General features: G+C 46.5%; 1 protein-coding gene across 1 annotated transcript; it reads right to left on the reverse strand.

Moving 5' to 3' along the window:
• Positions 1-24,378: 24,378 nt before the first annotated feature.
• Positions 24,379-112,222, reverse strand: BRINP1 (BMP/retinoic acid inducible neural specific 1). Its single transcript, XM_038156352.1, has 8 exons — positions 111,781-112,222; positions 83,018-83,285; positions 51,576-51,766; positions 45,833-46,002; positions 44,470-44,575; positions 37,573-37,809; positions 32,122-32,344; positions 24,379-26,773 (listed from the first exon to the last, which is right to left on the reverse strand). Exons 2-8 carry the CDS (start codon positions 83,233-83,235, stop codon positions 25,633-25,635), a joined length of 2,286 nt encoding a protein of 761 aa, XP_038012280.1. The 5' UTR covers positions 83,236-83,285; positions 111,781-112,222; the 3' UTR covers positions 24,379-25,632.
• Between the last annotated feature and the right edge of the window lie 31,957 nt (positions 112,223-144,179).

Here is a 144,179-nt window from a genome sequence, read left to right on the forward strand (position 1 = left end):
TGATAGAGTAGAATGAAATTAAACTATTTCCATCACATTAACCTGTGAGTTCATTTCCCCACGTTTCCACCTGATCCATATTTTTCCCGCTTGATGTTAAACGAGCTGCACAGCAGCAGAGAACAAAAACAGGATTGGAAAGGAGAATCCATCTCCCAGGATCAGCAGAAGCTGTTGGCTGCTGCTGCCAGCGTGGCTCAGCAAAGGTCACCCCAAACGGGCAGAGCTGTGAGTTTTGCAAGAGGCTGGAAAGTGAAAAGAGGCCAGGCTTGAGCTGGGCTGCTGAGGGGCTTTCAGAGATGCCCCAGAAAGGGGAGGGATGCTGATGTTTGCACTTGGTCAGGAGACAGCTCAGCAAGGAAGCCAATGCAGCTGTGACTGTCATGTTGGCTTTGCTTCATTTACAGCACCTGTTAACTACACAAGGTTTGTGTGGGGAACAGCTGGTGAGGTCCCTCCCTCTGTCCTGCTTCTGCATGAGCTGGCCTGCTTGTGTTCTCAGCGTGTCAGACCCAGGAGGTTCTTGTCCTTGTGTGTCCAGGCACCGTTCTCATTATGGCTCTAGTTATGTAACTTCCCAATTTTAAATTAAACACTGAAACAATTTTGCAATTTCTTTTCATCTCAGACCATAAAGGATGACAAAATAATGGACAGGGAGAAAGCATCTCTTCAGCTTGGATGTTTTCAGGACCCTTGTGTTCTTCAGCCTGTTAATTTCTAATCCCTTTGCTCCAAACCTTCATCCTCTGCATTGTCCATAGGTGAAGATTTTTACCCTTTACTCTTTCGAAATTACTTGAGTCAGAATGGAAAAAGCTTCTGTAATTTAAGATACAGAACTTTTGTCACTTCCTCAAACCCAAGGGAGATCATATTTGTTAGGCTGTGGTATATTTGTGACTGGAGAGCACACTTTCAGAAGATGTTTACACAGATTATTTCAGATATAACTCCCTGGGTTTTTTGATATTTATATAAAGTTTGGTGAAGACTTCAAATACAGCCTGGATCTCATTGTATAAGAGCAAAGGTGCACAAGGAAAAATGACAAACCTTGTGAGAGCACACACCTTCACGAGTTAGGAGAGGTCCTGCCAACCAGGAGTTCAAGCAAAGGGAACAGGAATAGGACTGCAAAAGTCCAGGAAAAATGGATATGCTGATATCCTGCATTAGGAAGAGACTTGGATAAGGGTGATTTACTGATTGAGAATGGAGCAGCCACAGGAGGGTTCTTTTGTGAGACAAAGCCACTTTCAACGATCCCCACTCTCAAATGATGTGTCTTTAATATTGGCACTGATGATGTGGGCCAAACCCCTGCCCTGGTATTGCAGAAATCAACTGTTTTCCAAAGCACTGAGTGCTGGGCACTGTGCTGCGCAAGGGCAGGGTGAGAGGCAGCAGCCCCGCTCCCCCAAAGGCAGGAGGAGATGGTGGAGGACACATCCACCCCAGGGCACACCCACATCTGCTGCTGCTGTTTCCACCTTGGAAGTGGGGCTCCAGAAGGGCTTGAAGGAGCCCAAGGACTGTGAAAGGGGTGCCCTGTGATCCACTATGATCCCTGTGACCACGTCATCTCCTGAGGCTCCAGCTGTGGTGGTGTGGGTGGTTGATGTCCATAGGTTAGTCGTCCCCTCTCTCACCTGGATATATCAACTCCTCAGGAGTTCAAAAACTCACATAGATTCAGAAATTTGGAATCTCGGGCTGCTTTCTTCAAAGCTTTCAATGTTATTTTCTCTGGGAGTCAGAGGTGGATTCCAAACATCCTCAGGGATTCACCTTTAATAAACACTTATGGGGTGAGCTGGTGCAGAGCATCCAGCCAGGCCCCTGTTATTATATTTTCCCCTTGTTCAGTACCTCTCTCACTCAAATACCTCCAAGCTGTAGGGGGTTGCTTGTGGTGATAGGGATCTTATTGCAATTAATTTCTCATCCAAATTAAAACCAGAGAGTTGGGTTCACCTTGCTGTGCTGACAGAGTACTTTTCATGGAGCAGAGTAAGGCCAGAGGTCCTTGGCAGTGTCAAAGGTGGGAGGTGGAAATTCACTGTGTCACTATCTGAGAAGACAAAGGATCACTGAGCTACAGCAAAATTAAAGCTTGCCCTTATTCCCCCACTGAAGTCCATAACCAAGCTTGGAAGCAAAGAAATTCCTTCAGACCACAGCCTAGTGAGGCAGGGACACAGCAAGTGCCATCTGCAGCTGTAGAAGGATGCAGCAGAATGAAATTCCAGTGTCATGTCACCTGCCATGGGTACAGCTGCCCATGTGCTGCAGCCAGGCTGGGCCCTGAGATGTTGGTCACATCCCTTTTCTCCTGGAAAAACCCATCCTGGGGGCCCTGGGGCTGCTCCAGGTGTCCCCCCAGGCCCTGCTGTGCCCCTCTGCAGTGTGCTGTAGGAAGAACATTAACACCACCCAGCTGTCTGCCACAGCAACAGGTCCTTCTTGGCGGGTGACTGTGGCAGCTTGAGGCAGTTTCCTCAGGGGAGCAGGATTTGGCACCTCCAGGGGATGTGGAGGGATGTGGAGGGGAGCCAGGCTGAGACAGCCCTGATCTGAGTCATGGAGTGACTTGCAGAATTCCAGTGACTCAGTAGCTGAAGGGTTTGGGTTGCTGTTCTCGGGCTTATTCCCAAATCTTGTCACCACCAGCATCAGAAACAGCCTCAGCATCTCCAGCAGGAAGGAGCCAGTGGTGGGGCTGCTCTTCATTGCTTCCCAGAAGCCTAAATCACAAATGTTTCCCTTTGAAACTCCCTTCTACATGGCAGCACAGGCATGGGCTCCAGGGTTTATTTTATGTTTTGCTATTTTATTCCCACTCTTTCTTTCTTGTCTTCAAAAGGTGGTGCTCACAATGCAGAGGGAGAATCTATTTCTTAGTTTGAGAGGGAAAAATGTAAATGTGGAACAATACTTGACAAAATAAACCTATAAGGGGAAATCTTCCAGTAGTGTTGCTTTTTGTTGAGAGTTATTATGTACACCCCCTGCTCTGATATTATTTTATAATCTGAAATACCGCCATGCAGCAATGAAATAATTAAATACAAATATATTATTACATCTTTGACTGGCTTAATGATGGACACCTCGGGCAGGGTCACCTGCAAGGCAGAGGCAGCTGGTGGCCCTGTTGGCTCTTGTCGCCTGTTCTGTCTGCTCATTTCTCTCTGCTACAGGCCAAGAGCCACGGGCCTCCCAGCTGAGGGAGAAATTCAAGCACAGGAAGCAATTTATTGTCAAATAAAGACAACCTCTGACATCAGTTTCATTTATTGTTTTTATTGACCCATTTCACGCATCTGCAGTCAATTTTCAAAGCCTGTTGGGGCAGGTGTGTTCTTCTGTCCTGCTTAAGTGGCCTCACTTTGCAGGGCTCCCATAGGGCACAACCAGGCAGCATCCCCTGAGTCGCTGTTCAAACTCCTGGTGTCGGCTGCTGCATCCCCTGTTCCTGGAGCCCAGGAGTGGGACAGCCTCGAAGCCAGGCAGAGAAAAGCTGTGAGAGGTAAAGCAGGAGGAGTAAGGACTGGAACTGGCTTAAGAATAAAGAGTGAGAGTACAGCTGGAGAATGGGATTTGCCATGTCAGATCAGGACAGAAAAAGGTGATACAGCAGAATAGGAGGATAAGACGGTGTTAATACAAAATTGTGCTGCGGGAGATGGAGTTGGGAGAAGAAATGTTTATGGGGAGGAGAAAAGAGAGAGGGCAAAAAGGAGTAAATAAATGAGGAATTAGACTGAGGAAGACAAAGAAATGAGAAAAAGTATAAAAAGGAGTTTGTACTTCTTCCCCCTGCAGCTGCTGGGTCCAGTTGGTGTTTTAACATTCTGGGGCTGTGATTTAAAAGCTTTTCTTATTCACCTCCCACTATCCCAGGTTGCTCCAATTTCTGTCCACCCTGGCCTTGGACACTTCCAGGGATCCAAGGGCAGCCACAGCTGCTCTGGGCACCCTGTGCCAGGGCCTCACCAGCCTCACAGGGAGGAATTTCTTCTTTTAGCAGAGTTGGGTCCATGGTTACATCCATTCCTGGGCCCCAAGAGCTGGAAGCCAGCCAGGGTTGATCAGAAACTCCAACCTTCTCCTGCTTCCTGGCTTGAAATCACTACCTGCCACCTCAGGAACTGCTGAAATATGTTCTCCACACCTCCTCTGAGCTCCCCACCCTCAGAAGCCTCCTTGGATTTCCAATTTAACTCCTCCAGGGAGATTGTGCCTGGAAGGAAGAAGCATAAGCTTACTAAATGAATCTCTTAATCACTGTCATTTTAGTCGTAAAAAAACTAGCAAAAACAAAGGTATAATTTCTGCAGACAAATGGAAGTCCAGCAGTGAATTTCCCCTTTGGATCACATCCCTCTGGAGAAATCTTTCCTGATGAGCTGATTTTTTTTCCATCTATAAAGCACATTTTCTTTGATATTTCCAACACTCAGCAAGGTGAAAATGCTGGTCAAAAAAGGTTTATTTCTATGCAGAGAGAAAAGCAACGTGTGTCCAAGCTTTGAAGTCTTCTTGACTAAACATAACCACAGTGTTCTCAGGAGGTGCTGAGCTCAGGTTGTCCTGGTGGATCAGGCTTTAACCTGCTAAGACTGAGAAGACTTTTATGCTCCTGAAGGTGTTAAAGTTGTCTCATGTTCCCAGCTGGTCAAAATTATGGTGGACCCAGTATGAAATATCATAGTTAAATTAATCTGAATGGATGAAGTGTGATTTATTCTGCATGTCAAAGGGTCATAGCACACTCAGGCATGAGGTTGAAGGAACCCACCTTTCTCCTCACGTGGAGCTCACAGCGTTTAACCATGTTCAAGTTTGGCCTGGTGGTCCTGTGCCCCCCCTGGTGAGTGAACTGCCTGTGGTGAATCTGGGATTTTGGACAAACTGTTATGTCCTTGCAGCTAATTGTCCTGAGATAAATCTTGCTATGAGGAAATAGCTCTGCCTAGAAAAGAAATAAGTGTTTTGTGAAAAAAAGGCTGCAATGAAATAGCAGAGAGCTCAATAGTGCTGTGAGTTACCTGCAAATAGAGGAGGAAATGCAGGAACTGAAAGCTGAGCCCCACCATTCATCCATGCAGTGGGCTCCCCACACCAGGGGAATGTTCTCCCAGATTTGTGCAACAAAAGGAATGCAAAGAAGCCCCACCATCCTCTGCTTCCTCCCCCAGCTGGATTAAAATTGTGCATTCAGAAAGCGAGCCGGGATGGATTCCATGTAATAAATTCTGTTTGAAAGCTGGAAGGTTTGCAGCTAGCAGAGGAGGGAAGCTCTGGGACAGCCTTCAGCAAGAGGAGTGGGTGGCAGGCAGCAGCCTGATGGGTTTTATGATGAAGCTTGATCAGCTTTCGAGTGGGTTTGCGAGGAACAGTTGCCCAAGATAGCAGGGACTGGATGCTTTGACCTTTGAGGGCTCTTTCCATCACACGTCCCTGAAATTCCGACGAAATCATGGGGTACAACAGACATAGTTCAATATTTTTCTGTTTCATGGAAGGTACTTTAGTTTACACCAGCTGAGAATTGCCCTAGTGTGGCCAAAACCAAGGCTGGCCACCTTTAATCTTTGACACGTGTGACAACACCTCAGTCCTTCAGCCCCCACCTGGCTTCCTGATAATACCAAGGATGGCTTTATTCTGCAAGGCCTTTTTCTATTGTAGAGATGTCAGCAATGGCCTATCTGGTGCCACATTCAAATAGATATTTCTCCCTTTGTCTGGCAATAAAAGATACCTTGAAAGAGCAAGGATGGTGGTGAGAGTGTCAGGTGGGGTCACGAGGCGCAGGCATTCCACAAAAGGGAACAAAATAACAATGAGAAAATACCTCAAAATACTTTCCAGATATAGCAGCCTAATTAATACAGCTATTGTTTGCTCAGTGGCTGAACCTCCTTTTCCTGTGCTTGGAAATGACTGCTGGGGAATTAGAAGGAACTTGACTTTGTTTCTCAGCTTTAGCCCTAACAACCTGCTTTGATGGAGAAATGTGTATGAAATCAGGTGGCTGATACTCAGCATGGGAACTCTGGGTTGTGTCAGAACCAACCAGCACAACATGAACGTGGGATGCAGAGTACTGACAATGTAATGCCTATTTTATGTATCTATATCTATATATATAGATACATCTCACAGAGGGACAGTGTGCCCCCAGTCAAAGTGCTGGATGGGCTACAAACAGAACAAAAAAGGCAACCACAGAACTGTACAATTCAACCAAGTTATGGCACAGAAAGAAAATAATTCCACGAAAAAATGTTGGGCAAATAAACGCAAATAATTATTCCTTTAGAGGAGGATAACTTGCAGAAAGGCAAAATGAGTCGAGTAAATTACAAAGAATTTACAAAGCAAAATTAGCCTGACAAACCTGTGGCTAAACGTCAATCAGTGCAGTGCCCAGGTTCAGTGTCACTTCCCTGGGGACAGTGCTGAGCACGGACAGTGACTCAGTGGGGATGCACCAGTCTGCACCAAAAAGCTCTCCCAGCCCACAGCTCACCAGCCCACAGCTGTGCCCATGTGTACCCACCCATTTCTGCTCAGAGAACAACACTGGCTTTGTAGAACCTGCTGTGAAGCTTTGTAGGACTTCCAGCTTTGCGGGGCTCTTTTCCCAGTTTCTGTGGTCAGCCAAAATGGCATCTGTTGTGCTGCTGCTCCTCTGCAGACTGTCAGAGATCTGCTGTGCATGCACTGCTGGTTGAAACAGGCAGTGCTGGACTCATCCCTGGGCATTTTGGGATATAAAAAGAAGGATCTAGTTCAATAAGACCATAAAACAAATTTGTCCAAGCTGCACAGGAAAACAAGCCCAGCTGCACATTTTTGTGGATTAATTTATCCTACAGTCAACAGCTCCAGGGTACAAACATTCATGGTTTTTCTTGCTACCTTGCTATTCTTGTTTTCTCTTGTTTTCTTACATAACACTGAAAAGCACCTCTGTATTTACATGGGATCAGCATCAAGGTGTCCCTCCATCTTCCCCTGTGAATCTCAGAATCACACAACGGTTTGGGTTGGAAGAAACCTTGGAAATCATCTCATTCCCAGCCTCTACCATGGGCAGGGACATCTCCCACTAGCCCAGGTTGCTCCAAGCTCTGTCCAACCTGGCCTTGGACACTTCCAGGGATCCAGGGACCCAGGGGCAGCCACAGCTTTTCTGGGCAACCTGTGCCAGGGCCTTACCACCCTCACAGGGGAGAATTTCTTATTATTATCCAATCTAACTCTCTGAAGGTGCAGGTTAGAATAGGGAACGTGTCAGGTCGGGGCTCTGTGGTCCCTGATTATATCCCTGCAGCAGGGAATGGTGTCCCTGGACAGATGTCCTGCCCCTGCCAGCACACACAGGAGCACAGTTTTGGTGCATCCCCACTGCTGCTGAGGAAAGACTTGGAAGTGCCGTCTAAAACTGCACTTTTAGAAAGAAAAGAAATCTCAGCAGCTGCCCAAGGACAGGAGTTCACTTAATTGCTGTATCAGTGCATTCAGAGCTCCTCACTATCTCACCATCACCCCAGCTGAACACGAATTATCCATTTGTCCTTGGAAGCAGCCGATCCCCTGCGCAGGGATTACAGCACTCCTGTGCCACATGAACCATGCACAGCTCTTTTCCTCCTGCTCCCCCCAAAGATATCATCCCCCTGCCTTCCCCCCAGCCACGACAGAGCTCCTTCTGTTCCATTTAGAACGTTTGCACTCATTTGTTTTCCCTCAGCCAGGCTTCAAGGCACTGCATCCAGTGACCTCTGGCAAAGGGATGGGAATAGCACACACTTTTATCCTGGCACCAGGCAGCAGCAGTGACAAATTGGTTTACTTTTCTGCCTGACACTGGGGGTTCTGTGTAGGGAAAGGGGGTTTATTAGCCTGGACTTATGCATCTGAAATATGCTGTGTAAACTCTCTTCTTTGATGTTGTTTAAAATATGTATTTGGCCTTGTCTCTTGCAGCCTTGACATGCAGAGAGTTTTGCCCACATGGATGGAAGCTTCTGGTTGGAAATAAACTTGTTATCATGATATGCTGGGATTTTTAATTTTTTTAAAAAATTTAACAGCTAAATATAAATGTTCAGTTGTGTATGGATGTTATGTTAGGGGAAGGAACAGCACATACATCCACACTTTCCAGCACAAAAATATCCAGCCATTTACCAGAGAAAAGAGATTAGGAGGTGTGCACAGCCACAAACATTTCTCCAAGCCTAGGGGAACATTTTGGAAAGAAAGTACTGTTCCCACTTCTCTCCTTCTAGAGTGAGCAGAAATAGCCCAGCAGATGGGGATTCTGGGTGATTCTTGGCAGCACAAAAAATAATAGCATTGAATTTGGTTTCACTGTGTTTTTCCAGCACTGCCCTGCCCTGCAGCTCAACTCCTTCCTTGGGCACCTCCACCTTTGGGAGTGGCCAGCAGAGTGGCAGAGGAAATAAAGCAGTGGAGATAACTTGTGTGGAATTCAAAATATTGACCCTCTCTGCACAGCCTGTAAGGCCTGCTGGTAAAAGCACTAACAGGTGGCTCCTGTTGTCTTTGTTATACTCACCACCAATTTAAAAATCAAGGAAAGGTTGTAACACTTGAGGTCTTTTCCTCAAGAGCCTGCACAGCTATTTCCAAGAGGACACGTGTGCATGTGAATATTCATTTTCTACCCTGGCTGGGCTTCTTGCTGTGGTTCTGAGGATGCTCACAGTGCCCATCTCAGCTTGGTGCACTATCACCACACCATTTGCAGTGTTCCCATGTTGCTGCTATGTCCTGACCTCAAAGGGTCGGGCTCAATGCAGCCTCTTTGAAAAACTCCATTTGTGTTCCCTCCTCCGCTCTCTTTTTTCCGTGGCTGATGTTATCTCCTGTTATCTTAATTACATGCTTTAAGGGTGCCTGCTGCACAGATCATTGATGGAGTTTGATGTTTGTTAATATCACATTGCATTATGAGAATCTGGTACATTAAGAGCTTGGTGTCTTTCCAAATTATTCTGAAGATATAAAAAAAAAACCTTAATAAGCAGCCCACTTTAACTAATACAGACTAATAAGTTGGGAAGGCAGAGGGTGAGTTTGGGAACGTGTTTATTTGAAGGGTTTTAAGAAAATGATTTAAAGAGCCCTTGCACAAAACTTGCTGTTCAAGGTCAGGGTTTATTGTCAGGATTTGGATTTGTGCTGCTGGGGACAGCAGACACCAATTTGTGGTCATATTAAGTCAAGCTTCTCACTTGTATTTAATTTTCCCAAAACAGCAATTTGTCTTTAAATATGAACACTTATCTAAATCAGATACAGATGGTTGTTTCTATCAAATGAATGCTGTTTTATCTCTTTAAAAGCTTTTGTTCTTAGTCAAGTGAAGGCAGTGGGCAGCACTCCCTTGTTTTTGAAAGAAGAGCATATGCTTTTTAATTTGAAATGTAGCACTAATAGCATTATCCACAGGGGTATAGGCTGTGCTATTGTGGATTGTGGATAATGCATTTATGCTCAAATATCCTTTATTCCCTCTTGAGTGAAAGAATTTAACAGCATATTGTATTATCATGCCATGGAGAATATAGTTTACTCCAAAAGTGAAATTTTTGACAGTATTAACTCTTCTTATAAGTCTGTGTTGAGAAAAAAATACCCCTCAACGTATCATGAACGACCAAAAAACTCTGTTGAGGGGAGATCTGGAGATGAGACAGACAAAAGCCAGACACAGTTTCAGAAACTGTCAGCCACATCTTTTTTTTGCCTTTCCCAGTCCCTCCTCCCAGAAGTTGATGCTCGTGCCACAACGGAGCCACTCTGGGGATGCAGCAGAATGGGGAGAAACAGGCTTGGGGTACACACACTCAGCCCACTTGTGACTTCCTGTGGCAAACTCCTTTTCCCCAGGGCTGGAAGACAAATGGTTTAATAACCCAGAATGCTGTGCTCTTTGCTTCAGCAAAGTTGACTCTCTGCATTCAGCCTCACTCACAGGTGTCTCCCACAGCCTCCTGGGAAAATGCTGAACAAACAGAGATCGCGGCTCGGATGCCCAGCGCTGGCCTTGCATTGTTTGCTTTTTATTATAAGGCTTATCTTGCTGTGTCATATGGTTCAAAACTGGAGCCTTGCCTCCAAGATAGCAGTGGGAAGGCAAGAAAAGCTTCTGTGCATTTGTCTTCAGGTCAGTTCTATAAAGGAATATACTGATGCAGCCCTCAACAAAAATGCTCGGGAGAAGCTATGAGCAAGAGAGAGCAGGAGCAAGTCCTAACTTTGTTCCCATCATGTGGTTTTCTGGAAATGAAAAGACTGGGCACTGCACTCATGCTCTTTCCACAGAGGACTGGCTGTGCTCCAGTAGTTATGTGAAGTGCTGGACTGGATCCTTCCACTCAGAGACAGGGAGTGTGACTACAGCCCTGCTGGAGGGACCTTTGGAAAACAAAACCATGTCTTGCATCCTGTTCCCATCTGCCCCAGGATCTTGGGATGTCCTGGTTAAATTAGGGACAATAAGCCAAACCCGTTAGAGCCATCAGCATAGAATGAGGTGACAAAGGATGAGAAGCTCAATGAAATGAAGGCACCAAGGGGCACAATGTCCCAGTGGGGCAGCAAAAGAGAGGAAAGAGGTTTCTGAAATGGAGCTGGACACTGGGTGTCCACCTACTGCTTTGTAGGAGGAAGCACAGCAGGAATTCCTGCTGTCTCCCTGGAGGATTTAGCTTGAACCTGCCTGTTGGGCATCAATTCCTTCAGACCTGGTTAGGACAAGACAGGAGGTCCATCCTGCAGCTCCACGTGCAGGGTCACAGATCAGCAGTGCTCTGGAGCCCATCCCAGTGCTTATTGTGAAGCACAGAAATAGATGGGCTTCTTCAGCCAAGGGAGAATTAATTTTACCCAGTTTTAGTCCTGTAAAAGTTTAAATGTCTAAGCAAGTGATCCAGCCCTCCTGTACAGGCTGTGAGGAGAACGGGAGGAATCTCCAGAGCATGAGTCACCTCTTCTAATGTACAGTGTCTGAAGTGGGTGGGATGAGTCATTCTCCAAAGGTAACAGTCTCTTTCTGGCTTAAATGACTAGTTAAACTGAAAGCCTGACTTCGTGGTGGCAGAAGTTAGCCATCCTCAGTGTCACCAGCATTTATCTCAAGTTTTTTCCACAATTAAAGTGAGGTGAGGTGGCTTCCTTCTCACTTAATAGCACTTCAAAAGACTGTTTTGTGCTTTCTCCTGGAATCTGCACATCTTTGCCCTTCAAAAATGGTGCTGAAATGGTTTGCTCAAGTTTCATGGAGTCAGAGAAATTAAAGGCTGTTGGAAACAGAAAGTCACTTGACCCATCCCTAATCCACAGATAGAAAACTGCGGTTCAGTTTTGTTATTCTTAATGTTTTCTTCTTTCAACAATATCTCCCAACAGTCAGTAAGAAAATTTCAGTTGTTTTCAATGGGCTTTGATCCAAGCCTGCAGAGAGAGCAATAGAGGAAATTCAGCTGCAGAGGCAAATCAACAGAGGGGAAAGGTAATGGCATGAGAGAGCTAAAAGATGTAATTGTGAGATGAGGGGAGAAAGGGGAACAAAGAGAGGTGCTTTAAAGGCTGAGCAGAGGAGGAGCACAGAGGCAGAGCTCAGAGGAGAGGAGATCTGGGCACGGAGAGAGGGACAAACTCATACCCTTGAAACACGCGTCTCTCCACCACTGCAGCATTACTTCAATTTGAAAATGCCTAACTGCTCTTCAGTTTAATCATTGCTGCACTTTTGGGTATAAGATGAATAATTAAGCCTGGGAGTAGAATACAGCAAGTGTTAATAGGGCAGAAGGTACTGCAAAGTCCTTATAAAGAGCTGTGCTTGCAGCACAAAGTGGCTGCTGCTCTCTGTGTCCCCAATCACGGAGTGAGGAGCAGGAAAGTACTAAATTAAATGAAGTGCATCTGTATCCATTCTGCTGGACTCTTTTCCCCCTGTGTTTGATACTATTTCTTGCTAAATAATACCCTGTCTCTAGCAAAGGCTGAACAGTGTAATTCTGAGTTGTCCTTCCAAATCCAACCAGGACAGACATCCTGCACAGCCCGCCCTTCCACGCCTGCACCTGAGGGCTCCCACAGGCACAGCCTTCTCTCTTATGTAACTCCATCTAAAGAAACTCTCTGGTGCCTCAAAGAGATAATTCAGTCTGAAGTGGCAGCGTTGTGAAATTCATCCTCTCCGAGGAGCTGAAGATTTCTTCCTGTTGCTGCCAGAAGATCAACATGAAGAAGTAAATGCCACTTCACAGTGTGAGAGACAACAATTAAACAAGGTCTGAGAAGACCTGTAGGACGACCCTGCTTGAGCAGGGTGGTTGGGCCAGGTGACTGCACTGTGATCCCTTCCAGCCTGACCCATTCTGTGAAGACACTGGGCCATGCACGCAGCAAGAGAAGGCACAGCCAGGAAAAGCTGTCCCTGGGATAAAGTACAGCCATGAATCTGTGTACAAAGTGATGGTGCTTTGCTGCTCTCTCTGCTCTGCCCTCCATCTGGGTGCCTCCCTTTCCATTAGCACCCTCTTCCTCAGACCAGCCAAGCAGCAGCTCAAAGGACAGCAGGTCACCCAAAACTCACTGAATCCACTGAATTACCTGGGGACAGTGTGCAGGGTGCTCAAATATTTGAATCACCCAAAACTCACTGAATCCTCTGAATTACCCAGGGACAGTGTGCAGGGAGTGTTGTTCACACCTCTGGGAGGTCAGACCAGTGATGCAATGCTCCTCTTTCAGGACTTCATTTTCCACACACACCCAATTAAACAGAGCTGCGTACATTAATCAAATTAGGTGGGGAGGAAGAAAGACAGATTGTTATTTTTAAATCCTTGGAAGATGTTTGGGAATAGGAGGTCATAAAAGTAAAGAGGAAGGTCAATAAATAGAAAGGAGGAAATTATTTTTAACCTTTGCAGATAAGGTATTTTTAGAGCAATCACCTGAAAGCTCCCTGAACTACGCGGAGTGATAAGCACAGCTCAAACTGGCGGCTGCAGCCTGGCTCAGACCCACCTTCCCTGGCTTCTTTAAAGTGAGTTTTCAGTGTAAGGACTTTCTTCTTTCCCTTTTTCTCCCACCTCCAGTCCTTCCAGCTCTCACTGAGGCACCTCAGAAAGTCTGGCGCTTTTATGGACATTTGAGGAGATCTCCAGATCTTGCTAAGTGGGTATTTTTCCTCCTCTTTGATTGGTTTTTCATGCTTTTCTTTTTTTTTTTTTTTTTTTTTTGTCACCTCTCCCCTTCACAGGAGGTGGAAGGATGACAAGCTGAGCTTCTCCAGGCCAGCGAGTTTAAAAAAAAAAAAAACAAACAGAGGGGTCAAGAGGACACAGCTTTGGAACATCACAGACAGAGGTGTCACATGTGGGGCAGGAGCAGTGGCTCCATCAGAGGCAGAAGACCCAGGCAGAGCTGCCTGAGGGGCCTGGGTGTGTTTGCCAGGGGTGGGAGAGGGGGACATCACTGGATTTTTAATTTTGTTTTTGCACACTGTGCCACACAGCTTCACCAATTATCCATGTCACACTTTGTCAGCAGGAGATGGGATCAATACCATCATTTCACAGTCTGGACAACAGTCCAGGCAAATTTAGGAGCAGGAAAAGAACTTTGGATCAGGATAAACTTAGGACAGGCCTCACAGACATTCCTCTCTAAAGCTGCAGACAAAAGCCTGGGATGCACTAACTATACTATGTATAAAACACTTTTTTTTTGGCTCTCTTCTCTTCTAGAAAGGGCCAGAGCTTCAAACTGATTCAGCACAAACCACGCTGTGCCATAACATGTAAGCTGTGAATTTAAAACAGATCTTCTCAAAGGTAAGGGAAGGTGTCCCAGCATCTTCCTCAACCTGAATTAGCATTTTTCCTGCCAGGATGCCAAGCTTTTGAATGTGTCAATATGTTGACATGTTGCCATAGTTTGAGGAAAACAATCATTTTGGAGCCATTTTCCCATCTGCTGTGTGAATTTGATTGGCTTCCTGCATCCTGCTGGCCACTTCACTGAGAGCCACGGTGCCTCTGCCTTCAGGGTTTTCCAGAGTGAGGGCAAGGAAAAGGAATTTTCTCTCTTTCAGGGGTCAAAGTAAAGCATAGGAGATGCCAAAAGATAAATATTTGACTTTGGAACATGAAAAAAAAGAGAAGAGGAATAGCAGCATCATGGGAATAAATCTCTCGGGGTGTCCTGCAGTCTGGATGTACATTTGTATTGCAAAGAGAGGAGCTGGGGATGTGGTGTGTAAAGATGTGGGTTTTACAAGAAAATAGAATCAGCTAGGAGACCTCTGGGAAATCACAGAATGTGTGTACACTTTATGGTTTGTATAAAATTAAATGCTTTTTTTTTCCCTTCAAGATATTGATCCTTGTTCTTTTATTATTATTTATTATTATCATTGCTTTTCTTTCACTCTCCTTTGATTATCCATGTCCTGGTCTTTCTGGTCCCTTGTTTGAATTGGGCCTCTTTAGGTGAAGCAGGCCGATAACTCTCATCTCTTCTCTCTTATGCTCTGAATAATTATAGGTGTCCCAGGAAATCTGGCCTTCAGTAAAAATTGTGTGAAGGTTTTGAAAGATTTTATTAGAAAACACTTGGATCCTGCACAATTATCAGTTCTGAAAGGTGCTTTGCCCACCCCCTCCCGTGGAAGGGCTATTGATCATCTCACAAAGGCAAGGCAGGTACTCACAGAGAGAGGAGTTGAGGTTTGGTTGTCTTTTCAACATCAATGATAAAATTGCATCTAATGTTCACCTCATTCACCTTAACTCCAGTGGTCTGCACTAATTAAGGTGAAGCAAGCAGTGCTGGTTAATAAAGAACACTGTAATTCAGCTTGTGCTGGGCAGTGATTGCGACAAGAGGAAAAACTCAATAACTGATTTAAAAGATGGGCTTTGATTACCAGAAATATCTGGGGCTTTTGTCCCCTGATTGCAGAGCATGCTGCAAAACCCTGCCACCATCAATGGCTCTAATGTGACACTCAAAATATCTTCTCTACCTTTCAAGTTGGGCTCCAACTTGTCGAGTCGTGCTTTAAAATATTGCAGATGATCCTCACAATGCTGTCTTCTGTTTTGCAAAAACACTGTTCTGCATGGCCATATGTGCCACCATTCTGCTCCCAGGTCCTATATCCAGAGCCATCACGTCCCACACAGTAGCCAGCTCATTGGAGCAGCCACTTTGTTCCCTCCAAGCTGCACACTGCTGTAGTTTGCAGGAAATTTTGCTGCTAGGTCTATTTTGGATACCCATCTGTCTTCCAGGTTTGGTTCCCTCCATCCAGGACAGTTCTTCTCCGCTATCAGAACAGACTGTGCTCCTTCCTTCCCACCACACCCAGCCATCCCTGAGAGGTGTCCTCTGTGCTGTGCCAGCAGGGCTGGGCCACAACCCTGCTACATCCACTGGGGTGAAAAATACACACACAAATACATTTTCTAGAGCAGTGGCAAGAGCCAATTCAGGTGAGGTGTGATGTATTGCCCTCGTGGCTGGTTCCCTCTCTGGAGCACTAGCCATGGAAATGTGTGATGGAGGGCAGCTTTTGCAGACTGCCTGATTATCAGCGTGGGAGTTGGAAATACAGGAGGCCACCCCATGGTGTTTTCACCCCCTGTGCCTGTCTGGAGCAGCACATTCCAGCTGTGCAGACAGAGCAATCAAGGATCATTCCTTCCCCCAAGCCTCTCAGGAGCACTAAGAAAGGTCTACATGTACTCAGCAAGGCCGAGTTTTCACACCCCATTAGCCCAGATGGGATGAACTTCACTTCTCAACTCACTCTCTGCTGACAGAGCTGACCAATTCATTTTTCCCCAGCTGAACAGTTTTCTCTTACAGAAATGCAAATTCAGCAAAATATCATTTTTGTTGACATTTGTAATGGGAAATTATTGAAACACTTCATTTCCAGTTTAGCATTTGGCTGGTTCTGTCTCATCTGGCGTGAAGTAATCAAAAGCCAGCAGAGAAGCCCTTGCCTCTTAAATCATTCACCAGAGCTTCTCTTCAAGAAGCCTGTCCTGAGATTCCTGAGATGAAATAAGATGGAAGGTTGCCTTTTACCCAAAACTTTGAGAATGCTGTTTTCCATTTAACTTTAGAACTTTCCTTCTTGGAATGAAACTATTGCTCCAGAAATCTGCATTTCTAGGGAGAAAATGTGTCTTGCAGCAGCTGAATCACAGAAAGGATGGTTTGACTCAAGGCTTTTAAAGAATTAACAGTTGCCACAACAGGACTCCCTCTTATGCAGCCAAGGCGGTGCAGAGAGGAGTTGGTACAGGGAGTCCTGCGTGGTTCAGGCTTTTTATAGTGACAGATTTCTTTGCATAATGTATTTTGAGTGAAGCTTCAGGTTTATTTTGTACCGATCTGATGGCAGAAAAGTATATGTTAAGTATTTTAAAGGAAAAAAAAAAGGAAAAGAAAGGTTTCTTAATCAGCTTATTGCAGCCTTCCATGTCTAATAAAGCACTTATATGGCAGTAAACCTGGGATCCTACAGGAGGTTGCTGTAAAGTGACAGATTCAGGTCAGAGCTGTTCATGAGCAGCCAGATTGATTTGTGATGCATAACGATGGCAGAAATGGCATTATTGTTTTACAGGAGAGCACAGAAAGTTAGAATATGCCAGGGCCATTAGAACAGCTGGGTGCCCTGGTCTGAAATACCTTGCCTCTGGCCAATGCCTGATATTTCAAATAAATTGGAGCTATTCCACAACTGGTGAGCTATTCCACAGCTAGTCACACAGTAGGTGTGGTTTGGGCTCCTTAGCTCCCTTCACCCTGGCAACAAAGCCTAAATTTCCCAGCTAACTGTTGCTCCTTTAGGTACAGACTTTGAAAACCACAGACATGGGATGGGTACAACCACAGCTGTCTGCACGAGCTCAGTTTTTAGATTTTCCCTCCTTTCCCTCTGTCACTGCCTGACTCCGTGACCATGAGCAACTCTTTCAAGATCTACTTCTGCCCTCCCTCTTGTTTTAAACAAATCCTTCTTAGAGCATGAGTTTGTCCTGTCTGTGTCATCTGGTTGGCTTTTATGTTATTTCTTGTTCTGAATTTGTTGGCCTTTATTTTTATTAACTGGATCCTGTAATAAATGCACAAGTAATGCTGACCTGAAGGAAATGCTGCTCACTCTATAAAGATATCAGAGTGGTATAAAAACACTTTCTGAACGGAATTATACTGAAATGGCAAAAGCAATGGCTCCTGTCCAACATTCCCAGGGGCAGCAAAAAACACCCTAGAAACCAGATGAAGGACTGGTCCATCTTTATGGGACTGACCCTTGAAAAGCCACTGGGAACTTCAGATGGTGCCACATGCATCTTCCTCTTAATTAGAGCTCTTCTGAGAGACTTTGTGACACCAGATCCCCTTTTTCTTCCATCTCAGTAAAATGCCAGCTCCTCTGAGGTCTTGGTGTGCGACTGAGGTCCCTCAGTGCTACATCAGAGATATTAATTCTCATTAGGAAATGATGCAATCCGTGCTCATTTGGACACGTGCTGTGCCCCTCTCTGGCTGCTGGGTGCACGGTGATGGTTCACCTCAGCCTGGAAGGCTCTGTGCACCTTCCATCACAGCTGCCCAGGCTCACCTCACCCAAGCAGCTGCTGAGATGAACAAAATAATTCAGGCTGGCAAGCTGGGTTCTTGATCTTGGGACTCCTGGGCCTTTACAGCCCTGACATCTGGGATTCTCCCTGCACGTTACCAGTTATTGAGAACTCTGAATTCCAGCCAAAATAATGTATGGGCATTATCTTAACTCTGAGGGGTTTGAACAGTCCCTTTGACTTTCATGCATCTGCCACACACATTCAGACCCTCAGTCTTGCAACTCATCGTGCTCAGCACCTTGCAGGACTGAGCCCTTCACTAATCCTCCTAAATCCAAGTCTATTGACTTTCAAAGCAACCCGCCAGGGTTTCTTATCTACATTTCCCGAACAAGCTGCTTGCTTAAGCTGAGCTTTTTTGCATTAGTCTTCAACCAGAGTTGATTTTGAGCAATGAACATGATTAGATTTTCATATCAAGAGGGAATGAAAGTCTGGAGATAGTTCACAAGTATCCTGGAGTGAGGCAGGAGTGATCTACCTTTAATTGAGTAGCTTGTAAAAATACAAAAGGTCAGAATTAGTGTCTAAATCCAACTCAGGCAATATCCAGGTTTTTTTTTCTCACCCTGGAATGAATCTTAACAGAACTCTGAGTCTAAATGTCTTAGGGAAGTTTGAGAGCCAGATCTCAGCCCTTAGATGCCTGAGATTTGTAGAGTAGGATCCTGTCACCACATGGCAGAATGAGATTCAGTCCTAAACTATGGCACAACCCCACAAAGAGGGAGATGCTGAATGCAGACAAGGAGTCTGCTCCAGAAAACAGGCTGAAATAAGGATTGATTCGTCTGCAGGAAATTTCTGTCATGGGGGTCACTTTACCCCAAAATCAGGTGAAGACTTTCAGGCTGGCCTGAGCATTTGGGATGCCAGAAGTCTGAAACAAATCCCACATCGTGGCTGCAGAGCACTGTACATCTATCTCAAGGTCAGTCACTGCCTGTGTGAGTGGGGCAGTCAGACACCAGGAACTACGGAAATAAAGCACACCTGGAATAACCATTCCCACACTGACATTCTCCTCATCTTCACACAAAGGTCAGGCTTAGGCCTGAGATTCCAGAGAGATTCTGGCCACAGTTCTGTGCAGGCTTTGCCATAGCAAGTCACTCTCTGTCCATTTTGGACTTCTTTTTCCAACCTCTAAAGTCAGAGCAGTCCTAAACTGACCATGTCTGTGGCAACCTTGTATTAATTCATGCCCAGGAATAAACACAATGAGACTTGGACTGCTCTGGAGCCCTCAAAATGTAGATTAATAGATAAATTAATAGATCAGTTAAAATATCAATAATATACACAAATCAAAACTTAATAAAAACCTGCATCTAGAAACACAGAAGGTGTAATTGTGTTTCTGATGTCACAGTCAGTCTCTTGGCTCCCTCACTTGAATTCAGCAGCACCAAAATCCAGGCGTTCTTTCCTCTGTTCCTGGCAGCAGCTTTGAGAACTCCTGACCTTCAGCTCCCCTTGGCATACCCTGTTTGAGGAGATGTGTGAGCATCTTGGAAAATCACCCCAGCTGAACTTCTCTTTCCTGTTCAAATCTGTGTTCTAGACTACATGACTGACAGTATTAAAACACAGGGCTAACTCAGATTCTCAAAAAGTAATACCCCTCCCACATTTGTCAGTCAAGAAAACTTGCCTTTGAACTGTTTTTTATACCTAAAATTTCAGCCAGAATGATTTAGTTGGACATTTTCTACTGGAAGCTCTTGTGTAGTTAAAAATTGAGGTATCTTACAGAGATTTATCACTGGCAAAAACATCCCTAATAAACAAAATGAGCTGGTGTGCTTTTCCCATTTCATTTTGTTCAGTTTGACTTATTTGACTTTTTCAGCATTAAAATATTATTTTCAGCCCTGCTCTTGCATGATGTGGGTTATATCTATATATATATAGATATAGACATATAGATATATATCTAATGGGCTGGCTTTGTTCATCACTGAGCCAAAACTGAAATGAGGAGGTGATGAGAGACAAGATGGGCTGGGGGAGTGAAAGGAGTCCTCCCTGAGCACTGAGGTCAGTATTCCGGTTTATTTTGTGCCTGCCTGTATCTCTTCAGGGTCACCTCACCAGATTTCACTGCTCCACAGATTCTGCTGCAGTGGTGATTTTTTCCAGCCACACCTTTTGTAGTTCTCCTGGGGAGGAACCCATGGCCTGTTTGTTTAGGGGCTCTACACAAGGTCAGATTTCCTTCTGGGCTTACAAGCCAGTGCTGGAGGTGGACAGGAGCCACCTGGAGATTGCACTGCTCTACAGATAAACGCTCAGGATGGGGACACAAAGATGGGTAACAGCACCTGGGCCAGTTCCTGGAGATGCCTTTAATATCCAAGGGGCAGAGACTTGGATAATTTGCCTTTTTTTTTTATTACTCTGAAGGAAGGTTTGGTTGAACACTGTATTTGTACAAAGAACCCATCTTGTTCCAGTTAAAAATTCTGGAGGGAGGACTGAAGTGTCCAATAAGGCCTTTATATAGTACTTTAGTCCTCACTGATTTCCATATTTATTTAATTCACAGATGAATAATAATTCATTCTGGTGACATTAGGAGAAGATTTAGATTAAGGCAAAGAAATTGTGAGGGTGAGATAATTGATATGTGCATTCTTGGACAAGAAGTCCATAATCTGGCTGGCTCCAACAGGGTTAATCTAAGATTTCAAATTTTCCAAGGTAGAAACAACATGGAAGTGCCTCTCCCGTGGCCTCCTTATGCCTTGTCTGCCGTGTCTCCCTTCATCCTCTCCCCAAAACACACACACAGACCATTCTCCTGTGGCGCTGCTCTCAGACTTGCAGCTCCTCCTCCTTGTGCCATTTCCTCCTTTCAAGGAGGGTGAATTCCTCAAGGGGAATGCTTTTAGAGCACAGAGCTGGGACTGGCACCCAGCGAGTCTCCTGCAGCACTGGGGCTGAGCAGCCAGGCTGGGGACCTTGCTACACCGCTGTGCAGGAGGCACCATCTGCCAAATGTCCTCCTGAGCCGTGTTTAGCAAGTGGGCTAAAGAGCTAAAAAGAACATCCCATCCATGGCAGCTGAAGTCCATCACAGCTTGCTTACAGGATTCTGGCTCTGAAGGGAGGCTGGGCAAGTGGCCAAGAAGCCTCTCTTACTTGCCCATGTTTCTCTTTGGGAAAGGGATTCCTGGTTTAGCATGGCCTGAGATGGCTTTAGGGAGCAGGACAGCTTTAGGGAGCACTGGAGTTCCCTCATCCCAGGTGCAGCCCACCCAAGAGGATGTAAACTCCATTAATTGGATTTGCCAGGGCCTTGGGGCTGCCCTTGACATCTTTGAGGTCACTGGCATAAGCCTTGTCAGCCCAAAAAGCAGCAGATCTCTTGTGTTCTTCCGTGCAAGGGCAGCCAGGCTTCCTGGGAAGGGGCAAGAAAAAGGGGCATTATCTCCATCCTGTATCTATTTCTCTGCTTTTTGCCCCCTCCCCTTCCTTGTCCACCTACTTCTCACGCCTTCAAGAGGACATTTCTGCTCCAGCATGTTCCTGGAGCTGTGCAGAGGTCACTGGGCCTGACTGGGGCGTCTCTGGGGCTGTGCCCTTTGCCTCTGAGGAGGCCAAAGCTGCTGAGGTCCAGACTCTTCCTGATGATTCCATGTGATAGCTAATTAATGGCCTCCCCTCGTTTCCATGGCAACTTCATGCTGTGCTCTTAGCCCTGATCCAAATGGACATTCTGCACACTCCTGAAGCCATAGCATCAGCATGTTAATAAGACTTGCTGACGTCTTTTGCTTTCTGCCACACCGGCTGGTGAGTCTAAATTTGAATAATTTAAAAGGAGCAGATTTCTTAGGAAGCTCCCAATGCATTTCTGTCACATGACTGGAGGAAAATGGTCCCAGAAGTCTTCTGCATCTGAAGGGAAGCAGGATTCTGCCCTACCTGCTGCCTTTTCCTTGCTTTGGCTTTGGGACACCTGGAATTGACTTTTCTTTATTTTCTCTGGGTTATTTGGAAGCTCCAGCTTTCATGTAGTGCCTAATTTAATGACAGCAAGGGACAAGTATCTGTCCTGAATTGGTTGGAGCATCTCTCTATTAGATGAGCTGGACAATCTGATGGATTGCTCCCTAACTCCTCATGCCAATGAAGGAAGCTGGGTTTTGTTCTCATACAGTCAGAGGATGGTTACTCAGACTTGAGAGTATAAACATCCCTTTTATCATTAAACTCTACACCAATGCCCACTGATCATGCAGGTTAGTGGGTCGAACTTTATGGTGAAGGGGTTCTCTGGGTCCCATCTAATTCTGCTCTATTAATTGCCCTTCATTCCAGTGATTGTCTTGTCAAACACATTTTTGTGACCATCATTTCCTCAAGAGCCCATGAACCCCACTGGAGCACTGACGTGGCCTCTCGGGGGATCTGAACTGCCTTCTCTTGCTGAGACAGATGTCAGATGCCTCCACATCTCCTGTTGCCTGCAGAAAAAATTCCCTAAACCAAACCTGGGGGATGTTTCTAGATCTGGCTGTCACAGACTGCCCCTTGCCTGGGCAAGGGCTTTTGGGACTAGGCAGTGGTAGCAGAGCATGTGCCCTGTTTAATTTATTTCCTAGCATCAAAAGTAATCATCCACATTTGATTGGCTTGTTTGGTTATTTTCCATTTTCTCAGTGAGCCCAAAACGGTGGTTGAGCTGCCAAATAACTTCATCTTCCCTACCTTGAAGGACATGGGAGTTTATTCTTGACATTTTTGCTGTGTTCCTTCATAAAATTTGATGTAGCCATGTTGGAACGTGGCTCCACTTTGTGGTGCTGATGTGCCATCATTTCCAGGTGCACCATCAGGTACTCCCAAGGTGAGTTCCATATGCTGACAGCATGTCTGTGCCAAAACTCCTTCCCTCTCCCTGCACTGCTCCCCTTTCCCAGCCACGATGGAAATGTTACCTCACGTGCCTCTCTCAGCTCCACGCCATTCACTTGGTTTTAAATCCATCCAGGATTTAATGCTGTGTTGGCACCCAAAACCTTTCTTAAGGTTTATGGAGTTGCCCCCATTGCTGAAGGCAGTAAATGCTGGGGGCTGCTCATCCCAAGGCATCATTAAAGATACATGAGGGCAATTGATTTGATCCCTACCAGTGCCACAAACACCAGGAGAGATTTAGGTAATGTGCTGCTAGCTACCCACAAGATCTGAGATTTAATTGCAGCTTCTTTGGCTTCTACTCACTAGACCTGGATTCTTATCTCAAAGGAAAGAATTTATCGAATTAATTTCACTCCGTGTTGGCACGGTCACTATTCCCAGCCATGAGCAAATCCCATCAATGCATGCAGGCTGCAGCTCAGGCAGCAGTCAGTATTTTTAGAGCTATAACCATAGTTCTTTCAAGTGTCAGCTCTTTGGGTCATACATGTAATTTAAACAGTACATTTCTATTCCCTGCTTAGATGGATGTAACTGTCAGGAACATTATTTCTACTGATAATTACAAATTTGACATTCATTTCCCATGAATACTCTCTACTATTTGCTTAAAACTCACCTCCATGCATACGATTGCTGCCAAATGTTCTCTTATCAGAAAGCTGAGGCAGAAATGTCACATCTATAAAGAACACTCTTGGAATGGTGAGGTCTAATATGATTTTCTGCTACACAAAGCAAAGACCAAGCAAATGAAAAACAAACACTGGGAAAAATGGGCAGCTCAAGGCCTCTTGTGTGGACTGACCAGGTAAGGGAGAGATCTTGATACAAGGTAGGGAAAAAAAAAAAACTATCAGTAAAGGAAATGTCCCCAGAATCATCCTTGCTGTTTAATTCACCCAGCTCTTCTTCTGATACCCATTCTTGGATAGACAGACTTTGGTGACTAATCCCCCTTTTTGGGGTTCAACTGATTACCCAAATTGCTTTTCTTATGCCCTCAATTGGTAGCTCAGCAGGAGAGTTCAATGAATGTATGTTTTCCTTAAGGTATCCAGTTCCTTCTCAGTAAATTTGGATGAGAACAACCTAAATCACACAAATTAAACGCGAAACCAGCCTGAATTGCCCAAGCCCCTGGTGTCACCTGACCAACACCACAATGCATGAACTGATGTTACTCTCAGAATCTCAGCCAAAGCCTTCAAATAAAGTCAAAATTCCTACAAGACTATTTTGAGCTCAGTTGAATTAGCATGTTAAATCTTGAGCCAAATCTGAATCCTGGTCTTTGGATCAGGACTGTGCCCCTTGCTCAGACCAGTTTTCCCCAGGATGCTCCTCCACCTCTGGAAGCCATCAGGATCAGAGATTTATTTCTCCCTTTCTGGAGGGCAGGAATTCCAGTCTCTCACTAGCACTTCTCAATCAACTTCATCTAAAAAAACCAGTGAAATTAAGAGAAACACCTCACTACTCACCTCCCACAGTGTTCAGACTTCATCACCCAGCTCAGATGATCCTTCATTCACACACTCCATTCAACATCCTACTTTTTGTTTAAATCCAAACACATGTCCCCACACATTCAAAAAAATTTTACCCACCTTCTTTTTAATTTGGCTTTATCCTTGCAAACTCCGGATAGGTTTGGTTGTTGTGCTCTTCCCTCCCACCCCTCCCTTTTACTAATTTTGCATATATCTTAATAAAATGTTCTCATATATTTGCTGTATTTTTTTTGTGGACAAAGTGTAAGTGAGACAAGGATATTATTCACAGCCACAGAAACATAAGAAAGTAAAAAGGATTTTTTCTTTTCCCAGTGAACAGAAATGACCTATGTACCCTTCAGTGCCTCCAGGTTTCCTTGGAAATGTATTCCCTTGCATTGTGCTTTAGTTTTTGTGGTGATGAGGGCTACCCAGTGCTACTGGAAAACCCAGCACCTGAGGCAGAAAGACAAACTCAGCTTTGCCTTTATGATTTTGGCTTTCTCTGCTTTAGAGACTATGTAGAAGGGCCTGAAAGACGAGTGAGTGAAGACTTACAGGTGCTGCTCCTCCTCTGGCACCACTGGAGGCAGCACCAGCCCAGTGTGGGGCACGAACTGCAGGTCAAGCTAAATAACCCAACACATCCCATCTTCCAGCATCTGCTGAGCCTCTACCTCTGGTGAAATGTCTTCCAAGATGGAAATCCCAAAGTGAGGACACCTGAGCCCTGCACCTACCCTCCACCTTTTCTGTGTGGTCTCACCAAGGAGGTGAGAAAAATCATCAGTTTTAGTCCCCAAGGGCTGCCATCCCCTCCTGTCCTCCAGCAAAGCTCAGCACAGGCTGCGGGAATAACTCAACATAAAGCTGGCATAAATCTCAACAGAAGAAATATCTTTTATCTTTAACCATTTACTCCCACTATAGGAATAATGGTAGCTCTTTTACATTTACATATAACTCTTGTTTGTTTGTTTGCTTTGATTTTTTTTTTTGTATGTCTCTTTGTCTTGGCACCTGCATAGCAGAAAACTTGACAGTTCAGTACAGAAGTTTGCCTCTCTCTCTGCTCCTCCCTTAATTTCCTCTGCTGCCCCTGAGGACTCACAAGCAACACCCCCAAGGTCAAGAGAGAGTACGGTGTTACCCTTTTATGACGGATTATAGAAATAACAAACATGCCTGACAGTCTTATACAGCTGCTAGAACGGGTTTAGTTTTCAACAAATGAAGAATTTCCTCTTTTTTTTTTCCTCTTTTGTATATTAATTACATTTTACAAATCTTATTTTTCCCCTTTTCTCTCCCCCCACTTTTACTTCTTACTTTTTACTTTTTTTTCCTCTTTCTCTTTTTTCTTTTTTTTTCTTTTTTTGGATTTTTTTTGTTTGTTTTATTTTTTTTTTTTTTTTTTTTTTTTTTTTATACAGCAAAAGGATCAATCACCAAAGTGTCCATTGCTAAGTCCAGGGTTAGCAGAGTTTGGCTGTCATCTGGTCGGACTGTTTGAGGATCTCGGTGTTGTACAGGTCCAGGGCGTGGTTCACTCGGATGATCTCGCTGTTGGTGAGCTTCAGGCGGTGCTTGAGCATACAAGAGAACAGATCCAGCTGGGGCTTCCCCGGGGCCACCGGAGGCGCCAGGCGGTTGATTCGGTCCCGAATATCCAGCAGCAAGAGCATGACGGAGGAGGAGGAGTAGAACTGCCCGCCCTGCGTGTAGGACTGGTTGACCTGCTGCACCGCACTGCGCAGGAGGTCCGCGTTGAAGCGCAGGCTGTAGCCGTAGACCTGCACGTCTGAGATCTTGATGTAGAACTGGCGCTTGGTGGGGTCGGAAAGGTCCACGGGCCCTTGGCCAGTCTCATTGCGCAGGAGGGAGGGCAGCCGAGTCCGGCTGCGTAGGTAGATGTGGACGGTCTCAAAAAAGGTTTTCCATCGGTTGCCCAGCAGCAGGGTCCAGTTGTAGCACTGGCTGTTTTGGAGGCGGATTTTCTCCCAGCGCGGGTAGCCGTACTCCCCGAAAGGCATGTTCCAGCCCTCCGAGTGGCTCCCGCTGAACGGGTTGACGTAGACAAAGAACATGGGGTCCAGGCTGCTGTTGCGCATCTGGCAGATGCGCATGGAGATCCCGATCACCATGTGGATGAAGTCCATCCTGTTCTTGTTGCTCTTCAAGGTGAGGGACATGCGCTTGCGCCACCGCGGGTCGAAGAAGGTGTCCAGGCGGATCTCGTTGCTGATGAAAGTGGTGTGCACGTACAGGCGGGAGTCCATCTTCTGCAGCAGGTACTTCAGCTCCAGGTCCTGGAAGTCCAAGTCCGTCTCAAAGCTGATGAACTGCTCGCTCCGCTCCGAGTCCACGTTCTGGGGCTCACAGCGGCCTCGGTAAAGCTTATAGCCCTTGTTGCACGAGCCGCAGAGGGAGATGTTGGCAAGGCTGCACATGGCACAGCTGTTGTTGCCCCCAATGATGCAGGGGATGGGGCGCTGGCACAGACTGGTGCCACCATGGCAAACGCAGCTCCGCTGGCTTTCCAGAAACGTCCCCCAGAACCCGTTCTCGTTGCAGTAGAGCAGGGACTGGACTCGGGTAAGCCATTCCTGTATCGTCCTGCAGGTGAGGAGAAGGAAGAATTAGCACAGGAAGGCCTCGCAGGGACTCGGTGTTGGCATCTTGCTGGAGCTACAGTGTTTTCAGGGATATGTCTGAGGCAGAGCTCTCGGAACATCGATGCCCTGCCGTGGCATCTGGGAGATATTCCAGTCTCTTTCTAGTCTGAATCTTTCCTCTGCTGTTTACTCCTTTGGTGATGAGAAAAATCTTTCTAAGAAATTCCTACCAGTTAGAAATGCTCACCTGAGCTCTCTCTCTTCACTCTGCACCAGGAGCCGAGACAGGCACTGTGTCCTGCCAAGGATCCCAGCAGGGCCTCAGTGACCTGGGAATGGAGCTGATAAAGCCCTGCCAGAGGCTGTGGGGCTATCAGACACCACAAGGGCAGCAGAACTCCCAGGCTAGCAGGAGAAAACTGCTCTTCAGGTCATTGGCAATCGGCCCCACCCTCTAAAAAACAGACCCACAACAGGACAAGGCAAAGCAAGCAGCAACCTCTACTTATGGTGCAGAGCTCAGAACAGTAGAAAAGAGGGTGGAAGCCAGCATGCACAGAGACAAAGCTGCTAAAACTATTCCTCCTTAAAAAAAAACCCCAAAAGTCTTCTGCTAATTAATCACTTCTTGAAGTCTCTCCCTTAAAATCAGCCCCACTCACCCACCCCTGAGCCCCACCACTCCCACAGCTGCTGGATCAGCACTTTCAACCCCACATCCTGCAGCCCGGGAACGACTCCTAGAAAATGACACTGCAACCCACATTCCCTTTTTGCACAGCCCACTTGCCACGTTGCCTTGTTTCCCCCTTTTCCCCCTTCCCATTGCCCCAGGAAAGCTGGGTACAGCGACTCCTTTCTCAGCAGCCCTCAGCAGAACCCTGTGTGCAGCCGCTGCTCCCTCCCCTCCACCTCCCCCTGGCTAATGAATACTTCATTGTCTCCTCTGGGCAAAAAGTTCTTGGTAGTGCTGCAGTGAGAGGACTGGCTAATGACAAATTAGGATTCAGCCCCTGTAGAACAGGAGGAGTGATTATGGACAGAGGCTCTCAGAGCTGGATTAGTGAAATTCATGGCACCTGCATCGCCTGACCTCCGAATAATCATTAAGCTGTAGGCTGTATCAAAGAAGGCATTAAATGATACAGCAGCAAAGAACAGCAAGATGATTAGGGGGAGGGAGCGAGTGGAGGGATGAGAGTGTAAAACAGAGGAAAGCACTGGATGGAAAGAAATAATCAAGCAGCAGAAGCAGAAAGGTTGGGAAAGAAAGAGAGGAAAATGTGCAGGTAAAAGGAAAAATGAGAGAGAAACACAGTGGGCAGGAGTAACGGGTGGAGAAAGGGAAAAACTACAACAGCAACCACTGAAAGCGAACAGCCAGAAATGAAAAGCAGGAAGAAAAGGAGTAAAAAGAAAGGGAAGGAAAAAAGGAAGGGCATTAGAAGAAAAATTCTGAAGTATTGGATATGAGAACAGACAATTTTTCGTATTCTTCTACCCCTGGTACAGGGCTGCCAGGGTCTCTTCCCCCTGTTCCCAGCCAAGAAGAGCTGGTGGAAAGGACAAGGTTGGCTGGAGAGCTTGGGAGCAAGGCAGTGACCTCCATAAATATCTGCTGTAGAGGGAGACAGTGACAGCCCTGGTCCCTCAAAAAGTGCACAGGGCTCCTCTTAATTCCTGGGACAGCTCTGCCTCAGAGGGGAGGGACAGCACAGCACAGTGTGGCTGTAAAACACAGCCACAAGCTGACAGCAACAAGCATTTCCAAACCATCCCAGGGGGCTGAGGCTGTCTTCTGCTCACAGGTGAATTTTTGCTCACTTTTCAGCAATACAAATATATTTCCACCCATCTGAAGCTTTGTGCCTCCTGTTTGGAAAGCCAGTCAAATGCACCTGGATTTGTGCAGTGCTGGACTGATGTTTTACACAGGTTTTAGGTGGTGATAATGCCCCTGAGTTGCTGGGCTAAGGACTGGAATAAATTAGAGTCAGGTGACCACATTCTGTCCATTTTGGGTGTGTTCTGTCTTAGGAAAAAAATCACTGGATAATTCTGTCCTTCTTTATACTAACAGCCAGCAGAACAAAATAGGAAAGAAACCTCAGCTGATGTCTTGCAATGGACACCAGTAAATTTCCTGTTCCCCAGATGATCTTTGTGGAGGATGGATGGGAGGTTGTTAGTGTGTGTGTGTGTGTGTGTGTGTGTGTGTGTGTCTTAGCTTTCATCAAAGACACAAGTAGGACTAAAAAAAACAAGAAGACAATGGAACAGGAGACTACCCACCATCTGCTGATGGCAGCAATAAAGGATGTAATTAAATAAAAATGCAGAATTCAGGGCAGAGCTGGGCATCAGCTACAAACACAACAACGGGAAGTGTGAGAGAGAAGTGAAGTGGTATAAATTACCTCATTTTTTCTTGCAACTGGGACAGGTTAAGAATATACACAGGACCAGCCAAAGCCTTTCAGCTGACAGGACTGACTTTTTAAAACACACCCCTCTGATGGCTCAGGCTCATGGCATTGTACCTAAGAGGTGTCAGAGCAGGAGGATGCTGGAAAGATCCACTGCTGAACAGCTGGAAACCAGTACCAGAGTAGCCACTGATCTTCATTTAAAATATTCCCAGGGAGGTGCTGGGAATCTCCACCCCTGGAGATGTCCAAGGAATGCCTGGATGTGGCACTCACTGCTCTGGTCAGGGTGACAAGATGGGGATCAAGCCCAGGTTGGACTCACTCATCTTGGAGTTCTGTTCCAACCTCAATGATTCCATGATTCTAAAGTGAAAATAAATATGACCTGCAGGCCAAGCTCTGAGTGAGAATTACTTTGCAGTGTTCTCTGACGGTTGCTCACTGGACATGTGGCTCCCTGGCAATGCTGGGAACAGGGAGACAGATAGATTTTTGGTTTTTATTTGAAGGCAAAAAGGCAGGGACCTAAATAATTTCCTTTGTAAACTCACCTTTCACTTTCCAACCAGCACTAGCTGCTCTGGGGGTACTTTTGGGTTTTCTGTACGGAACAGTGAAGTAAAAAATGCTATTTTTTTCCTCAGCAGCTGTGAGATGTATTTTGGCTGCAGGCCAGAACATGTATAACCCCTTTCTCCATTGGATGTTATTTCTATTTTACATCCAGTGCTTTAAAATAAAACTACAGGTGATCATTCGACATCAAAGTTTTATTAACTGAGGAGTGGTCTCCTTTTTAAACCAACAGCCTTGCCTCTGTTTTAAACCTGTAAGCTTTCCTGTGTTTTGACAAAAGAAGTACAGACCAAATACATTGGTATCTATATATCTATTTATATATTGATATATCGATGTCTTTATCTATATTTCTATACATAAAATATAAATATGTAGCTATATAGATTTATAGATATATAGATATATAGATTTATAGATATATAGATATATAGATATATAGATATATAGATATATCTGTCTCCTTAGCCCTTATTGCAAAGGGTCATGGAGAATCAGCCTAATCGCCAGAATCCCTACTCTTCCTTTCTTATCTTCCTTTTGGAAGCACCACCTATTCCTTTCCCTGAGGACAATCAACTGCAATCTCTTTTTTATTTTTTTTGCCTTTGCATGTATAATGCAGGCTTACAATTATGTGTATTAGAGAGAGAGAGAGGCTTGCTCTTAATAGAACCATGCCATCCTTTCAAAGCCACTGGCGTGCTTGATAAGCCTCTGTCATTCTGTACAGCAACAATTAGAAAATGAGAGTATTTCCCAGCTCTGTGAGGAGAAAGATGGGTTGCACCTCTTCCACTATAGAGCTCCTACCACACTGCTCCCCTGCCTAGCTGCAGATGCAGAATGACAAACAAGAAAAGAAATTATAATATGCCTGCTGATGTTGACTTAAACAAATCAAGCACATCAGTCAGTTAAAAACCCATCTGCCATCATCCATTCCACCCTCCTTCCCCCACATTTCATTGTAGTAGTTGGAGGCTCCCTTTCTGCTTGGCTGGGTTTTTAAAATAGATGATAAATGCTGAAGACATATTTGTCTGAATCTTTTGGAGTAACATGGTTGGATGGAGATTTCCTCGCTGCTGCTTTGCTTTGTTGTTGTTGTTGTTGTTAAAAATTCAAACACAACTAAAAATTCCACCTTGGACATGCCTGTGGCTCCTCCAGCACTCAGCCTGGTCAGAACAGCTCAGCCACTTGGCAGGGATCGGCCAGGTTTAGGAAGCTCTCCAAAGACTTTTTTTCATAATCTCTTACATTTAATAGATATTTCTCCTCATCCCTAGTAAGTCCATCAAATTTTTGTCTAGAAACATGAGATTTCTTGGTAATTAAAGAGGTGTTAAGCCCTGGAAGAGTTTTCTGAGCTGCACAGTGATGAAATGAAAAGTCAACGTGTTCAGCAGCCAGGGACCTGGATGAGAGCTGCAGACAGCAGTCAATCTGTCAATTTTGTCTTGAAACAGAATATTTAAATAATGAAGGAAGTGGACAAACAGTTTCTCTTCAAATATTAATTCGTCCTGACCCTTCCAAGAGAAGCATGGAAGAAAAGGCACTCAGACTCTGTTTTTTTTCCCCCAAGATTTTCCATATTGCTTCATTCCAGACAATGTGGAAAGACAGAGCAAGAGATGTTTATGAAAATCCAGAAATGCAAGCCTCCAAAAATGACTCTAAACAACTCAGCTACAGGTTAGGGCTGAAAGGAGCCAGCAGGAGGGGATTATTAGATATCAATAATTGCTGTAGCAGTGGAAAATGCTCTCTCCACCTATAATAAATGGAAAATCTGCTCTCTCCACCTATAATAACCCTGCCAGACTTCTGCTCAGTGATGTTTTTCAGGTTCATGCTGCATCTCGCAGCAAAAATGTGATGTATTCTAAGTGAAACTAAAGCTTCTCCTTTCACTCTGGGGATATTGAGGAGCACAATCCAAAAACAGACCGAAGCACCTTGTGCTCCACATCTCTTTTAACAGCAAGTGGAGGCTGAAAACTCAGCTGTGGATCTTGAGGGAAAACCACAAAAAAAAAGCAGCTTACTCTGCAGAACAGACTAAACATATTCTTGTAGAACCTAAAGAATAAGTGATGCCCTTCCCCTGGGTCGGTAAAACCACACAGAAGGGATATGAACGTAGTCAAGAATGTGACAAAAGTTACCTACACCTCCAGGAATTTCCACCCACTCCCAGATTTTACCGTTTCCCCCAAACAACCATGCCAACACCCCCTCCATCCAAACACAGCCTGCTGGGATTAGTCCCAAGCCCAAGCTCAGCTCCACCAGCCCCTCAGCCCAGCTCCCCATGCCTGAGGAAGGATGGAGGTACCTTTCCCTAGGCAGCTGGTGGTTAGGATTGTGCCGACACCGGACACTGAGGCCAAAGAGTTTGCGGGCAGTGCGCTGGATCTTCTGGCGCTGGGCTTCCAGCGAGCTCTGCAGCAGCTTGTAGCGGTTCTGCAGGTCCCAGTCGTTCCCCCAGTGCTGGTGGATGCTCCCAATGGTCAGGAAGTGGTTGCTAGGTAGCCTTTTCATGAAGGATTTAAACTCATCTGGAACACACACAAGAAATGGGGAGAAATACGGAAGTTTCCGAGCTGTGACAAAGGTTTTTATTAGCAGGGTAGAGAAAGAGCGGTGATGATGAGGCCATCAGCTCTGCCAGGGGAAGGTGATGTCCATTAACTCACTGCTCTGTCACTCTGCCCCAGGAAGCCACTAATTCCATGGCTTTTGCTGCTCCCACATAGGAAAAAAGCCCTATAGTGAATATCAAGGTGGGACAACACAGTTAATATGTACACGGTGGAGAGAAAAAAAATCAGAAATTCCCTGGAACACGAGGTTATAGCCTAAGGGTTATAAACAAAAAGCCGGCAGTTGTAATCATTTTCAGATAAAGAGTTCTCGTTTACATTGTTTTTCAGCTGGTCCTGAAATGCTGTTTGTTGTTGAAGGCAAAGCATTTTGCTGTGTAATTAAAAAAAAGGGGGAAAAACAAAGCTTTAAAAATTCCCCAGAGGAAAGGTTTGGATGCTGTTAAAATGTCCTGCTTTTGCATTTTTTAAAAAGAGTGTTCTGATTCTTACCTCTCATTTAACTCCATTTGAAGTTAAATGAGTTGCATTTTGTAATGAGGAAAATAAAATAAAATAGTTTGCAGGGCTCGGATGAGAACAAAAGGTGTCAATTTTAGCCAAAGGAGCAAATCGAATTGATCGAAGAATATACTGTTCAGTGTTGCTGTTTGTTGTGTTTGTTGGTTTTTTGATCACTTTATTTCCATTTTATTTAGTTTGATAATGAAAAAAAACCTGTTATGCAGGGTTTGTTTGAGAGGGGTTTTTTTTCATCACAATCAGAAATTCTGATACTGTTTCTGTTTATGATCAGCCCCTCCTTTCTACCTGAGAAGGATGGTTTGCTCACTCTGATTACCAGGCTGGGACATCCTCAGATGAGGAAAAACCAGATGGTTCCAACTTTCTCAGGGGAAAATAACTCAATTTTTGATGCTAGAAAACCATATTTGACACAGTGAGACCTTGAGAAATACAATGAGTGGGACAATAAGAACTCCATCAAATGCAATAACGACAAGAGCAATGTTTTGTTCCAGGAGAGAAAAACCCCAGGTGTCAGCACAGGCTTGGGCACAATCAGCTGAGGAAGGTCCTGGGGGCTGAGGTGGGTCAACATTCTGTTCTCGCTGGGAAAAAAACTTCATAGTGGGCTGAATCCTGGTTGGGGAAGTTGATATTCACCTTTTCTTGGCACTGCTACCCCTGGGGCACCCACTTAAAAGGGATGAACAGAGACTGGGAGGGCAGAGCTGAGGGACACCAAGGTGCTCTGAGCACAGGTTCTGCAAAGTCAGGTGTGGGGAGCTGCACTGGTCTCATTTGGTAAAGAGGAGGCCAAGGGATATTTAATTACAGCGAAAGGTATTCACAGATATGAGCAAAACTCCTCCTTTGAGAGACAGTTGCTGTAACAAGGAGCAATACACAGTTTGCAGCTTGAGAAATTAAAATGATTTACTGAAATACTCTGTCACTTGGAGGTAATGCAGTGCTGGAACATGATCAGAGATGTATAAAAATCTCTCATTTTAGACTCTGCTAGGCAAAACCAAGGCTGACCTGACCTAGTGCTGGCTGTGGTCCTGCTTCCAGAGGAAAGCTGGACTAGGACCCTGCCACAAACTTCCCAAACAAGCCAATAAGGAGCATAGCCATCTTTTCCTCTACATTATCTACATTATTTCTGATCCTTTCCCAGTTTTTTTTTTAATTCCTTCATTCTATTTTCAGAAGGAAAAGGAGAGCTTGTAAAGGCTGACATATTTTCAAATTAAAAAAAAGAAATAATCCATAGAATTAGTGGGAAAAAAAACCAGATACTTTAAATCCTATAGTACAAAGTTAAAGATATTTGCATAACAGATTTCCTATTATTCATCAACTTGCAGTTCATGCTCAACTACCCAACAAAGGATATCTGTACATCAGTTGTTCCCATCCTGACATGGATGGTAAGTGGATGTTCACATCCTACTCATCACATGGTGTAACCGAGCTCCTCATCAAAATAATCATCATCACTGCACTACCAACATCCCTGAGACATCTGCTTGTCTCCTTTCTCCCCCAAAGATAACCAAGAGATTTTTTTTTAGTCATCTCTCGGGTTTTCACTCTGTTTTTACTGCTGCTGCCTGTGCCCTTCTCCTCCCCAGACCTGGCTCTGCTTTTCCGTGGGCCTCTGGAACTACCACCAGGTATAATTGCTTCTGTTGACCATGCTGATTACTCCGGGTACCTTTCAGCAGTAAAAGCCTTGCATTTGCTTCCCGCCCCTTATAAATCAATTTCCTCAAAAGCCTTTTTGTGCAGGAGCCCAGGCTCTTTTCCCTCTGATGATGAATGTGGAACATTTTTCATCGAGACGGGCGAGGCAGGAATTTCGGTGCAGTGTGCACATTTTGCTACCGCAGTGCAACGCTGGGGGAAAAACAAATGAGCAGCAAATCTGGCAAAATAAAAGCTGGATAGGGCTGTTTAAAATTAGGGTGATGAAGAAAAAGAAAAGTACTTTAAAACCAACATAGTTTCTTCATTATTTATATTTATTTATAACTCTGCCTGGAAGCCAGCGGTATGGATGGGGATATTCCCTGTTTCTGGGAATAGTTCCTACTTAACCCTGAGAATTTCCAATTAATTAACAAGTCTGATTGCATTTGTGGTTATTTTATTCCTCTGCAGAGCAAACCTTGCTGATGGCTGGAACTACACCTCCCGTGATGCAGCTTGGCCCCTCTGTCTGCTGAGTCACCCCATCCCTAAGGCAGTCCCATGGCAGTGACTCAGCATCACAAGTGGCACCACGGGGAATTGACAGGTCAGACATCTCTTTCACAGATGAAATTTTCCTTTTGCCAGTGTTAAAAAAAAATAAAATTCCCATTTACATCACAAAGAAGTAGTCTTAAATAAACAACAAATTAACTCCACCAAATGACTTAATTAAAAATTGGCTTTTTTTTTAAATCCACAATCACTGAAGTTTTTGACCAGCCATTCTAAAATGCTGAGAATCAGGCAGCGTTATTTTTCTCAATTTACCCACAAGCAGTGAAGCAGAGGGCTAAAAAATCTCCTGAGCTGACTCAAAGCAGCTTCAGTTCACTGCAGCCTCCTTGACTTTGAAGATACTATTCCAAATCACAGCAACCCTTGATTCGCCCTGCACAATTTTTTTCAAATTAACAGAGGATCCAACACAGACCAGAAGCAGAATACAAATGTTTTGGGCTTTCAGTGGCTTCCTGTGCAAAATGGTATTTGCTTTCAGAGCACTCCTGTGCCTTTCAGTCCACTTTATTGGAAAAGCCTTCAGATGTCATCAGAGATTTCTCCTCTGCTGTTCGTAATGAAGAAAATCCTCTAGTTATTGGGAATATTTATTAAAACAAAGAAGCAAAACACTAATACTGCAGTCTTTTGTGATAGCAACTTCCATCTCAAAGGATAAGTTCACGCATGATGCATCAAAGTGATGAATCAGATGCAGCAGCTTTAGACATAAAGATAATCACTCCATCTAGCCCTGAAAAGCCTCCAGCCCTGGGTGGAATATGGCAGAGATTGCACTGCAATATGTCACTTTAACATGGCAAATGAAAAACACCTTCCCCCATTCAAATCTCAAGGGGAGGGAGCCTGAATGTAATTATCTACCCTGGCCTGTGCTTGGATTGAGCGCAGCAAGGACAGAATGTGGGACTGGAACTCCCCTGTCCACGGGGCTCCCATCTTAGTGCTGGGTTAGATCCCCTGGGAAGGGAAGGGGTTTGATGAGACCAGCCTGTGGCTCTTGAGCTCCTTTTGTGAAGATGCTGTTCCAGAACAACTGGTAACACAAAACCAGCGGCAGAGCTGTGCTGGCAGGCGCTGCCAGTAATCCTTGTAAACTTGTGCAGTACTGAGCTGGCAAAAGCTCTTGAAATCCACATTTCTGCTTTGCCCTGGTGTTACCCAGCCCATCCACGAACTCACAGAAACTCTCAGAACAATCTGACCTCGCTGGTGACCTGCTCCTGGAACTGCCCAGCCCTGTGGCTCCCCAGGGCACCTGCGGGGATCTGCTCAAGGTGGTCATTAGCCTTGGGCCATTAACTCCCACCCTGGCTGCTCTGGCTGCTTGAGCACCAGGGTGACAGCATGAGTGGGACATTGTGATTTGTGCAGCAGCACAAACACCAGCAGGGGCCACATGTTGAAGTATGAAGCAAATCCTCAACAGCCCTTTGAGGAAACATCACAGGCCACTGCATTTCAGCCTTTAAAAGGATTAAGGTGACTTTCAACATAAGGAAAGAAAGAAAACTTATGAAGGATTTGTCTTGAATTGAGCTAGATGGTCCTTTTCTCACAGTTTTCCTTCCTGACATGGAGATCTGGGCAGTTGTGACTATAATCATTGAAGAAAATGTATTGGAAAGGGGCTGGTGAAGACTGAAAGATGAGAGTCAGCACAAGGACAGGTTCCTGATGAAGTTCTGCTTTGTGCCTATGTGGTTTCAGGGCAGGCAGGCCACTTGCTAAAGGAGAGAATTCACTGAAAGTGTTGCTCTTTTCTACCTCAAGCCCTCAGGAGTGTGTATCCTGTGAGTACAACACACCTACTACGGGTAAACTACTCCCAATACCATCACCAACACAGAACAAACTCTGCTGACACCCCCAGCCTCACCTGGGGAGAAAGTGGAACAGAGAAATGTTCCCAGCAGCAGACATTGCCCTGCAGGACAGAGGAGACATTTGCCCTTCTTCTCCCTGCCTCAAAGGAGGTGTCATCTGGCCTGTGTGCTCTTCTCCCTCTGAATTGCTTTCACCAAAGCAAAAGAAAACATGCAAATCTTAAAAGCAATTTCTGCATCATCCATATTGTGGAAGTTTCTCTGTAGAATTATTAAAAGAGAGATTTGGAGATGGTTTGGTATGAAAAATCAAATTTTTAGCCAAACATATAATTCCATGGAAAACATCCCTGTACACATAATTCCATGTGTGGTGTGTGTTCCTGTCTGTGTGTTTAATAGAGGAAAAAAGGGTATTCCCTCAAGACTAAGATCCTGGGTTTGGGTTCAAAGATCCTGGGTTTGGGTTCAAATCTTCTATTTTTTAGCCAAATTAGAGCATTATCCTGAGGGAATAAAAGATTTTCACCTGATACAACCTGCCACGAATAGAAAAAGTGAGTTTTGCTCAGTTACCTGAATTCTCCAGATCTTTATAGGCTTCTGTCCAGGTCTTGGCCATGTTTGCCAGGGTGTACTCCATGATCTGGATGTCGGTGATGGGGCAGTTGCACTGCGGGAACTCCTCGGAGCACTGGCAGCCACACTGGCTGTCCCTGCAGATGTACTCGCCCTCCCCATTGCACATGATGTAACTCAAGGCAGACTGGACAAACTTCTCTTGTAAATACTGAGGGAAGATGATCTGGAGGCCTGGAGAGAGAACAACAGGGTTATGGAAGAAAAAAAAAGTTAATAAAAAAGTCATTTCTGGAATTTGTTCCTCTTTTCGAAACCCATTTCATTAACAGTTTGAGAAAGTTATGGTGAAGAGTTAAAAGCTATTGTGAATAAGGAAGATACAAATTGCACCCCCCCAGGGCAAGTAGTGATGTAGCTGAGAACAGAGCCCATCTCCTTTGCAGGAGAAAGGTGACAAGAAACTTCCCCTTCCCCAAAACCCTTTCATTCCAGACCCCAGCACAAGGCCCTGAATGCAAAGCCTCCCTTATTCCCAGGTGTGGTGGTTTTGTCTCCTGAAACTAAGTGCTAGTTCAGAAGCAATGAGCATTAAGCTGCTCTGTCCTGTTTTGAGAGATACTAAATAGGTTTGGTTCCACAGAAAAAAAAGGGAAATACACACTGAAAGGGAAAATAAGAAGGAACAGAAAATAGAAGAAAGGAAAATACCACGAGAGGGGATTTATAAAAGTCCCTTGCAGAGTTAAGTGCCCAGCTCCCACAGCATAAATACAGGAGTTGGGTACCTGAGCCTTCACAGCTTGCTCCCTGCTAGGAAAGCTACTTGCCAAATCCTATAAAAGTGCAAATGGATTTAGTGCCGACGATTTCAGTGTTGCTTGGCAGACTTACATTAGCAGGGAGATCTATCCCCTTGTCCCTTTCTGCACGGCAAGTGTTTGTGTATGCATCCATCTGTGCAGGCATCAGTGTAAGTGCCCCCTTGCTCAGGTACCAGAGGATGCAATACCAGCTTAAGTGTTTGCCCCGTGCACGGTGTATGTGGTTTTCCATCCCGTCCTCCTCCAGCCTCCCTGTGGATCTCCCTGAGGATTCCCAGCTGTTTGCTTCTACCTGGCCAGCGCTGCCTGTCAGCCCCTGTCAGTGTCTGTGGAGCACGAGGCAGGGGACAATAACTCCAAGCCTTTCAGGGGACCCCCCTTGGAGAAGGGCAGGACTGGAGTGTCAGCGTGAGGAGTTTATGGCAGCGCTGAGCTGCGCTGGAATGAAGGCACGCGGGTCAATTACCCATCTGTTTGTGTTTCTGCTGGGCTGCATTACCAGACCCGTGCCTGACAGCTCACTGGAGTGGAATGAAAATCAGACAATAATTCCGAGGATGAGAGTGTGCAGGAATGGCAAAAAGGGTTGTGACCCCTTTCAGGAGTGCAGGCCCATCTCTGATGGGTTGTGTTCACCTCAGACAAGAGAAAAACAGCAGGTGGTGACCCTGGGACCCCCATTACCCTTTTGCTTTTGGATCCAGAGAAGCACCTCAGCCTTAATGAGGTCCCTCTGGAAGAGCAGGTTTGGGGGCTCAGGAGGCTGTGGAAGGCACAGGGAGCCCTGTATCCTCTGCCCCTGGTCTGGGGGAGCACCGTGCCTGGTGGCAGCAAGCTGCCCCTCTGCCTGACCCTCAGGCAGCCTCCAGGTAGGATGAGCTTGGAGCACCCTCCAGCTGGGAATGTGTTTGTGACACTTGCACAGGGAAGGATTTCCAGTCCAGACACACTTCTGCATATATCCATCTGCCTTTTCTGCTTTGCTGTTGGGGACTGGAAGGAACATACAAAGAGCTGACCAGGACAGCATCCCTGCAAACACCTCAAAACTGGCCTGCAGAGGATCATTATTTTGAGGTGCCTTTGGTCTTGTCTGAGATGTGTCTCAAGAAAAAGCTCAGATTTCTTCCTGCTGTCTTCAGGAAGTCCTGAAGCTCAGCCTCTTCCAGGGATTGTGATGACAGGACAAGGGGGAGTGACTTTAAGCTTAAAGAGAGTGGGTTTAGATTTGACATTAGGAAGAAATTCTCCCCTGTGAGGATTCTGAGGTCCTGTGAGGGTTCTGAGGTCCTGGCACAGGGTGCCCAGAGCAGCTGTGGCTGCCCCTGGATCCCTGGCAGTGCCCAAGGCCAGGTTGGACAGGACTTGGAGCAACCTGGGACAGTGGAAAGTGCCTCTGCCCATAGCAGGGTGGTGGAAAGGGATGAGCTTTAAGGTCACTTCCATTCCCATTCTGGGAATCTATAATTTATCTGAAACAACCACTACAGAGGGATGGTCCCCTGTCAAATCCTCACACTGATATTAGTGATGGCCCCACCTGCCAGGATCCCAAACTTTCCTTGAGGATGAAATGAGAGTGCAGTGCTGTTGGAGAACTGATCCACAAAGGGACCAGAGAGCCTGAAGGCAGCTGCACTCACTGAGCTTTCAAGCTCACATGAGAGCAGAGCTGGACTTCTTGATGTGCACTGATTCTTCATTCATGGTCCAAGTCCCATGAACACATTTTCCACTCTGCTTCATGGAGGAACAACCTGCTCTGGCTCTTTGAATATGATCAAATTACCTCAGGCTCTTAAGTTCTCCATAGTTTGTCTTTGAATTTGAACTTGGATAAAGCACAACAAGCTGTTTGGTCCCAGCTGCAAATGATCCTGGCTTTGGAGATTTTTTTTTTTTTCCTGGAGGGAATAGAGGTGAAAAAAGCAACTGAAGTTTCAAGGAAAGCACCTCCCATTGCAAGGGACTTCCACTGTGCCTTCCAGCAGATGCAGAATGTGAATACCCTGTAACCTCCAAAACACAACATGTTTTAACACTGCGGTGCTTCACATGGATCCTCACTTTTTTGCCCATAAAACTTATGGTTTCTAAAAAAAATAACATTTCCAGGAAAATATCCTCTTGTAAGAAATAATATCATGTTTAAGGAGCAATCAGACCTCTGTGCACTGAGCACCAACTCAACAAAGCACTTTTGTAAATACTTCATCAGGAAAGCAGTTTTGCTGGAACCCACCAGTTGCCTGAAGCATTTGACAAGAAGCCCACACTCAGAGCTTGTGTTTGCACAAGTGACACCCAAATCCAGCCACTCACTGGAGCAGCAGTGTGCCCACTCCAAACACAGCCCCCTGACTTTAAACAGGCTGCTGGGATTACAGATGACTCACATCTTCCAGCCAGGAATTTCCTTGTGGAAGAAACCAGTGTTACTGAAATACAGCTGTGCCTATTTTCCCACAGAAGCATTTAATATATGTACACGTCAATATTCACAGATTCCTCATCATCCCCAGACAAGGGCAGATTTTTTATTTTTATTTTTTATTTTTTGCTTTAGTTTTGAGCATCTCTGTGATCAGATCTCAGCAAGTGATTTTACAAGCTCTGTGCCAGCAGCAACACCTTCACCCAGTCCTGCAATCCTCTCTTTCCTGTGTAGCTCTATCCCATGCCCAGGGACTAAATACTGCTGGAATTCAGTGGGTTGTGGTTGTCAGTAAAGCACAGGTGGCATCAATATTTTGAGACCACTGCTCTGGGTGCTTCTGTTGCTACCTGTAAAGCAGGAAAGCTGTAACCCCAAGGAATATAACAGCCCTACTGAGCAGCTTGTGCTAGCAGGGAAATCCCTGCTGCCAGCCACAACCCTAATAAAATATCCCAAATGCTGTGTCGCTCTCTAAGAAATGTCTTTGGATATTGCAAACATGCAAAAAAATCATATATATGTGTGTATATATATATATATATTTCAATCTATTCTGCTGTCTACTGATGAAACAACCTCATGTCAGCAGCCAAGAAGAGGGGCAAGCTGGTCTTAAAAACTGGGATTTTGGACCATTTCCATGGGGAGAATCCCTCATTCCAAGCCAGAGGGCACAAGGAATGGGCTCATCCCCAACAGCAACCTCCTATCAGGAGCTGATAACAGATGCACAAGGTAAGTTTGCTGCTGACATGAATATCTTAATTTTGAAGGTAATTTATTGACCAGAGGAGAAATTCTGACACTTTGTAAAGCATGAAGTTCCTCTTTAAAAATGTAGAGCAGCACAGATTTGGTATAGGTTTATCTTAGATAACTACAGGCAGAATATGAAGTATCTGACAAGGGAACATGTCCTTAATTCACCTAGAAAAACTATTAGAGATAGATGTTTGGCTTTAGACTGTATATAAAAGGCTTCCTGCATTAAAAGAGGTAAATTTTCCCAGCTCTAAATTAGAGCTATTTGAAACATTTTCCACAGAAGAGTTCTCTGTTGAAAATGCAGTTCCATTGAAGCATTTTGCGAGAGCATGTTGACTCCAAAAGCACTTTTGACTTTCTAAATGTATTTTTTCATACTGCCTCATTTCACTGCAGTGAAAAGCTGAAATGTTTTGTGTTGCCATTACTGTTCTTTCCATCTTGGAGAAAGCTTTAATAGTAATTGTAATGTAAATTCTAATGATATACTATCATATATGCAATGTAGGTATATAATACATCTCTCTATGTAGTTATAGATGTGTAATATATAAGGGTATTTACACATATATGACAATATAATATTAAATATTGAAATATATTTAATATTATATAAGTATTGTATACAACATGCATTATGTATAATATTATAATATATGACCATATTTGATGTAGGAAACGACCTGATATGCAACATTTCCTGTTTATTGTTGCACAATTTAGAACAGCACAGGTGTCAATAACAGTGTTGATACAACAGGACATGCCTCTGAAATTTGGAGTTCCTGAAATTCTTCAAAGTGTTGCTTTTCTTTAGTAAAATTTTCCAATTTCTGCCCAGGACACTTGTCCAGGGAACACAAATTCCCCTTTCCCAACAGGCTGCTGTAGAGCTGCTGGCACCCTGCCCTGCATCACCACAGGGATCCTGCTCCAGGGAGTGCTGGGAAAAAGGGAGACCTTCTGTGATAAATGTTGTGTATATATATGTATATATAGATACCCCAGAGCATGTCATGCATGCTGGGCCCACAAGGATACTGGTTTATAAATTAGTGATTATTTTTTGTCCCATTAACCACAAGTGCAGCACCAGACACCCTGCACCGTCCTCCCCCAACATCAACCTGCCCAAAACCTTTGTGAGTTCATGGAACCATTTAGGTTGGAAAAGACCACCAAGATCATCAAGTCCAGCCTTTGGCAGATCACCACCTTGCCAACTAGACCAGGGCAGTCAGTGCCACATTCCACCTACTGTCTCTCCTGAAAGGCACAGCTTTGAAACCCCAAGTCCCAGGGCTGGGCAGCAGCAAGCTCAGACAGAGAAATTCTCCCTGTCACGAAGAAGCTGCTCTTCTATTGAGCCAGGCTCGGAGCTGGAGTGACACAAAGGCAGGAACATGGATTTCTGTCAGCAGCTCATGCTCAGCTGCTAATCAGATCAGAGGAGACTTGGTCACGATCCATTACCTGCTGCAGCCCTGTGACTAATTCCTAATGAGGCCTCTCAGAGCAGAGGAAGGATCCTGGGTAATTATCCCAAGAACCACACTTCAGATTAGGTAGAAAACTCAGGTGGAGCTTTAAAGGTCACTTTGTTCTATTAGGAAGAGCTCCTGCCTTCCTCTCTTCCCTCTCTGTCTCCTTTGGCTTGGCTCCAGCCTCTCCCTGCACTGGGTTCAGCCATGGAGCTCCATGAACTCCACGTGTGGTTGACCCCAAGGTTCTCTCTCTGCTTCCATCAGAGATCACAGCCTCATACCCTCTCTCTCCTAATTTTTCCCTTTTCCTCCACCTCCTTCCCCCTGCCTTGGTTTATCTCCTCTCTTGTAGGATCAGATAACCAATAGCAGTCTATTGATTTACCCACTTGTCTGCCTATAACCCGAGCTGCCTGCTGATTTAGCTGCTTCCCCACTTATCTCATGTGTCATCCTTGGGTTTTCATTACCAGCAGCTATCATCACAGTGTAAAACCCTCTCAAACTGCTTATTGTTAATTAGGTAAGAACTAGAACTCAGTGATTTGGATAATCACTGCCATAGTGAAAACAACCTGCATATTATTTTTAAAGGCAAATAATAACAACAATAATATTATATCCACAACATTACTTGGTAAATGAAACCCAGTTTCTGTGAAACCAAAGATTAAAACAGCACTTGCCAAATTATACTCAAAGCGGAAGATGTAATGTAGCCCATTCATCTGAAAAATTAAAATTTGTGCAAGTACAAGGATTTGAGAAATAAAACCATCTGGGCAAATGAGCAATTAAACCCCACATTTCCTTATTTTGTCAAAAACTTGGGAATAACCTTCATAAATTACATGCCCAGTGAATTTCCTCCTTCTACTGAAGTTGACTTCTTGCTAACCAGCATGTATTTATTTATTAATTCAGCCATGACCTCTATCTGTTGACTTTTGGACTAGCTCCCCATCTGGGACTGAAGCCATGGCTTCTAGCATCCAAATAAAACCTCTGTGACTTTTCCCAAAGATTATGGTCATTAGAGAGTCCTGAAAGCTGATCTGCAAACCTCTTACACAAATCAGCAGTTTGGGAGGGACAGAGAGACGTGGGCAGAATTCTCCTTCAATACTGATGGAAGAGGTCACTTTTTTTTTTTTAATGTTGGTGTGTGTATCATACACAGAAGTCCATCAAAATTCAGTGGCAGAGACAGACACTTCATTGGGGTCAGCCCGAGCTCTGCTCAGCTGAGCCTCATGTGAAGCCACCATAAACTGCAGGGAACTTCCAGACACAGCAGAATCACAGCAAAGAGAAGAGGGGAAAAGGCTCAGAAAAAAAGCACTCCTCTCCCATTTCCACCCCTTCCCTGGTTCCTGGGCCCTACCTTGCAGGTGGAGTTTGCTCTCAGTGCTTTGCAGAAGGACAGAACTCACAGAGTCCAGATTGTCATAGCTGTTACAGCCCAGGGGGCCAGTCCGAGTTTCTGTTACCTACAGAGGATGTAGAAAAGAGAGAATGTTCCCTTTGACTGCAGCATTACACCTTCCCCAGGCTTTTTAAATCTTTTAATTCAAGAACTCCTTGTCACAAGCTGATATAACCCAAAACACATCTTCCCTAGTTGGGAAAAGATGCCCCACCCTGCACAAACCCTGCTAATGTTTGGTGCAGTCACAAACTGAAAAATCAGAATCAATCGTGGCTGCTTTCTTTAGGGTACCTCAGGTTATTCTGGGCTTGGCAATGGGATCCTGCAGATTGATGTTTCTCACAGAGGCTCTCCATTGGAGAACATCAGAAGCCTGTAGAGGAATTATTCCCTGGCTTCTCTTATTGGAAAGCAAGGAACAGAGATGGATTGCCAGCCCACAGTGGTGCCTGGTGCTCCCACAACAGATGTGAACAGCAGCCCTGTGCTGAGGATGGATGGAGGCACAGATGACCTGCAGTGCTGCTGCTGTTGGTTTCCTGCCCTTCTGGAATTCACCACGGGTGATTATCTGCTGTCACTGTTTCAATATCTCAATACAATTTCCCATCCAGAAGGGAACAGCCTCAGCCATGAGACAGCACAGAACAATAACGAGAGCTGAAACCTTTCAGAAATGGCTAACAATGACGACTCCATCCACATCACCTTCCCTGGAGTGAACTCAGCAACAATAAAATCCCTGCCCAGTGTAGGATGATTGCTTTCAGAGAAGGCAGCCTTTGCAGAGCCATTTTCCCTGTTTTGTATTCTCTGAGCAGCTTCCCTTCCTTCCTGCTGCAACCCCCAAGCTGTCTCTCAGTCCGTTTCATTCCAGATGCCTCAGTAATGCCACACTGAGTTTTTCACCATTTCTTGTAGCAAATTCAGCTGAGAGATATTTTGCAGCCCTACACCCCCAGGAGACAAACACTCCTAGATGGCACAGAGTTGTTCATTTCACAAACCTGCCTTTTTCTTCCAACCTCCATCACTGATCTGGGTCCTCTGCTCCCTCTCTCCCTTCCAGAAGTCACTGTCACACTTAGTGAAAGTCTCCTGTCCTACACAACCACCACACTGAATGCCCACCTCTTTCCAGACATTAGTGACCCCAGGGAAATCAATTCTTCAATTGAATGAGATAAAACCTAACCCTGGGAACAAAACAACTTGTGCTCAAAGAAGACATCAGACTGGCAAAGTCCTGCCCCGAATCCCTAGAGAATCCACACAAGGCAGACAATCTTTTTCCTCTTCCTAAGGCAGTATGTGGTACCTTGATTGCTCCGGTAGAGATCTGGATCTCATGGAGTCTCCTCATGGTGCCATCACGATCTACAAAGTAGGAGGAGGCGAGCTGGTGCAAAGCTTCAACGCTCTGGGTGGCGTTTCCTGACTTTCTGTCGAGGCGGCTTTTGTCCATGTACATGGTCAAGGCCTCCTCTCCTGCAGCAGAGACAAAAGGAGATTTCAGGCTGCCAGGCAGGGCCACCTTAACAGGAGCAAATGGTGTCATCTTCTGCACCTAAAGAAAGAAAAGTCCGACACCTAGAGCACTCTTGGAGGAATCCACCCTTCCTCACCAGCACCCCAGGGGGACATAGAGAAGCCTCCTCCTCCATTCAGACAGCAAGGCCAAGTCCACCAGACAAGTAAAGCAGCTCCACTGAATTGAGCAGACAACATTTTGGACATTTTTTTGCCAGCAGAGCTTTGCCACGAAAGATTCAGCCCATCTGTCCCACCTGAGGCACTCTAGGCAGTGCCTCTAGGATGATGCACGCCTGACAGGAGAAGATCTCACTTTGTGCAAGTCTGTCTGACGCAACTTCTAGAAGGAATGGATGATGATTGCATGCAGGACACAGTGTGCAGGTAGGTACAGTGGACAAGCAAATGTTACTTGGACCTCTTCAGCTCCCAGTGGCCTTGCAAAAAGGGACGGGAAAGAGGATGAGTAAAGAGAATTAATCAGAGGAAAGAGCAAATAATAAAGTTAATTTGAACTAAGCACCCTTGCTGCCTTCTTTCCTCTCCCAGAGACTCATCCAGGGAATATAAGCAGAGAGTGAAAACACTGTACAAGATAATGAATGAAAGCAGGTGATTTTGAAATGAAACCACAGAGAATCTGGGAGAGAACCGGTTAAGAACTGATAAACATCAGCAGAGACCTGAATGTAACAAAACACGTCTGAAAAGGACGTGCGGCTGAGAAGGACTATTTACCTAATTTACCTATTTACCTAATAATTCAATTTGTTCTGGGTGAGACACATTAAAATCCTGTTCATTCTCAACATAAGGCGGGCATTGTGAGAGGTCTTAAAAGGTGGAATGCCATCCTGCATCCTTAACATGTGAAACCTGGATTTAATAAATGAAGGGAAGACACAACTAGAGGAGGAATGTGCCATTTCTACATAACTCTCTTAATGAGAAGAATGGTGCTTGTTCTCATTTGATAGATGAACCACTGATGAATACACTGCCTCTGGCAGTGATAGCATGGTCCAAAAAATATGTACCACTGCTTTCAAGGCCAAAAAATATTTCGCTCTTCATCATCTTTGCATATTTTTTTAAGAGAGCAAGGACTTAGTTTTCTTTAAAATTCTTATTAGCTAAAATAATTTGATTCATCCAAATTATTTCTTTTATTGCATATATGAAAAAAATAAGCCAAAATCCCAGTAAGCCCTCCCCCTCACTTTCTCTGGAAATTTTCCAGCTTTTATCTGAAAGCCAAATGCCTGAAAACAAACCAAAAATATTCTGGCGGAAAATCAAAATATTTTTATTAGATTTCAGTTTTTCAAGCAATAGTGGTGTTGAGTATTCAGCCTTTGGCTTTGAGATGAAAAATGGACTTTTTTTTTTTTTTGTGGAAAGAAGGTACTTTTCATCAAAAGAATTGATCAGTTGAAATCTTTTAATTAGTTTTGCAGGGCCTAAGTGGAGAAGTTAGGCATGTAAAACTTTGTCTTTAATATTTTGTTAAAAATAACAGACTAGCCTCCCACCACTATCAAAGCTGTGGTAATAACAATGTCATCATTGTTACCTCTCACAAAAGCACTTTCCCTGGAAAATGACCAGCTTTGATTTCCTTTATCACCATGACCATTTTTTATGTGTGGAGCTTGTGAGGAGACCTTGGCAGGGATCAAGGCTCTGCCACATCAGGCTCTGTCCCCACAAACAAAGTCAATGCATCTTCCAGAGGATTTAACCCCCTGTATCTGATGAGACACGAAGGGGGAATACAGCAAACAGCCAGCAAGGCACAGGTGATAAATAAAATGTCTGTGATTAGTGTGAGGAGCAGTTGTCACTGCACAGACCACTCTCAATGCATTTTCAAGTTTCATCTCTTTCTGTTTTTCAGGGGGATTTGAAGGAACTTTGGCAGTTTTTATGAATCAACTCATTTGCCACTGAAAAGGCTGGATCAGTGGGAAAGTGTATTTTGAGCCAGGAGCTCTGGATCTCTCATGTAACAGAAGCATTCAACTGCAAGGAGATGCAGCAGAGAGAAATGAGAAAGGATGTTTTGCCACCATTTTGTGAGGCTGTGGCAGGAAAAGGAAGATCTGGGATAATTCTTCCCTTAGCTGTGATGCACAGCCATCAAGTCTTCATCAATTGCACCAATAACTGGGAAAAAAAACAACATTCCTGGGAAAAAAAAAATCATGCCTCATATTAACAGCAAAGGCACAAAAATCAGGACTTTTTCATTCCATGCTGGCTCATTTTCACTAGAGGAATGCTGAGGCTGGAATGCTGAGGCTGGAATGCTTGGCCAGAGGGCAGGCAGGAAGCCTGGGTGGAATCACATCAGGCAGCAGCACTGCTGTCAGATCACCAGCAGATCTCCTCTTGGATTTGGTCCCTGCACAACACAAACCAGGCTCTGAGAAACTCAGCAAAGAGGAGAAACTTGTGCTCTGGGGCAGTGGGGATCCGTGATTTCCCCACAAAAAATGTCATTTTTTCCTCCAAAGGAAGAAAACAGAGAAGCCCATGAGTGATGATGCTTTTTCCTGAAGGAGCAGTGCTGCCCCTAGGATTGACGGATGCTGAGCAGGGACACTGCTGTTGGAAACCTTTTTTGTGTAGCTCTGTGCAGAGCTGGAAAAGCACAGCATCCCCATGGAGGGGTCACATGGGAAAGCAACTCTTGGATCAAGAGAGGTTAACAGAATTTTCCTGCATTATTAAGTCTTAATTTCTCCTTTAATTAAGTGAATGGTATGTTCAAAGTTGTTTTTCCTTGAGGGATTTTGCTGAAAATTGGCTCTCAGCTCTGTGCGCTCCATCCCAGAGCGTGGATGCCCTCAAAGTGACCCTTCACCAGTGCTTTTGTCAGGAGCAGACTGGAGCAGAGCTGGGTTTTTGCTGGCTGCTCTGTAGGCTGAAAGGCACCAGAGCTGTTCCTCAGGTGTGAAAATTGCTGCGTTCAGGTCCCACCCTCCTGGGGGCCGTGCAGCAGCTGGCGTTTCAAAGCCAGCCAATTCCCTGTGTGCTTGTCACTATCTGCCACCTCCTCAGACACCAGGCTGAGCTACAAACAGCCTTAACCCAGGGCACAACTGCTTGTAGCTCTGCTGGGGAGACACCAGGTCCTGGGAGAGCCAGGACATGTCTGCTTTTATGTCCCAGAGCTCTTGTTTAGCCCCCAAACTGTGATTAGAGCATGTCCTCCGTGCATAATGCATATCCAGCTCCATCTACATGTTCCCTGGGACTGCCATTGCCAAGATAAATCCTCTTTTTCTCCCTACCATTGCTCACCACGCTCAGGGCTGGTGGGGTGTTTAGTGCTCCCCTCCAACACCAGTTCTCATTACAAGTCTCTGCATATTTAAAGTTGTTGTGTTGTAAAATCAGGAGAAGAAACAAGCCCCTGTGAATAATTTACAACCTCAGCCAGGCAAAATTAAAAATATATTTTACCATCAAAGGTCTTTCTTATTTTGAATTTTCATGGATGTGAGTGGCAAGAAAAGGAGAAATGTCAATGGAAAAAAAGTAAACCAGCAAAAAAAAAAAAAAGAGAGAAAATCTCTACTTGGCTGTCTTAGGCTCTGTAAAACACGGTCTTGAAAAGTGAATTCCTCAATAAAAAACAGTTTATCTTTACCCAGACTTCATTAAGGCCTGAAGAAAGCAGTCACTTGTGCTCTTCGATGCTTGGAAACCTCCTTTCTCTCACATTTCTTGCTGATGGAGTGGACTTGTTTGGGTGCCTGGACTGGAAGAGCAGCCCAAGGATCTTTGAAGGACATCACCACACCAGAGGCCATTGGACTTCAGGGGAGCTCTGCCAATTTACCTACCACCTAATTTGTGCATGAATCATGTGCATGCATCTAATCTCATCCCAGTGTCTGCAGAATGCTCTGGGAACAGACAGATGGCCAGAAATTCCTCAAAGTTCACTACAAACACAGCAATGTGGCAAGGCTGGAGGTGAGATACGTTAGAAGAAGCAACAACAACAAATTTTGAAGTAAAATTGAGCCTTTACCACTGCAGAATCCTTCTCACAGACAGTTGTTCTTGGAAGAAAAGTATTTAAATGAAAGAAAGGCACACCCCAAAGGGAGAAAAGAACCATGAAAATAATACAGAGTGGAAAAAAGAACCAGGAGTAAACATCAATAGGAGCTGCTGATTTTCACCCCTCCAGTGTTCAACAGTAGCTACTCAAAATGTTCCTGCAGCACCACCAGCAGCGCCTGCTCAGGAGATCATGGCCCTACAGGGCTCTCTCTGATGTCATCCCTGACACATTCTGTGCACACACAGACCTCTCTGCAGCCCTTGCATACACATTTTGAATTTTACTGAACTGCTGTTTTTCCAGAAGTCTGCTCCATGTTAATGCATTCAGCCTTCTGGCCATCTCTTCCCCTCTGTTCACGCTCCCTGCCCAACTCCTTGAACTCCCTTTTCCTGGAGCTCTTTAAAATTCCTCCAGTTCCAGCAAGAAAGGATGTTTTTCCCCCTGCATTTGTTTTCATCCTGTGAAAAAGAGGGATGAACACGTTCTGTTGTGAAGCTGAGGGCAGTCGGGCAGGGCTGGCAGGACAGTCCCCCAGCTGAGGGACGTGCTTCTCCGGACACACGCGGTGGTCAGAGCAGCACAGGGGCACAACTCCGACCTCACACTCTGAATTCATTTGCAAAGGCTCTTTGGGGACACAGGTGGGCTTTGGGAGGGGGAGCTGCAGCCTGGCTTTGGTCCAGCCTCCCTGCTCTACAGCATCATCCCAGAGCACATGGCACAGAACTGCATCCACCTGGTTCTGGAATATCTTCTGTGAGGAGACTCCACACCCTCTCTGGGCAATCTGTTCCAATGCTCTCGAGAAATTCTTCCTCACGTTCAGCTGGAACTTCCAGGGCATCAGTTTCTGCCTGTTCCTCTTGTCCTTGTGGCTGGCACCACCAAGATGAGCCTGATCCATGCTCTAGGCACCCCCTTTAGATAATTATACTCATTAATGAGGTCTCCTCTCAGTCATCTCTTCTGGAGACTGAACAGCCCCAGCTCCCTTAGCTTTCCCTCACAACAGATGTTTGTCACCCTTTTTTTAATTTTAAGTTCTTCTAGGCCTTCTGATGTTTACATTCTTATAACACACTTTCTCACACACTTTATGTAAATAACTTATTGTTTTGCATTCTTTCATGGAGGAGGAGAAATTGGGTAGACTGTTGGTTTGTCCAGTGTCGTTGGAGAGGTGACACTGTCACCCTCCAATCCACTGTCACTTCTGGAAATCTATAAATGTTGGAGTCAGGAATTAAACTTCCCTCTTTTTTACCTCGGAGACCCCAGCGTCCACATCGTTTTATTTTGTGTCCTAGAGGGACAGATGCCCTGCTCCCCTCACCACTGCCACAGCCCCTGCTGGGCTCACCCCAGGAGCTCCATGCCAAACTGGACACACTTCCAGCCCTGCCCAGTGCCTTCCCCACCCCCCAGAGCCAGCCCAGGTGCCACCTACCTCCCAGGGTGGCAGAGATGAGGAGGTGGGTGCCGTACTTTTTGATGATGGTGTCAATGAACTGCTGCGTGGTGGGTCTCCTGCCCAGCAGGCGGATGCTCCTCTGGAACTCAGGCATCAGGGGCAGCGGGTTGTGGAGCAGGTCCCTCCTCTCGATGGCTGTGTTCCTCACCTTCCAACGGGCAAACTCCCTGTGCCACAACACAGGAACACAACAGGGGTCAGGCTCCCAGTCTGGAGGGGCAGGGAGAGTCACCAGGGGGAGGAAAGGAGCATGGAGAAGGGGCCAATCCTGTTGGACACCCCCATGTGGACAAACACGTGAGGTCACAAGGCTGGACAGAGGGGAAGGGGAGGAGAAGAGGAAAAGTGAGACATTACTGCACAATAACCATACACTACAAGGATCAGGCTGGTGAGGAGGTGCCCTTGGAGTCACCAGAGGTGATAAATAAAAGCAGGCTGGTCCTTTCACCCTCCCACACTTTGGGGTCTTTCACTTCTCCATAAAGCAGCAAATTCTGGTCTCTGTCAGCAAATGGTCTCAACCACAGATCTAGCTTAAACTGATCATTGTTATATCTCTAATGCCTACAAGCCTTCCTAGCACACTTTTGCAAAGCAAAGCTGAAGAAAATACATTTTCTCCAAACATCTTCATCTTTCAGCACCATGAATATGGCAAAAGAGCATTTTGGAAAACAGTTTTTGAAATAAACACTGTAAAAGGATAGATTCAGATATAAGCAGAGTCCAGGAATGAAACAGGAGGTTTTGTTCATATTTTAGAAAAAAAAAACAACAAAGTGATTCTCAAATCCATGCTTTTAAACTGAGAGCTACTGGGAAAAAAATAAAGTTAATGTTTGCAAAAGCAGTTCTTTATTGCAGGTATCCATTTTGAAACGACACAGAGGGAAATACCTAGAGAAAAGCTTGCACACCTGCAATCTAAAAATCAGGCCTCGAAACATAACCAGCTGAGCACCTGAAAAATGAGAAACCTATTAATGTCTTTCAAAAAATATTGAGCAAAGCCTTCCTTAAAGGAGAGGATGTTATTTATACCCATTCTCCTACAATGCACCTGCTCTATCTTAAGCTATCTCCCAGACCATCAGCTCACAGGCTTCTCTGTCACTTTTCATCCACCTATTCCTGTAACTTGGGCTGAAGACAAATATTTTATTTAGATTATAGGTGTTGTGGTTTAATCCCAGCTGGCAGCTCAGCCCCACGCAGCCACTCACTCCTCCTAGAGAGGAAGAGTCAGAGGGGTGAAAGTGAGAGAACTCATGAGTTGAGATAAACAGTTCAGCAGATGAAGCAAAAGCTGCAGAGGCAAGCAAAGCAAAACAAGGAGTTCATTCCCCACTTCCCATCACAGTCTGGAGTTCAGCCATCTCCAGGACTCCATCAGAGTGACTGGAGAAGACAGACTTCCTCACACTGCACATCCCCCTTTCCTCCTCCTTCCTCAGCCCTACAAGCTGAGCATGATGTGGTGTGGGATATCCCTGGGGTCAGCTATCCAGGCTTGGTGCCCCCACAGCTCCTTGTGCATCCCAACCTCGGCACTGGTGGGGTGGGATGAGAGGCAGAAGAGCCCTGACCTGTGTAAACTCTGCTCAGCAACACACCTGTGCTATCAGCACTGTTTCCAGCAAAATCCAAAGCACAGCCCCATACCAGCCTCTATGGAAAAAAATTAACTTCAACCCAGTGTTACAGAAGAAATTTAATGATGGTGTTCTCTGGGAAGAATCTTGTTTAGCATTAGTGTGGCTCAGCAGTAGCAGCTAAAGCAGAGGAAGCCCTCATGTGCAAGAGCTGACCAAGAGCAAACTTCTTTGAGAAAATTAGTGCTGCTAACGAGGAACGAGCTGAATTCAGCAGAAACAAGTGGAATGAAGATAAGGACCAAGGAGACTCTTCCAAGAGAATGAAGTCACTTCAGAAGAAGGCCAGCCCCAGTAAGAACAATAACTTAGGGGACCATGATCAGAATTAAGGATTTGGGGTTGGATTTGAGGATTGGGTGATTAGACGGCACAGGAATAATTCTGAGGCATGAACTGGGGCAGGGGTCCTCTCTGCAGGCACCCAGCTCACACTGTAACTCAGCAAAGGCTAACTGGAAACCTTCAGGCAGACTTGGCACTCCCGATAGGATCCTGGGTTAAAATCTGTCACTGTGGCTTCTGTGGAATAATCCATAACACCCAATCCAAACCAGGAATGACAACCCCTGGCCCTGAGGCAGCACTTCCCATCAGGGAGTGTCCTCCCAGCACAACAACCCCACCTGGCTGGCAGAGACCCTGACACACAGGCACATTCAGAGACTCAGCTGCCAAGCCAGGATCACAAACCAGATTTTTTTTCTGCCCAGGTTGATTCTATACTCAGTCCACTCTGCATACGTTAGGTTATTTGACTTAATGTAATTATGCAGGTATTTATTTTGATTGTGCCCCTTCACAACACTCCATGCTGCCTGACAGCAGTTACATTCATCAAAATAGCAAAGTGCCAGCTATTTACTTCAAAATATCTCCTTACACCTGAGCTAATGCCCCCTCTGTAGTTCCTTGCTTTCACAAGCCAAGTGAAAATGCCAAAACAAAACACACCTCCTACTACATTACAAGAGTCATTAGTGTCAAACCTTGCAATCTGAAGAAACATCCATCCTTCCTAGAATAAACTCAGGCAAAAGGCAAAAACACCCCCATACAACAGGTTCTTAACACAAGGAGTGATCGAAACAGATCATTTGCTCTCAAGTTGTCTGCAGATAACAAATACATCACCAATGTGTTCCCTTTGTGGAGCAGAGGGTGTTCTCTGCTGTCCCAGAATTGTGTAAAAGTTTATTTTAATGATAGACAAAACTTTAAAAGCAAAGACAAACAGTTTCTCTCTGACACCACAGAGAGGTTTCTCCAATCATCCCAGATTAGAGTTCCAATCCCAGACCTCGCTCCACAAGGAAATCCCCTCTGAGGAAGGAATGGTCCCTTCAGCAGTTGCACTGCATGGGAAGAGGCAGAGCTGAATGCTCAAAGACAGGCAAGGTTTTATAATAAATAGACACACCCATGTTCCATCAGAAAGATCATAACTAGCAAGCATAGGAAGAATGCCATCTGTGCTTCCCCTCCAAAGAGACAATTATTGCTTCCTGTAAAACTCAAGCACACATTCACATTCCTGCTTCCTGCAGTTTCCATAAAGTCAGGGGGGACCAGAGCGCTCCAGAGCCAGCACATTTTCAGAAAGGGCTGAGGGAATGTTTCATGCTCCCAATAAAGTACAGAGAGGTTGGTTTTGCTGCTTTGCAATAGATAATTTAGCAGCAAAGAGTTGAAATGTGCAGCTGGTCAGGTATTGATCCCTGTTCTCCTTCAGGGAAGCTGTGGCTGCCCCTGGATCCCTGGCAGTGTCCATGGACAGGGCTTGGAGCAGCCTGGGACAGTGGAAGGTGTCCCTGCCATGGCAGGGGGTGGAACAAAATGAGCTTTAAGGTCCCTTCTGACTCAAACCACTCCAGGATTCCATGATTTATCAGCACCCAGAGCCTGGGAGTGCCTCCTTTCAGGGTGTGGAGATGGGCAGGGCAAACTGGGAAGCGATGGGCAATGGAGGCAGGAGAGGAGAATGACATTTGGATAAACAAGTGTCCAAAGGGAAAGTGGGTTCATTTTTTACATCAGGTCCAACATCACCCTTTGACACCACTGGCGGGAGGCAAAAGCAGGAGTTTAAAAGGAATCACTGTCATATCTCCAGCCTGTTCCTTGCTGCCAAGGGACAATCCCAGTCTCCAGTCATGCAGCAGATGAACCCTGAGCAGAATCCACCTCTAAAGCACGACAGTGAAGGAGACTTTTCCACCCAATTGTTATTGATGCCATCCCTCCCCAGGGCTTCCTGCTCCCAGGGCACATCAGCAGGTGAAAGCCCAGTTCTGCTCTGCTCTCCCTGCGCTTGGATGTGTGGCTTTCCCAGCTGACAAGAAAAGCTGAGCAAATATGTTATGATGAATAATTTATGCAACTAACTTAGATGTTTATCTTCTGCTCATAGAATATCCATGAACCAGTTGCGATTCCCTCTAAGTTATGCATTATTTGAATTTACTTAGTGACATTTTTCAAGATTTTTTATAGGTTTTACATAGCATTTGGCTGTTTTATTTCTTTGTGTGCTGTTGATTCATTGGGATTGGAATCAAAGGAAGGGAACACCAGTGGGGTCATCTGCTCCAACCTCAGTAGTCAAGCAAATGGTATGGCCGTGTTAAGCTTGCTTTTTAATGTCCAAAAAATATATTTTAAACTTGGCTGACTGAATTCCAACATTTTACATGGAAAGCAAACTTCTAATTCCAGCTATCTTCCATGCAACCTGCAGAACCCTCTGCTGCAAGATGCACCCGAGGCCAAGATTATGGTACAGTTTTGGAAAATAGACTTAACATTAATAGATATGGCTACTGAAATAATTTAGAATTACTGAGGTCATAAAAAAAATATATTTGCAGGGAACAGCATAGATCTGGCCTTAGGGAATGTTCCAGCCTGAAACTCCTAAAGTCTCTGAAGAAACACCTCCAAGAACAGGTTTTCTATTAGCTTTCAACTCTAGATTTAATTGCATTTTCTGCAGAAGCAGAAAATCAGCCAAAATGAATTCAGGGTGCTGGGTTAGGTAAACAATACTCTTGTCTGTTTGTCACCACTGAATCCTTCCACCTGTGGACTTTGGGAGGATTTACCAAGGCCTTGGATTTGTGGATAATGGGTGCAAAAGAGTACTGGAACCTTTCCTCACAAAACCATCCTGGGCTGCCTTTCACTCTTCTCTGAGCCAGCAGGGGCACCACAGTCTCTGTGCCACCACCTGGGACACAGAGCTGAGGCCTCTACAGCCACTGAGACACTTTAAAAAGAGAGATCTTGCCCTGGGCATCACTTCTTTTCCAGACTCGACTGGGATTAGGGGGCACCCCATGTACAGCTGGGGTCAGTACAGAGTCTTCTGACCCTCAGGGGAAAGAAATCCCAAGCAAGGACCTGACCTTCTGCCAGCAGGGGAGCTTTGAATGGCCGGGGAAAGGTGAGAAACCTCTCAGCAAGGAGGAGGAAGGGTCAGTGGCCCTGAGGGGTGGGATACCCAAGGTCTGGGTAGTGGGTGAGGCCCTTGTTGGGGCTCTGTCTCAACAGGGCTGAGAGCCCAAGGGAATTTGGGCTGTGCCAGGAAATGCTTCCAGGCCAGCACAGAGCAGCTGCCCTCTAGAGAAAACACAGAGGAGCTTCTTCAAGGGCTGAAAGGGGTAGGAGGTGCTGAAGGGGGAAGGCAAGTGAGAGGGAAGAGGGATGAGGAGTGAAGTACTGCCTCATGGAGGCACAAGCACAGATTGAGGGCTTTCCTGCCTGTAGCAGCAAGGGGACACACCTTATTTGAATAGGCTGAGGATGAGAAAACACTGCCCCTTCAAGCTGCATTAATGAGCTTCCATCAAGGCCAGAATGTCAGGGCAGAAGGAGCCACTAGGAATGTCTCAGTGCTCATTAGCACTATGACCCTCCAGGGAAACAGAAAAACAGGGAAAAAACACAGAAGAGGGAGGAAAAGTCAAGAGGCTGGAATAGGTACATCATGCAGGCCCCACTCTGCACCATCAGAAAGGACAGCAGGATCCAAGGGCAGGAGCATCTCTACCCAGAGAGGGAAGTCTGAGGGAGAGGGGCCTGTGGTTGTGATATTTTATGAAAATCCCTTTGCTAGGATTTTCTTCTCCTGAGAAGCTGAGAGGGCCTCAGCTTCAAGTGTAAACAATTTGTTATCTGCTACTGTGGAATGCAGCAGGTGCTTCCTCGATTGGTCAGTGTGGGATGTTTCTGCTTGGTGGCCAATCCAGGAGGCAGCAGCTCTCGGACTCTCTGGGAGTCACAGAACTTTGTTATTCATTCCTTTCTATTCCTGTCTCGCCTTCTGATGATTCCTTTCTCTCTGTTCTTTGTAGTATAGTTATAGTGGGGTCTTTTTAATGTAATATATATCATAATATAATAAACCAGCCTTCTGAAATGGAGTCAAGATCTCTCCTTCCCTTCACCAAGTCCTGACTGCCCTGAAGACCCACAGTAATAGGGGCCATCAGAGCAAATTGAATTCCCCATCTCCACATGGCCAAGACAACCAAAGCATGTAAGTGAGGAAACAAGTTCAGCACAGACCTTGGGGGCTGGTGCTTGAAACAAAAAAAAAAAAAAAAAAAAAAGAAATTAAATGTATTAAATGATCAGGACAGCTTTAAATAGGAAAAAAATAGCAGAGGCACCGAACAAAGCCTAAGCAGGACAGCCCAGCCCCTCCAGGTGCTGGATGTCCATCCTTCAGAGCATCCCACCAAGTGCACACTCCAACAGGAGCAGCCCCACCCCTCCCTGGGAACTGGGCAAGGACAAGGCACCAGCTCCTTTCTGCTCCATGGCTCTTTACTTTTTTAATAAAATTTATCTTGAAAGTCACCAGCTGCATCCAAAGGTGATGGGCCTTCCTGAAGGCAGCATGCTCTGCAGAAACAGCAGGACACAAACATTATGTCATGCCCTCTCCTTGGCATATTGCCCACACAATGGACTGTGATGTCACCAGGACTCCCTGATGTCAGAGAGCTGTTCCCTGGGATTTTGGTGTCTCTGCCCCTGTTTTCTTTCAAGCACTTCACCATCATTAAGAGAGACATTTTTGGGCATGTCTGTATGTGCTGCAGACAAATATTAGTAGCTGTCAGAATGAGTGTGAACCAAACCAGACAGATTTTAGGCCTTGTCTAGGTAAGAAACAAGTTCTGTGTTAGCCCTTAATCTTCCAGAGCCCTTCCAGATGCTCCAACAACAGAGCTGTTGGTTTGGGGGTTTTGTTTTGCCCTGCCTTTCCTTTTTCCAGCCCAATTGTCCCAGCCACTGGCTGCACAGAGTCCTGATTATCTCCAGTCCTCAGGATGATGGCTCTTCCAGGCTCCTGTGAGCCCTGGATCCTGCAAACAATGCCAAGGGACAGGGCTGAGCATGACAACAGCACTGTAATGCTTATCTTGTTCTGCCAGATCAGGCTTTATATGAGCCTGTGCGGGGTATCTGTGATTATGGTAGGGTCAGTGATATTTCATTTCCAGTCTGTGCCCTCAAAATGCCAGACAGCCCCAGGCTGAGCAGTGCAATATTCCTTTAGCACTTCCCTCTGCAGCTTGGCCTCTTCCCTATCTAGGCCAGCATGAAGAAGTCACTCTTCAAAGCTGAGCTTTTCAAAGGACCTGCAAGAATTAGTTTCCTGTGAGGGTTTGGCACTCATCCCCCCTAATCTATTTAAAAAACCTCCAGTCTGTAGATTTAAACTAGTTCCAAATTAGACAGAGGCTGAAACTCTGCCATGAAAGAGAGGGGGGAAAAAAAAAAAAAACCAACAACAAAAAACCCTAAAAATTTAATTCCAGAAAAGTATGAAAAAGAAATCACCTAAGCTGAAAGTCCAACAGCATTTTGCATAACAACCAGGCATTAGACAGGCTCACTTATGACAGCTGGCAGGTGAATGAGATAAATAAATTGACTATTGATCTATTGATAAATGCTGTGCTGTCTGCAGCAGCTTTATTGCTATAAGGGCGTTTACCTGGGTAGGACTGAACCAAGGGGAGGACAATCAGAGTTTGAATCATTCAACAGAGTCCTATGGCAGAAATTAAGCAATGCTGTGGGACTACTTCCTCCTCCACCAGGCTCCAAAGGACAAAGGAAGAATCTCCTGTTGCTCTTCCCCTTGGTCTGTGCTTTGGCTGTATGGGAACATGTGGCATAGACAGAAAAAATGCCCCAAACCATGCAGTCTTGTGCTGTACCAATTGGTTGGGGGGGAACAAGAAAAAACTACAAATAACTCCAACAAAACAAAGAAAAAGCCAAACAAAACTAACACAACACAGAAAAATAACCCAACAAAAATACCCCAATTGCCAAAACAAACAATAAATCCACCAAAAAACCACTCAACAAACGAGACCTTTTCACAGAGATGTGTTTATTGGGACTCTAGGAGATTAGAGGATTACACCCTCCATTAAGTCCCTCCTCCTGTGGCTAAGTAGTACATGAAAATATTTAAATCTTTTGTAACCAAGTTTGCAATGGAAGACAGGCAAGGAGAGTTTAGTTTATAGAGCAGATAACAAATCACCCAGGGGTGACTGGCCCATGCCAAGTCCTGGTGAGCCCCTGTGACCCCATGGACCCTGTCAGCAAACGGTGCCTCCCCTGCCCCAAAATTCACCATGTGGACTCAGAGACTGCCAGTGCTCCTAGGAGCACAACAGCACCAATCAAAGGCTGTAACAAGAACACAGTTTGGAACAAATCACTTCATTAAATTACACTTGCTTCATTTCCTGAAGATAGAGGTGTGTGTGGACCACATGCTTTTTTCCTAATTTTAGCTGTAGCAAGCTGATAACCTCAGCCTGTGACACCACAGCCCCAAACTTTGCTCTGTGCTTATCATGATTCACAGTTTGCTCAGATGAAAAAACTGAGAAATGTGCCCTTGAACCTCAATTCCTCACGTTGCAGGTAAGGGTACCCGACTGCTGCACCGCCGGCAGCTTAGGCACGGCGTTTGTCAATACTGGGAAAGTAATATCAGAAATTTAGCCTTGATTGCCCTTTTTCTCAAGAAAAAGCACTGAATTTTCTCCAACACAGCATGCAGCTATGTTTCAAAACTCGAGCTGTTGTCAGAAAATGGAGCTATCACCCCTCCTCCGGTCAGTTGTGCTGCTCACTTGGCAAAGGCTCAAATTCACTGATTTAGGAGGGGGAAGAAAAAGAGCAGAACATGATGCTTAAATACAAAGCTGCTCCTGCCTCCTCTATCCAGCCGAGCCCTCCAGGTGCTCCTGGCAGAGCCACCTGGGCACAGCTGCCAGGCTTGTGGGCAGAGCAGGCAGGGATGGGAAAGTGTCCCCTGTCGCCCACCCCTGGGCCCTGAGTCATCCTCAGCTGATGGAGACACCACTAAGCACTCCAGGCAGGAGCTGTGGGTGGCTGGGATGCCTAAAGGCCACCAGTTGGCAAAGTCACCTGTTCCCACCAGGGATCCTTCACTGCAGGGCAGCTGAGGAGGGCTTTGTCCAGATAAAGTGCAGTGAGGAGGGTCCAGCCCTTGTCCTGCCACCCTTCAGATGGAAAGGTATGCTCCAGGCTGCACAAGGAGGATCTGCAGGGAAGGGAACTTGCAGGGGTGCAACAGGACAGGCGGACTAAGCACTGCCTGCTCACAAAGATCCAGCAGATGGCCACCAGGCTCAGAATGGCACAGGGGATGGGATTATCCCATATCCTCCTACCCTCATACCCTCCACCATCTCAGCCATTGCAAGGGGCCTTGCAGGAAGCTTCTGGGAGTACATGGCAGAGGTAGGAGAGAGCAAGTGAACAAAAACCGTGTCAAAGTAGTAAAATAAAGCCACACTTCCCTCCCACTTTGATCCTTGCCACTTAATTTCCGTAGTGTTGGGACATTACGTCCTCTGAGTCGGTTTAGGAGGAAACAGTGGTTCCTCCTCAGGACCCTCAGTTCTGTGCCCTCACCCTCAGAGCTGGGGTTCCACATCCCTTTGGTTTCCAAGGCGTGCTGTTCCACTCAGGCCACTGGCCAAGGGTTGCTTTTCAATAGTCAAGCAGGAATATCCACAGTGGCTGTATGCAGAGGATGTCCCCTCTCAGTATAGGATTCAGATGGTGACTGGGTCTGAAATTACTAGCAAATAGCATAAGAGGTTAAGGGCTAAAAAAAATTAGGCTGCAGACTATAGCTGCAGCAAGACTCGAGTCATACATAATCAGAGACATTTGTGCTTTGCTCAAGATTAAAAAAGAAAAAAAAAGTCCCCAACAGCCTATGACATTTCAGAATTACAGTAAAACTGAAGAAATTTTCTCTAGGAAAAAGGTGACCCATTTCCTCAGACTACATCCCTCTTTAGCAAAAAAACTGAACACAAGCTGTGAGAAAGCCTTGAATATTCCCTGGTTGCTCCAAAATCTCATTTCTACAAAAATCAGTTTTGATGTATTTAATTTTCATTCCTAGTCATGCCATTTCAAACTCAGGCATGTTTTGATGGAGGAAATAAAAAGACTGCAATAAAATAAAAATTCACAAACTCATGAAGAAAGGCAATCTCTTTGCATGCTGCAAAGTGGCCTGCAATGAAAAGATAACCATGCTTTTTATGCAACACTTCATAAAGAAAAAGCTTTATTTTTGTCCTGTCCTAGCTAGTGAACAGGGACTTGTGAATGCAAATGCTTTTGTTTCCTGGGATCTGTTTGTGAAGCTCTGAGGCACTTGGTTATTCAGGCACAAGCTTGGCAATTTCCCCATCATGAGTCATGTTTTCTTTAGCTGTTATTTGTGACTTTGACATGTGGATCTCAAAGCACCTTTAAACAAATGTGTCACTGTAGATGGAGAAGCTAAAGCAGCAGGAGATGAACAACTTTTCCAAGGAAGAGATCCAGAATATAGCAGAACCATGAAGAAGATCCACACAGATGTAGAGACAGGGCAAAGTATTTCACCAGCAAGGACTAAAGTAGATGGTGGGGTCATGGCTGAAGTTGCTGCTCTGTTTCCCTGCCCAGGGCTCAGTTCATCTCTGCTTCCACACCTCACTCAGGGTGCTGATGATGTGCAAACACAACCCCACATCAGCTGCAGAGAACAGGAACAGGGCCAGAACCACTAAATCATTGAATTTGGTAAAGACCTCCAAGACCATGCAGTCCAACAATCACCCAGCAATGTGGTGGTACCACATTAACCCTGTCCTTAAGTGCCATATCCACACAGTTTTTGAACCTTCCAGGGATGGTAACTCCACCACTTTCCTGAGCAGCCCCTCCAATGCCTGCTGTTCCACAATTCCTAATACCTGAAACATCCCCTGGTGCAACTTGAGGCCATTTCCTCACTTTCTGTCAGAAATATGGCTGTTAAAAATCACCACTGCGCAGATTCCCAAATCCCAGCCCTTTATGGAGGACACAAAAGCCATGTGCAAGCAGTGGAGTGAGCTGCAGTCATGCCACAGGGAGGATGTTGGACCTGCCCAAAAGCGAGAGGGATCAGATGCCCACCCCTGGCACTTGTCATCTCCCACGTAGTGGTGGGGAAATCCTTTGCTGAGTCTGGGTGGGAACTCCTGGAGGGTTGGCTCTTCCCCTCTCTCCTATGCTGCTCTCTTCCATGGCAGACTTCTTGATTTGTGTTGAGTTAAAAGACAGGATCCTTCTGAGGATGAAAATTCAGCCTGAGGGCATCAGATGCTGCAGAGAAGATGAGGAGTGACCCCAAGGTATCCCTGCCTGTGGCAGAGGATTGAAACTGGGTGATCTTCAAGGGCTCTTCCAACCCAAACCATTGTGGCATTCCATGAAAAACCTCCCCTCATGGCTGTTTCAGGAGGGGAGGATTGGGCAAAGTTAAATTATCAGTTCTATTCTAATTCCAGATACACACAGACACCTGAGTTAGGGATTGTGTGCTATTGCACATCTGAGCCTCTGCTCCCAAAGAATGAACTGAACCCCAGAATTCAGAAGCACATGCATATGTATATATTTATCTACTGAGCAAAACAACAATATCTGCAATGCTTTTTATTTGCCTTCTGTGTTTTGAGATTTAAAGACTTGTATTTTCTGGCTTTCCTCCGCAATCCTAAAAGACAGCCTATTCTTATTTTTTAAATGGAAGTTGTGAGTTATACAATTATATGACTCAAGCCTGGAGTGCCTAAAGAAGACAGGAAAAAAGCAAATGTGAATCCCCCAACTCTTACAAATACCAGAGGAACAGAAAATAAAAAGCCATATCTTTGCAGTCTGGTAGAGAGCAGGTCCTGATCTTTTCTCCTACTGACTGGAAACCTCACAATCCCCAGTGCCTGAGCAAGTGCCAGGAGGAAGGGGCACAGGAGAACAGATGCTTCCTTGCCCTGGGCTAGGTCATTATCCTTGGCATACAGCTCTGCCCTCTCTGCTAGGATAAATCCCCAGAGTAGTTGAGTGATGCTCCAGCCAGTGGGATGTGTTTCAGCACTTCTCTCCACACCAAGGCATCCAGCTTTCATCTTTCTCCTTCCCTTCCACACAATTCCCAGCCTTCCTTTCCATTTTTCTCTTCCCCAGCTCCTGCAGTGTGCAGAGCAGGACGGACACAGGGTCCCACACACTATATTCCTTGTCAGGGCAAAGAACCTGATATAAACTTCTCCCAACCTGGAAACCTAATGGAGGGCAGGGAGGCTCCTAAAACTGTGGGAGGAATGAATTATCCGGCTCTGTGCAAGAGCAGCACCCAGAGGCCTCCACAACAAGTGCACGTTTATCTCACCAGGATCTGTCCCTGCGCCAGTCCTGCTCCTTCCACTGCCACAGCCAGAGCCCAGCTGCTGCCAAATCCCATCTCCACGTACAGGGAGACACTAAAGTGTCTTAGTGCAGCTCTGATGGTGTTCCTGGTTTAACTTATCCCCAACAGGAGACAGCTCTGGGTATTCCCACCTCCCCTGCCCATCTCTCCTTGCCCCACTTTTCCCTGTCTCTGGAAGGGCAGGTGGTGCCTGTATTTAAAGCCTCAATCTTCCTGGGCACTGGACCGTGCCCAGCAGCGCACTCATCACCAGGGCTGAGTTTCACAGACTGATTGTTTTCTGATTCTGTTTGGCATTTTATCCTGGCTGCATAGAAAACTTATTATAAAATCATATTTGTGTTCCATAGATTATATCTGTGGCTCACTGCAGCGCGAGTGCTGAGCCTGACAGGCAGAGTCAGAGACCAAGGTGACAGGGACTGAGCTGCAGTGCAGTCGTGGTGCTTGCAGGGGACAAAACAAGAGCCCCCTGGTCAGCCCTGGGTTATCCTGGGGGTGGGATGGGTGGGATAACTGTTAATAATTAGCTGTTGCAATTCTCCTGGGCAGATCCATGCCATATGTCACAAATAAATGTTCTACACACAGAATAGTTTCATGTTAAATGACTGCAACAGTCCCCACTGCTATTAAAAATCTGTTGGTGTTTCTTGTAGATAGTCCCAGCTTAGAGCTGCTGTTCATTTGCACCTGTATCGAGTCTAACAGCCTGTGATTGAACCAGAAAAAATATTTAGGATTTTGGCTGTTCCTTGGGTTCTGGGAGCAGTCAAGACTTGAGAGATGCAGACTGCAAAGAGAGCACCCCCAGTGTCCCCGAGGTTTAGGATTTCATGTTGTCCTGCGAGTTCAGCCAGGAGACACCCTTGGAGCTGCATATGGCACAGAAGTGGAGGCAGCCATCCCTTCTAGCCACGGGTTTGCCATGTTCCTCCCAGCTCCATCCCCTGCTCACCTCCCAGCCGTGCACAGGGGGTCTCACTGGTGGCATTCAACCTTCCTCCCCTCGGCCTCTCTCCTAGGGAGAGCTAAACATGCAGACTCACATTTTGCCTACTGCTTGGCAAAAAATGTTCCCCAGACAGGGAATGTGTCCACAGAGAAAGATCAAGAAAAAAAAGAAAGTTTCACCTCTGGAGAAACAACTAGACATGGTGTGATGGGCTTCTTGGAGAGGTGGAAAAATGTTCCAGCCTCCTCTCCAGAGTAGTTTCTTCTCTCTAGAATACACATTTCAGAAGGGAGCTCCTCTGTTTCCTGAGCACAAACAGGTCTGCTGGATTTTCCTGCCCACTTCAGCTAAAAACAAGAGGTACCCCCTTGTTCACAAGTTCATCACAAGATGCTGGTGGTGCCAGAGGCTTTCACCAGCACATCAGTGGAACTGGCCAGCTGGAACAACCCTCGTGTATCTCTCCATCTCATTGACTCTTTGTTCCATTTCAGACTCAGCTGAAATTGGATCTTTTATCTCTCCTCCCTTGCCTGTGACTCTTATTTTCCCCCTCATACTGTATCTGCTGCTATTTATGATTTATTCTCTGTCTCTGTCCTATTTAATGCTGCAAAATGGTTGGGATGATGGTTCCTGTGGGTGGTGGAAGAAAGCAGAGGGACCCTGTCCTTCACCCATCACAGAGGAAGTGGCTGAGCACATCCCAGCATTGTGGGAGATGGGAACCCCTCAGCAGCACCTGAACTCCTTACTGCCCAGCCCTGTGGAATGCCACAGTGCCATTGAGGGACACGGTTATCAGGAATCCTGGCTAAAGCAAGGAGCCTCCAGGATGAGGGGCTGCTCTCCTCACATTGAGCTGGGGGCACACCTCACTCCAAAGGGACTGCATGCCCTTTCCTGAGAGGCAGCTGGGGTGTCCCACCTGCCATTGTACAGTCTGCATCCAGGCTCTGAGTGCCCACAGCTCCTCACCCTTTCAGGATGTGCAGGCTTCAGAGCAGACATGACGAGTGTCTCTGGGAGGCTTCTTCCTACACTGGGATTTTTTATCACGCGAATGCCACGCTGCAGCTGGCTCTGGGAAGTCTTCTGCCCACACACTAAATAAATTCTGGTGTGGTGCTCTGCTTCTCTATGGAAACCGTACCCTGCATTTCTCTCCATAGGATTTTTCTCATTTCAGGCTCCATAATAAATTAACGAGAAGATGTTTTCTTTACACCAACCATAGGAGAGACACTTTTCTGTACTCGATTAATCTTTAGTGATCTATATTAAATATTTATCTGAAGAAACGAGGCCTGTATTGCAGCAACATTTTCTATTATGAGACTTTATCATATCAAAAGATATTTTCCTGGTGCTGACTCCTTCATCTGTACCCAGCCAGCGTTTCCAATGGAAGGGTAACTTTTTTTTTTCCCCTTTCTCTCCCAGTGACCTTTTCCTTCCATAACAAGCTGCTGATATGTTAGAATTTACTGGGTTATAAACATTTTTTATCGAGTAGGAGGGAGCTGGGTGATTTGGCACCAGCTTCCCTAATAAAACCCAGGGGAGAGGCTGCAGTGTTTGACTCCAATAAAGGCCTGGAAGGAGCTGCAACCTTCTGGGATGCTGGTCACGAATGACAAGGGGAGTTGGGAGTGTCAGTCACGTAGCTTCACTCTGCTGAGGCACTTCTGGAAGGAGTCCAGCTCGCTGGCACAGGAGAGGGAGCTGGGAGGGACCTGGTAAAAGACTGCTCTGTTCTCCCCCAGTATTTCTGAAATTGTGTGATTTATCACATGGAGCAGTGAGCTGGGAGCTCTAAAGCCTCCTGTGCAGCAGCTGTGAGCTGGGGAGACACTGAACAGTTGAGATAACTCGGAGGGGATGAGGACCTTGGTGTTGGGCTCAGACACTGGTCCTGCAAGAACACAGAGAAGTCAGATCACAGTTTGATTTTGAATAAGTGGGTGGATTTTCCTACCTGAGGTAGACTAGCATTGACTAGAGATAATCAGAATTAAGGCTGATCTATTGAGGCAGTGCCTAAAGGAAACCCAGATGCAATATTCTGCTTTATTCAGGTCCTGAATAAAACCACATCAAAAGGAGATGGTCCAAGTTCACCAAGAGCTCCTAACCTGCCACACCTCTGCCTCCCAAGGGAATGGAGCTTTAACTGGTCAATAACTAAGACACCAAAAAACTGAAAAAATCACCTCAGGACTAGATATACACACATTAAAAATGTTTAGTTCTGATGATATATGACTGAGCTGTTATTTTGACAAATAGCTAGTGAATAATATATCTGATGAACTGCATAATATTTTACTAATGATTAATTTATTCATTCCAAACAAACAAACAAAGCCCAGCCTTTTCCTCCACTATCCTAAAGAACTCTAATGACTGCAAAGAGCTTTGAGATCCCTGGATGAGCCGTATCTGTTATTCCTCCTTTTATCATTGTGTATTTCTAATGATTTATTACCAGGGAGAATAAATTCATGGCTTATGTTATGGATGGCCTCATTTCAGATTGCAGCAGATCCTGTTTAAAAATTCCTGATTTTTTAATGCCCCCTAAAATCTACAGGAATTTGGTACTTAGGCAGTTATTTACCCACACAATGTGCTTAAATACCTTTTTTAAGTCTGGGCCAAGCTTATCTGAAACATTCTGACTGGAGAAACGTTGTTTGGGATGCTGTCCCTAGGGTTAGTTACCACAGGATATTTACTACAGGCCCGAGGTCTGTGAGATTTAGTGGAGGATTGCCCTGCCTGTGCTTTTCCCTCTCCCTCACTCCCAATCCCATTCAGAAATACAATTTCTGTGAGTTCTCAGAGAAGATAAAGGACCAAAGAGCAAGAGCTCTTCCTCGGAGCTTTCCTGTGAGGGTGGGCTGATTGATTACGGATCAGAGGCTCTTCCAGCTTCCCTTCCTCAATGAAAAATTGAGAGCTCTTAAAAATTGAATAAAATATGCCATTCTGAGAAGGATTTCCACTGGCACAAGCACAATAGGAGGTAGTAGTGAGTTGCTCCATATTTCTGTGTGCTCTGGCTAATCCTTTACTGCTCAGTCCCTGTGCACTCTCCCCGTGGCACCTGAGGATAACTCATCTGTAATTGGTAAGGGCTCCAGTTCTGTGTCTCCAGACAAAGCTTAAATCGCTCACGTTTGGGAGAGCTCCAGCTTCAGCTGTGGCTGGAGCTGCCCAGGAGAGGATTCCTTTCGGTAGCTGCTTTCAGGCCTGCAGAATCTGGCTTTGTTCCATGTTGGAAGAATCTGGAACAGCTTGTAATGTTTTCACTAGACACAATTTTGTCAAAATAGCTCTTTTCTTAGATCTCTTGCTCTCACCATAGTCACTGGTGACCAGAGCAGATAGGATATCAAAAATATGTTGAACCCAATTCATCAGCCTGAAACACTCTTCTGCTAACAAAATAAAGCATTTTGACAAAACCTTACTGTGGAGAAAATATTTTTCTAGCTCACCGAGACAATTTTATTGCACCTAAAATACAAAGACTTTTCCATTCTGTTATTTGTTTCCCTCCACCCTCGTAGATTTTCATCAGTTCTGCTCCTCTTTCAGTGCGCAGTCCCTAAGACTATGAGTGAAAATCCTACTTCAGTCTTACAAACACTTGCAAGACCTTGACAGGGAGCTGAGATATTTCTGTGCCAGCTCACAGGCTGCCACTGTGCATAGGAGATCTTTCCCTTTGGATGCTCTCTCACAATTTTGCAGGAGATGGTCACCAACAGAGCTGATATGTTCAAGGGGGAGATAAAATACTGTCTTTTTTAAAGACCTGATCCAAATATCTCAGTTCCCCGGAGTGAAAACAATAAACTTATTTTTATGACTCTTCTGCAGGAGAAAATTAAGTCCAAGTACAGTTGGCAATTATCCTGTAAGCTTATTATATAGTAGCATTCAGCCTCTTGCACACTCTTGGTTCCTCTTCTTTTTACGTGCTGGAAGAGCTGGTAATTTCTGTCCCTCATTACATTTCTGTCCCTCATTACATGACAGAGTCATTTCACAGGGAAGCATTCTTAGATTTCATTTAATCCACTGTGGGCTGTGCAAGATGCTGCAGACACCTCAACAGCTGTGTGCACCTCAAACATCAGTGGTTCCGTGGGCACGGAGTCATTTCTGAGTGACCAGCAGAGCCCTGTTGGCTCTGTCAGCTCCCCACCCCTCAGTGTGTGTGGCTCCTAAACAGAATGACAGAGCCTGAGCAAACCTGCATGGGGAAGGCAAGTGGAGATCCCTCTTCATCTCACCACACCAGCATCCCTGCTCCTGTGTCTGCAGACATTCCAGGCGTATTGCTGTGGATGCCACACTCCTGGAAGTGCCCAAGGCCAGGCTGGATGGAGCTTGGAGCAGCCTGGGACAGTGGAAGGTGTCCCTGCCCATGGCAGGGGCTGGAACTGTTTGTTTTCTTTAAGATCTCTTCCAACCCAAAGCATTCTGTGATTCTGTGATGAATAAAGAGCCCATGAGTGGTGCATATGCCCATAGAAATATTGGCACAATTCATTTCAACATTCAGAGGCTTCTTTCAGATCAATCCAGTTCATCTGAGGTCATCAAACCATTAGCAAAACTTCAGCTGTGGCATTGCTAACGTAGCCACAAGTGCTTGCTCCCTGTGTAATCCCGTGTTAGGATGGAAGATTCTGGAATATATTTCTCTCTGGGTTTGCAGTGCTATTGCTCTGTGGCCTGGTCTCCCTGCTTATGCATGCTGAGGAGATTTGCTATTATGAATTGCACCACAAAACTACCTTCAAACTCAAATTTAATAACCTAAGTATTATGAAGATCAATATTATGGCTATTCTCATTCATATGATTAACATTAATATAATTTGGGGAAATATTTATGCTGCAGTAGTGACTGGAGACCTGAATTAAGAGGAGATCCTCAGCAACTCCACAGAAGAAAAGACACCTTTGTCTCCAGATGAGCACTGAAATGCAATACTCCATCTCTGAGTCTCCATGAGCTCGGATATTTTCTGTAAGTTACCTAATAAGATAACAAACCAGCCTTACAATCCCTACAGCCACACTGGTGACAGTTTGAAAATCATGAGTCAAGCTCAAAAAAAGAATTAAGAGATTGGTTTTAAAATTCATGAGACTTTTAAAATCTGATAAACTTCAGGGTTTTTTTTTCTTCTTTTTTTTTCCCTTCTGCTTTCTGAGTATGTAGGAGTCGTATTATCAAGTTTTCCTCTGCAATTATGAGGGCCGTAAACTTACTTTAAAAATTGAGTTGAGACATTTACATAATCACAGGACTCTGAAAGTGTGGGCTTTGAAGAGACATTAAATAGTCTTGAGATACAGTTCATCATGTGACTTGGCAACACTCGCTGCTGAACAGTACAGCACAGACTCCAAATATCAAATACTCCCAAGGAACAGAGAGGAGTCTTTTATGGGTGGGAGGGGGGAATCTGACACTTTCACAGTCTGCACATGAATGGGGGAGAAGGGGTGGAACACAGGGGAAGGAAAACAAGGAGAACAAGGAGTGTGGGACTATTCATTTTGCTTTAATCAGAGATGAAGCTAAAAAACTTCTTGTCTTATTCCCATATTTCCTCCTTGCCCTTAACCATGCAACACACGCTTTGCCCTGTGTGCCGAGCTCTCTGATTAGCCTAACCCTGGCTGTGCACCTGCACTCCCCAGGGACAGCCCCAGACATTTGAGGGGAGTTAAAACTAATGTTCTTTCTGGGGTTTTCACTCAAGAGCTGGAAGGTAACACTGACATTTTTAATGCTGAATACTCACTGGGCAGGTTTGCCTTTGCTGTAAAGGAAATAACCAGTATGAGAGAAAGGGGAGGGAAAGCAAAGTGAGGTTGGGTGGGAGTGCATGGGCTATGAAAACACCTTTCAGGGGTGCATGGACAGTGAAAATACCTTTAAGGGGTGCATGGACAGTGAAAAACACCTTTAAGGGATGCATGGATTATGAAAGCAATTTTGCAGGGATGCACAAGCTTTGCTCTCCTGAGATAACACAGCTTCTCCCACCTGCAGGCTGCCATGGGGTGGAAGTGTCCCTCACTGGTCAGTGCATCCTCATCCAGCCTGAATGCCCCGAGTGCTCTGTGATGTTCAGATCTCAAATCAGCACTCAAACCCAGCCCACGCTGCAGCAGAGCTGCCAGTCACTACCAGCCCATGAAACCTGTCTTTGCAGCTTGCCAAGAGACACTTTTATTGCAGGAATGACAAGCTCCAAGTGTCAGGACGCTTCACTGAGTCAGAGTCCTGAACTGGTCCCAGCTGTAAGTAACAGGGGAACTCTTCCAGCAGCTTTTCCATGACACTCACTCAGGGGAATGAGAGGTTGTTGCAATATCAGGCATTTGGGGGCCTGCAGACCCCAGTGAGAGCGCAGCCATCAAATGGGGTTCTCCTTCAACAAGCCTTGTGTGTCCCTGGGAGATGGAGAGCATCCAGAGGCTTGTCCTTAACCGGCCTCTAGAATGCCTGGTAGTTCCCTACCCTTGCTGAAACTGAAGGCAGGAGAAAGCACAATGTAGGGGTTTGGGCCAGCAGGTGTTGATAAAATGGGACATTAAAGGTGTCCCTTCAATTTGGGCTAAGGAACTCCAGGAGGCAAAACACCTCCTGCCTCAATCCCAGAGCAGAGGATTTCCCTGCTGCTGCCTAAAAAGTGCTGTGCACCATTGGCAGGTTCAGTTAGGCAACTCTCACACCTCCAGACATTATTCCTGTGAAACTTGTGTGAAACCTGGCCCAGAAAAGCTGCAGGACAGCCCTGAGCACCTTGATCTCATGGGTGGCATTCCTGCCCATGGCAGGGCGTCAGGATTAGATGATCTTTAAGGTCCCTTCCAACCCCAGCCATTCTAGGCTTCCACAATTCCATTTAATTCTGTCATAGCACAGCTTTCTGGAATCTCTCTCTGAAAAAGTTCTTTCATTGCAAGCAGAAGCACAAGCTGGCTTGACCTGATTGAGGATTTGATGGAATGGCTTCCTCTCCCGGCTGCTCACCCCTCTGCTGGGAGCTATCTGCACATTAAAGCAGATGTTGGTTGCACTCAGGTCATGTTTCCAAGCTTTCTTTTGTAGCCATAAGGACTAGAGGCTCTTCCCTCCCTGCCTGCACTCATTTCTTAATTAAAGCTTAAATTCTGATGTCGTCACATGACTGTAGGAGCAGATCCCCAGGCAGGCATTTAGTGCTCTATGTTGTCAGCAGGACTTTGATTTAGAAGCCTCACAGATCCTTTAGAGGATCCCACCCCTCTGGAAGCCCCAGCCTGGCCCTGCTGGCAGCTGCCACTGCCAGACCCCAAGGCTCCCTCTCAGGCAGGTGCTGGAGCAGCTCAGAGGCTTTCCCAGCCACAGAGCGTGGGGATGGGGAGCACCTCTGTCTTCTTGGAATAGTGTTCCAGAGCCAGGCAGCTGTGAGGAGCCTGGCAGGGAGGGAGAAGGAGGAGGAAGAGGAGGAGGAGGAGGAGGAGGAGGGGGAGGGAGGCAGCAGCTGCCAGCAGCCTGCCCTGCAGTGCCTCATCCCAGAGAGCTGGGTGGGTGTAAACACCATCCCTACCCATCTCCTCTCCTCCCTCTCTCCATGGTTTTCACTTGATGGGATGTATTTGACCTGGAAAAAAATAATTCCACAGTGAAGGAAACCTCACAGCAGCTTCCTGTAAAGACTTTGTGGTCACCATGCCAGTGCTGAAGGGTGAAGAGCTGCAGGTGTGAAAGGGGTTTGGTCCCAAGAGCTCCCAGGCTTGGCCACCAGCAAACAGAGCCCTGGTGCACACCCCTGGCAGCCAAATGCTGCATCCATCGGCCCCGTGCCTTGGAGCAGAGCAGGTCTCACCTGCCCAGAGCTCTCCTGAGGGAAGCTGGGTTGTGCCAGGACACCTGGGTGCTGTGTCAGCTCCTTCCCGGGCGCACGTGGGCAGCGGCACAAAGGAAGTGCTGGCTCTGCACAGGAATGTTTGATATCACACTGCCTGCAGAGATCCTGCCACAAAGGGCTGGCCCAAACTCTGCTGCAGGCAAAGCTGATTCCAGGCTTTCTTTGTGTCCTTGGGTTCTGTACCTGCTCCTAGCAGCTTAGCCCAGGAAAGCTGCCTGGATGGCTCCAGCTGTCCTGGTGGACACTTCTTGTTCCATTTACAGAGCCTGGTGGGTAGCAATCAGCAAAAAAGAAAGGGAAGAAAAAAATATTCATTCTGGAACCCAAGGGAAACATTGGAGGGATCCAGAAATAAAAAGAAAAAACCCTACAGTGCCTTCCACCAGTGCTACTTGTGCCAGAACAAAATTATTCTGTCTATCTTACAGGATGACTTTTTTATTTTAATGTAATAGCTTCTCTGCTGAAATAAGCATCTGCCTGGTTTGAAAACAGAATTAATAAGATTATTAAAAATAATTTAAAAAACAGTTAAATATATTTTTTAAAGAAAGATAGTGAAAGGAAAACTTCTCTTTGCCTTGTTAGCTTTTAAAATATGTTCCCAAGCTACTGGACCATGGTCTGCTGCTCTGGAGGAATCTGAGATGAATGTGCAGAGTCATTTCTGTCACAGCATGCTGGAAGCAGCCCTGCTGGGCACAGCCTCCACTTGACATGTGGAGGGGAACACTCCCCCACCATGCAGGAGGTCTCTGAAGGGACAGGATGTGGACATCCTTGTCCAAGCCCAGCAGGATGCAGATCTCTTTGGAAAGGTTCAGTGACTAAAATATTTCTGTGCTGCTGCTGGGATTCACTGGGAGGAGGATCAAAATATTTTTTTATGGATGGAGAAGGGGAATTTTCCTGCTGGAAAATGCAGTTCTGGAGATCTGTGCTAGCGCTTGGCCAATCCACCTAAGAGCTTCCCTGGATCAGCAGGCAGGGCAGGCAGGCACTGATCTGCCTTTCCAGGCACACAGCTCACAGGAGTGCTTTTCTCCAGAGCAACTGGCATGTCCTGACCACAGGAGCCTCATCAGAATGTGAACCTATCAACTCTGTCTCCACACCGTCCCCATGGCTGGGCGTGCGCTGCCGCCTTCGGATGCAGGGCTGCCCTTCCCGAGCCTGGACAGATTTCCTGCTCCCGTATTTCAGCAGCTCCAGGCATATCAAAGGCTGGTGCCACCTTTCCTTCCTCTTGCCCTCTGTTCCCAAGAATATCAAAGAGAAGGAGAGTTGTGTCCTTCTGTCAAGCCTCGCAGCTGCCTCTGGCAGCAACGGCCAGGGATGTTCCCAAGCCATCGCCATCCAAATCCAAAGGCAGCCAGAGCAGCTGCTCCTCCAGCCTGGCCAGGGCCAAGCTCTGTGCCTGCTCAGACACCCCAGGACAAAGCTCTGCACAGCTCAGCCCCAGCCATTCCCTGCTAGCCCCTGCTCCTGCCTTTATTCTGCTTATGCAAATGCACGGAAAGCTGCACATATGCAGGGAGCTGCATTATGCAGGGGATGTAACAGCAGCAGTCCCTGCACTGCATGAAGAATGAAGGCTGGGGCTGAAGGAGATGCTGTGTGATGGAATTGTCTGGTTCATGCCCATCACTGGTTCCTGTTTGCCAACTGCTTTTAGAGATGCTGAGACAGGAATGAAAATTGTGGCTTTCGGAAAGTTGCATAAACGTGTAGTAATGTCATTTTTAGATGAGCATTTACATTGAAGGCAACACTAGGAGGCTTCATTGTTTACATGCACTATGGAAATGGATTTCAGGTTTGGGTTTACACACATTTATTTACACGGCATGCACTGATTACAAACCAATGTACATCACTCGTGTACAGGCATAATATAAACTAGGGAGATTCTGTATTTTTGCCTGGATGGATTTCCATTGCTCATCCCACATGGAGAAAAGAATCTCCTTTCATCTCAGCTCTCTCTGTCCTTCAATTGCCGTGCTGTGTCTCCTAAAAAACACTTGCCTGTGACTGAAAAACAAAAAAGCTGATGTCCCCTTTAAACACGTAGCATAAAACCCTAATAAGAAAACCTTGTCAGCAGAACTTCAGCACAACTAAAAAACCCTAAGCAAAGATTAAAAGGCCTAACGGTGCCCATCAATTCATCCCTGAGCTAAGCATCACCTTAATGCTGTTTGAGAAGAACATTCGCGGTGCTTTCGTGGATGCTTCAGACATCCAGTCAAGTGGAACAGGACTGAAAACCTGCCAGGCTGTGTGAGAGAGGATCTGTGAGTGCAGCCGTGGCGAGCAGTTTGTCACTGTCACAGCACCCGGGTGCCAGCACCCAGCCTGGTTTTGGGAAGCACCAGGAGCCTTCCCAGGCACAGCTGCATTCCTGCTGTTCATCCTGCAGCCATACTGGGGAAATTATTATTGGGTTTTTTCTTTACCCTAAGATGCTGAACCCAGAGAAAATCAAAGCTGGACCCCAGGGAATTTCAAGATTTCAAAGTCACAGGGTGAACAAGGACAGTCTGTTTTTTTTCTTTCAGTCTTTCCCTAACTCAAGGTTATAAAAACTCCTTGCAAATTCAAACTGAAGAACAAACAGCTAAACACAATATACTCAAAATCAAAATGTTCCTCTTTTGACATTTTTGAAGTGGCACTACTTGACTTCATGTCTTGAGATGAACTTTAGTGCCTTAAAAATTGCAAAAAAAACCCTCAAAACACTGGATTAATAAAGTGAAAATAAACAGCAAGGCTTAAAACTTTCACTGAGCCTGAAATGAAATGTTTCAATTTTTTCATTTTACTGAAAAGTTGAACAAACATCCATTTCATATCAACCCATTTTTAATATTATTTTTGTTCTGTACAACCAGTGAACCACAAAATCAATTCTTTGTACTGCTCTAGTGACCAGTAGATTAAATTCAATGCAATAAAGAGACAGCAAAAACAGCCAATGAGGAATGGAGAGAAGAAGGGCCAGAAAAGATGATGGAAGCAGCTCTTATAGATTCTGTCTGTGCCAGAACTTAGCACAACCAAAACAACCTCACAACCACTTTAAAAGAACTTTAATGCACATTGCTGCAGGAAAGAGCAGCCTCACTTGTCCCCTTTGTCACCTTCCTGCCTCCATCTGCACAATCCTGTCCCTCTGCTATCCCCTGACCACAGAATGAATGAGACAAGAAAATTATCTCGTTAAAATTTAACTTTTTTAAAATTTCCTTTTCTTTTTTGTTTTTACCTGTCAGACTGTTTTTCTGCCAGGTGAGTTCCTTAGCTGTGGAAACCACAGGTTTGCATGAAATCTGCCTGGAAGTTCCAGTCAGGAAAGGCCAAACTTCTGTAGGTTGGAGTCAGCTTTAGCCTGAAGAAAAGGAGGCTCAGGGGGGACTTTCTTGCTCTCTACAGCTCCCTGACAGGAGTAACAAGTGACAAGAGGAAATGACCTCAAGCTGTCCCAGGGGAGGACATCAGGAAGAATTTTTTTATGGAAGAGGTGCTCAGGCCTTGGTAGGGGCTGCCCTGGGAGGTTTGGAGTGTCCATCCCTGCAGGTGTCCAAGGAAGGGCTGGAGGTGGCACTCAGGACTCTGGGCTGGGGACAAGGTGGGCAGCAGGCACAGGTTGGACTCGATCTTGGAAGACTTTCCCAGCCAAAACAATTCTGTGATCTGTGACTCTGATATAAAACCAGCCACAGAACCCTCACAATCACTGACCAGCTTGGCCAAGCCCAGTGCCTGATGTGAGAGTCACATTTTGCTTTTGCTCAGAAATTATAAAAGCTCGTTCTCCTCCCAGCCAGGACAGGCAGTCTTACAAACCCTGGGGCTGTGTGTGCACTGGGCAGTGCTGGGTGTGCTGGAACACATCCTCCAGCCAATAAATTGGTGAATTTACCTTGAAGTCAACAGTTCCACGTATTTATGTCACAGAGAATCTGGCTCATTGTTTTTAATTTGTGGTGCCATAAAACTTTGAAAGCTTTGTGAGACAGTTTTGTGAGACCAATCTTTTTTCCTCCTCTATTTTTTTTTCCCTCTAAGGGAAAATTCAAGCAGCAGAACAGCATATGCATTTCTAAGTCTGTTGTAGCCTGTGCTATGTGCACAGCAAAGATGCTGGCTTCAGGATCCTCCTCTTCCTCTTCACTGAGGGAGTGACACATTTAGGGAGCACGTAGCTGCTCAGATTTGTGGGTTTTCTAGGACTAAATAAAAATCTCTAGTGTGGCTGAATGCATTACCCAGTGCAAATCCCTTTACGAGCACACAGTTTAGTGTCCACTCTGAATTGGAGAAAGAGGGAAATAACACAAATGTTGGTTAGATGGGACCATGGGGGTCCCTAATGCAGCCTCCCACTTGAAGCAGCTCTTGAGCACCTCAGCTGAGGCTTTGTCCAGCCAAGCCCTGAAAGCCACCAAGGATGGAGACACCTCTCACCTCTCCACCGACTTGTCCTAGACCTGCACTCTTCTCCTGAGGAAACATTTTGGGAGGAAAAAAAAAAAATCAGCTTTTTTCCCCAGACAGCATCCCAACCAATTTCTGTCCAGCTTGTGCAGCCAGTTACTCCCAACCTTTCATGTCTCAGGAGCTCCTTTTCCTTTTTAACTATCAGGGACCTTGCTGTACCAAGTGTAGGTGAGCAACTGGCTCTGTCCTGTCACTCTGCAGAGGGAGGGATGGGCAGGGCTGGCTGCTTTGGTGCCACGAGGTTTTGAATCTGCTGGTGTATTTTAGGCAGACCTGACAGAGGTCTCAGAAGGATTCTCTATTTGCAGCTTTCATGAAATTAGGCAGCCTCTAACTGGTCCCACTGCAGGAGAAGTTACAAGGTGAGCAGATCTCCTTTTTACACCCAGGGTTCCCCTGCTCTCTTACACTGAGAGCCAGACTTCCCTGTCCCCACTGTCATTTCAGAAAATGGAATTAAACTCCCACGCATGGAAAATACGCATTTCTTCTCACACATGCACATTCCACTTGCAGCCCCGTGTGATCATCCATTTTATACTGCTGTTGTCCCTTATGTCCAAACATCTTGCAGCTTTTAATTAAGTCTGCCCAGCAATGCAGAGCAGGCAAGTGCTGTCATCTCCTCATCTCCCCTTCTCGGGGGTGGGGAGGGAATTGGGGCACGCAGAAATGAGCTCATCCACAGCCACAGCACGAGCCTGGGGCAAAAATCCAGATCCTGCCTGTGTCACCTCACTGCCACTCTACCTGTGGGCTCCCCTTCCCAAGGCTCTGTGTCCTGTCCCTGTTTTCCATAGAACTGGCAGTGGCAGCCTCTGCTCAGCTGGATGAGCCCATCTCACCTTGTCCCTCTTTGCCTCCCACCTCTGACACTGAACAAAGCCTTTTATTTTTATTTTAAGGAAAGATTTTTGTTGTTGTTGTTGTTTGGTTTTTTGTTTGTTTGGGTTTTTTGTTGTTGGTTGTTGTTTTGGGGTTTTTGTTTGGTTGTTGTTTTGTTTTTTGTTTTTTCTAGAACTTGCTTCAGCTGAGCAGCATCATCAGGGAAATTCCTGTCAGTGCCTCTGCCTGGCAATTTGCATGGAGCATTCCAGTGCTCAGCCCACTTTTTGCTTTGCCTTATAGCTAAATAACTTCTGAGAGAAGAGGGAAAAAAAAAAGGACAACATGACAACATACTTCAAAGCAGTGGGCTGAAGCTGTTAACTGTTCAGTGGTAACGGGGATGTTTTCTGGTCTGAGCAGGACCCCAGTCCCAAAGCCAAGCTGAGCTTCATCTGTTCTCCAGCCTTCCTGCAGTACCTCGTACCCCAGGCTCTCATGACTAGGAATAACAACAAGGATGGTGATAATGAATATTCAGACATCCCACAAACCACTCTCAGCATCTGCCATCCTATCTGCATTAGCACCAGTGTGCACAGATAATGATCAAAGCAGCATTTTCCTGCCAGAGGCCCCCCTAAACCACCCTTATTAGTATGAATCAATGCTGACTAATGTGCTTCCCTAATGCAATTGTATCCACTCCTACTGTTCATGATTTAATAGAAAACATCTCCCCCTTTGCCTGCCTTCCTCCTAATGCCACATGCAAGGTGTAAGACTTGACTGAGGGTACCAGGAAAATCAGTGATCTGAGTTTTACAAGAAGAGACCTAAAATCCACTGAAATGAAATGCATGGAAAGAGGTAACAAGACTTTGGGGGTTGTAACAGTGAACTGTCTGTTTATTCTAGGATGCCAGACCTGGATCCAGGCTTCCTATGAAAGATATCATCAGCTCTGAGGTTCTACAGCAATTCTGCTCATGCAGAATATAAAGTAGCCCTGCTCACTCAACAGGCTCTGTGCTTGCTGCTGACAAGCTCTGGACTCCAGTAGTGATAGAAGGAGGACTCCTCCATGATTTTATGTTGCTTCCTTTTTAGCATCACCTGCAAAAGGATAAAATCGTGCATTTTGCCTTATGCTGCTCTTAGCACCACCAGTTGCTTTGGCTTGTAGTTTTCCAGTGTAAGTGACACGGCCCTAATGTGATGTGTCCATGTTCCCACACAGCAGGACACCAGGGAAATCACCACTAAACAGCCAACACTGTTTCCATTAGGGATGGGTGAGGTCCTCTGGCCTGATTTCACACCCTCCCCAAACCCTTGGTCACTGTGGCTGGTTTGAGATCTGCTGCCATCAGCCTTGGCAGAAGAGCAGGGGTCAGGCCAAACCTCACTCAGCAAAATCACACGTGCCCCAAGGAACTGCCTGACAGAGCAACAAACTAAAAACCAGCCAACCTAAAAAAGTATGGAAGGGGCATTGAAGGAGAATATTGCACAGAAAATTCCCATGCTCCATATCAGCTGCTTTTCTAAGGAAAGGATTGATATCCTTAATGCAGGATATGTGCCTCCCTTGGGCTAGTCTAGTGCAAAGAGCAATTGAGAGCCATCTTTTGGTAGGAAAGAGGCTTCTATGTTGGAATTAAACAGTTGACAAAATCCCAACAGCTTTACAGATTCTCGGAGTCAATTTAAGGAGCCCACAAAATGAGATTTTACCCCTGTGGGTTTCAGTAAAACGGAATGTTCTGGGAGAGTGTGTGCACAGTCTAGCTCTTAACTGCGAGAATTGGCTGTGGCTCCACTAATTCTCCATAGCCAGGCTGAGTCTGATATCCCTTTAAAAATGCATGGGCTCAGTTTTTAAGTGACCAGTTCTGCCAACAGGGCCAGATATTAAAAACAAACAGCCCTCCAGCATCCAGCCAGACTCCCACCTGATCATTCCATCTGCTCTGCTGCAGCACGTGAGGCTTTCCCCTCTTCCTCAGCTGACCAGGTTTGTTCCAGCCCTGTATTTCCAAGGTGCTCAGCTCCCTGCAGCTCCAAGCACCACACATGAGTGGCCCTCCCCAAGCACTCAGCTCCCTCCTGTGTGTGGTGTTTGGCCATGAGATGCCCTGTGCCCTGCTGCCGTGAGGACCCTTGCAGTCCTCTCTAAACTCTCTCCCTAACTACTTCCACTGGATTTTTGTCTTATTCCCAGGGTTTTTTTGGGAATGGTGACTTTTCCCAGCATGGTCATTATCTGCAAGACCACTCTCAGATGCCTGCCATGCACCCAGAATGCTGATGTCTGTTTTCTCCCATGCTGGGAGGAAGGTGTTGTGTTCTCCACCTGCTCCACGTGTCTTCCATAAATGGTTTAACAACACCTAGCAGAAACAGAGAAAACAGATCCCTTTCCACTTCCCATACATAAAGTTCATCCTGAACTGAGGTAAGACTTCAAGTTCATATTAGTTTCCTACAAACCAAAAGGGAATTTTTCCTTACCCCCTGACAACAAATCACAGGATGCAAACAAGATTTTGGCTCCTTTATAAAAGTGGAGGAGGCACAGCCATGGCACAGGCTGCCTGCTCAGGGTGTGAATCCTCCATCACACGAGACCTTCCAGGTTCCCCACAAACCTCTGTCAGACGTGACACAGGTATGTCTGAGTCTGCCTTGGGGAAAAGCACAGATTAAATGACCTCTCAAGGTCCTTCCAGACCCGTTTCTCCGTGATGCTGAGAGACAGGATCCCAGGCTTGATGGATCTGTGGCCTGACCCACAGTGACAGTTCGTAGCTATGTCTGAACACATCCATCGTGTGTCTCTCTGCCCCCAGCCCCTGCAGACTCCGTGGTGGCATCCTGGGCTGCACAGCTCTTTAGCAAAGGGCAGAGCCAGTGCCAGAGGCGAGGAGCAGGGCAGGGATCTGCAGGCTGGGTCACGGTGTGTGTTGGCAGGCAGGGCAGGAGGGGAGCTGGGCAGAGCACAGCCAGGGAAAAAGGCTTTTGGGGAAAGGCATTTTCTCTGCCACTCTGTGCACAGACACTGAGACCTCACCAGTGGAAGCAAAGCAACACAGCTTTTAGGTTTTGGGGCTGTCTTCCCCCTGAGCTGTTTTGGAGAGGACAAGCCAGGACAATATTTTTAACCTGCCCTTGCTGCTGCAAGGGGAGGGGGTTCTGCACTCCCTGGAGGCTGCAGGACAAGAACAAATCATTCTTCATCCCCACACAGAGCTGATGCCTCACGAATCTCTGTTACTCTGCCTCTGACCCTGTGCCCATGGGACATCACTCCCTGCACACAGGTGATTCCCTGTAATTCCCTGTGATTCCCTCCTCCCCGTGTCCATGGCTCCATGTGCCACGGGCTGCTCACCAGCATTTCCCTGCCCACCACTTTGCATGGCTGTGTTTGCAAGTGTCTTTCTGAAGCACAACAGGACCATATAATTATGTAAATGCACACGTGGCTGGGAGAGTTTTTCAGTCTCTTTGGGTTTCAGCACAAATCTCCTGACACTTGCTGGCTTATTCCCCTTCACTCCAAAGTGCTTGCTGCTTCAATAGGGCGTTCATGTGAGCACCCCAGCTTTTCAGATTAAAATGAGGAGGGAAAAGGGTGGTTCTAGATAGCACAGCTGGCAAGTAGAGTTTGAAACAAGCAACAACTAAGGCTTAAAAAACCTAGAAGGCAAAATAAAATCCAAATTCTGCCTATTCTCTGTAGGGTTTTTTTTAACTCTCTGCAGTTTTTTTTAATCAAGATCACAGTTCTTGGGCCAAGTCCAACTTATACATGGAGATAAATCCTCAAAGATCCGTGGTAGGCAGCACACAGCCAAGGCTCCTACACACCAGTGTGAGAACTGTCACACTGACGTGCGTGGTGACATCTTTATGTGAACCTGCAGCTACTGGCAGTTCACATGTACGAGTTTGGTACAGAGGCTTGGGCTGTCCAGAGCTCCATTGATTTGAAAAAGCTGCTTGGGAACCTGCCTGTGAACTGTCTGTCACCAGGAATGAAGAACACCCACCCCCTCAGCTCCTTTTCATCTCACTCTGTGCTGTGCACATTGCCATGACACTGCTGTGCCTTCATCTCACTATCAGAGCACTCCACCCCAGCCTTTGAAGCAATTTGCATTGCCAGCTGGGGGCCAGGGGGAGCCAAAGCAGCATCTCCAGGTGGAATGGGGACAATGGTGCAGCTCCCAGTGATTCCCAGCCTGCAGCCCATGGGAGCTGGCAGAGCTCCCAGCACCCAAAATCTCATCCAAGGTGCAGGAAGAAACACAAGGTGACCCCCGTGGCAGGGAGAAATGACGAGGAGGACTCCATGGACATCATGTGCTTCCCTGAAAGGCTAAATAATTACTTTATTATACTATATTATTCTGTACTATATTACACTACATCTAAACTGAATCTGCACAAGCACCCAACTCAACTGCCCAGAATCTTGTGCCTGTCTGCTGACCCACAGTCTGCACACGAGCTTGGCCCTGACAGGCCAAGGAAACAAAACACCATCACTGTGGGTAAACAATTCCATACTGCATTCTACTTTGGGACAACACAGGAGCAGCGACTGAGATAAGAATTGTTTTGATCATTCTTTTCTCTGCTTCTCTCACTGCTTCTCTCAGGCTCAGAGAATGTGAATCCCACAGAGGCCGACATACCTGTATATTTTATATCTGGTTGTAAATCCTTGACGATGTCTTTCCACAAAGGATAAGTAGCTCCGTGAGTGGTGGAAAGGCCCCCTGTCTGAAATAAGCCAATCAAACTCCTTGGAGACATGTTGGTTGGTAGCAGCTGGGTCCTGGTGGGAGGGCTGTATGAGTATATGGTCCCATATAAACAGGAGGTAGAGGAACTCAACAAGCCTCCAGTTCATGCTTTTCTGTCTGCCTTTTTCCTCTCATTCTTGCTCCATTCTGTGGAGTCCTGTTAGGAGAGAGAGGGGATAGGAGGAAGGAGAGAGAGAAAGAGAAACGGAGGGGAGGAGAGGGAGGAGGAAGAGAAAGAGAGAGATTAAAAATGCTCTGATCCTTTGACAACCTTCTCTCGTGGTGAAAACAGATGTGAAAAATCAGGTATTAAAAGACTTTGGTTTTCCTGTATTAGACCTTAGAGTATTTGGCAGTGTTTTATTCATGTATTTCAGTGGTGCCTTTAGCCTCCTGAGCATATACCACCTTTGAAATAACCAGGTCCTGACCTGAGACATCCTCACCCCAGCTTCTCCATCATTTCCCTCATGAAGTTCTCCACAGTGCTGCAAAGGCGAGTGAAGGCCAAGCACAGGAGGTGGCTGCACCCTAGGCTACAATTACCCCTTTATTGTCCTTTTAATGCTGTGCCAGAGAAACATGTCTTCTGCTTTCATGTCTCTCTGATGATCTGTAATCCATACTCTGTGCAACCTGAGCAATCTATAAAGACCCAGCTCTTACTTTCAAGTGCTGCCAAAAAAAGAAATAAAACAAAATAATTACCCAGGTCTGGTGACGAGCACACACAGACACACTCACACACACAGACACACACAACTATGAAATCCTGCCAGACTCTGACAGACAAAAATGTCCTCACCCTGCTTTCCTGCTGGGGAGTTGGGGAGGTGTGTGTGGTGCAGGGGATGGGGTCTGCTGCTATTTCAGTTATGGTGGGACCTCGAGGCTCTTCCCAAGATCAAGGCTCTGCAGGGTGACAGGCTGAGCATGCACATTCAGCCAGGGAGATCCTTCCCAGCACCTGGAGCAGGGCACACTCTCACTGCCATGGTGGGAGAGCAGCAAAGCAAGGCTGGGGACAGCCCTGTGCCAGCCAGCTCCTCTCCCAGGCATGTGACAAGACAGATGATGAGTGGGAAGGCAAACAGGGGGTAAGGTGCCCTGCCAAAGGTTACACAGCAAGCCATGGGTACAGCTGGAAGAGAGCCCTGCTCTCCTGACTCCCATCCCCAGCATCTCAGCCCTTAGCTCATCCTCCTCCCAGCCAGGCTGCTGGACCATGGCCCTGCTGGCTCCCTGACCCTGCTGGCACTGTGGCACTGGTGGCACCATGGCCCTGCTGGTGCCCTGGCACTGCTGGCACCATGCCCCAGGTGCCAGGTGAGGGACCTGTTTAGCTGTCACCCCCACCCAGGATGGTCCCCTCCTGCTTCCAGAGCACAACGTGGCTGCTGCAGCAGCTCAGCCTGTTGGGCTGTGCTCCTCGCCCCTGGCAGCTGCTTGCAGAAAGTCCTCTCCATGCTCACAGCTGGTTCCTGCTCCTGCCTTCTGGGTTTTGTGGCAGGAGTGCCAGCACTGTGGGCTGGCAGTGATCACAAGGCTGCTCCCCGACTCTGGGAGCACAAGCTGTGCTCAGGACAGGTGGTACCCACCTGTTTCTGTAAAACACAGTGCAGAGGGACTGCAGACACTTTTTACAGCGGGAGAAATGAGGCTACTCAGAGCTTTGCCACAGTGAGAGCTCATGTCAGGCTTCTTTGTACATCTCCGGAAAACTTTCTGGGTTTGAGCCTGAGTCCTCTAAAAGTTTGTAACTCCCAGAAAGAAAAGATTTGGTTGGGAGTGTAGGAGAGGTGTGCTAGGGGTGCCACCTGCACTCCCAGCACTGTGTGTGGGCCTTGGCTGCTGGCAGCAGCAGAGCAGAGGTGCTGGTGGTCAGCACGGCCATCCCTCTGCTCCAGGAGCTTTCCCTGGAGCATGGCAGGGCTGCATCCCGTGGCAATGAGGGTGTGAGCTGCTGTGCAGGTGGGTTGGAGCCCTGGATGTGCCGGGCAGCTCAGGAGCCCTCTCTGTGTGCCAGAGAGTGGGAGCCTGCACGTGGGCACAGCATGTGCTCGAGGAGCTGCAGTAGGCTCAGCAGCACTCCACAGAACTGAGTTGTGTAAGTCATAAAGATGATACTCAGCTGTTGCATTACAGGAAGAAATGGGGGAAAAAATATTAAATATGGAAAAGTCAGCCAATGTTTGATTTTTCTGTTGGTCCCATATAAACTTCTTTCTAATTGCAGATGGAATATTACTGTTATTAAATCTGGTGGTACCTGCAGCTCCTGTTATTCCTTTTCTGGAGACACATTTCTAACATCAGCCTTCACCACTGACTCCTATTTCACCTCTGAACAGGGAGGTTCTCAGTGCTTAGTCCCTCATATCACACACAGAATGGTTCTACTTTACCTCACAAAACAGGGGAGTTTCTAGCCCCACCCTGAGGGCAACAGAACACATTCCAAGTGGGCCACAGAACATCCCTGTTTCCACTCATTCATGAGCCCGAGATGATTTCTGGGGAATGCTCCCAGCTACATCCCACCCTCAGCACCCCCAAATTCCAGTTCAGAAGAGCATTTTCACTGCTTCTCCACCCAGGCTCCTTCCCTGCCTGGTTGCTCTTGTCCCTCAGCTGCAAACTCAGCATATTTGCCATGAGCTGGGTGCGCAGACAACAATCAGCTGCTCTGTACATGTTGTCCCAGCTTCCTTGGTCGTCTGTTCATTAAACTCACCCACAGCTATTCCCCTCATCTGCCAGCCTGGATCAGTTTTCCCTTAAATATTTCACTGTCTATTGGATTTCTGTTGCAGAGAGAGGAAGGGAGCTCTTAGGTACCCAAGTCGGGGAGAGCCCCCCTCCAGTTTGCAGCACAGTGCAAGTGAGAACTGAAATATGAGAAGAGCCAAACAAAATGGGCCTCAGAGAAATCCCAGTGTGTCCTCCTGCATGTGAATATCATACACTGGGGAAATATCAGCTTGTGAAAGAGAGGAGATAGTCCCTAACTCCCCTCACACAACTCTTCATCCTCTCTTCCTTTCCTTTGGGGCACAGTTGGAGTCAGGATGATTGGGGCTGTGATGTTCTTATCCAGGAGGTGTGATATGGGGAGAAGATGCCTTGAGACCACTGAAGAAATGATCACATCCAGCCTGGAAGCAGCCTGGATCAGTTCTGAGGGCAGGGAGGGGTGCCCGAGGCAATGGAGGATGGTGGAGCACAACTGGGTCCAGACTACTATCACACCATCAACTTTAATTTTTTAGTAGTATCTTTTTCCCCCCTGTAGCTGCTGTAGAGATGTTGTTTCACATTAAAGATTAATCCACTCCACAGGGCTGGTCCCCATGGAAGCTATAAAGCTTACTAAAGTGGGACTATCTTGTGTCTAAGACAATATTGTGAGGTGCACTCAATCTACCTCCTAACAAGCTTGAATCTGAAATTAATTTTTCAGGTGTCTTTATGGGGCTCCACTGATGTGAAATATGGTCTGTGGATTTGGCAAAAGGAACCAGGGAAGAGGCAGGGAGGGGATGCCTCCAAGTCTAGAGCCCTTGGGTGGGAGACCCCAGGCTAACTAACAGCTACATCTGGCACAGAAGCAACCTGTGGACTAAAGAGTGGGCTTGGGGGAGCCAGACACTGGGTTTTGATCCAAGAAGCCAGTGTTTTGCTCAACTCTATCCCAAATTCCCCCTACGACCTTGGGCAGTGCCCTTACATGTGGGGTCTTGGCCTCACTTTCCAATTACCAGCATGGAGTCACAATGGGATTTGTGTGACTCTTTAGACAAAGAAACTGCTGGAGAGGCCAGAATTGGGCTGTATACCTCCCAAAACACAAACCTGCTGCCCACGTGGCTCCCAAGGTGTTTCTGTCCCAGTGAATGCCAACCATTTCAGCAAGCTTTGCAGGGCAGCAGTTAACAAAGCCCAGCTCTGCAGCCCATTTCCACAAGAAAGGGAAGCACAGCAGAGCAGGGAGGGAGTTGGGTCCTTCTGGCTCGTGTCAACAAACACAATCATGCAATCATCACATCTGTTAATAAACATGATCCGTGGGTGAGCCAGGACATGGCTCCAGTTCACAGCAAACAAGCAGTGGGAGAAGAAAATGTTGGATGTGCTGACTCTGAGTCATGGTACAGTCATTTTCCAGCACCATCCAGCATGGAAGCACATCCCCCAGTGCACATGGAGATCCCTCTTAAAGCCCCTTGGAGTTTGTTAGGTGGCTTAAGATGCCCTTTTCCTAATACCAATTCAGCCTGGAACATTAAATGTTCCTTATCTTATGAGTCTACAGGGTTCTTGGAGGAAAAATAGGCAAGTATTTTCTGCAAAGTGCAAGTTGTATTTGAATGTACACTTAATTTCTTTGTGATTGATATCTGTGTGTTAATTATATTCTATTTTCAGCAATACCTTCGCTGTCACAAGGCAGTGCCTTTTATCCGAGGAGTTCAAATTGAATTAGAGACATTAATTAAAGCTCTCAGCACTCTAGTAAGGCAGGCAAGTGCTGTTACTCCCATTGTTTCTTGAAATAAGAAGAAAAGAATAGAGCTGGATGTCTACTTAGCCACTTAAAAGGTAATTTTTATACAGTGGGAGAGCTCAGAGTGATAGATTTTGCACAAAATTATACTGCAAGGTCTGTTTCATCCAAGGGAGGCTGTGCAGCCCCAATCCCTGCTATAAACAGGCAGACAGGATGCAGGTGCTCTGACTCTCCATCGCTTGCTGTGAACACTCCTCTGCCTCCTGGGATTTTCTACCTTTCCCCTAACCCCTGCACCTTTCAGTTATCTCTTCTATTAGATCCAAATTGATCTCACACACATCCCTTCTGTTTTCCCATGCTCGTTGTTGTGAACTATTTCCATCAGAAATGCAGACTCAGGAAAGAGAAATTACTGAACACATTATTTGCAGTACAGGAATAAGTCCCCTATCTCTTTAAGCTTCATGCACCAATAATTCTTCCTTGTGTCCCACATTTGGTTCTTGGCAGGTGGAGAGAGGTTTCTGCCTGCTGCCATTTACCAGAGGGAAGAGGCTAACAATTGCTATTTGTATCTGAAACAGTTCTGCTCTTCAGCAACTTCACACACAGCTTTAGGATGCTGATAAATTAGTAAGAGACTGAAGTGTCAGGGGAGAGATGAAACAGCTTATGTTAGTTTAGAGCTCAACCCTGGAAAGTGACGAATGTCTGACCTCATTTCAGAGAACAGATTAAGTGTACCCTTAATTTTAAGTACAGGATGTGCTACTCTAGCTTTTATTCAGCTATGCCTGCTTTGAGTTTGTGCACTCAGATTCCTGGACAGCTAATTGCTGCCCCACACCTTTAGGATTTAACTTGTGGAGCAGTAACATTTCTGTTGTGCCTCTAACTGAGAGATGGCCCATGAAAATCTTGGAAAGACAACAGCCAGGAGCAGCCCTGCCTGTCCTTTGGAAACCTGGCCCAGCAACCCAACCAAGCTGGGGCCACCTTTCCTCTGTCAGGGCCAGAGGAATTCAGGCAATGTGGATGGAAAGGGAAGCCAATCTGTCAGAGTTTAAGTCATATGAACTGCTGTGGATAAACCTGAGCTCTGGAAAAACAGAATTTGGGCACTTCTGACCAAGATGTCTTTATAGCTCAGACTGCAGACACTGGTATCTGACTGAGTCAGGGCTGGAGCTGCAACTCAGCAGTGGCTCTGCCTCTCTGGGTGACTGTGGCATACAACACCGTAAAATCCCAAATGGTTGTAAAGCTGTTTTTTCAGGGAAGTGGGATTTCACTATTTCAGGCAGTGATTGGCTAATCCATCCCCAAATCTCAGTAATTTTGCTCTGATCCGTGGCTAAATTTGCATTATTCTTTCACCACTCCAGTTTTAAATATGCATGAGTGGTTAGACCTGTGGGATCTTCATCAGCCGAAACATTTTTGGGTGAGGAAAGACAAGGAGAGAAGATGAGAAATACCTCTCCAAAAATACCAACAGAGTCCACAAATTCACTTCACTTTTGCCAAATTGCTCATGCTGAAAAAAATAATGATTGGGAGATGTCAGTGTTTGGGTTGTGAGAGCTCCAAGGGAGTTTCCAAATCTCAGTTTGAAACTACTGGAGCTTTTTCTCCTTTTGATTTGTCTTTCCATGCTCTTAAGATGGAGCACTGATAAAAATATCACTTTTGACCCCAAATGATTTGTAGGAGAAAAGATTTTTTTTTCCTTTTCAGTTTATCAACACTTTGCTTACAATTTGTCAGAATATTCCATGAATGAAAACACCCCACAAACCCTCTTTTATTAATGCAGTTCAGCTGGCAGCCTAAAGGGAGCAGGTTTTTTGCAGAAACTCCAATTATTCCCTGCCTGTGAGGAGGCAAGAATTGTAATGGTAACAGCTCTGTACCTGCTCTCAGCTTGTTTGTCCCCACACTTCAGCTAATTATAAACTCCTGGTGTGATGATGAGGAGGATGAGAGGTGGCTTCAAACCAAGCAAGAGTAGCAGGTGACTCCACCAAGTTACAAAATCAGGGGCTGCTGGACAGAGGGAGTCAAACCCCAAAAGTTCTGATCATAAATCTGCTGGCCAAGGTGCCAAAGTCACTGCTCTGAATTCCAGGCTCCACAGGCACTTGGGTCAGAGCTCTGTATGGAAAGGAGATCCTTCTCACAGTGCTCCATAGGTTGGGCAAATAATTAAAATTAACTTCTGCTTGTGCACACATGTACATGGGGCAGGTTTATGGTGAAGTGCCACAGGGTTATGAAGATGGTGAAGGGTCTAGAGGAAAAGCCATAGGAGGAGCTGCTGAGGTTTGTCCAGACTGGAGAAGAGGGGACTCAGGAGAAGTTGTGGCATTCAGGTTCCTCACAAGGGGAGGTGGAAGAGGAGGCACTGATCTCTTCTCTCTGTGACCAGTGATGGGATTGGAGGGAAGGGGTGGAGCTGGGCCAGGGCAGCTCAGGCTGGAGCTCAGGGAAAAGTTCTTCCCCTAGAGGGTGCTGGCACTGCCCAGGCTCCCCAGGGAATGGGCACGGCCCCGAGGCTGCCAGAGCTCCAGGAGCCTTTGGCCAGTGCTGCCAGGGATGCCCAGGGGGGGTTGGTGGGGTGTCTGGGCAGGGCCAGGAGCTGCACTGGATGATCCCTGTGGGCCCCTTCCCACTCAAGACATTCCCCAATTCTGCAGTTCTGAAGCCAATCCTGCTGAATCCAAGTCTGGAACAGTGGGTGCTGCACAGACAGCAACCAGTAAAGCAGTCCATGCCCCAAAAAGCTCAGAATCCATTTAGGAGAGCAAGGACAGCAGATGGCTGGGGACAGATGGGGGAAGGCAAGGGAACAGTGAGCTAATCCCGCTCAGCGGGCTGCGGAGCAGCGGTGTCAGCACACCAGCAGCCCAACTGTTGGCAAGAGTTTGATAGCTATTGTCACAAATGAGAGTTAAAAATAGGGAGACTGGATAATGAGCTCGCTTTTGTAGATGTTTGTGAGGAACTCCTCTCATTTGTGAAGTGGCAGAGATAGAATGAATATAGATGATAATAATAATAATGATAAATTGCACTTTTCTGAGCTGCTTATTAAAAAAAAAATGGCGGGCGTTGAGCAGTGATTTCTATTAAGCACTGCCCTGAACTTGAAATTATTCCTACTATTATTAAAGTATTGTCCTAGTTAGTCCACTTCCTCATAATTTCTTTTTAAGTTACACAAAAAATGCAGCTCTATCTTCTGTCTTCCTCAGTATTTATACACCTCATATCAAAGTCCACTAATCTTACAAGTGTTAATAGATTTTTATCCTTGCAGTAGCTTTAGGAGATGGGGAAACACTGCTTTTTTCCATTCAGCAGGATGGGAACTGAGACACGGGGTAGATTAATGGCTTGTCCCAGATCATTTTATAACTGCTTCAGGAATTCAACCCAAATCTCTTACGTCTCAGCTCAGTGCTACGTCTCCTTGCAGTACCCTTCCCACGCACCTTCATGCTACTCTTCCAGAATTAGCTGGGACTTGCCACAGAGCTGCTTAGAATTATTTTGGATTGCTCATTTCATGTCATAAAAATGCCAATTCATCAGAGGCAAAACACTTTGTAGAAATTTGTTGATTTAAGGGGGGAAAAAAAAAGGCGTTTTGATAAAGTCAGCTTTTCTTTGGAACAGAACGTGTTGAGTGCTCCGTTTGGAAGGGATCGGTTCAAGATTGTGTTTTGTTTTTCATTACATGTTGAGTAACATACATTCAAAATCAAAATCAAGTGTTTTCTTAAGCTGTGTGTTTTGACTGAGCCGAAATAGATTTTGTAATTTATGCACAAGAGGAAATACCCAAATTCATTTAATACTTTTCTCACAATTTGGAAAAAAAGGAACACCTGCAAACCAGACACAATAAACCGAACAAAAATCATACTATTCCCTGTAATTCTTACTGGAAATTCAGGAAAGGGTAATCTGAGTCCTCAGTTTAATGAGGCCTGTGCCAGCATCCAGAAATCCTGGTTTTTGCTCTCAGAACTGCTCCATCCTGGTGCCAGTCTTTCTAACACATTCCATTGCAACAATTTGGACCTGTAAGATGAGAGGCTGAAGGAAAAAAAAGTGGTGCCAAAACTCCTCTGGAGAGCAATAATGTAATATTCAATCCAAGAAAGTCAATTCATATCCCACACCTGACAGTCTCTGCAATATTTCTGTTCCAACGTTCATTCCTGGGAAGAGACTTTGTCACCTAAGCTCACATGGAGTGATCCTACTTCACAGGGCTTGGGAAATGCAAACTACCACTGCTTCTTTCAGTAAAAGAAGCTGAGGTTACCTAATCCTTGCAATTGATTTATCTTCCCATTTGTCTTGTCCCTCTAAAAGGAGCTTAGCCTTTGGCTAGGTTATTGTGTTCTAAGAGTGGAGGAGCAGAAGGGGTTAAATCCACAGGCCATTCCTTCTCCTGCTACAGCTCCTGCTGCTTGGATAATGCCAGCCTGCCTGCCAGGATGAAAGGCACCACTGGAGCTTCCTCTGGGCCCCCCATTTCACCACCACTCAGCTGGATGGAGCCAGAAAAGCAGGGGCAGATGAAGAGGGGAGAGGAAAGGGACTCTGAGCTGTCACTTGCAAATTCCAGCCTTGGGCAGCTCCACCTTCCTTATCCCCTTGAATGGATGAGGAATTTGCAGTGGCCATAAAACTCTCTGTGCATTTAGCCCCCTGGTTCTTGCAGCCACTGTCTCACCCCTGCCAGGGCACTCTGGAAGCAGGGTGGCACCTCCCCAGCCAATGGCTCAGGCTTCTGTGGGAGAACAGAGTTGCAGGTAGGGCCAGGGTGAGCACAGCTGGTCCCTGATGTGGGCTCCATATCCCTGCAGCTCCCTGGGGGATGACTTAGAGGTGAGTTACACAAATCACTGGTCTAGGTATGCAGGGCACTGCTCTGAGGCTGGAAACACACAGGGTCAGCCCCTTCTGCAGCCCTGCCACCCCACAGAGGAGAAGTTAGATGCACAGCACATCAATTCAGGCTAGAAATGTGAGCTAGGATGAGTATTAGCCCCAAATAACAGCATTTCATGGGCAGCTTCTGCAGCAGAAGTCAGAATCTGGAGCTCAGGCTCTGCCATTGCAGGTTCTCCAGCAAAGTCTATTGAAGTCAATGAGCCTTGGGTTGGATCTCATAGCAAAAAGATAATCAAATACCATATTAACTCTTAATTTGGAGCAGCGTATTAAATTAGAAACTCACATTAACCTGGAACTGCATTTATATAATGAGAAGATTTAAAAGCTGTGTATCATGAAGGTGGGAGAACTCCTACCCAAAGCTGTTCTCAGCAGCCCTGAATCCCAGAGCCAATCTACCTGCAGCACTGCATTTCCACCTATTCCCTGAGCCCTAAGCCTGGGATTTCCACTGGGACAGAAGGACGTGTGGAAAATAAAGCCATCTCATCCTCACCAGTATTAATCTGTCAAGCACAGAAGGCTGGTACCAGCTAGGCTCCAACCAAAGCCAAGAACTAGAAAATCCCTGAGGATCTTGAGGATCTGCACTGGCATCACAAACACCCTCTCCCATCAGTGCAACAGCTCTACAACACAGATATGCTAAAAAAAAAATAAAACTGGAGGAATTCAGTCTTTTCTGGGATTAAAGTTCAACACCATCCAGGTCTGAGCATCTCAAACATTGCAGGCCTTTTTTACCCACATTTGAGGCCATCTCTAGCTGTGAGCTTTATTTATTTCCTTCTCTGAGACTGTTCTGCTCTGTGCTTAATCCATCTCCTGACCACCTGGAGCGTTTGAGAGTCTTGGCTGTGCTGCTTGTCTGTTTGGATAGACTCTAAGTGGAGCTGGTCAAAAAATTTTGACAGAACAGTTTTTCGCAGGAAAACGCAGTTCCCTCAAAATCGAAATGTTGCATGGGAACGTCAATTTTGACAAACTTTTTTCACGTTTAAAGTGTCAAAACAAATCGGTTTGATTTTCTCTCTTCATTTCAGTCATATTGAAATGTTTAATTTTGAGGAAATAAACACATTATTTTTGTATTGTTTCAATTAATTTGTTTTGACATTTCTACATATTGTGTATTGTACTGATATATGTTTAGAATACATTATACATTGCATAAAGCTGTTTATTTTATGTATTATCATACAATGCCAAATATTTCCCACAGCATCTTAGTACTTCAACACTAAGGAACAGAAGATATCAATGATCTCAAATTATTATTGCTTTTAAATTTTTAGGTCGTAAGAGCCTTGTGGGATCATGGTTCTCCTTCACACTGAAGTTTATAAAAAACCACCACATATCAAAAGGCAAGGTTTTCCCAAGGAAATTGTCCATTTTCCAAGCAGCTCTGTCAGCCCAATGACAGCAAAGTACAGCTCCTCTCCCTTCTGCACACCAGAAAACCAACTCCTCTACTTGTTAAAGGGAAAAAAAATAGAAGAAGAAGAAGAAGAAGAAAATGCAGATTTTCCCAGAGTGGAATCTGTATGCAATGTTTTCCTGAGCTTCAGGGATTTAAAAGTCTGAATACCATTGACCTCCTGGGACCTCTGTCTTCCAAACCACTTACGTACTTTTAAAAGATGTATTCCACCTCCTTCTTGGAAGTCTACCTGATTTTTTTTTCTTTATTTGAAACCACATTTCTGCTCCCCTGCACATAGCAAAGGGGAATCATTCTGTGAATTTCTGCTGCCACGTCCATGCAGGTGGTGGGAAAAGTGGGTGGAAAAGAAGGGCAAAGCAAGAGGCAAAGGGGAGGGCAAGTATTGTAGAATCAGGTGATCCCCCAGCCAGGGAATACTGTGCTCTGACTCCATGATTCAGAAGGCTGAACAATTGCTTTATTAAGCTATTCTATATTACACTGATACTATACTAAATTACATACTAAAGAATACTATACTAAAGAATACTAAAGAAACCCCCATGACTGTCTGAGACAGCCAGGACACAGCTTTGACCCAATTGGCCAAGGAACCAAAACAACCCTCACCAGTGTCCAATTAACAAATCACGTTGGGTAAACAATCTCCATAACACATTCCACGTGTGCAAAACAACAGGAGCAGTGAATAGAGATAAGAATTTTTTTCTCTTTTTCTCTGAGGTTCTCACTACCTTCCCCAGGAAGAATCCTTGGAGAGCTTGTGCCTTCTGCTTTCTGTGAAGAGAGCTGCAGCCACAGGTGAGGAGCTGAGCCCACAACGAGACAACTCCATCCACTCCTCACTGCAGGGAGGAAAATGTCCCCAAGGTCCCCTGAGCCGCCACAGGCTGGGCAAGAGATGGAGGCAGTGCTCTGGAGGACACAGAGCCCATTTTGAACGCGGAGAGAGGCAGGACCCCAGCCAGGCTGTGTGGGACCGGGATGGGGAGAGAGCAGAGCATGGCCATGCATGAGCTTTCTCCTTCCCTCTCTTCCCTTTCAGCAGGGTTAAAGGAGTCCAAATACACACCAAGGGCTGCTCCTTCCTAAGGAAGTCTCAGCACCCTGGGAGAGAGGGATCAGGCCCCACCACCTCTCTCAGGGAAAGCAGTGAGAATAAAAAGAAGCATCCCAAACTTTTGGAGATTTATTTACAGTGGAAGAGGGGCTTTCTTTGTCTGCTTTTCCTCTGAGTGGGACATGCCTGGTGTGCCAGGTTCTGTGGCTGGAAATCTGAATTCCCCAATGCAGCTGCTGGCAGTGCACCTCTGAATGCAGATCTGCCTGGAAGTGTCCTCGTGCTCCAGCTGGCCTGTCACTATGGATTACAGCTCTTGGCTAATAGTGAGCACTGCTGGAGTCTGAGACTTCCATTAAAAGCCCATGTTTCCACCTCCCTGCCCCACAAATGGCTCCATCCCATCCCAGCTGACGTTTCTGTGCTCATGGCCTCATCTCTGGGGTGGGGAAGGAGCAAAGTGCCTCAATTTGTCTCAGTGTTAGGCAACAATGGAACGAGTCGAAGGCAGGAAAGGAGGTTTGAGGATGATCAATTTTGAAAACTGTGGGTAATTTACTCGAAAGCTGACCTTGCCCCTTGTCACCAGCACATCTGTAGTATTGGAGCTCTATCAGCAACACTACAACTGAGCATGGAGTTACCCCCTGGAAGAGTCCTTGAGGGAAATGCTTCACTACTCCAAGTTACACTGTGGAGTGTCTTTGGAAAGGAGGAATGCTCCTGCAGGGAGATATTGCCCATCCGTGCCAGACACTGCAAATCACAGCGAGCCCTTCATCGCCTGAGGGTCTGAGGGCTGCTGACAGATCCAAAAGAACTGGCATGGACACTTGACCTTTCCTCAGTGCCAGGAGGAGATCACTGACCAGGAAGAGCAGCACATGCTCAACCAGGCTCTACAAAGGGAGGCAAGAAGGTCTGGAAGAACTGAGAGCTGTTTGTAAAGCAAACAGTGCAGTTTCAGCACAGCCTGTGCAGTTGGCCGGCGTTGCCATCACTCGTGGGCAGGCCCAGGGGTGACTTCCAGTTTGGCAAGTGCCAGGTGCCATCACAGCTCCTCCTGCTCCAAGGGAGACATTCAGAATGAATGCCTACGAGGCTTCCACAGGAATGCTGAGAGATTCACACCTTTGTGGGCTGGGGGAAGGACAGGACATGCTGAGTGGTACTTTAAAGTTTCCCTGGCATGGTGTCCTGCCAAAGGGAGCGAGCAGTCCCCTTTGCCAGCCTGCACACATTCTCCTGCTGGAACTCCTCACCCTGGATGGATCCTGCATGCCTCTGCAGCTTCCCAAAGTGACTTTGAAAGCAATCCAGAGCGAGTGTCACATTTGTGCCTTCAACAGCCTGGCTCCCAAAAAGATCCTGTGCAATCAGCTGGCCAAATCCAAATCTGAAAAACACCTCCATGGCTGGTCATGATTAATTAATTCTGCCTTGACATTCCCCAGGGCACCTAGCAGCTAGTCAGAGCTGCCAGAGAAAGAGACACTGCTGTGGGAAAGGATAAATAGTCTTTCCTCAACTACAGACATCGAATTAGATAATAAATAGCTGGCTAGATACATAATTTTGTATGAGTGTTAAATTAAATGCAGAACAGGAATACAGCTGGCTTATCCCTGTGAAATCAAAGGTGTTGGGAAGGAGTTTCCAAAGAAAGAAGAGTATTTAGAGTCTGCTGTGCTCATGAAGACATAGCCTGAAGTCATCTATCATGGCTTATGTGACTGTTTACAATGACAGACAGCTATTCTTGGACATTTTATTCCTGGTATAACAGTCTCAGACCAGAGCAGCTCAAGGAAACTTCCCTCTAATTTACACCTTTGTTTTGTCCCTCCTCCTGCAGATGAGACAACATCTTTGTTCCCACAGGAACAACACAGTTTGTCCCCACCAGCTGTTGAGGGCTTAGCCTGTGCTCCTCAGGGAGCTGCAGCTGCCAGCCCAAGACAGGGACTCTCCCATGTCCCCCTTAAACACTTCAGTCCCCTAAACCCACAGATTCTGCCCAGATTTTCCCAGTGACCGCGCGGCAGAGGCTGCAGTGACAAACGGGGGATCCTGCAGGAAGCTGGCAGGGTGTGGTGACATCCCGGGCTCAGGTGGGACCCTGTGGCCCAGAGCAGATGGCTGTGGGAACCCTGCCAGCACAGCCAGCACCATCACCCCTGTCTCACTGGATGTGCACATCCACAGCTGATGTTCCTGCAGTGCCACAAGTCCCTGTGCACAAACCCAGCCACACAACTCAAGTGCAGGGTGCCCTGGTCTGAGCTCCTGTCACAGCACAGGGCAGGGGTCTGCTGGTTCCCCTACACATCCCTCAGTCCTGGAAGTCTTTGCTTTGGCCCCTGTATCCCTGAGGAGACAAGTCCCACCTTGCAGATATGTTGATGTTCTCCTCCTGAGACATTCAGCTCAGACTCTGCTCCCATTGCCAGGAGGTTCTGAGCGTGCAGGGGCTTCCTCTGCCTTCCTGCAGCTTCACCCAGAGTCTGAAATCAGCTCAGATCATCCCGTTCCTCCTTCTTTGCAGCTTTCCTTCACCCACCTTGCTCCTCCTTTCTCCATCACAGCAGGCACAGCGAAGACATGTTATTAACACTTGCCACTTCGTTAGCAATCCTCTCCAGGAGGAGCAGGGGAGAAAAGAGGAAAGCGTGCAAAAATTGGAGAGTCAGGAAAGTTGGATTAAAGGAAGAGTAGCAAAGACTTGAAGGTGTGAATGAGAAAGTGCAGGAGTAGAAGGAGTATGAGACAAATCTAATGGGTGAGAAAGAGGTTTATAATTAATCCCCAGGCTGGTGAGAAAGGAGGAAATGAAGTCAAGACCATACTCTTCTCTATATGGCTCTGCTCCTGATTTACTTTGCCTTCAGACAGATATTTTTATTTTCTCCTTTTATCTCCCATCACTCTGGACCCTTTGGGTATCTGTTATTTGAGGTAGAACTTGTCTTTAACTGTGTGCAGCAAAAAACGAAGCTGCAATCATAGGAACTAAAGGATGTGAGACATTGTTTTTAACACATCCTAAAATTAGGCTCAGAAAAGTGCTTGGGGATTGTCTGCCAATGTTTATTAATTCAGATTGAATTCATTACATAGTTACTGTCAAAAAGTGGGATGGGAAAAAATTAAAATAATCAAAGTACATGACTGCATTATTTCTTAATGTAAATGCTTCATGATGAGATGTCTATAAAGTGGATCTAGAAGGAAATGTTAAAAAAAAAGACCAAAAGTGAAATAATGTGGTTATGAAAAAAAATTATTCATTTATACAAAATTCAAGTTTTGAAATTATTTTCTACTCTCCTTTCCTTTTAGTCTCAAATATAAAATCTTTTCATTCTTCCCCTGCCACACTAATTATATTTAAATACCTAAAAGTAATTTTTTCCCTTCATTTTTTCTTCCAGAACTAAAGGGATGAAAAAAAAAAAAAAAAAAAAAAGAGAGAGAAATCATTATTCACCTATTCCTACCAGGAATTCCAATAACTGTCTGTCAGATCTTCATAACAACATGAGGGATCTCAGCAAGGCTGAGTTTCTCTGAGTTCCTTAAGCTGATGACTTTCAGAGTCCTTTGCTGTCTTCTAGCCTAAACCTGCATTCAACAGACAACTTAAAATTAAATAATTAGATTTACAGCAAAATAGATGAGCAAAGCCCCGTATCAAAAATGAGTGAAAAGTTCCCAGGAAATAATCTGAGAGTGAATTTACTTTTTCCATTAGAAATTGCCATATGCTGCTGGTTTATTTTAAGACAGTGACACCATCCCTTTTCACTCTGTATTTCTCTGAATTCTTCTTTTTTACTTCTCCTGGCTTTCCTCTTTTTTTTTGTTTTTTAAATCACCACAAAACCAAACAGGCACAAAGTCCTTACTTTGAAAATTGGAACATGTGATGTCCAAGTGCCTGTGATATTAAGCTAAAAAAAAAAAAAAAAAAGCAGCAGAGCTTCCTCCATCAGCCATCCCTGACTCCAATCCCTGAAGAGCACTCGGAATGAGACACAGGCACAGCCTGTTCCAGGGATCCTGCTCCTCAGGCAGTGTCTGCACCCATTTTTGTGTCTGCTTTCTCCAGCACAGGACCCTGCTCACAGCAGTCTTAGTCCTGGAGGTATTCAGGGAAGCAGCACCTGCTCAGCTCCCTGCATGCAGAGGGTTTAAAGAAAATTAGGTATGTGTGTAGGAATTGAGCATCTAAACATCTCAGGATGTTTCCACATTGCCAAAGATCTCAGCTCCCTGTGTTATTTTGCTCTTGGAGTTTCTCCAGGAGGAGGAAACAAGCTTTCCCTCAGAAGTAACCCAGTTCTGGGTATATTTTGCTTTATTAACATCAGTTTTTGGCAATATGAGCAAGCATAAATCTCCAGTGGTTTATTGTCGTCTTCCACAGTCCAGCAGCACTGTCCCAGCAGATGCTGCATGCTTCAACACCCTGCATGTGGGGCATGGAAAATGCACCCAGAGTCTCTGAACACAAAAATACTGCGTTATTGAGCTGGGAGTCAGTCCTCATATCCCTTCAAGTGCCTGGAATTTTAAACTGACACCTAAAAATAAAATCCAGAGTGTGTCTCAGCTCTCCTGTTGATTTTCTTTTCCCTAGTCCAAATGTTACTGATGGAGGTCTGGAGACCAGAGATGTGCAAGGGCAGCAGGGGGTGTTTGTCCCCAGCCCTTCCATCCACCGCCACAGCACCCGAGGGAGGGTCGTGCCCCAGCATCAAAGGTGTGTCCCTGTGATGTGACACACGAGGGTTTGGGGACTGCACTTCCCTGGCGTCAAGGCTTTACAGAAGAGCTGCCTCAGAGGAGCAGCAGTGAGGAAAAACATTTCCAGCCACAGATAAAATCTCCATCTTCAAACTTAACTAAGTAATGAGAAGCACTGCAGGAGGATCCACTGGTAGAAAGGACCTATCAGGCTCTTTTGCTCTTCTATTTAATGCAGGCAGCTTTATCATTAATTGCTATTTACTGCAAATGCTGAAGTTGGGGAAATGATTAATATGAAACAGCAGCCTTGATTCAGCATTTTTAAGCACAATGCACATGTCTCTGTGTGTGTGTGTGCACTTACAAACTTCATTTTATGTACTGTGTATGCAAAATACTCATTTCTGTGTGCAAGGGGGACAAACAGATGCAATTAGCGTGTTCTTCCCTTACCTATTCCACTAAAAGGCCAGCTCTACCCGGGATCTCAGGCAATGAGGAGACAGATCAACTCAAGCCAGATTTCTGAAGAAGGAGCCATTTTATTGGGGTGGATGGGAGAGAGAGGCAAACCAGCACTGCTTTTGCCTAGCACTGGAAATGTAAAGAGTCAGCATAGCTGACTACCAGTCTTTGGGGAATTATATTTCCTGAGGACAGGGGCTGCTGAATTCTTTAAAAAATCCAGATTTTCCCTCATGCCAAACTTGGATCCAAGTTCCCTGGGTAGTTCCCATTTGCTGTGTGAGCTGGAGGCTCAGAGCCGCAGCACTGAATGGATTCAGCTCCTGTGCATGGAAACACATGCATTTAAAAAGCTCTTTTGCAAAGCTCCCAGCCTAAGTGACCCGCTCAAGGTCATATATAACATGTCAGTGACAGCACCATGATTGAACTATCTCACTACAGCGCTGCTTTATTCACACAGTGCTGCTGCATCCCAAAGCAGCCGCTGCTGCCTTCCTCTCCTTATCTCATCCTCCTTAGAGACACATCTGTCCTGTGCTCCGTAAACCATAATATACCTGTAGTCTTTTATTCACTATCTGTCACTGGGCAGTTTTATTACAGATCCCTGAATTATCCAGCCTAGACTACAATCTACTTATTCCTGTCAGCCGTTCTCACTTCCGACCCTCACCTCACCTTTCAGCCTTGGCAGTGTTTTAAGGCTTTCAGGTACTTGAAATGCAGGGACAGTTCTGATTCTCGGGGGAAATCCAGCAGAATTGCACTGAGGCCGGCCTGCTGGTGCCCCTCTCTTTCCTAAATGCAGATGGTTGGAAATCAGAAGCTTGCACTGGTATCTGCAGTCTCATTTGAACCAATCCTTCAAGAATACTAACAGCTGCCATTTTAGACCTCTGATCCCCATTCTTGCTATCCATAAAATTTTATTCCCCTCCTTTCTCTGCTCGTTTCATCAGAAATCAATCTTCCAATAATACAGGTAAATTGCAGTCCTACCTTACAGCTTTTTTTTGTTGTTTTTTTTTTTTGCATGCATCTTTCTGGTGACTTTTGCAGAACAAAAACTCCCTCATCCATCCCTCCCAGCCCAGACCATGAGCACACAGTAATCATCACACTTCCACAACACCTCACCGGTAGATTTGCACCTGCCACTCACATCTTTCTCTTTTTTACCATCCAGGAAACAAAGGACTCGTTCCTCCCGATGTGGCAATTTGTCTGAGCATTCACACCTGCCCCAGCAGCCAACTTTGTGTTCCCAGCACTAGCTCCCCCCTCCCTCCTCCCAGTCACATACCTGTCAGAACTTTATCCCATCTGTTGATGTGTTTTCCTCACAGCCATCAGCTCCCCATCCTTCCCACCTTTCTGAAGGGAGCTGCTTTATTACCTGACCATGGGACAGCTTTTCTGTTCACCCAGAGATGCTCATGGCCACTGCAGAAGGGGCCCTCAGCAAGCGTCACCTGCTGAAGCTGAACTTCCTTGTCTGTACTTCCTTGCCTTGTTTCTCTTCACCCAACCTCTGTGCCCAGCAACAGGCACAGAATGGCTGATGGGAGAGGAAAGTTATGGAACATTCCTCCTCCCTCCCAGCAGTAAGGTGATAACTGAACAGGACTGTGCCCAGCACAAGGCAGACTGAGAGAGTCACCTTGGGACCCTCAGGAGGATGGGGCTGTGGGAAAAACATGGGGAGAGGACACGGCTTCATAGCTGATCTCTGTCCACCCTGTCACTCCTACCAAGCTGCTTTGGTTAGGTCTCGGGATTTCATGCACCCACTTGTCTCTATCACAGCCTCCCTGCATCAGCTTGGGCAGATTTTTAAGGTGACATCTTACAAACACCTTGGAGGCTGATTTTCCAAATGTTCCCCCCCATATCCCATGGCAGTATTTAAGGTCCTGTTTTCTATAATGTTCTGCTACCTTTTGATACCAACTACTTTCAAAATCTGTCAAGGCAAAATTGCAAACTGAAATGTTTCTACTGACAGGATTTGAATTGTTCTCCAAGCCTTGCGCTGCATTTCCTCTGGCACTGAGCAGAGGTGACAGCATTCCCTGTTTCTTCTCATCCTCCTCTGTCCAGGCAGCAGGCCCTTGGGCACAGGGAGCTTCTATCCCTGCAGAATCTGGTACTGGGAGACTCCAGGCTCATCCCAGCTCTGTGCCATCCTGCAGATGCTGGTGCTGATAGAGGACACTGAGCTGTGCAGCTCAGGGTCACTGCTGCTGCCTGGAACCACCCGTTTCATGTCCCACTTCAATATCTATTCTAATCACTGAAATTACTTTTGTGGGAGTTGACACAGAAGAAGAGATTTCTGGATTGATATTCTGTCTGGCATTGATGAAAACCTTTTTATAAAACCCTAATCCAGCACCCACAGAAGCAATTTGCTAATCTCTTGCTGACTTGGCTTCCAGCGGGATCGACCATAGGCAGTCACATTACCTGGCCAACCATATTATGTTCTTTTTATGCAGAGAGAAAATGTCCTTCCTGACCCCAGAAGATGGTCATCCTTTGCTTTGAAGCCTGAGACCTGATTACCATTGTCCCAGATTGCAGGGCTGCAAATGCTATTAATTGCTACAAAGTTATGTAGCCTTTTTCACTTCAAATCCATCCGGACTTTCATCTCAGCGACATCCTGCAGCAGGGAATTGTGTGCCTTCACTATACACTGAAGAAAGGACTATTTCCTTTTAATTTGCTTTAAAAGTTGTGCCCTTTAATTTTGATGTGTCCCCTTGTTCTTCTATCATCAAAGTGTTAAAATACTTCTGATCACGTTTCATTTTAACCTTCATATACCTTTGTACTGGAACCCGAATGTCCCTCCTCACTCCCAGCTTTCCCAGACTAGATGAACTATAATTTCCAGCCTTCCCTTATTTAACTTGTTAATATTTGTAAAGCAATTTAAAATGTATTAATATGGTTCAATTATAATATCACTTCTATTTTCCATCCTTCCTTTTAATGTCTCAAGTGTCCATCTAATTTGCCATCAATCTCCATTGATTCTCCCTCTGATGATATGTTAGTCTTTATAATATCCTGGGGAATATTTCTTCTGCCTTCCTGACCAGCATTTTGGAACAAAGAAGCTGCATACTGATGAACCATAAACATGATTCACTCTGCACTCGGCGTGTGTATGGATTTGCTGTTGCTTAGGCTTTGGGCTTGGAAATCAGTTTCATTATGTCCGTGGGGCTGTTATTAAAATTTTGTCTGTGTGATTCCAATTGCAGGATCGGGCTCTTTGTGGTTCAGATTGCTCTGGGTCGTTGACAATTGAGCCCAGGTGTAAAAAAAAGTCTGTGTTTGATAAAGTTTGAGCAATATCTGAACACTCAGTGACGCATCCTGCAGCAGCAGGGCCTTTGAGACAAGAAGAGTGATTTGGACATCTATCCAGTCACAAAGAGGGGAGAAAATTGAGATATGGTTATTCACCCCTTCTCTTTCTCACAGAAAGCTGGGAGACACCCAAGGAAATTATCCAAAAATACTTCCATAGATGACTCGTAACTTACTCCATTACTGCAGAATGTTATGAAAACGCAAAGCATGAAAGGAATCAATAAAAAAATAGTCACACACAGGATATTCCATCTGGCACTGCAGATGACAGTCCACAGACAATCACTGATTTCGCACGTCCCCACACAGCTGAAAGGTTATCCCAGGAGTGACAGTGCTCATCCATGTCTTTCTGATCCCTTTAGTGTCCTACTGTTGTGGTTAGAACACTTCTCAGTTTTTTTCCAGTCTTAACAAGGCCCAATCCAGCTTCATCAGCAAAATAGATCCCTCCTTCATCCCTCATCCTCCAGCAAATTCTCTGAGCTCCAATCAGTCTTTTCACTCTAACTCTTCCCCCAAAAAGCAAAAAGGATTCATGCACATGTATCTCTAATTGTACAAAAAGGATTTTATCTAAATATTTCTAAACTCAAATTTCCGCTCTTTGGTTACTTTAGGTAAATATTGCGGGAAAATCCTCACTGGTCTCTTTTCCCTGGTTGACCAGATTTATGTATTCACTGGCCTAAAACATGGTCCATCATTTTTCAAATACTTTACAGTTCTCTTTTAGGAGAGTGGAAATGGCAGATAAACACATTATCAGCATTCTCCAGCATAAAACAGCAAAGCCTGGAGTTGTTTTGCAGAAGCAACTCCGAATTTGGACGACATGACAATAAGCAATTCTAGAAATAGCTGCTCGTCTTAAGGCTATGTTATAGGGATCCTTGTTGCTGCTTTCTTCTCTCTGTTCACAATTTTAGCACAAACACTGTGCTTTGTTAGTTCTTCCCTTTGACTTTCTCAGTATTTCTTAGGCATTCTTTGCTCTCAGCTTGTACCTCCTGAGCTCTCGCTGCTCCCTCAAAACACGCCTTTGATTTCGACTGCAAACCTCGCTCAGCACAGAGCCGTGTGGGAAATGGTTGGAATACCATTCCTGTTCCAGGCAGGAAGGTGGTCTGAGCCAGGAGGGACCCAGAGCCACATATGTACCCCAGCATATGTCTGAGGGCTCTGCTTACCCGCTCACCATCTGTACCTGCCTGAAGAGCAGCCACGCGCCAAGAGCAGCACGGCTGCTCCAGCACCCGCCTCCTGCCTTGCTGGTGTCTGCTCCACTGATCCCAGAAGTCCAGCAAAGGATCCACACCTGCTCATCCTGGTCCTCTTGCCTGCTCTGCATCCCCAGCCTCCTCCCTGGGGTCACAGCTCATTTCTGTTCATTCTTCCCTGGTTAGTTTGAGCTGCTTTGTAAATCTCCACAAATTCCTTTTATTTATTTTTCTGCTCCCCCAGCCTCACCTGGAATGTGGTGCCTGCACGAGGTGGTGGTTTTAAAGCTCACCCTCCCTGTCTTCCACTCTGCTTAGCAAGTCAGCATCTACAGCGGTGAGGATAAATTACCACAGGGGTCTCCAGTGTTAGCAATGTATCTGACAGCCACTCACACAGCTAGGGCAGGGTAAAGAAATGGCTAAATGGGATCGGTTGTGCCGACTCAGGACTTCTGGCCAAAACTGCATCCAAAACCATGATGGACACAGTGGAGTCCAGAGCACAGGCCAGGTTCTAAATCACACTCTAAATCAAAGCCTAAGAAAGAGATCCTCACTCACCACAGAGCCAGTTAACAGCCCTGGCTTCAGCAGGCTGCAGTGATTTACAGCAAGAGGCTGCGAGCTTTTCACAGGAACTTGCTGTACAACATATTCCAGCTGTAATATGCAAAGATAGTAAAGTCCAGGCTGTAAGAAGACCTGTCGTAAGGCTTCAGGATGTATCTTCTCTAAATACCAGGGTGAAGGATGTACTTCCTATCAGGACAGCAATGAGACACGTCCCAGGCATGAAAAGACTACAAGATCCAGAGCTTATCTACTGGAAATTGGGAGTATGGAGAATGGATGGGAGGGAGAGCTCCCTCTACTCCTATATTCTCTTTTGATATCCAACAAAAAGTCCTGAAAGAAATTGGTTTTTTTTGGCTTTCTGGAGCTTCTCTTATGTGTAAGAACCTCTCATAGCTTGGTTTGCAAGCTTGGTGTGTCAGCTCTGAGCTGATTTTGCTGTAATTCATGACTCTCTGGGAGGGAAGGTGTCTCTGTGATGGAAATACTCCACCAAATAGTGCCCGCTGCTAACACACACACACACAGAATTGTTCTAGGGCTGCAAAGCTGTACCAGTGCTTCTGGCACATCAGTTTCTACCTCTGCCCAGCATTTCCATCAGTGAACAACAGCATGTGTCTGGCAAAGGCAATTCACTCCATCCTCCTCTGCAGGTGACCCTCTCTAGATTATTCACTCCTCTGTGACTTACTGTTATTCCTACTGCCACTGGAAGAGGTGATCCATCAGCAGTGCAACTGGTTGTTTTTCTGGAACAGGAGCCAGGAATCACATGTGTGAGAGTTCAAGCACTGGGGAATGCCATGTCAACACCCAGAAACATGCCACCACCACGGGTTCCACCGTGGGTCCCACTCAGCCACAGCAGCAGCTCTGTGCAGAGCTGAGCTCTGCCAGCTGCACCGTGCAGGCAACAATAAAATGGATGTAGAACACATGACTTCAGAAGAACAAATAGCAAAAACAAATAAGCATCTTTCTCCTGTGAAGCTGCTTGCAGGTTCTGCCTCAAGGCTGCAGGAAAACAACTCCCCAAGCAGGGGGCTGTAAATGCTGTGTTAAACTCCCCAGCCCAGGCTCAGGGGAATCCTGGGCCTGACTCTTGTTTTCTTTCCAAAATGACATGTTCATATACCCAGTTTATGCCACCTCCACTTCGGATGTGATCCAGCATTCCTGAAATAAACTTAAGTCCTTCAACAGCCTTCAGCTCACTCTAAATCAGCTGCTCCTCTGATTCCTGCTCTTTCTCCCGTTCCTCCCTCCCACTAGTCAGGACTTTTCCTTCCCTGGCACTGCGTGGCTTAGCTCATCAAGCCAGCAACAGCTGTCCCGTGCCTACTCCAAACCCTGGGAATGTCACCTCATTTGTCTGGTCCTGCTCTGCCCATCCTCTCTCCAGACAAAAGTACCCAGCAGGTATTTTCACTTTGCTTCTCCAGGTCTCTCTCCTTGATAACATTTCCCTTTTCCACACCACCTGCAGCCACAAGCCTGCTGGAGCCCTGGCCAAGCATGCTCCAGGCCCAGCACATCAGCTGGATGTGGCCATGCAGAGGCACAGCAGGCAGGGGAAAACCTTCCCTGGCATCCACGAACACTCTGGAGTACACACATTGCCAGGAGGAGATATTTTGCCCTGACTCAGCTCAGCACCATTCCCTGCCCTGGCAGCCATCTTCCAGGGGAGAGGGAGAACAGCAGGACCAGTCCCCAGCCATGGATCTGTTTAGAGGCCAGATCTGCGTGTGTGGATATCCTCCCTTTCTGAAAAGCTGCTCTGTGTGGCCTGGAAGGAAATGGGCCAAGGTCCTTACAGTTGTTAAAGATCTCATGATACTTTTGCAAGCAGGATGGTGTAAATCAAACAACTGGGCACAAGCTTCCTCGGTCTGGGTAATTTATATTCTGCCTCACTAAGTTCATCTCTGCACTTCCAATGCATGAAGTGATTTTTCACTTCCCCTGTAGTATTTGCTGGCACGGAAAAGCTGCTGGGCTCTGTCCCAGAAGTAGCTGCATTTCATCACCGGGTGAACGATCCCTGCTCGCACCGGGCCGGCTCCCCGCAGGCTCCGCTCGCCCCGCGGCTCCGTGGCGGGAGGAGGCGGCCCGCACCCGTCCAGCCGCACCGGGGCTCCAGGAGCAGAGCCCCGCCGGCACCGAGAGCCCACCCCCGGCCCCTCCGCCTTATCCGCGGCTGGGCACGGGGGCCGGGGATGCGGGAGAAGATGCGGGCAGGGATGCGGGCAGGGATGCAGGCAGGGATACAGGAAGGGATACGGGAAGGGATGCGGGCAGGCATGCGGGAAGGGATGCGGGAAGGGATACGGGAAGGGATGCGGGCAGGGGTGCGGGCAGGGGATGCTGCCGGGGAATGCAGGCAGGGATGCTGATGCGGGCAGGGATGATACAGGCACGGATGGTGATGCGGGTAGGGTTGGATGGTGATGCGGGCAGGCACGGATGGTGATGCGGGCAGGGATGATACGGGCACGGATGGTGATGCGGGCAAGGATGATGCGGGCAACGATGATACGGGCACGGATGGTGATGCGGGCAAGGATGGATACCGATGCGGACAGGGATGGACGGTGGTGCGGGCAGGCATAGACGGTGATGCGGGCACGGTGCCGATGCGGGCAGGGATGGACGGTGATGCGGGCACGGATGCACGGATGCCGATGCGGGCAGGGATGGACGGTGATGCGGGCACGGTGCCGATGCGGGCACGGTGCCGATGCGGGCAGGGATGGACGGTGATGCGGGCACGGTGCCGATGCGGGCAGGGATGGACGGTGATGCGGGCACGGTGCCGATGCGGGCAGGGATGGACGGTGATGCGGGCACGGTGCCGATGCGGGCAGGGATGGACGGTGATGCGGGCACGGTGCCGATGCGGGCAGGGGTGCGGGCGAGCCCCGCTCCGCTCCGCGCTGCTCCGCGCCCGGCGCTGCGTGGAGCCACAGCGCCCCCTCCTGGGGCCCGGCGGGACTGCCCGCCCGCCGCGCTGGCGCAGCCGGGCTGAGCCGGGCTGAGCAGGGCTGAACGGGGCTGAACCGGGCTAAACCGGGCTGAACCGGGCTGAACCGGGCTGGGCCGAGCTAAACCGGGCTGAACGGGGCTGAGAAGGACTGAACCGGGCTGAGCAGGACTGAACGGGGCTGAGCCAGGCTGAGCGGGGCTGAGTGGGGCTGAGTGGGGCTGAACGGGGCTGAGCCAGGCTGAGAGGGGCTGAACGGGGTTGAGCAGGACTGAACCGGGCTGAACGGGGCCATGCGGGGCTGAGCTGGGCTGAGCGGGGCTGAACGGGGCTGAGCTGGGCTGCAAGGGGCTGAAGGAGTCTGAGCTAGACCTGAGCCAGGCTGAGCAGGGCTGAACGGGGCTGAGCAAGGCTGAACAGGGCTGAGCCAGGCTGCAAGGGGCTGAAGGAGGCTGAGCCAGACTGAGCAGGGCCGAGCTGGGCTGAGCAGAGCCATGCGGGGCTGAGCGGGTCGCAGGGTGTGTTCCCTTTTTTGGGGGTCCCTCCCTGATTTCCCATTTCCGAACGTCATGACTCACGGTGCTCGGGGGTTCTTCACCCTCATTTATGTTCTTCAGTGATTTTTTTCCAGACCTCCCCTATCAATTTTTTCCTGCTTTCTCAACATCTCTGCATCAGCTGTAAATACCAAGTCCTGGGTAAAGTCTAGAAATCCACATCCATTCCTGGGAGCTGGGTGTGGATCCCTGGCTCTGGAGCCTGTTCCTGCCATGCTCTCCTGAGCAATGCACCTGGAGAAGGTGGTGGGGCTCCTGCCTGCACAAAGATGGGAGGATTTGGCTTTGAACTATTTCTGTCACACAGACAACAATGACTATTGTCTGCCGGCAGACCCATTCCCACGGAGTGTTTAGCATCCGCCTTACACATACTTCCAATGTAGTAAACAGTGGTGGTTAGGAGGGAACAGAGACAAATCCCGTGACATTTCTTTTGGGACACATTTTACCGAAAACTAGCCAATTCACCACATGTTCCTCCTTTCCAAAGTTTTAACACAGACTTTAGTCAGCCTCATTGTATTCCTGCTCTTGGAGGCTTGTGCCTTCACTAGGCCCTATGGAAAGAGGGGAAGAGGAGGAAGGTCAGAGTGGGATGTTAAGCACCTCTAACACCAGTGACATCATCTCCCCTGTGCCCACTCTGTCATTTCTGATCAAAGGGGCATGCCAAGGGAGTTTCTGTCCCCTGAGGATGGGAGGGTTTTTCTCTGAACCAGGGGAAGCCTGAAGTGGAGCCTTGCATTGTGTGATTTAGCCATCGATGTGTGTGTGGTTCTGCTCGCACACACTCACGCACACTTAAAAGCTATGTAACTCCAGCAGAGCTCTTCCCATACTCCCAGACTCCAGCTCTTGATCAGAGAAGGCATGATGAGTATGGAAATGCCACCGCTCCCCCAGCCATTTCCCTGCTTCCCTGTCTGCTGATCCTCTGCCTTTCCAGTAGTGAAATCATTCCCGAGTCCTGGGAATCTGCAAAGAGCCATAAAACAAACGTAGACACACCAAATGTAGAGGGTTTTCTGCTGAGTTGCAAAGGGCTTTGGAGTCAGACAAACCCCAAATCAATGCTTGGAGCCAACTACGAGAGAAAGCTACACTGGAGGAACAAACCACCTACTGCGAGCCCTGCAAAGACGGCAGCGTGTGTGTGCTCATGTGAACTTCTGAAGGTTTGATTTACATAATAAGAATATCAATGCAGCTATTTCTGCCCGTTCGGTGTGTGTGGACCCCACCTGTGTGGCTGAGCGTGTGGGAGCTGCGGGGCTGCAGAGCTCGGAGAGGGGTTTGCCTCCACAGCAGAGCGAGCCCGAGGTGCTGCGTGTGAGCCTGGGGTGGGCTGTGAGCTCCACAGCGTGTGCTGGCTGTGCTTGGCGTGTACATGCTCCAGGGAGACCACGGTGGCTTGTCTGGGGTGTGTGGGAGGGAGAGAGTCCAGGGCTGTCTGTCTGCTACTCGCAAGCACAGCTGATCGATATTTTTCCTTTATAAGGAATTTTTTTCAAAAGCCTTTCATGTTCCTTACACCAAAGCCACATCTCCTCTTCACTCGCTCCCTCCTCCTCTCACTGTCTTCCCAAATACTTCTCTGCAACTCCTAGGAAAGCAGATTTACTGCCATGAACACATTATTATTATGCAGCCAGATGAGCAGCCAGAGTAAAGCACGAAGGACCCTTCTGTCCTGCCTAGTGCAGATGTCAATCACACGGCTAAATTCAAACACCAATTCTGCCAGCATTTAATCTGCTGCTGGGCTCCCTCCACGAAGAGGAGACTGCATCCAAGAAGTGACACCTTCTCCCCTTCCCCACTCTCAGGTAGCAGCACGGGGGGACTCTCCAAAGCCAAAACACACACACCTATAACCTCCCTCCTCTCTCCAGAAGGTCTCTGGGGCTTTAGACTCAGCCTGTGCTGGACCCCGGGGATGATGCAACGGCATGGAGATGCCCTCCGTCCCGCCATTCCACAAGGACTGGAAAAAGGCAAAGTTATGCTCCGCACCAGCCTCACAAGCAGCGCCGAAGGGGGAAATGAATGTGGGGAAAACCCATCTCCAGCACCGTGGGGTGCAGCTCCCCGCCATCTCTACCCTCCCCCGGCTCTGCCGCTGTCTGCCGTCCCCGCTGGAAGTAGAGGCAATCAGCCCAGTGTGGGATTCGAGGCGACAGACTTTCCTTTTCCTCCGCGATTTGCTTGTCACTTGCGAAAGCGGAGCAGCGGATTAAGTGGAGATGACACCATCTCCTTGGGGACGGTCCCCCCCTGCTCCGGGATGTATCGATACTCCGGAATACAGATGGATCCTGGCTGCCTCCCACCCCCACCGCCACCCCGCCTCGCCGCCAGCCCAGCCGCGCCGGGGCTGAACCCCAATTGCCGCCCATCCTCCGGGGGGGCTGCCCCAGTAAAAGCAGCGCTCCCATCCTTCCCGGTGCGCCAATCTCGGCCCCTCGGTCAGCACCACGCTGGCAGAACGGCTACGGGAGCTGCGGGACTCGGCCATCCATCCCCGCTGGCCAGCGGGCGCTGCCCAGGGCGGGGGTGCGGGCAGGGGGCGGAGGGGCCGCGTTACACAACGCGCGGCAGGACGGGGAGCCGGCCCCGGCCCCGGGCACGGACACACGGACACGGACACACGGACACGGACACACGGACACGGACACGGGCAGGAGCAGCGCCGCAGCCGCAGCGCAGCAGCGCTCGCCTTACCTGATGCTAATGTCCCTCTGTGGCGGAGATCGGCTCGCCCGTGGCTTTTATTCGGCTCGGTAGGAACTTGTGGGAGAGCTTCTCTGTCCAGCTCGCATACTGGGTGCGGGGCTGATACTGCAGGCGTGAAAATCCTGGGGCTCTAGCAGTCCTTTTCATGCTCAGACAGAAAATCCCCTTCCTTGATCCAGATCGCGGGCATTAAGGGCAGAGGCAAGGAAAAAAAAAAAAAAGAATTCCGCTTCTCCCCTTCTTCCTTTTCCTTTTTCTTGCTTTTTTTTCCCCCCTTCCTGTGCCCCCCCTCTCTTCTGCTGCTCAGTTCGTAGCCATCGGGGGAAAGAGCAGAGGCAGCAGGGAGAATGGAGAGGGGGTTAGAAATAAAAATGAAAAGAGCTCCAGGAGGGAAGCGAGAGGCTGGGCTTGCCACCGGGGGAGGGGCTTGGAGCGGGCTAGAGAGGATGAATGGGGAAGAGGAAAGCAAGGCGGAGCCCCAGCTTGGCCATTTTATTCTAAGAAGTGTTTTGTACATAATTAGAGAAGGGGAGGGGCCGGGGGCAGAAAGGAGGGACTTAAGCTCCGGCCAGACGGAGCCTGGGCCGTGGGAAGGGAGGGTGAGACCGGGAAGGGCCGCGGGACGGGGCTGCGGGAGGGGCCGAAACTTGTCCGCCGAGGGGGGAACCGAGGGGTTCGGGGAGGAGGCTGCAGAGGGGCCGGCTGCTATTCCAGGAAGACCCCATCTATTTAATTTATTTTTTTTTCCTACCCCCTCGCCTTCAGTTTTCTCCGCCCGGACCCGGAGGGCTCCCGGCCGGTGGGAGAGCAGGATGCTCCTGGCCCGACCCTCGCTCCGGGGATCGCGGCTCTGCCTGGGGAGCTGGGCCGGGCCGGGCCGAGCCGAGCCGCTCCCAGCCCCGCCGGGCGGCGCGGTTCAGCACCGCGGACAGCGCCCGCCGTGCCGCGAGAGCGGAGCCGAGCCGGGATAAACTGGGCCGGGATAAACTGAGCCCGGATAAACTGGGCCGAGATAAACTGAGTCGGGATAAACTGAGCCGGGCCGAGCTGAGCCGGGATAAACTGAGCCGGGATAAACTGAGCCGGGATAAACTGGGCCGGGATAAACTGGGCCGGGATAAACTGAGCCGGGATAAACTGGGCCGGGATAAACTGAGCCGGGATAAACTGGGCCGGGATAAACTGAGCCGGGATAAACTGGGCCGGGATAAACTGAGCCGGGATAAACTGGGCCGGGCCGAGCTGAGCCTGGATAAACTGAGCCGAGCCGATTCGAGCCGTGATGAGATGAACCGTGATGAGATGAGCCAGGCCAAGCTGAGCCGGGCCGAGCTGAGCGGGGATAAACTGAGCAGGGATGAGCTGAGCCAGGATGAGCTGACCTGGGTGGACACGAGCTGGGATGAGCTGATCTGGGATGAGCCGAGCCGGGCCGAGCTGAGCCAGGCTGAGCTGAGCCGGGCCAAGCTGAACAGGGATGAGCTGAGCTGGGTGGACATCATTAGCTGGGCCAAGCTGAGCCGGGCTGAGCTGAGCTGAGCCAGGCTGAGCCGAGCTGAGGTGAGCAGAACCAAGCCAAGCTAACTCTGGATGCAGCCGGCTGCACTCCCGGCCCGGCTGTGCCCCCCAGGTGAAAGTCCCTCTGCTGGGTTTGGGGATGGCTTGGGATGAGGAGTGGAGATGGGGCTGATTCAAAGGCATGACCCACCCTGATAAACCTCAGCAGACCAGCAAAGGCAGCCTAGAGCAGGGGCAGAGCTTAACCATGCTGTGATGTGACGCTTCCAGATAGGGACCCTGAGGTTTCCAGACACTACCCCTAGGCAGAGGTGGGGCTGGGCTGGGCTGGGCTGGGCGATGCTGACAGAGGGAAAATAATCAGCCACCTCGTGCAGGGTATGTGGGCCAAGGAGGGCAGTGGGAGATGCCCTCCTTCCTGCCGGGACAAGCCCTTCTCTGGCCTGCAAGGACACTCTGCCCTTCTCTCACCCATCCCCTGTGACTACAGAACATTGTCTTAAGTTAAATCTTCAGCAAATCTTCCCTAAGCAGAATTAGAAGCTGTTTCGTTAACTCCAAGCTGCTCCAAGAGGGCTGAAGCTCAGCTTATGTCAATGACAGGGCACCCAAATCTCCTGAGTTGTGCCTTTTTTCCAAGGGACTGTTCAGCCACAAGGCACACTTCCTGGCGAGCCACCTTGGATTCTGTCACACTGGCTCAAACAAAGGACTGAAATGATTCTCACAGATGCCTCTGGTGCAAGGCTGCAGAGGGAACTCCACAGCAGGGAAAATTCAGGAATTGGGTCTTACACAGAACATACAAACAAGGTCAAAGCCTTGTTTAAACAAATAAATGGCACATGGGGTTATCATCAGTGTGTTTTTTCATTGATGCTCTTGGCATTTACCAGAAGTAGAAGGGGAAGCCTTGTGTCCTACACGAGGCTGTTTGAAATGAAAGCAAAGGCTCCATGAACCTGCAGTGCAGCCACATGGGATTTGCCAACACAACCAATGCAACAATTCTGGGTGTCTTTCCTCACTGCGCCTGAGAAGGCTTCTGTGATTTGGTCTAGCAGGGTTTGGCACCACCCAGAATGATATTTCATATTCCTGTGAAGAGGGAGAGAGAGAAAACAAATGAGTTGATACTCTTCAGGCACCCAAAGGTCTCACAGACCTGGGGAACATTTCATGACCCAAGGGCTGCAGGTGTGTCAGGGTTGGATATCAGTGAAAGGTTCTTGTCTCAGAGGGTGCTGGGCACTGCCCAGGCTCTCCAGGGAATGTATGGCCCCAAGGCTGCTAGAGCTGAAGGAGTGCTTGGACAACACTCACAACGACAGGGTGGGATTGTAGGGTGTCTGTGCAGGGCCAGGAGCTGCACTGGATGATCCTGATGGGTCCCTTCCAACTCAGGGTATTCCATTATCCTGTAACTCTGTGATAAAATTCTCTAGGAAGTAACACTTCCATCCAGAAAGTCCAAGTCAACCAACTCCCAGGTCAGATGTCCTGTCTGGAAATAAGATTTTCTATCAATATAATAAAAATATAAGTAGAGGGAAAGATAAAACAATGTAAAAAGAGTAGTTTTGCTTATGCTTTTCCTGTCCAGAATGTTTTCCCTGTCTGCCCCCCTCCAGTCACACATACAGTGCTGCAGCCTTGTTCCCAAAGCTGTGACTGTCTCTGTATCGAAAGAGGATTATTTGGTGCATTGAGTATTCAACATGTTCTCTTACAGTATTGTTGTGTTCAATGAGCTTTGCTCATCTGAATGGACACTCACTGCATAGTCCACTGGTTTAATTTGCTGCTTTGGAAACCTAAGCAGGTTACAGCATATTTGGCTATGTGTCTGTTCTTATGTGTCAAAGATAAGGTTTCTGGATGCCATTTTTAAAAACAAAATTATTTCACTTCAGTAGCTTTCTCTTTTCAGTGGTCTGTTCTTTTTAGTCTTGAGTATTTCAACTCACCTTCTCCCTACAATGAACAAAGCCTCGATCTTCACCCCAAATCAGCAAAGCTCCATTGAACAAGGATTTCTATTTCTTCTTCCAGTAAGGAATTTTTTTTGAGCTTTTAACAATTTTAGTACATCCAATCCTCACTTTTTTTTCACCCTTCTTTCCACAGATATCTTAAAAGAAGTGTTTGGACTTCTTCAAACTATAATATTTGTTCCCATGATGAAAATAGAAACCAGACCAACGGGGAGAATATGAAGAAGAACAGAAATTCACAACACATTGGGTGAAAAGAGAGTCTCAAAAAGAGTTTGCAATTGGCAAACAAAAAATTATGGTAGTGATGAGGATGGGGAAACAGTAATTTGGACTCTTTATTAGAACAGTAATTTGGACTCTTTCTAGGCACTGAGAGACCTAGAAAGCAGAGAAGTGTCCATGTTGATTGCTTAACTGCTGCCACAATGATGGACAAAGGCGTTTTCATGGTGTGTTCCAGGTGTGCTGTGGGTGTGGGTTAACCCCAGTGCTCAGCTCAACACAGCACAGTTATCCCCTCACTGCCCTCCAGCCCATACTCCAGGGGCCTGGGGGAAGAGAAAAGGGCAAATAAAAGCAAGAAAACTTGGTGGTCAAGAGAAAAAAAAGTCAAAATTGAAGCAGTAGAAGATGATTAAAAGAAAACAAAAGAAGCGAGACAAAGGCAACCACTCACCATGTCCCACAGGTAGACCAATACCCAGCTGGATCTCAAACAAAAGATGACTAATTTAACTAAAATCCTCTTTTCACCCTTTTCCTTGCTGAGCAAGATGTTCATTATCAAAATCATGAGTGTGTTAACAACAAATATTTTGGTCACAGACCTACACCAGATTCTTTGAGCTGCTATAGGGGAAATTCACTCTACCCCAAACAGGCCAGCACAAAGTACCATTATTATCTCTTGCAAAAGGAGCTGTATGTGCCAGCTGCACACAGTGAATTCTTCATCTCTGTTTGTGATTCTACAGCAAAGCTCACTCCAGAGTCCCATGAGCTGGTGAAGATATTCAGACTCCACTCTGTGTTCTTCTCATGCTACAGGCAAACTTTTCTTTCCCACATATCCTGTTGTGTTGTCCTCCTTGAGGATGCACAATGTATTCTTGTCAAGGTTTCACAGACTTCATTGTTTATTACAGGCTAAAAATGGATTAAACTTGCTTTGTGAGCATTGTATTGATATTCTGGTGCTCTCCCAGTCTCTTGTGAAATATATTTCCTCTTTTTCCTCTGCAAACAATATCACAGCAAGCAGTGATCTTCCCCAGACTGTGCTTTGTGCTGGCTGCAGAGATATCCTGTGCACCCACCAGATCCATCTGCTGCTGGCATCCCTGAGCACCTGGAGGAGTGTCCCAGTGTTCCCCAAGCAGGATGGGTGACACAAAGGGCTCTACCAGGCTGTTCTAAAGGATGGCAGCAAGAAGGCTGTGAATGGGCTCAAGGGTCAGGCCAAGAGGCAGGCAGCATGCAGAGCCTGTTTCCATCACCCCCAAATGCAGAATTAAAGGTTTAAGTTGAATCTTCTGCAGTGGCTGGGCAAAGGATGAAATTTCCAGCCAAGACAAAATTCTGGCAGGTCCCAACAGAGTGGGAAGAAGCAATTGGGAAATGTTTGGGTTTTGTTTTTTGGTTTTGTTTGTTTTGTTTTTTTTTTCTAATAGGAATTTCTAGTTCTCCTGCATTAAAATGAATAATGATTCTCAGTGCAGTTCTTAGACACCTTAAAAATTCTGAACTCACTTATCTTTCCAAATAGGTGCTTCCCCATCTTTAGATTGTTTCTAGATTAACATATCCCAAATTTATCCATTTAGAAAAATCCCTTTCCAGGTTCAAACTAACAAAGGCAGAAATGCCGTAACTTCAGAATTGAACTCCAGCTGTCCTGGGCACCCACCTTTCAGGACACTTGCTCTGAGCACCGTGACCTTCTGGGGTTGCAGAATAACATTTTTAATTTCTTGAGACACAGCTTTCCAATTAGCTTTTTTTGGTATTTTTTCCTGCTGGTCTGCTTCTTAGCAGATGCCTTGTGAGAAAGAAGGAATAATGATTTGTCTTTCATTGAAGTTTAAAATAAGGCAGCGACCACTCTGAGGCCAAATCTGGGAACATAGAGTGGGCAGAAAGAGCAGTGGGAATTGGTTGTTTCCCAGCTCCAAAGACTGTTTCCCCACTGTCATTGATATGACAGCTCCTGGCCAAGACTAGATGATACAAATTAATGATTTGATCCATTGGATTCGTGGGGAATTATAACAGGCCAGACATTTGGTCTCAGGTATTCATCTAAACATTCTCTGCAGTTAACAGAAAGTGGTAATTTTAACTCTACAGGTGTAATCTTCCTGTTATCTTAGACAGTGTCTTTGACATGGCTTGAATTTCCTCCTGAAATTGTCTCTCTCTGTGTTGACTCTAAAGGGAACCAAATCTGTGCTTAGATGAATTCCTAAATTTTAGGAGGATGAAGCAGAGGATTTGAATACTTTCCTTTAGAGCTTATATCTGCTGATTTTCCCATTTAGGCACAAATCCTTATTCTTTATTAGCAGTCTTTCATATTCACCATTGTTGCTATTGTGTGGGACCAAGCACAAGTCATCAGTATTCATCACCTGCAGTTTAGTTTCCTTCTGAACTTGGACTACGACTTTCAAAAGAGAACTACTTGTAACTCCCAGCCCATCGTGAGCTGCACAGAAGGCTTCAAGCCTCACTCTGCCGCTATCTGCAATCACTCAGCACTTCAGACCACTCAAAAAAAAAAAAAAAAAAGTTGGCAGATGAAACCCATGTGAAGTCAAATGCAGGGACTAGAATGTTCAATGGATTTTTTCCTTATTCCTCACTCCAACATATCTGTGTTCTTGTAACTGTTTCCTGTCTCACAGAGCCCCCCAAAAATTCACTGCTAAGGAGATGGCAAAGCAAGAGGTGTGGTTATTGTGAAGCAGGCATAAGACAAAGAGGGTTTAGCTTGATTAAAAGAGGTGCAGAAGAGACACTGTCATCCAGAGTCCCAGCTAATTCTGATGAGAGTGAGAGGGTCAGTGCTTCTCTTCTTGATTTCCCCATCAGGCTGGAAGGCCCCACACTGGATGTGAGCATGGAATAATGGTACCACTCCCAGCAGAAATCCAAGTCATGCCACAAACACACATCCCACTCATGACAGTTCAATTGATCTGATCCATTGTAACTCTCTGGGCCTTGTTTTCAGCCTCTGGGAGGGGTGGCTTTGTCTTTTTCTCCCTGGATTATAAATAACAGCCAAGTCTGTGTGGCTCTCTGCCACACAACACAGCAGGGAAATTCTGTTTTCTGGAGCCTAAGATCCAAATCTCCAGGACAGGGAGTCCAGCATGTTCCAACATTCCAGATTCATGCAATCTAAATGCCCTTTTTTTTCAACAACAGAAGTCCAGGTCAGAATGGACCATCACCAGTAACTTTGGATCAATATACCTGGCAAGTATTGAACATAGGGGGAGGAATAAGAAGTAACTTTTTTTTTTTTTTCACTACTGTGTATTATTTGTTATTTATTTGGGAGAAAATCTGAATCAGTGAGGAATGCCATGTCTGAGAGCATGCTGCTACTCTGAGATAAGTGCATTTTGCCTCAGGTATGCAGTGAGTCACCAGGTTGATGGCTGGTGCATTCCAGCACCCTGAGAAGTGGAGCTGTTGTTACCTCACAGTAACCACATGCCTTGAGCAATATTATTTCTCACCTTCAACAGGGACTTTTTATCTGGTTAAGACAAAGTGATGCCATCGATTTTCAGGAACTGTGTTGAAAGTGCTTCACAAAAAACTCTGCATAAACGCAGCCCCTCGGGCTAGTCTGGTTAGTGGCCAGAGCAGGAAAGGACAAATCAAAATATTCAGGAATCTATTTACAGAAACATGGTCAGGTAAACCAAGGAGGAGCCGTGGTGTGAGTACCCTATCCAGGTGTCTGGGACCAAGATCTTTGTGTGGAGCACAGCTGTTTAGATGCAGCTTTTATGGCACTGTTTCCCAAGCAGCATGTTGAAGAGTGAGTATAAAAACTCCAGTTCGTTTATTTTATTTGGATGCTTCCCAAAGCAAAGACTGCTATGTACTCTGTGTGTGCACACCTCTCCCTGAGTAGTCCTGAGCTCAGCTGCTGCCTTTCCATGGAAATGGGGATATTCCTAACCAGGAACTTTGCCTCAATCCTTCTTCACTTCCTGCTGCCCAGACATGCCCTGGTACCAGCAGGTTTCAGATTTCTATACCAATCACTTCATTCTCTGTGGGTTAAACATTAGGCAGAAATTCAAGTCTGGGGAATCCTAGAGGTTCTTTTCCCCCCTATTTTCCCCTCTGGGTATCCATTTGCCTGTGGCAGCTCTGAACCAGCCCAGATGTCCCCGAGAGAGCATTGTCATCCCCCGTGTCCCAGTAGATTCATACCCTGAGCTCAGTCTCTGCCAGCAATGAATTCTGCACACTCAAGGCAGCTGAAAGGGCTGTGGCTGTCAAGTGTTTCTTTTTGTCGTGCTCAATTCTTGTTTTCAAGCTCTTCTTATGCTTGTGACACCTTCTCCAGGAATAAACATTTCTTTCCCTGTTAGTTATAGACCAATTCCCTCCCAGCCAGTCAGCATTTAACTCTTCCAATGTTTCCTGAGGAAAATCACCCAGCTCACCTCTGGAGGGAGTGATCTATTGTATAAAATGTTCAGGACCAACTTGGACACCTGGGATCTATTTTTAGCTCTGCTGCTGCTGATAGACACATATTCTCAAGGGAATCTCGTTCCTCCTCCTCACTTCTCCTTGCATCTGTCTAATACAAGAGATAAATTACAGATCTAATACTCTTCTCAGGAGTATTTGTGTTTGTGTAACTTCCACCTGGAAGCCAGACTGAGCTAACTGCAGTTTCCCACCCAGTTCTTTGCCTACACAACATAAAGGCACAAATGCAGCCATATATTGAGGTATTTATGGGCAATGTTACAACTGAGAGCACCATGGTTTGCAGCTATCCACACCAGCAGGACTAAACCCCCAGGGGAATTCTAGCACCCTCTACCAAAGCCTGTTTGGGCTCTGCAGATCATCCTGAGGGAAGTTCTAAGGTTTGCCTCACAAACCTTAGGTGAAGTCAAAAGGAAGCAGAACTGACCCTGTTGTTCATAAGAGGGATGTAGAAAGAACCTGTTTTACACAAAACCGGAGGCAGAACTTGGAAAAAAACACAGTCCCAGACCTCAGTTAAATGTCTTCAATCTCCAAATCATCCATCTCTACACGTGTTGACAAAAACCACTCTATAGGGGCAAAGTAATTATTTTTATTCTCTTTCTTTCCTTGCTGCTTCACCAATACTCGATCAATATTGTCATTAAAGCTCTGAGAATAGGTTCTGTTGGTTAATCTGTGCCTTGAGTACAACAGAGAGAGAAAGGAAAACAAAAACCCCTCAATCATGTCACTCTTCCACAGCCATCACCAGTCCCATTTTTTTGGGAAAAGGGGCACATCCATGGATGTCTCTTTCACAAGCAAGGCACATGGTTCTGGGTTTTCAATAGGCATTTGGAGCCCAGGAGAGCTCTCTCCAGGGGCAATTTGTAGGTAGGTCAGGTTTGGAGGATGAACTGACTGAGGTATCCTATAAATAGCTGGCTTATTGTATATTTAGTGTATGCCTTTAACAGGCTTATGCTGCCATTAAGTCTTCTGTGGAAGAAGGGAGCCATTGTGCCACTGCGACACCGACCTAATTAGCTTTGCTGAGGATTTCTTTAACAGGTTTATTCTAACAAGTTTAAATGTCTGATAACTGATTTGTTATAAGGCCTTTTAATGAGTCTCTGTCTTCCTCTGTTGGGTTTAATTCGTGTTGCTGCTGCTCAGTAAGGTTTTGCATCTACACAGAAGGCTGATTGTGATGTGCTTAGGCTTTGATAAGCTTTATTCTTGCAGCAGATTCCTTTCAGTGTGCTGAAGTAGGTGGAGGCACGTATATTCCTGTAAATAGGAATGTGTGGAAGAATGAACTTTTTTTTGAATTGCATTTCAGAGCTGTGCCTTTCATCCAGAGAGGCCTGAGCAGTCTCACAAACTCCTGCACTCAAATTCTGCTCGCTGGAAGACTCCCATTGATTTCAAGTGGGTTTCTAATCACAGACAAAATTCCTGATTGGTGCATTCACCACCGAAATGATAAAGGGGTAAATTGTGCAAAAGATAACTCCAAGCGTGGTCTGAGCCTGCTGCTATCTCCACAGCACCTTGAGGGTCCCTTGGGTGACAGGGTGAGGTGTTCCCAAGCCTTGTGCAAGGGCACCATGTAGGACATGGGATTGTTCTGATCCTGATGCTGAAGGTGAGATGGTTTCAAATCCTCTGACTGGGCAAAGTATCCTATTACAGCCTCTCCCAGGCTCTCAGAATGTGCAGAATGTGCACTTTTCTTTGTGCACCTCCAAACACCTCTGTTCTAGAGGCAATTAAACATAAATTTAGCAGCACTCTTATGAGATGTTGTATCTGAATTACTTCAGCAGGTAGGGAAACTCAAGCAAGACCTGTCAGAGCATTAATCAGAATTGCCCCACGGATCACTGGAATAGATTTTAGCTTTCCCAGCCCAGTTCTGCAATCTCAGGCTTTGTGTTGTCCATGTAGAAATAAATATCAGCTTGCTCTAGAATAAAAGAAGAAAGCACCTTTGCTTAGGCCAAAAGACATTATTGTTCTTCAGATTCAAATAATAATTATAATTGATAAATAACAGTACACAGATAATGCTCACCTTTTAATCAAAATATGTATTAAATGTAATATATTCCTATTATATATAACCATAATTAATAAATACAGTCCAAGGATGTGTGACCCACATTGTTTCACTGTGCACACCACTTGATCCAGACAACTTGGACAGGAAAACTCCTCTTTTGATCTCATTCACAGTCAGATTCACCCAGGCAGTGCCTCAGCCAGAGAGAGCACCATGAACTTGATGCCTGGTGGCAGAATTTTCTGTCATCTTTAGAACATTATTTTGCACAGTAAATGAAAAAGGAGGTTCAGGGAAAAGCCAACACTTTTGCAATTGGGGAATCTGCTGTAAGAATGAAGTCATGTCTCTGTGGAAAGGGAGGAGGAACTGCAGGTAGATATATGTGCTCACACAGACAGAAAGCCTCAATCTTCTAGATTTACTTTCTAACACATTTAGGATAAGGTGGAAATATTCTTATCATTTTTATAGATGAGAACCTGACAGACTGAGGGCACTTATCTGTAAAGTAACATAGAAAAGATGTGTCCAGACAGCAAATTTAACTGTTGCTTTCAAAATATCAACCCTGTTTCCTAACCCTTGGATCAACCTTCTTCTAATGGAAGCTTTCAGTCCATTGTACCTCAAACCCCTGACTTCATATCACCAGAAATAAGTGAAGAATTAACTATCATGGCTTTCTGTATAAAGGGAGTCTGGAAGAGGCCCTGCAGATAACTGCTTGTTCAATTTGCTTCACCTCAGCTCTGCCAGTGACTTTTTTTTTTTTTTTTTGAGGGTCTGCCAGCAAAATTTTTACATTGTAAGGAAAAAGGAAGAATTAAAAATTATTTTCCACCAAAGTTTTACTAAAGAGTTCTCAATGTGGCAGGAAATATTTCCAGCATGTGGTGTTCCTTCTCAGCAGGATTTCTAAACACAGAGACTCTTCTCCACAGGACAGAGATGGATGCATACTCCCTGATGGAATGGAATTTTATTTAAAAATATCAATAATTTGACCCCAAACTTTACATGGAAAAGGCTTTTGTATCAATAACATTTCTCAATCACAGGATTCTACTTACAATGAAAACAAAGACACAGAAACTTTCAGTCTGGCCCCTTGAGATGTGCAGGAGATCGGAGGCTGGGAACTCCAGCTGGGTCCCTGTGTGACCCTGTGGGCTCTTTGCTGCAGGGAGTGGCACTGCAGTGTGATTCTGTCCCAGCCCTCTGCGCACTCCCCCAGCAGGGGCTGCCATCAAGGAATGTCCATGTTTTACCCCTGGAGCTCATCCATATCTACAGCCACAGCCCCTTCCCCTGCACACCACCCCTTACAGGAGGAACTTGAGCCGGGACGAGGAGAGGCTCTGAGGACAATTGTCCCACCCCATCCTCACCCAGTGCTCTCCAGTTCCGTGACTCAGCTGGGATGATAAAAAGCCATTTCAGCTTTAGCCAAAGCCTGACTTTAGTTATTAGCAGTACAGGTTGTGCAGAGAGTGCTGATGGAGGATTTCTTTTGCCATATCTAAGCAAGAGTGAAACCTCATCCCCAGGACTCCCCAGTTTTTCATGCAGCCTGTTAGCATAAATCTCTACCTTTAAAATAAAAAGCCCCTTTCCCCACCATAGCTCCCAAAAATCCCCGTTTATTCCCATCCCTGCAGCTGCAGTTTTATATGAGCACAGCACAGTGTAAATGATGAGTGTCCGAGCTGACCTCCACAGGCTCAGACCTTCTCCATCCCTGACAGCAAGGCCAGCTCCTCCCAGTCAGCTTCTCTGTGCAGGGATAATAAAAGGAGATATACCTTCCCTCCCCACCTGTTTAACACAGTTGTTTAATACAGTAATTCTGGGAGAATGTGCATGTTGGGAATGACTTACTGTTATTGTGTGCATTTAGGGCAGCCTGAAGATTCAAAAACAGAGATAAAAGTTCTATTATCCAAAGGGGCCCTGTGCCCACAGCAATGTTTATGAAAATCATTTTGTTCCCTTGCAGTTTGACTTTGTTTTATCAAACACTAAAGCATTTTAAAAGGTGCATGGAAAGGAAATACATGTGCTTGCTGGAGCCACCTCAGCTAGATCAGGGATAACCTCTCCCATCTCTGCTGCCTTCTGACTAGATCCATGGTCCTGGAAATGAAGAGGTGGGATTTAAACAATACAGCTGTTTTCTTGCTTCCTTCGTTTGGACAGGAAAAAAAGAAAACAAAAACAAAAAGAGAGAGAGAGAGGGAAGAGAGAGAGAGAGAAATAGTCTGCTCCTTATACCAGCAGAACAAATAATCTATGTCTTATTTAGCAAAAGAGAGAGCACAGCACACTCCGCTGCTCCAGATTCCTTTGTTATTGACTGTAAAAGTCTTGTACTCTTCAGTCATTATTGTTACTTTGTTATTTTAAGAGCAGACTCTTCATTTTAGGACATTCTAGATTCCAAAAGCTCTTCTTGCCTTTCAGACATGAAGCTCCTCAAACCAAATATGTCTTTACTTATGTGTCTGAACATCTTCTGGTACAACAGAGCCCTGATCTTTGCAAGAATTCTGAATTTCTCTTCTAGTGCAGCTAATGGTAATTTTTTTCCTGATGGAGTAATTCCACTGGTTGCTACATAAACATGGAGAATGCTCCGAAGGCTTTAATGGATATTCTTTCTGCCTTCTGAAGGTTATTCAGAGCAAGAAAAAATATCAATATCTCTCCACCTGGAGTACTGGGTCCTGTCAAGCTCCCCAGCTTTGGAGGGCTGAGGCATGCAGGAATGTGTTGAAATAACATCTTTGCCATTATTCTTTTAATTAATGGTTGGTCAATGCTGATCCCAACTTCTGACTGCTGAACTTTCAGTGGTAGAGCAAAGGAAGTGAAAGGAAAATTCTGTGCATTTAGATTAGAAAATAGTATGAATGGCTAGAAAATACTATATCCTGCTAAAAAGATAGAGCAGGTCTGTCCAGCCTTGAGAAGGGAAAGCTCCAGGGGGAAAATATCCATGAATTTATACCACACATGTTGCTCAGTTCTGCTAAGTTAAAACACTAAAAAAATGCAGCTTTTTTTCCTCTAGATTCTGTGCAAGGTATTTTGTGTAAAATACAAAATTAACTTAGAAAAGGATATTTTGACTTCTATTTTCTGATCGTTTGGAATGGTCACAAAAGACATTTTCTATTTTTTCTCCTGCCATAAAAACTGGATTCCTTAAGTAGGTAGCTGGAAGATGAACAATCCAAATTATAATATGGCACCTGGATATGGGTCTTTTTCTGAAAGCAATTGATATTATCAGATTTATAATAACTCACTTAAAATTATATCAGTGCACATCACTGATGAAATCCTTCTTTCCATATTTTGTGAGGATGACTCGTGATAAACCTTGCACTTTTCATCCTTTTTCAAGTAATACAAATTTTTAGATTTTCCCTTGCTGATGTTCCCTTCTCCTCTCTGACTCCTTTGTCAGGCTCCAGCAAACTCTGTTTTCTTGGGGAAATATCCAGTAGTCTTTGTGTTTTCTTGGGGATAGGAATTACCAATATCCAGTCTTTGATTACTTCAAAATATTGCCAGACACTTCTTTTGTGGTATGCAAACCTTTCAGCCAGAGCCAAACCCCAGTGAGTGTCTTCATCACGTGAATATGGTCACAACTTTATGTCATTTCAAGAGTGAGTGAGCAAAAAAAAAACACCACAAAAGGGCAGGGTGACCTGCAAACAAGGCAGCTGATAGCAAAGTTTGTGCATGAACCCCTGTCCCAGGGTTCCTGGAGAGCCCCTCCCACAGAACCAGAGGCAGGAGAACAATCCAGCCCAACTGGCTCCTCCACCCGGCCGTATTTCCCAAGCTTTGATTAGATTCTGCAATCACAGATCAATTGATAATTTCATAAAACCAAGGAGGGGCTGTCAGCACTGCAATCAGCCCAGGCTGATGTGTATGCATTGACCTTCAATCCCCTGCCCAGGAGTGTGTGTCAGAGATAAAATGCCTGTTTGGAATGCCTCTCCCTCCCACTCTCCCCAGGCTGTTGCTCTTTATGGAGCGAGTAAGCTTTTGTTTAATTGGTTACAGCAATGGGAGAAATAAATAATATCAATACCGAGCCTGCCTCCAGTGGCTGCAGACAGGAGGCTTTGCCTGACAGGTGGCCCTCAGGAAAAGTTTGCAAGGCTGCTCCAAGGAAAAAAAAAATACACAGAGATTTTTAGCTCCACAACAGAGGAGGTTGTTTTTCCTGTGGCTTAGTAATGGGAGTGAAATAAAGATCATGAAAAATCGTTTTTCCATAACTTTTCAAGCCGTGCTCTGGAGCTGGCTGTCCTCCCTTCTCCAGTGTCTCAGTGTGCACTATGACACAGCTTAGACACAAAGCTACTTCTCTTTTCTGTCCTTTTTTTCCCACCCATCCCACTGGACATCCATCCTTGAATTGAGTATCCACATCAGCCAAGACACGGGAAGTGAGGCAGAGAAGTAAATTGCCAACAGCCACGCAGAAAAACCATCCTGAAGCCTTTTGAAAGCACCTGTGTATTTCTTATCTGCTTCTTATGTTCACCATTTCACCCCAAATAAATGCAGCAATTCTTCCTTACCCATGTTCCTATGTGAGCATCCCCAATCCTTTTTCCTGCAAGCACTCAGTTATTCTCAGAGCTTGGTGAAGAATTTATAAGCCATATATAAACTCTTTTTGCTGCTGCCAGAGTATTCCATGAATAGATTTTAATTTTCTGAAGCATCTTTGCTGTGCAAATCCATCAGTATGGCAATCCAGACTCCCATCCTCACAGATGCTTGGGAATGTTCACAAGCTGATCAATACCAGGCAGGATGGGTCACTTAGACCATAAGGTCCTGTTGGACCTGTTTCCATATTTGATGATGGCTCACAAACACTTGCAATTAGGGGCTCATAAAAAGTGAATGCAAGTTTTCATGCAACATTACATTCAGCAAAACAGGAGCATTCAGCCTCACACAGCCTGGAAGGCAACACAATGAGAGCTGGCTCCTTAGAAATTCCAGCTGAAGTTCCCAGGATCCTTGTGTCGAACAAGTGTTCCACAATTGTGCCTCTGATCGTGAATAAAAATATAAATAAACCCTTTTGACTTTGGGATAAACACGGCATGAAGTGTGAAATCAACCCATGTTGTACATCATTTGGAATGACCAGTCGCATGCAGAGTCTAAATAATTAGCAAAATAATTAATAACCTGCCAAATAATTAGCACACATAATTAGGTATTGACAAAAATGAGAGTACGTGTGCTCCTGGAGTTTGGGTCCTAGTGAGCAAGCTTGGAATGTCAACGAAGCTTTCAGCCATCATTGCATAACCTGGCTGGGAGGCTTTGGGAAAACTGCAGGAACGATGCAATGTGGGTCTATTCAGATCAAATTGGGTGTCTCACTTCTACCCTCCCTGAGGATTAATGCTGAGACAACCTCCCCTAACTTCTTTTTATGGTATTTCTGTCCCCAGGAATTTCTGTGGAAGAAGCAGGATTTGCTGTTCTTTAAACCCAGCTCCAGGAGGCAGTGGTGGGCAGCCAGGACCACACGGACAGAGGATGTTCCCCATAGTTTTCCTCATAACATTCCCCCTCACACCTCCAGAATGACATCTTGGTCCTGCCTTTCCCTCGCAGAGTTGTTTTTCTCCAGATGCATCATCATTCAGGCCACTTTTACACCTTGTGGCTCCTGTGGGACAAGACAGAGGTAGTTTTGGCAGGAAGGAATGTGCTCCCTGAAGAAAATTTTTCAAACCTAAAATCACAGAATGGTTTGGGGTGGAAGGGACCTGAAAGCTCATCTCATTCCACCCCTCCATGGGCAGGGACACCTTTCACTATCCCAGCTGACTCCAAGCCCCGCCCAACCTGGCCTTGGACATTTCTAGGGATGGAAGTTCAATTTTTGACTCCCTTCCACTTCTGAGAGAGCTGCACAAGAAAACACTAATTCACCAAAGCCAGAGGAAGCTGCTCATCTCCACGGCCAAGACCAGCAGCAGCAGTCATGCAGCCTAATGCCATAACAATCCAGAGGTCCTCTCCAAAAATCAGCGCACAGCCACCTGGCAGGAGGACATTTGGTACAGACCTCAAACATCACTCTGGACAGCCAGGAGCTGTGTGCAATCCCTTGGGGCATCCCCAGGAGCCATCCATCTCTGGAGGCAGGCAGCACACAGGCTGGCCAAGTGGCACAATGAGCAAATCCCATCTCCTGGGAGAGGAGCGTTCCCTGCAGCTCCCAGCACACAGCCAGGGCTCCATCTGTGGTTGTGCTGAGCCAGACCTCCCCTGGGCGGCTGTGGGGAAGGAGCCTTGGCTGCATTTTCCCCCCCTGGGGCTGATGTGATATATGAGGTGCAGGTGACACTTGGGTCAAGTGAGCACCTGTTCTGCCGAGGCCTCGGGGGAGTCTTACTAACATGGGAAGAATTTATTTTAACAGCGAGAAACTGGGGGAGATTAGCACAGCACATTCCCTCCCTGGGAGCTGTAAACTGCTGGAATTCACTTCTTGCCTTTGGGATGCTGCAAAGAGAAGAAGGGTCTCTGCAAGGGCAGGAGGAAGGGCTTTATGATTGAGAGCTGGTGTCTCTGTTAGCTTGAAATTTGGATTGCAATAGTCAAGAGGTGTCCTTGGTCTGCAAACAATGACAAACCCATCTCTGCAGCATGGAAGCTAGGAGGCTGAGCCCATTTACATTTTGTCCACAGGATTTGGGATTTTTCTTAAGGCAAAACACATAAACACCATATAAACACCATTTGGAAAGCAGGGACTAAAACCATACAATAAACACTAACACAACTAAACACATTCAATATGTCATCTAAGTACCTTTACCTGCTGCATGGTTAAAATAAAGTATTACTATTCTTGTCAGGTAATTTTAAAGGAGAAGCCTCTTTCCCTATTTCATCTGAGCTTACAAAGTCAGAATGTACACCATTCCCTACCCAGTCAGTCAAAAAAACCCCTACATTTCATGGTGAAGGCTAGGAAAGGGCCCTACAGATTGTCAGTCTGGGTTCAGAGGGAAGCTGTGGCCTGTGTTGGTCACCAGCTGATGGTGTTTTCATAGTTCATGTAAAAATTAATTGCTTGTCTTAGTTCAGTTTCCCATGACTGGGTAGGAATTGCACAAACCCAGCCTGGGGTCAGCATCCTTACAAAAAAGCCATGTCTAGGCTTTAATCCCGGAGATAGGAAAAGTGTGTTGGACATTAGTCTGAGGGAGGAGGGTAAATGAAGCACTTGGTCACATCAGAACACTGCAGAGAATTTCTGTTCTCTTTGTAGAAACAGTGGAAAAGGGAAGCAAGAAGTAAAAAAAAAAATAAAATAAAATTAACAAAACCTTTTTTCCCCCATTTGTCTTTAAAATGTTGATTTTAGCTGTTGTTTGAAAATTACTCTCTTTTGACATTTCCTTTAATGTTGTTGTCTTACTCAAAATAGTTCCAATGGTAAAAAAATAAGTGCAATACTTTCCCTGACCCTAAATAGAAGTCATTTTGTTGTTCTGGTTGCATTTTTTTTTTTACTTTTCAATTTGCTAAGAAAGCTGTTATTCACCAGCCCTGCTGGAATCGCTTCTCTTCCCTCACTCCCAGTGCTGGTACCGCTGGCATCAATTCAGTAGAGGAACAGAGGATTTCAGTCTTCTAAAGATGCCAATCCCACACCTTTCAGAAATGCCAACTGCACTTTCTGTGATAGCAGGGAGTTACTGAGCTGGTGCAGGCAGAGCCTGGAGCCCACGGACAGAGCAGAATCCAGCCTGGGGAGCCTGGGCAGCTCCATGGAAATCAATCATGGGCAGCTCGTTTGCCACAAGGGCCAGCTGAACACACCCCAGCCTCCTCTGATCCCTGGATACAAGCAAGGATCACAAAACCAGCTCTTCCTCCTCCACGAGAGGACTCAGGATTTGGGCAAAGCACTTTGCTGAACAGGAGAGGGGCTCATCCAGAGATTAATGGGAGCTTGTAGCAGCACCTCTTTGTACTTGGGGACAGGGAAGGTAAAACATTTCTCCCAGTGTGACATCTGCCAGCTGAGCATCTGCCTGCCTGGCCAAGTGTGTCTTGTTCAAAGCAGCAGCACCCTCACCTCACCTGTGGCTGCTGTTCCTTCAGCAGTGCTCCTCTCTTGGCAAGGCTTGGCTCCCAGTGTGGAAAATAAATCACTTCCAGCGACAGACACCTCCAGGAAGAGCCAGTGGACAGAGGAAAGATGACACTCTGCCCCTGGGATTCCCTCAGCACTAGTCCTCCTGTGGTCCTGACAGAAAAAAATCCCTACATCCACCGCCCCACAAAGATTTTCTCAAGGCCATACAATCCCCCCACACTCCCATTCACACCCCCAGCCATCCCATTGATGCAGGGCAGGGCTGGTGTGGTAATTAAAAGGTAGCAAAGCTCCTCGTCTGCATGAATAGGGGACAAGTCAATACAGTTCAATCTGCAGCTGAATTGACTGCAATCAATTCCTCTCTCTGCCCGTCCAAGATGTAAAGTGCACACAATCTGATCAATGGTGACCTTGAGAGCAATGAAGAGACAAAGCCACACTGCAAACAGGGGAGTGATGGAGAGGAGCCTTTGGAGCAGGCAGGAATGACAAGGAAAGCTGAGCTTACCCTGCTAGAGCCAGACAAAGATGCAGCCTGGACAGCTGGGAAGAGCCAGCAGCCTGTGCCACATGTGGGCTTATGCCCTCTATCATCAGCAGCAATTGCTCATCCCCCTGATCAGCTGCATCACAGTGAGGAGGGGGATTAACCAAAGAGTAGGACGGTTCTTGCCTAAAAGATTTTTGAGCGATACTGATGAGATATCACTACTCCCTGTCAACCTCCTCCACCCTGCAGGGAGGTCAGGATGAGGAAATCAGAGAATCATAGGATGGGCTGGGTTGAAAGGGACCTAACGGATCACCTGACTCCAACTCCCCTGCCATGGGCAGGGACGCCTCCCACTAGACCAGGCTGTTAGTGGAAGGTTTCTCCGTGCCCATGGCAGGGCAGTTGGAGATGGATGAACTTTACAGTCCTCAAAAACAGATGGACCAGGCACCCAAAGCACGCCAGCATCTCCACTTGGCCTCAGGACATCTATCCCCCACAGGCAACTCCTATAAAGTTGTCTGAAGACATAAACCAAGATTGTGTCTTAGCACTTTCCCCTTCTGACCAGCTTCAACCCAATCACCAGTAATGAATTAATAATTAATCAATCATTCCCTGATTTCATTTTCAGCCTGCAAGATGAAAAAAAAAAAAAAAAAAGAAATGGGATCTTAAAATAATGCTCTGCAATGGGTTGTGTCTGTCTCTGGCAAATGCAATTTAACTGCCTTAATGAAATGCTAATTGGTAGAAAATATATATAAAAACCATCCTGAATACTCCTCTAATTGAATTTCCTTTTTCCAGATCTACAAAGCAAAATGCTCAGTGCAGAAAGAACAGTAAACAGACTCAAAGACTGTCCTTTCTGAGACAGGGTAAAATCACAAAGAGCTGCACAGGGGTTCATTTGGAATAGCACCATTGTTGTTCCTAATTGTGTGTGGTGCGTGCATGTGGCAGAACTAAAGAAAAAATGATGTTTATAAAGAGCTGCTCCTTTGCCTGATGGACTGGAGGCGCTGATCCGACAATTAAAGCATCATCTCAGTAATAGCCATAAATAAACAGCAGCATTAGAGCAGCCTGGCAATAAAGATGGTATTAAAAGCAGAACAAAATGAGAGGCAGCACCCAGTGGGAAGGGGTGAAGTGGAAGTCACATTGATCTGCTCCGTCTCACTGAGGAGGAGGAAACAATGAAATGAATGAGCATTGGGGACCCCCAGAGCTCCCCAAAGCTGCTACAAAGGAAGAGCAGCACAGGCTTCTAGCAAGGGGTGATGGGTGTGACTTTTAGTCAGAAAGAGTGGAAAAGAGAATTAAGTGGATGCAGTCAGGGCTGTTTAGAAAATTCACATGGAAGGTTGTACAGAAAAGCATTGGTTCGCCAAAATCCCAGATTCTTGCAGGCCAAGGTCAGCTCAGACCCTTCTTCCACAAGTTCTGAATTGTCAGAAGTGTGACACTGTTGAAGTGCCAAGTTCCCAATTTCAAGTTGTAATGACTTTTCATATAGAAATTGTAAATCACTGCACTGTAAGAGTTTAAGGGGAAAAAATCCCCATCCCAAATCACTCAATTTCAAACACCAAATGCCAACTGACCTGACAAAGATACCAGCCACTCCCCACAAATTACTGCCCTCACACTTCTGAAGTTATGAGTTTTTGTCCTCTTTTGAGAGGAAAAAATGCTGGTGCTCTGAGAACTCCCTCCCCTGACCTGAGAGAGCCATGTCCTCTCTAGAATGGACATCCTTGACTTTGCCACTGGCAAAGCATCACCTCACTTCTCAGTGCAGCCTCAGGCTTCTCAAGCAGGACACCAGCCCCAATCCAGGGGGCCACACAAACAGTAAATTTCCTGTGCTCTATCAGTACTACTGCCTTTAAACCCTCCTAGAGATTTTAAATGCCTCTGCAAATAGCCCATCCAGCTGAGTATAATTACCTTAATTAAAACCCCACCTCATCCTTCTGACTGGAAAGGTTCATGTGTTTGCTTTAATGATCTCTTTAGCAGCAGGCTCAGAAAATCCTTTGGCTCCTCTGGCAGGGAGCTGGGACCTGGATGCTGAAGGTGGGGGAAGTCACAGAGGTGCCTCTGCTCCTGGGGTGGGGTGAATTTTGAGGCTGAGGTTTTCAAGGAATGGATGGCTGATAGAAGTCTCTGTTCTCCTCTAAGCACTGATAATTTCTTCTTTTCTCCATGAGATAGGAACCTTCCAAACCTCCAAAGCCTGGACTGAGTTGTGTCCTGATGCCATGCCAAGGAGAGGGGATGCCATGGTTCTCCGTGCCTGGCTGAGGACAGATTGGAAGATAGCAATTGCCATAAGGCAGCAGGAAATGCCTTTGCTATTGGTCTAGAGCAGCCAGGGATGTTTTTTCACCTCTGGTCTATAAGCAGCAATTCAGTTCTGTCTCTGCTTCCCAAGGAGCCCTTATGGTTCACAGAAAGCAGAGAACAACCACTTTTGATGTGCATCCTACTTACCTTCTGTCCTCTCCCCTGAGCCATGTCTATGCAAAGTTAACCCCTCTGTTTCTGTTGGGATTTCGGATTCTCCCTTTGTTTCTTTCTCTCAGGGAGTTTTCTCCCACATGTGAGGCTGGGAGACAATAACAACGAGGTATTTAGGAGAAACAGAAGGAGCAGCCAAGCTCAGGAGAGGAGGGCTCTTGGCTGCACTCCTCTTAGCTGAAGGTTTCTCTTCAAGGGGCAGAGATACCCAAGAACTGGGCTGGGACTGAAGGGGCTGGGGCAGCTGCTGGCTCCTTCTTGCCCTCTCAGCATTCGCAGGGGAAGGAGGTTGCAGTCAAGAATTCACCACCACCGTGGGGTTCTGTCTTCTGCTGCCTTCTACCATGAGTGGAGCTCCACTCTTGAGAGCAGCCGTTGCACTGGGACCTTGTCAACACCCTCCCTCACCAAACAAAGGACTTCCACCATCTGCTGGGGTTCCTCAGAGGAAAACCCAGGATCCTTGAGAGAGGAAGGTGTGTTCTCTCCAGCCTCATGAAGAAACAGGTCTGGTAACACTTGTTCTGTGTCAGCTAATGGGACTCCTGGGCAGCAGATTGTTCTAAAAAGGCCATTCCTGCTTGTCACTCCCTAATCCTTGCTCTGCTGTTGGAGAAAATTTAATTGTCAAGTTCCTCAGTTTTTGGCTGTTGGAATAAGGCAGCAGCAAAGTCTGGCTTGAGTGGATCTGGGAGATGAAATCCTGGCTGCCTCTTCCTCTTCACTGGGTGTACAGACACCAGCACTGTTTCTATTTCCTTGCTGCCATGAAAATTGCCTTATTGAATTTTTAAATAAACTCTGCTGGTTGGAATATCTAAAGAGCCTTTGCACAGACCCTGACAGCACTCTTTTTTTTTAAATTAAAAAACTTGGCCTCAGGCAAAATGGAAATGTCTTCAGATTTGCAATCAGTGCTCATGTAACATATCTGAAATGCAGTTTATGAGCTAGTGATTTGATGGGATTTTTTTCTGGGTGGGGGGTACTGGATGGATTTGTAGAACCTGGGAGCTCAGGATGCCATGACACAAATTGCTACCAATGACCATACCAGGCCCAAGGGGAGAAAGGGAAAGAACAAGCGAAGAACAATCTAGTTGTAATTGCTGAGTTGCACACGGGAGTCACATTGTCCTCTCCTGCCAGCCTCCTCTTCATCTTTGTGTTTAACCCACTGAGAAGTCTGGTTTGCTCCCAAGAACATCCAGCTCTGATAGAGATGGGAAATTAATAATAAATACCAGCTAAATGCTGAATAGGAACTGTCACAGAGAGCCTGTTGAGAAGAAAAAGGCTTGAACTTTGTCCTGAGGCTGCTTTCCCCAGTCACTGATCTGGATCATTTCATTAGCTGAGGTCAAAGGAAAATCCTTCTGGAGGGAGGCCTGGGGAAAGGGGAAGAGCAGTGAGAAAAATACCTTCCTCTCAGGATACAACTGCAATGGCCTTAGCTAGGGATTAAATAGTTGAGCAAGTCCCTAATTATGCCTGGGTTAGATGGTAAAAGAACACCAGAGGAAGGAGTGAATAAGGGAACACAGGGCTGTTTATTGAGCAGAAGAGGGGCAGAGGCCAGAGCTGTGTGTAGGAGAAGTGGATGATTGGGGTGATCTGCCCAGGCCTCATCCAGAGCATGCAAAGACAAGTGGTGCAGAGATTGATCAGCCATTGCTCTCGCCAGGCTTACACAACCTGGGAAAGCCACACATCATCCTGCAGAGCAGGGCTGGAATTGGCTGCTTTGGGGATATCTGCTCTGGGATGGCTGCAACTCTTTCTCCTCTGCACCTCCACACCAGGCTCCTTTATCTCCTCTTTATCTCCTTTTCCTGGGATATCTCTCCTGGAACAAGCTTGAAAGGAACATTTACCACGCACGCGGACCACAGAGGGCCCAAGTCCTGCAGCTCTTGGGGATCACACCATGCGCTGTCCTCTCAGCCTGTAATTCACACCCCGGGATGTCCCACAGCCAATCACCTCATGGTGGCTGATCCAGGGGTAGCACTGATCTCTCTGAGCCCGCATGAGTTCAGTGCCCACCTTCTTTCCACGTGCCAGCATGTTATGGTGACTTTGGGCATTGCTTCATGACACACAGCAGCACCCAGCAGGATTTGTGCTAGGAGCCATGCTGAGGGAGTGCACCCACCTGAAACCAGTAAGAGTGAGTGGAGTTTGGCTGAGATGGAGTTCATTTTCCCCACAGCAGCCCTCACAGGGCTGGGCTGTGTATTGGTAATGGGAAGGTGCTGGTAACACACAGGTGTGTTGGTTCTGCTGAGCACCAAGGCAGCCTCTCCAACATTCCCCCCTCAGCAGCAGGCTGGGGATGGGCAAGATTTTGGGAGGGATCACAGCCAGGACAACTGACCCAAACTGACCAAATGGCTAGTCCATATTATATGATGTCTGCTTAGCAGTAAAAGCTTAGAGAAAGGAGAAGCAGGGGGACATTTGCTATGACATTTGTCTTACAGAGCATCCTCTACACGTACTGAACCCCTACTTACTTCTGATGGAAAGAAAAGAATAAACCTTTTCTTATTCTTTGCTGCTGCTTGGGGCATTGCTTTTGTTTAATTAAACAACCCTTACCCTGACGTGATTTTTTCCATCTTATTTCCCCCTTCTCCACCCTGCTGAGAAGAGCAGTGGTAGAGAGGCTTGGTGGGCACCTGTTGTCCAGCCAAGGTCAGCTCCCCTCGGAGAAGCAGAACCAAACCAAGCAGACTAATCTGTCTTTTGGAGGTTGTAGAGCCTACATGTCTGTCTCCAAAGGTTTGCAGCCTCAAGGCGAAATCATTTCTTCACAGCTGAGTTTTGCCTAAGGCTGATGCTGCATTGCTGAGCTGAAGCAGAAGGAGGAACAGGCTCGTGGGCTGATTGTGCAATGCTGAGGGGGTCAAAAGGATAGAAGTGCTGGGATATTAGGGCTGAGCTGTGGGGCAGGGACAGGAATGTGCTGTAGGGTTGAGAAGCTGCTCCCTGCTCTGGGAAAGGGGGGCAGGTCGGTGCAGAGCTGGGCTCCACAGTTTGGGACAGGCCTGGGAAACATTGATGTTTTTCTCTGTCTCTCCCCCAAAATGGTAAATGATGCTTATCCATCATTATTATGTCACCCAGCATGGAGAAGGCCCAAAGGCTCTGCAGAGGTCAGTGGGCTGATCCATTAAAAGGCACCCAAAGATGAGCTCACTTCTTTCACATGAAAAAGGAGTGGGTGAAATCTTTAAATCTCTGGAGTCAGAAACAGTTTGGAGTCTTGATAGCTTGAAACTCTGGTTTTCAGTATCCATCATTCTTGTAAATGCAACTGGTTGCATCTCTCACTGCCAAGTGCTATTTCAGGGCTGTTCATTCCTCCCTAGGACATGTCCTTAGGAAATATCTTGTTTATTGGTTGAATCCAGAAATAGGTTGTGTCTGAACAACAACCCAGTGGCAAAATCCCTTGTGGCTCATTTAAAGATACCATAGGTAGACAAATCCCTTTACTATTACAGAAATTACCCTAAACTATCCATGTCACTCACAACTGGACAAGATCCCATGAACTTGAGGACCATCCTGAAGTTCAACCCCGTGAGATGCTGAGTGTGAGACTCATCTCTGACTTCCATGAGAAGTGAGGACACCCAGCACCAGCCTGGATTGGACTTTTTCTGGAGAGAGGAGGAGAGCAAAGGTAAATAGGTGTAAGAGAGAGAGGGACAGAGAGAATGAAAGGGAGAACAACTACTGGAGAGCTTCATCATCTCCCTGTCTAGAAGATATTTCTCCATTGACTCTATTTAAAGTCAGCCTCAGGCTTGTGGGCTTGGAGAGCTTTTAGCAGATGAAAGAACTCACTCATCAGGCAGAAGTTTTTGATTTTTTTTCTCTCCACAGCTCTCCCAGGTCTGTTTTAAAGCCATTTCAGCAATTGTTGAAAACTGTCAGATGCCTTTGACAGATCAGTGCTTTACTGTGGAATCTGCATGGCCTGTTAGCCAATCAAAATGCAAATTTGGGATACATTTAAAACACAAGCCCCCAATTTGTCTTCCAAATGCTGCTGGAAAGTCATGAAAGCAATTTAGCTGTCCCTGGGACTGCACCTTCTCCTCAGTCTCCGTTCTGGCAGGGCTGCTGGGTTTTGCCGGGAGGGAATGTGTGCGTGTCAGTGAGAGTGCGCGCGAACGCTGCGGGCGGCGTTCCCAGGCTGCGAGCATAAATCTTCCCCTCTGACTGAGTGAGATTTATGGCTCAGCCACGGGGCTCCCGGCTCCTCCCAGCACAGCACTGCTCCGCCACACTGGGGCAAGCTCAGGGATGAGGTTTAGGAAGAGCATGGCACTCCATGCCAGGGGTGAGTTGAGGTGTTGGGGCATGGGTTGGACTCGATGATCTTGAAGGTCTCTTCCCACCCAGTGATTCTGTGAATTCTGTGAAGAGGGATGGACACCCAGGCTTTCCTGCCCTGCTTTCCTTCCCTTCCTCTTCCAGATGGCAGTGGGGTGACAGTGCCAGCAGCTCACCCTGGGCAATAATGAGAGCCATTAATGGAGCCTGAGTCAACAGGAACATGCTTCTCTTTCAACAAACAAACACTGCTATTCCCCTCCTTGCTCTTCCCACTAGGAGCTTTCTGCCGAGGGAAATGATGCCTTAAGATTTTTGCTTTTCTATTTTTCATATATTTGTAATCCTGCAATTCTTTAGTGTATAACTCCAAACTCCACACACAGTGGGAGCTGCTGCTTTCCCATTTTGGGCAGACACAACAATTCCTCTCCAGGCCTGGCAATCAAGGACACCTCACTGCCTCAGGGCCCAGAGATGGAAACAAAAGGGACTTGGGGGTAGCAAACTTGGGGTGAATGACTTCATTACCTGAAGCTGGAATTAGAAGATTAACCCCCAATATGCAAATGGACCAAAATTACAAAACTGTGAATACCCTTGACCCATCATCCATTTTGGGTGTAGCCCCCAGCGGGGGGGCTTCATCTGCCCAAAATGTACCTGAAGGGCCTTCAATAAATATACCTCCTTTTTATTCTCTTAATTTTGTCTGGCCTCTGTTTTTAGGTAGTCCCAAAAAGGCATCAGGAATGGGTGGATCAGCATCACAACAGAGGAGCATCTTTGATTTACCTCCTGATCAGGTACAATTGGACTCGTGGTGACACCAGCTCTTCCTGTCCCTCAGTCCTAACCCTGATCCCTGTTCCCAGTCAAAGTATTATCCATCCATTCCAGTCTGAGAACCCAGTCTGAGCCAGCTGAACTAGTTTTCTTTATTTTTCTACCAGAAAACTGGTTTTCCCTGTTATTTTTAAACTATCAGAAAGTAAAACCTACTGGACAAAGACACTACTTGATCTGAAAATAATTTATTTCCCCTGAAAATACCCCTTCCCCCATAACAATCCTTCAGTTCTGATTTAAAGCCACCTTGCAAAGGTGAGGGGTTTTGTTTTTAATGAGAACTAGAACTGCTGTACACAAGACAAAAAGCCTGTCCAGCTCATTCTTTAGCTGAAATGTCATTGTTTCATGCAGACTCATGTGTAAAAATTAACCCATACACTTTTTAAATGGGCCTGGGGGGAAAAGGCTCAGTTCCCTGTTATCTACCTGCGGAGTTACCTGTCTATATCAGTTGAACTGAGCCCACTGCCATCCCATTATGATGCATTTCTTACCCCCAGAGGCCCAGGCTGGGAATCTGCAGATTGTGGCACACAGGACATTCTCTGGCACTGCTCAAAGCTGGGAACAATCTTCCAGGGAGCTGAGTTCACTCCAAAGAAAATTCCTTCCCGCTTATCAGATTTGCTTAATAACACGGGTAAACCTTTACTGCAAGATTATTTGGAGTGATTTTTAAATGTTCCTCCTCTGCAAATGGCTGGGTTTATGTTCCCCTCATTCTGTTAAGGTCTGGATTCTCCCTTTGCCTGCAGTCTGCCTCTTGTCTGGCTCACTGAAGCAGCCAGATGGTGTAATTTGCAGGTACCTCCACAGCACTTACTTGTCTGACATGCCTGAACTGATTGAAACATGCACAGAAACCTTTGAAACCTCATTGAAGTGGTCTGGAGAAAGCCCTGGAATGTGATAGATCTGGGAGACAGAGCAGGTACATTCACTCCTGGAGACTGCACAGCACAAAGCTCCAGGGGAAGGAGTTTGTGCCTGCACAGGTGGGCAGGGGATGATGAGGCTCTGTGGGTGCTATGGATCTTTACAGGACCCCTTGGCAGTAAATAATTATGGTCTGGTTGCTCATGTAGTGTCTGTTCCTGCATTTATATGTAGATGTGTGTGTAGGTGTGTGTACCAGTGAGTACATGGTTCTGTAATTCTGTGATTCTTTTGTGGCTCCCCCCTTCTTGTGTGTCTCCATGCTCTGTGCGTGTGGTTGATGTTCATGTGTTTTTGATCTTTCATCAAAAATCATAGAATCACAGAATGGTTTGGGCTGGGAGGGACCTTAAAGACCCTCCAGGCCCACCATCTGCCATGGCAAGGACACCTTCCACTGCCCCAGGCTGCTCCAAGCCCCATCCAGCCTGGCCTTGGGCATTTCCAGGGATCCAGGGGCAGCCACAGCTGCTCTGGACACCCTGTGCCACGGCCTGCCCACCCTCACAGGGAAGAATATTTTTTAAAATATTTTCTCTCTTCTTGCTCCTTTCTTTAGGAGTGTGTTGTCAGATGCCAGAGAGCTCTGGGGAAGGGGTCAGTGAGCTGGGACCAGTGGGTGATGAGACTCCTGGAGGAGCTGCAGCAGAATCTGGGAGTGGAACTTGCTGGGGAGAGTTATGAAGAGCAGGGTGCAGAGAACTGGTCTAAAATGCCTCCTAACCCAAGGACAGTTGGCCCTCAATACCTGCACCAGTATTTTCCAGGGGAAGACATCTGCTGCCACTGAACAAAACTTCCCCTGGAACCATGTCCATGAGCAACAATATCTTTGCAGTCAGGGATTTGAGAAAACAAACAAACACCTGCCAGGAACAGAACTGAATCAAGCACTGATTTAAATATGACAAGAAGAAAAAAAAAAGGGGCATTTTATTGATGTACTAAAAGAAAATATCAAAACACAAAGCCTTCTTGCACTTCAGCGGGGGTTGGGAGAGGATGAGGAAGGGGACAAGAGGTGGGGAAAGAGAAGTGGCTGGCTCATGCACTGAGCCGTGTTGTTGCACAGGCAACACCCTGTCAGCACTTTGCAAGAAGGAGCTCCATCTTTCTTTCTTACGTGGCCTGACAGCTTTTCACAAGAGATTTATACGGGGACAGATCGGAATATCTGTCATAGCAAACCACCGTGGCCAAGAGAAATGAGGCACTGTGAGCTGGGACCTCACACTTCTCAGGGCATGGCAAATGCTCTCCAGGGGAGGGGACAATGGTGGGTGCTGCTCCACACCCCAGAGCGGAGGGTCCCTGGGCTGCACCAGCACCAGGAATGTGCTCTGGGATTCATCTGGCCCTGTGCAGGTATGTGGAGCTCCCAGGCCTGTGTCCCTGCAGGCTGGAGAGCCTCCCCTTGTGATCAAAGCACAGAACCTGTCACTTCCAGGGTTCAATTCATCTCTTTCTAAGGCAGATGTCTAAAACAAGTCAGATGAATTGTGCTGTGGAATTGGTTGTTTCTCTTTCCCAGCTCCAGTGGGAGTTTAGGCAGCTGGCTGGGCTGAGGAGAGCTGTGCTTGAGCTGCTGAAAGCAAGGAGAGATGAATCACAGAACCACAGAATCACACAATGGCTTGGGTTGGAAGGAACCCTAAAGATCACCTCATTCCAACCCCCCTACCATGGGCAGGGACCCTTTCCACTGGGCCAGGTTGCTCAAATCCCATCCTCAGTGTGCACAGACCATCCACAGTGTCTGTCCTCATCCCCATGAGCCCATTCCTGGCTCCATCCCCAGAGAATCCCTCGGCCATGGCAGGTAGGGCAGGAGCACACACACCTGGGAAGGAGGTGCTGGAGAGGTCTGCAAGGAGCAGGGACACAGCCAAGCATGAAGAGTTTAGGCTCAGAGCAGCCAAACTTGAGGGTTTTTTTGCCAGAAGGTTAAAAAGGAAAAGCCAGGGAAGAGATGGCCATTTGTGCTGGGCAGTGACTCTGCTTGGCTCGGCCAGGGCACTCTGCAGTGACAAAGCCACGGGAGCATTTCACAAGGACAAAGGTTACTGGCTGCTGAACAGCAGAGGATTAACGCGGAGATGACAGCAATCCATGTCAGAGCACGAGGCCGTGTGAGTCTTTCCAAGGCTATTAGCACGGTGTGGAAGGCAGCCTCAGCTGTGGGACAGGATTTGCAGGCCCTGGGTGAGTGGTTGGCAGTTCACGGTGCTGGGCTGCCAGTCCTGCTGCAGCACATCCACTGGAACTGGGAGGAAAAAGAGGGAAGGAAAAGCAGGAGTAGTTCAGAGCCCTGCTCTGTCAGTGCGGCTCCTGCAGACCCCAGCTGCGGTGTAAATTGAGATTCCACATGGATGCTGCTGCCTGCTTTCACTGCTCATTGGGTGCAATTTACTTGTCTCATCCGATTTACGCCATGCACTCAGGTCTGGAGCATAAATATCCCAGCTCATATAACTATGAGAACATCTTCTGTCTCGCCTCTCTCACACTGGCTCAGATTCATCAGATTCAGCGGAAGTGATTTTAATTTCAGTGATCTTTGCTTTCCCACCCAAAAAAGCAAAAGCCCCAAAGCCCCACTGATTTCTCTGCTGAGGTCTCCAAATCACACAAGTGGAGTTTTCCACTGGATTTCATATTATCTCCTCATCTGAAGGGTTGAAGTGTGAATTAAGTGATACCTTGGCTTTGAGCACAGCCCCCTTCCTAGGGGTGAGTTTCAGCCTGAATGAACAGTGAGTGTGTGCATTAGGAATGCACTCCCCAAGCATGAATAAACGTTCTCAGGGAGATCCTTAACAACATACAATCTTCCAAGCAACAGGTTGCTTTACTAGGATTAACAACCTGGAGGAAAAGGATTAATATAATTGCTACTCCTAACCAGAGCTGTGGAAAATTATCACAATGAAGTTAAATAAAACATTTGAAAATTGTAAGGGATTTGGGGTGGTATTTTAATTTTTTTTTAATCTGTTAAATGTACTTATTTTGTAAATCTCACTGGAAGTTCCCTGATGTCAAACAGGATGTGCAAGCATTCATCTTCTCCTCCCTCTTTTTCAGAAATGTTCTTAAGCTCAAATCAAACAGCAGGATAATTTTAGGGAGCAACACCCCTCCAACCTTCTTCTGTTTCATTTCATAAGAATAAAAGAAGTTTGGTCAGATGAAAGGAAAAGTCCACCTAATCCAGAATTAGAAGTTCAACAGTGGCCAAAAATTGCCACTAGGAAAGGTTGTGACAACAGAGTGAGCACATGGCACTATTTCTCTCCCTGTCGTGCTCAGCCTCCAGTGCTCAGCAGCTCAGGGACTGCCAGAGTTAGAGGTGTTATCTTCCAGTTTAATGCCCCTGATGGATTTTTTTTTTCTTCCATGAAGTATCTAACAGCTTCACAAAACGCATGGTTAAGCTGTAAAACTCTACTTTTTTTGTGAATGCCAGAAGTTTACATGGGTTCAAAAAGCAAAGTGTGAAACCACATTACATTTCTACCTTCTGGATGTGCTATCAAGCAAACACACCTTGACAGGGAAATCTCTTCCCAGGAGACATCATGACTTTGATGCGTTGTTCTTTTTTTTTATTTTTTTTTTCCTTCCCTTTTTAAAATCCATTTCTGGAATAAACGTGTTCCACAGCAAATCTTGCAAGGAAAGTGTTCTCCTGCAATCAGCAGCCCTGCTTGCAGCACTCCTCCAGCCCATCTGCGAGAGGGCTCCACCTGGTCAGGTGAGACGCACTACAAGGTGTTTGTTCTGCTGCCGAGGAGTGGAACACCAGGAGCCACAGGACTGTTGTGGCTGACCAGTTGAATAATTCTGAACGAACACATGGAAATAATCATAATCATCCTGATCTCATTAATCACAGTCTCGCAGGAAAACTTCACCTGGATTTTAGTGATTCCAGAGCCCGTTTTCTTCCTTATCTCTGATTCCCTGGTGATCCTGGGCAGCTGGAGCATAATTCACCCTTCTGTAAGAGCCAGTGCAAAGTCAAAGCACCCCCAAATGACACTGGCATGAATCTGCAGCCTGTGCTCTTTGCAAAGTGAGGTGGTGGTGAGGTCCTGTAGGATCTGAGGAGCCAGACACCTCCTAGGCCAACCAAAATCCCCAAATCTCTGTTTCTTCAGCCTTTTCCACCCTACAGGTGTTTTTCTTCCCTCTCAGACTGCCAAGACCCTGTGCATGCTCCATAGGCACCGAAGAATAACCCCTTGACTTATGCAGGGAGGTTTTTAATTCCCACCAAACCTTCCCACTCCGGAGAACTTGTTTTAACTTTGCTTTTCCCAGCACAGAAACAGCCCTCGGGAGTCAAATTCGCTGCCCTCCAGAAGAAGAGTGCCCACTTATGCAACAAGCACCATGGGCACTTTGCAAAGCCTTCCCAGTGCCAGGCTGATTCTCTCTCTTTCCTTCCTCACTTTTGCTCATGTTTTCCAGGAATCCAAAGTGCTTTTGAAGCTGAATGTGTGCCAAGTCTCTCCAGGTCAGATCCCCGTCTGCCTCCGTGGCTGTTTGGAGCTGACGGTGGGCTCTGTCCCTCCAACCATGCTGCCCTTCCCTTCCAGCCCCACCACATATTTCAGATATCTTCAAACCCCATAAACAGCCCTCCTGCAGAAGGAGCTGGAACCATTTCAGCCTGGGCTGAGAGGAGACAGAGATGCCCCCTCAGGCAGAGTGAAAAGGGCCCAATGAACGCTGAGATGACAG

The sequence above is a fragment of the Motacilla alba genome, chromosome 17 (assembly GCF_015832195.1).
Source record: "Motacilla alba alba isolate MOTALB_02 chromosome 17, Motacilla_alba_V1.0_pri, whole genome shotgun sequence".
In the NCBI taxonomy this organism is placed as follows: domain Eukaryota; kingdom Metazoa; phylum Chordata; class Aves; order Passeriformes; family Motacillidae; genus Motacilla; species Motacilla alba.

Bases quoted from the DNA above. Each gene is read 5' to 3' on its own strand.
- BRINP1 (XM_038156352.1), bottom strand. From the start codon at position 83,235: ATGAACTGGAGGCTTGTTGAGTTCCTCTACCTCCTGTTTATATGGGAC. The intron at 44,576-45,832 runs GTACCACATACT...CATCCTCTGTAG, and splicing joins TCTCTACCGGAGCAATCAAG to GTAACAGAAACTCGGACTGG. The intron at 26,774-32,121 runs GTACCTCCATCC...CCTCACCTGCAG, and splicing joins CACCAGCTGCCTAGGGAAAG to GACGATACAGGAATGGCTTA.